Raw genomic sequence first — 144,179 nt, 5'->3', positions numbered from 1 at the left:
TGGGCCGTTCGTGTGGGTACGGGCCACTGACTATGTGTCACTGGGTACGTGGCGCTCTTCAATGAACCTCCATGACGCCAACCTGGGTCACTGTGTATTTGCCAGTGGGTATGCGCCGACTTCATGGCGGTGCCGCCAGATGGCAGCGCGAGAGAGGAACCCAGCTGCTGTACGCTCGTATATTTGGATAGTCTTCGTAGAGGAGGTTATTCTGCCTGAAATTTTTTTAGCATTTTGTCGATCTCTTCAGTGCATGCACTTGTCACAGCCACTCTTCCCTCCACAAGCATGAAGCATCGTCTTCGTCCTCACGATATCTCTGAGCGGACGTCCCACAGTGTGCAGCCGACTGATTTTGTGCACGCACTTCGGCGTAGCATTTGAACGGTGTGATACATAAATATAATAAAAATTGCATGATACTAAAGTTGGGACCTTTGCGGTGCATACGCATTGCATGAAATGACACGTTGCATACGGTGAATACACCAGACTTGAGAAAAAAAATGTAGGGGCCTGGGTCGGGATTCGAACACCGAGGACTTTGAGTGCACGAACCCCATGTCTTCCCCCCCCCCCCCCCCCCCCCCATCTTCTCTAAACACCCAGAATTAAATGAAGCGTACTGCGCATTTCGGAAAAATCCGCGCCAGTTATGAGCTGACTAACTGCGAGCGATGACTTATAAAGAATGCATTTCAACGTCGCAGCTGCAGTATCTGAATGAGACGGACATCCATGCTTATGTATAATTTCATTTGCATGCGAAAGAAAAGAAAAGAAAAAGCCAGAGCAGCAACAGCGTCATAGGTCTCTTGAAATGCCGCGACATTTTGCACCCTGCTCGTGTTTTTCTTTCTCCCTTGTAAAATTCTTTGGGTCTTTTACAGGCTTCTTAGGTGTGGTTTGTAATTTCAGATTTCCACGGCAGTCGTCTACAAAGAGCGAACTGGGAAATGTAACGAGCCAGCCAGGCTGTACGGTGTTGTTTTGCACACCAGACAGATATGGTGTGTCCGTTCGTAACTGAAAGGGCAAAAAAAAAAAATACCAGAAGAGTAGGCCGATATTTGTGAGTTGATTTCGATGTAGGTGTAATAAACACGAAAAGACGTTTGACAAATATGCCAGAAATGGTGCTGCAGAATGACCCCTTTAGAGGCAATGTGAATTGGAAAGAGCTGCGATGCCTCGCGAAACTAATTCAACACAATTCATCTCGTTCCACATCTGTCGCCTCGGCAGCAAGTGACGCTTGCTGTACATATCTACAAAAAATAAACAAAGAAAAGAAGAAGATCGGGGTAGGAAGCAGCTACGACTACAACCGAATTCATAAGGATGCGGGTTCAGCTGCCACAAACAGCAATTTATGTTATTTTATATTATTTTATTTTAGTTCATTTTTACAAACACTGCAGGCATAAATAGGCCCAAGTAGGAGGGGCAACATGATACAAATAAAACAGTGCAGCATTCGTATGTACATAAGAATGAACAAACCATAGAGCAGAAATATGCAAATTACAATCGCATGCTGCAGAATTAAGCGTACTATACACAACTACAAGATAATATTATAGAACTGGTTACCAAAATTATCATATTCAAAAACACTTGCTGGCAGAGAGCTCCAATCATTCAGCGTTCCATGAAAAATACCTGTCTTTAAATCCTATAGTTCTAGCAAAAATGGGGTCCAACAAATATTTGTGGTTATGCCTCGTATTTCTAGTATATATAAAGAGGCTTTACACTGTCTGAAAGATTTGTGGAGACTTTACCAGAACGAATGTTATGTAAATACAATAGGCGACTTCTGTTCCTGTGCTTTTTCTAACGCAGGAATGCCATTTAGTTCCATAAGCTGTGTCGGCGAATCATGTCTTATGCACTTGCCGAAAATTAGCCTAACTGCTTTTTTGTTTTTTTACTCTCCCTATTTGGACAACATCTTTTTTAGTATACGGGTCCCACATAATGGGAAAATATTCAAGCTTAAACCTTATATAGGCATTAAAGGCTAAAGAACTTGTTTCTTTGATAGAAGACTTAAAAAACAAATGTTCCTTAATTAATGCAGACAGGCAAATGTTTGAAATGTGTGTTGGCAAGGAGAGTGTTTTTGTTCATGGAAATATATTCTCATCAACTTGCTTTATGACATATTGTAAAGGAAGTAGGAAAAAATATGATAGGCAATTTCTCGTGTTATTCTCAAGAGAATTGTTATTTCTTTATTAAGTTCTATGCCACATTGCTGACACCATTCATTAATTAGTAAAATGGCTTCTAGAATAAAAAAAATTATTATACACTCAGCACATTTCTTTGAAAACCGCAAATATTCGAATAGATACGTCATTACGTACGACCTTAACTAAATCATTAAAAAATTTTAAACAAAATTTAAGCAAGTGTTGCACGTTTGTAAAACATTTGTAAAACGTGCAACACTTGCCAGCTGTGGAAGAAGACGACGACGATGAACGCGCGAGCTGTGGCACGAGCGCGTCTCTGAGCACGTGACGTGTGCAATCAGGCACGCACTAGGCACACCTTTAGTAAGCCACAACCATGGAACAATTGTGGCTCCACGACAATCAGGCAATGCCAGACGTACATGAGAAAATGAGATGGTCGACTTTACCTGTTAACTATCTCGGAGTACCACTAGGAGAATACCAACAGTCAGAGGACCTTTGGAAAAAGCAAATTGAGCGCGAGAAAACATCCAAATGGCAAGGAAAGAATCTATCAATATTTGCAAGAGCAACCATTTGCAACACATTCCTTGTAGCCAAAGTATGGTATTTACTCCAAGTACTGTGCATGAACAGAGTGAACGTGCGGAAAATGCACGGAGTTCTTGCGATCTTTGTGTGAGGCTCGACCTGGGAGAGAACGAGTCGCACGAACTTGTTTCGACCAGTGAAAGCTGGAGTGCTGGGACTCGCGCACTTGTTCCTAAACCAAATTGTGTCAAGATTTATGTTTGTTCGCGACCAATGTTTATCCCTTTCTGCGCTCTGTGATACAAGTCAGAGTAAGCAATGCGTTACCACAATTTGTTGTATCGTCCTCCGGCATTCAGCTCACAGGCGGCATTCGTGGTTATCTACGGGAAGTCGTGACTGCATTCAACATTTTAAATGTGTGATATTCCTTAGAGTATCTTTCTGGTGTCACCAAGAAGAGACTATACAGAGTGTTTCATTCTAGCTGCACCAAATTTTAAAAAATTGCCTGTGGCAGATAGCACAATTGTAATCCTTGATCTAAACTACTCGATGAGGCGACCACTACTTCCACGAGAAATCAAAACGTCCAATTAAATAAATAACATAATTATGCAATTAACCTTTAAATTGATTAATTTACGGCACATCTTTCAGTCCACGAATTATAGCCGCTGAGTTCGCAAGGCGTATCCACTTGGAACGAATTCTCAGGACTGAACCAGTTTCGAGATATTAATTTTGAAAGTGTCCGGTGCGCCCTAAAGGACCCTAATAAAGTTCTTCATCCATCCATCCATCCATCCGACGAAATGCATGGGTGTTCCAGTTAACTTTTTGAGGAAAATGCTGTTTGATGCATTGAAGCACAATGATGCTTTAATGATGTTTTGAAGATTAAAGCATGGTGTAGTGGTGCGTAATGTATCTGGACGAGTTAATGGAAATATGTCTAGTAGTTCAATCAAAGATCTTAATTTTTATCTAGAAGCTTTTCTTTGGTTGTGTTTTAAATGTTATAAAAAACTAGAAACTTCCGCTCCACTGCTAGCATGCGTTTCTTTTTCTTTTATTTATTTATTTATTTATTTATTTATTTATTTATTTATTTATTTATTTATTTATTTATTTATTTATTTATTTATTTATTTATTTATTTTGTTACTGCGGAAACCTCACAACGCTTCTCTATACCTGATACGAGGCGAACACTGACAACGTTGCAGACGAGACGGGATAAAGAACGCTATCGTCTTCGCGACCCGGCAGCAAACCGTTCACGCGTACGCATTAGTCGGAGAGGCCCCCGCAAGCGAACGACGCCTCCTCTCAGCCCTTCGCGAAGCTACGTGGCCAGCCCGCCACACACTAACGGGAATTCCCGAGTGAGCGCACATTCGGCCCAACACAGAAGAATGCGTTCGGCTCCCAAAGAAAGCTATTCGCTTTAAAGAGTCCTTCTGGTTAACAGGCCTAGTCTTGCACTCTTTCCTCTTATCTTTATAGTGACATCTTCGCGATAACAACTCGGCTCCAAGCGCATATCGTGAGGCCCGGAAGTAAGGGACTCGCACGTCCCTCAATGAATCGCATCCTCATACCCAACCCGCGCGCGAACACCGTTGCTCAGCCGACGCGCATCCTCCCAAGAACACATAACGAGGTGTAATCAGCATGCGCCGCATTGCAGCTGAACGCCTCGTCGTCACCGCCGGTGCGGACACGTTCGTTACGCCTATACGCAGGAGGTCTCATTAACAAAACTAACGGAAGCAATTGATGCCAAGCACCACTTCCGATTTCCGCGCGCTCTTCGAACCGTTCTGCAGAGCAGCGCGCTGAAGGGGGGGGCGTCGGTAGGTTGTGTAGTACTACACAGTCGATTCCGCCACGTGGCTGTCGCCGGACGCCACGTGCCGTGGCCGCGGACGGCCGGCGCTCGCTCGCGCATCTCACGCGTGGCGCCCGGACCGCGACGCACATGGCGTACGACTACTCGAGCCGGTGCCGTACGCGAGGGCGACGTCACACTCGGGTGCACGGCGGCCGCGGTACCGGCCTGTCTTTTCCTTCCTCCAACACTCTGTCCCGCGCAGGCGGCGGGCGGCAGTCCGTCACGGCTTTGGGCGTCCTCCGTCCACCTGGTTCCTGTGTATATTGCGTACTCTTCCTCTGTACCCGCGGCGCTGAGGTTGACCTACACTGAACCCTGATCGACAGTGAAGCACTTTCGCCGTCGATCAGTTGTAGCTGTTAGACAGGAAACTTGAAAAAAGCACTCATGTTGTAAAGTAGCAAGACCCGTGTGGAAGTCCGATTGTTCACCACCCATCTTTGGCCTGAGACCCCTAATTTTTAAGATCTCTACGTGAAACGCCTCTTCGATGCATTTCGAGGTGCGGCGTCGCCTGGCGTCGGCGCGTGCGCCTCGCGACGATTGGGAAGAGAGATTTTATTTACAGCAAAGGCAGAGCTGTCATTTGGGGCTGTATGACAACCATACTTCTGCAGTAGCCAACGTGTGTGCAAAAGGACATTCGTTTTTATCGGTGACTGCACGGAAAATATTTCGGCCGGGAATACAGCGCAGGTGCAGTGCAGCGAAAATGGGCGTGCTAACGTATGGCGCGGCGCGGCGCGTCGAAAATACGCCGAACGCACGCTCCATGTGGGTGCATCTTTTAGAAGCGTACTCAAGCGTATTACTCGAACTTTTACAAGGCTCTACCCTGAATCGCGTCGTCCGACGAATTTTCAACAGTGGATGAAGCCAAGCAGATAGCCGCATCACAATATACGCGACTAGCTCCTGGGTATGTCCAAACAGCTACTTACGCGTTTTTAACTCCGCCCATTCCTTATGGAACCCCATCACATATCCCTTGTTGCCCAGATCGGTACCAGCAAGAGGAGACAAGTATCTAGTTAATAATACTCGCACACATATCTAGTTAATGGATATTTTGACCATGACCAAGGTTTCGCGATGTTAGATTGCAGTTTATGACGTCTTGTGCTGCATGATCCGTATGATCCGTATGGTGCCGCATGATCTGGCTCCTGTAAAGTTAACGCAGTTGATTGTTTCAGTTAGACCTGACAAGGTATGTAGATTCATATCACTAATGTCATTACTATAGCTGAGGAAGCTAAGGAGTGCGTTCTTTTTTTAATTTACCATTCCTCATGACAATTTCGAATGCTTCCAAATGACTTATAATTCTCTCTCGTGTCGTGTTCACGACAGAGCGTCCGTGCGTGCAACAGTTACGAGACAGGCAAGTTCGCCGACACTGACCGCGAAATTCGAGTGTAAACACATATGGCTTCTAGAGCAATGTCATCCCGAAGGCCGCTGGAATTAAAATAGAAAGGGGTCTATGTTATATGGGATACTGTATTATATAGCAAGACACACCAAATCGCAACTCTAGTCGTGTAGTCCGCGCCTATTTTTGTAGTTATTATACCAAGTCCTGGACAATGGCTATTGTTGCCACTATGGAAATGCATCGTTTAAACATGCAAGTACATGTTCGAAGCGCCCGGTGTTGTGTGCTATGCATTCCACAGGTCATGTGTTGCGCTCCTCTAGAAAGCTGCAGTGGAGAAGGCCTGAAAGAATGGCTCCTTCCGCTAGAGACACAGAAGGCGCTTATGACTCCGATTCTTTTATTTCATGTTTTTTTGTTCGTTTCAAGACTTCGAGATACTTCAAACCAAGCGGCATCAGTGGTCTATGTACCGCAGCATTGATGTGCGTGCTGGATCACCCACTCCGTGAACGCAGTCGGCACGACTGCGTTCGGTATTGTTATAGTTTCTGAAATCAACTGGCCTCACTGATGGATTGTAGTAAAGCCCCAGGGCCTTTAGATTGTAGGCATGATGGGTGAGCCCACGTGGTCACACTGCTAATCCCTCTCTCCCTATATAACGCCATAGAGAAATGTTAGTTTAAACTGTAGTGGTAAGTTATACGTCTGTAATACAAAAATATGAAGAAGAAGGAGAGGACGAAGAAGAATAAAAAGGAAAAAGTATCGGCCTTTGCGTGAATGGAAGCTTTGTAATCCAGAAACATAAGACGTCTAGCGACGCCATATTGAAGCTTCCGCACTAGCTGCCCGTGACGTCATTGATTTGACAGATCTGTTTTGAAACGATTACCTTCACAAAAGCGGGCGAAACACGCGAAGAGAGGAAACACACAGAACTGTGCCTTGAAATCCGCGAGGTGACACCGAAGCACCGGAAGTATAAATTGCGCCCGAAATTCAGAAATAGAAGCGTTGGTGTTGAGTTTCTCTGCTTTACTGTCAAATAAATGCAAATACAGCACTCAAAGGGCCTCGCTGGCCCTCTTTAGCGTTTTTTAATGGTTAAACGATACGATCTGATAAAGCAAGCAGTCTGCCAGATGCTCCGTGGGAATATTGTAAACTACACTCCGAAATGCGAAATGAGTTGCACAAATGACGTACATCAGCAAATTATGCTTTACGTGTACAACGAAGCGATCCTGGCATGGAGTGAAAATTATGTTTTGCTGGAGTTCATTGAATTATCACATTTTACCTGGCATACGCTGATGATTCACGCAAGAAAGAAATGAGACCAGGAAATGAATGCGACTCCATGCCTGCTGCAAGCCACAGTACACACAGTGTGCTATAACATATGAATCATGTCACGTGTTCATTTAAGTCAGACGTCAGTGGGCTGCAACATAAAACCGAAGGTTCATAACCGACTCTACAAATCAGATGGGCTATAGGTGCCTGGCAAAGCCATATGGAATCGCTGAAATGATGAAGAAATCATTAGTAGTAAAAATGATCTACAATTGAGAAAAGCTTCAAACGATCAAAAGATTGTACTTGACAAAAATGATTGGTAAGCAAGATAAGTTTCGGCTATTAACGGAAACCTAAGAGTCATGAGTAATTCTTAGGTTTCCGTTAATAGCAGTGTCATTTCGATAAAGGTCAGGGAGAAGAAATAAACTTAAAGAGGAAATTCGTTTTCTGTACATCCTAAACCACATGTAGGGAGTCTTTCTTTACGATTTTAGGATAGCAAGTTCTATAGTTGGCCATACTTCTCACTTTGTTGCAGTTAATAGACAGATCGACAACCACGAGTGGCGGTTTGATCTACCCATTACACGATCTGCCTTGTACTGCGTACTCTTGCTATAATTTAAACTGTAACATATATTAACTCAGATCGCTCTATAACATTGTAAATTCCAATTTTTCTCTAATCCAACTGACTTATAGTATTTGAATCTGATACTAACCAGGAGGCTATCGGTCATTATAGAATTAGAATACGCAACATGAAAGAGAAAGAGAGGGGAAGAGATAGAAAGGCGCAGCCATAACTTTTGATGTTCCCTACAAAGGGGGTCTTGCAGGTAAGTCGCACGTGTCACATGTCTCCTGTAAATAAAGAAAAAAAAACTGAAATAAAAGCAAATAGATCTGGTGAACCTGAGCTCCGGGCATTGCGCTAGGCATGTCGGCGGTGGCACCTGACGTAGTTCCTCTGATATACGCTTTTACTGGCGCACTTCACTTCCTTTCACAACACCTGCATCCGCTGTCCAACTTCACTTTTTCATTCCATGTGCGCACCTCACTGTTTCTGCATTCGAGACTACAGTATGGTGGCTTTCGAGGCCACATTATAGCCACAGGGACGCGTATGTTCACCTACGTTCGCCTTTTAAAAATTTGTCCACTTTGCCGAAGTTTTCGTTATTTCCTCATAGAGATGTACTAACAGACGTGACAGAGGGCCAATAGCACGAAATAACGGTAGCCACCCTAAAAGCTCGAACGACTTGCAAACCAGCAAGTTGTTTTCCTTTCTTTCGCTTTTATAGCGCCCCCCCCCCCCCCCCCCCCCCACCGGCACCCCCTTCCCATTTTTTCAGAAAAACAAAGCAGAAAGCATAAATCAATAGAAAAAGTCGGCTTTATGAGATATAAATAGGGCTCCGTGTTTTCGGTGTTTATTTTTCTTGAAAATCGGCGGGTGTTTATCGGAGTTTATATTTCTGGCGGAAATTCGGCGTTTATCGTAGTTTATTTCCCGTAAATCCTCAATTCTCCGAAATTCGGAGTTTTGCATTATTCTCAAAACCTGAAAATCTTAGATCAATTCATATCTGAATACTAAAATATCAAAACACACGAAGCACATTTTATTTTTCCTAGAACGTTTGAATGGACAAAAACGTATACGCACAAGCGAAATACTTGAAAACAAAACACCTTTACTTTGCGTATAACAACCTTAGCTTAAAGCTTATTGTAAAACACGCAAGCATACTTTGCGAGATTGCTGTCAGTGATCGAAGCACGCTCCTTTCTATTGACGACTCTGAGCTTTGAAAACGCCCTTTCAACGTTAGCGCTAGAAACAGGAAGCGCCAGAAGACGCAGCGCGCAGCGAGAAAGCACTGGCCACTCGACATTGTGAAGTCTCCAAACGACAGGGGTTTTTACGTATTTCATAGCACTGATAGTTCGCAAAATCACTCAGGAGCTGGCTCAAGTCGTCAGTTTCAAGAAGCACTAATTGAAAAATAGGCGCATAGGTTTCGAACGCGCAGAGAAGCTCATGCTTCACATTTGGGTTCACAATTTGAACACAGTACCAAAACCATTCTTTGGTGTACTGGAGTTGATCGCACAGGTTCCTCTCAGATGTCTGTCTCCACTTTTCGGTGACAGCAGCGTAGTATCCGTTAAAGTCTGCGACAGTCGTTAAGCGTTGATTCTCGTCAAGGAGGTCCAACATACTTGTGACATCTGATGCGAAGACCTCGGTTGGATCCCGCCATTGACTGATGAGTGCGTGCAAACGAACCCCCAGTATGGGATAAACTTGGTGTATCAGGGTACTTTCTGCCTCAAGTTCCTTAATGATTGAGATCACGGCACACGCATTGGTCTTCAGAAACCTCATCTTAACGAGCAAGTCGTGCACAGCTTCAGGCGATGAAACAAAACTTCTGAGCTTCTCACACTTCGTCCCCTTGGCTTCGTCGCTTCTCAAGAAAGACAAAATGGCGCACCAGTAGTCCAAAATAGCTTCTAGAACTTCATAAAAAGAGAACCACCTCGACGGACATATGGTTTTCAGCGACTTGATGGTCATACCCATGGCCAAGCAAATCGGAGTTTATCGGATAAATCCGAATTGTCAAAAATTTTACCGGCGAATGTTTGACGGATTTTTTCGGATAAAACCGGAGCCCTAGATATAAAGCACGAACATAATTAGGTTATTCATAATGATTGAGCAAATTGACTGTTGTTTATAATGCAATGGTTTGCGTGTCAATTACGGCACCCTGCGTCACTGAGTGACATAAGTGAGAGTCCCATTTGATTACTCAATTACAGACACCAGTGCACACATACGAAACGTAAAGACGCAGCTTAGAGTTAAAATAACGGTGTCCACATGAAACCTCCCGATTTCAAAAAGAAAAAAAGAAAGAAAAAACAATTGTACATTGATACCTGCAGTTTCTGGCATCATTTTAATCAACTCAAAACGTTGCTGGTTTCCGTGGAAATTCACGTTGAAAGCTTCGTTGGCCAGCAACGGGGGACTTCGTTTTCCGCATACCACGCCAGCCATTCGGCTCTCTCTTGAGGTGTTGCCATTTTTGGTATTTATTCAGTACCTGGAACAAAACAAGAGGAATTGTATAGAAAAAGATATAGATGGTAATAACTTTATTGATAGAAAAAGATAAACCAAAAACATTTTTAATTGCTTTACATGACACATAAAAACCGCAGATTTTTATGTGTCATAGTTCTTTTTACCTTTATTTTGAAATCAGGGAGGCTTCATCGCTCATTATTTATTGGCATCCCCTTTGAAACGGGGCGGTGACAAATAGTCACCTCGCCTGTGTGCTTTATTCAGGTATGCTCTACATGTTTTTTATCTAGCATTTTTGTATACATTTCAGTAATCTTTTTTTCCCTCAATATTTACCTTGTGCCTCTACCCATAACTAAGAGATCAAATCAGGTCGTATCAATCTCTTCCCTGCCTTTTTTTCAACCAATACTCTAAACGCCTCTTGCTTATCTCGACTGCTCACCGGTTGATGCTTCCATCCACTTTAAACACAAGCGCTTCTGGAAGGTGTGCATTACCTACTGTTCTCACTGGGTGAATCCCTTCACATTCCATTAGGATGTGTTTAGTGGTTTCCGTATCTTTGCTGCAGCATAGACGTGCCTCATCTAGTTCTGAATATTTGCTCCGGTATGTCTTGGTCCTTAGGCAACCGGCTCGAGCATCAAACAGCAAGGCCATTTGTGTTCTCGTACGGATTTTCTCTTCGAATTTCTTTCTTCTTATTCTTGTAAATATCTATGGTCCGTTTTTGTTTCCATTCTTTGCATCCAATTCACTGTCTCAATTTCTCTCACTTTTTTTCTGGTTGTCTGTTTACAGTTTGAATTATCCTGTACTTGGCTGCCAACTTTCCTGACCTCTTCCTCCAGTCTGTGTTCAGGCTATTCAGGTACAGATACTTGTGCACTTTAGCAGCACATTTATTTTCATCCATGTTTCTGAGTCTTCCTTCAAAACTAATTTTGCTCTGTGCTTCTCTGACTTAAGAGAGGCCTAACCTTGCACCTTGTACTGCCTCATTTGTGGTTTTACCGTGGGCTCCCAAATCCAACCGGCCTACTGATCTTTGCTTAACTTCCAACCCCGACAAGATATCCGATTTTAAGCATAGAATGGCATTTGCGAAAGTTAGTTCTGGCACTATTACTCCTTTCCAGATTCCACGCACCACCTCATACTCATTGTGGCCCCACAGTGCTCTGTGTTTCATTATTTCTGCATTCCACTTCCCCTTTATTTTCAGATTATCTTGGTGGGTGCTCGAGTAAGTCTTTCCTTCGTTTATGTATACACCGAGATACTCATATTGCTTGACTATGGGTATGACTTGTTGTTGAATTGACACCACGTAATTACTCGTCTCTGCATTAAAGATCATAATTCCTGATTTCTCTGTGATAAACTTAAGGCCTAGATTTGTCGCTGCGTTGCCACATATATTCGCAAGTGTCTGCAAATATTTCGCATTGTCCGCTAGTAGCACTATGTCGTCCGCATACATCAGCCCAAGCACCTTCTGTTGAACCATTTGTCCATTACGCATGTAGGATAAATCAAATCCTAATTCGCTTTTTTCCAGTCGTCTTTCTATGCCCTTAACATAAAGCGTGAACAATGGAGACAGAGGACATCCTTGCTTCAGTCTTTGGTGAATTCCCACCACTTCATTACCTTTTCGACCTTCCCATACAACTTGTACTCGGTTATCTCTATATATCTCCCTCCGCAGCTCCACGAAATCGTCATCTATGCCTTCGTGCTTAAGAATATCCCATAACAGTGCCCTGTCTACGTTGTCATAGGCTCCTTTAATATCTAGAAATGCTATCGATAAAGGTCTACTCTGAGCTACTGAAATCTCTATGCACTGAGTTAGTGCAAATGATATCCTCTAAGCGTCTGCCTGGCCTGAACCCATTCTGCAGTTCCCCAGCACGTCATTTTTTAAGCGAAGCTTTATAGGCTCACAAGTATCGGCGGTGGCGGTGGTGGGGGTGTCACGCTGAAAAGTGGGCCGATCCTGGCGATAGTGCAGAAAGGGTCCAAGCTCAAGGGCACATACCAGGGACAAAAAAGAAAGAGAGAAAGAGCGAGAGAGAGAAAGAAAGAAAGAGAGAGAAATATATATATATATATATATATATATATATATATATATATAGAGAGAGAGAGAGAGAGAGAGAGAGAGAGAGAGAGAAAATCACCACGAAGGTCAGACGCACACGACAAGCTTAGCTTACTCCCATTTTTTCGACAGGGCAAGGGCTGGTGTTTTGTTTTTTTTCCACCCAAATTGACAGTTCTAATTTTATGGCTTGCATTGCCATTCTATATATCCCCGACTTTACTGTAACTGGCGCCTGTACGAGCTCGTCTTCTCCCTATCCCCTTTGCCTTTGTAGATGAGGTTCATCTTGCTTTTGCGCCATCCAACTGGAATTTTTTTCGTTCTGATCACTTGCTCTATGACATTAGTTCATGGCTTTATACTAGCATGCCACACTGCAGGCAAGCACTGACGTCAACGTGGAGTTATTGAGCTGCTTCAGCTAAATATTCCTTACCAAGAACGGCTAAAGAAGCGCGAACTGGACACGAACGAATAAAGGCGCATGCACACATACACACAGGCTCTAAATCCCTTAACAAATGATCGCACATCACGTACAGCGATGAGCTGTGTTATTGTGATTGGTGAACACACCAGCGTGTGGTCGCGTTTCGCATAACGTCAGTGCAGCCAGCGTGGTCGCGCGTCGAAGCAAACCTGCGCAGGTGCAGTAACGCCTGGAGGCGTGGCTTCGTATCGCCTGCTACATTGCTAGCGCGTCAAAGCTGTGTGTTGTGAATCGAACTTTACTCGCAGCAGTGTTGCACGAGCGTAGTCGTCGCTGCGAAGCCAGCCTTGCGGTTCTGCGTCGCACGTAAACGGCCAGCGAAGGCATCACCCTGAATTGAATGAACTCCATCGACTTCAGATAAACTGTTCTCTCTTGAGGGAAAGGGATTTGACTCCCTTCGTCAAAAGCTGGAGGTAACGAGAGAGGTCAAAATGATTTTCCGCAACGGAAAAGCTTACCGACGTCTATGCATTTCATTAAGGCTCAATTCAATAATACCACCGGCCTTTTAAACTTCTTATTCGAGGTGATTTATAAAGAATGCACCATTGTACAGCTTCGCAGTAATTTTGACTACCTTTTGATGTTGTTTTTACATGAAAAAAATCTTAGTGCATTGTGTTTCGCACGTGCACGATGTTTTGCAGTGATTCACCATCAACCATCACTACCATTAATTCCATTGCAAAAAGAACGCCCAGTCCAACAATCTCTAATCACCCCGGTATTGTGCCAGCTGACACCATTTTATGCCTGAAAAATTCTAATGTCTTCACATCGCCTAGTTCTCTGCCATCCGCGACTACGCTTCTACTCTCTTGGCACCCCTTCTGTAACTCGAATAAACCACAGGGCATGTCCTACCCAACTCTAGTTCTTCCAGATTATTATTATTATTATTATTATTATTATTATTATTATTATTATTATTATTATTATTATTATTATTATTATTATTATTATTATTATTACATAATTGCCCTAAAGCATAAAGATCGCGCACACCGAAAATCCAGAATTCCGTTTCCTAATGAGTACAGAGAATAATTCCGCTTTTTTCGGGCTCTCTCTAAACGTCTCTATAAGCGGGATCAAGATTCATATATCGCATTCTTGGAAAATAGCGCCTCCGACCGGCCGGCGGAATTTTGGAAGTATATCCGTAAGCGCTCCAATAAACATGGAGAGGGTTTTCGCTTACTTGACTCTAGAGGGGCAGAAGTCCAAGCAGTCGCGGATTGTTTTGCAGCCCATTTCTCTTCCTTATCTAAAGATGCAGGTTTCAACGCTGGTGTCAGTCAGCAGCACACGACGGTTCCTACATCTAGTGCAGTGTTGTTTGATGAAAAGCTTGTCCACGAATGCCTTAAGCGCTTGAAGCCTTCCCTATCCTGCGGCCCTGATGGCATCCCCTCCGCAATTCTAAAAGCTTACGGCAGTATATTTGCTCCAGTATTGACATTTATATTTAATAACTCTTTGACTACTTCCACTTTCCCTCACATGTGGAAAACTGCTCGTGTTTTTCCTGTATTTAAGTCTGGATGTAAATCATATGTCTCGAATTATCGCCCAATTTCTCTTCTCTGTGCTACGTCCAAGATTTTTGAGCTTGCTCTTCACAACATATTGTCTTTTACTGTGAAGAACTCGCTCATTCCGAATCAGCATGGATTTCTCACCGGCCGCTCCACTATCACAAATCTCGCAAGTTTCATGACACAGATCTCCACGCCGGTACTTCAAAGGGGGCAATTTGACACCATTTACTGTGATCTCAGCAAGGCTTTTGATGTAGTCAGCCATTCGCTGCTTCTGATGAAGCTTACGCACTTTGATGTTGACTCATCAGTTGTGAATCTCTTGCGCAGTTATCTTCTTGATAGATCGTGTTATATTAACGTCAATGGCCAAACATCTTCTTCTTACTTGGCAACTAGCGGCGTCCCTCAAGGGTCAGTATCAGGACCACTCCTTTTTTTAATTTTTATTAATGACGTTCTTTCTGTTATTCAGAACTCTTCTTTCCTTCTATATGCCGATGACATCAAGATTTTAAAGAAAATTCACACTGTTGATGACTGTCGCGCCCTGCAGTCTGACCTGTTTTCCTTTTCTAAATGGTGCAAGGATAATTAATAACCTTACCTTGAATGCTGCTAAGACCAAAGTCATGACTTTCACACGCAAAACAGCAAGTATTTCTTTTTCTTATTCTATAGATTCTGTGCCGTTGTGTAAGGTCTGCGAGATCAATGATCTTGGTGTACTTTTTGATGCAACCTTACACTTTTCGGCTAACACTAAACGTGTTGCAATGCGGGGTATGCGCTCTCTTGGTTCTGTATGCAGACTATCGAGGGAATTCAAGTCTCCTACACCGTTCCGCAAATTATACACAACCATCTGTCTTCCTCAACTCGAATATGCGTCGGTCGTCTGGAATGGCTCTTCTAGATCCAACAGTGACATTATAGATCGTGTCCAGAAAACGTTTCTAAGCATATATAATCACCGCTTTGCAAACCTGGACATTGCACCCTGTACTAGCACTGTTGGATTGTTGTCATTGCCTTCACTTCCCGACCGACGTAATCGCGCTGGCCTTCTGTTTCTCTTTAAACTCCTTCACGGTAACCTCACGTGTCCCGAACTTCTCAGCTGTGTCATGTTCCGCATCCCACGCAAGATCACCAGAGAACATAGACCTTTCCATGTTCTTGCCTGTCATCACGAACACTCAACTGTCCACAGAATACAGAATCTTTATAACGCTTACTTTCGTGAACTTGATATCTTTCATAACTCTTTGTCATCGTTCTTTCCCGAGCTTTGCCTTGTATTATAATTTCATGTATTGTTCAAGTGCCCTTCTCCTCCTTTTTCTTTTGTATTTACTTTGCGCTTTGTTCTCCGTACTCTCTTCCTTTCACAATTTTTATTTTTATTCATTTATTTTTTAGTGACTTTCCCCTGAGTGTCTTGTTTTTGGTTTGTAATGTATGCGTGCGCCAGCACTAAGACCTTAGGGTTGTTCCTGGGCACGTTAAATAAACATGATTGATTATTATTATTATTATTATTATTATTATTATTATTATATTATTATTATTATTATTATTATTATTATTATTATTATTATTATTATTATTATTCATTGGCATCCCCTTCGAAGCGGAGCGGTGACAAATAATCACCTAGCCTGCTTGAGCTTATCAGGTAATCGATGCATATTTATCAGTCTAGTATTTTGTCTACATCCCCTTAATATTTTCTTTCTTCCTCAAAACCTATATATCATCCTTGTACGGTTATCCATGCCTGTAACGGACCAGTCTATAACATATCAATCTCTTCCCTGCTTTTTTTCCCCACCAATACTATAAACGTCTCTTGCTTATCTCTACTGCTAACCAATGAATTCTTCTACCTCCTTCGAAGTTGGACTGCCAATCACGAAGTTTCGTTCTTTCCAGAGTAGTGAGCCTTACCTTAGTCTTCTGTATATTAATTTTCAGACCTACTCTGGCATTTTGTCGACCAAGGTCTTCAATCATCTTTTACAAGCTACGACCATAACTGCTAAACAAGACAATGTCATCTGAAAACGGAGGTTGCAGGGATTATATCAAAACAACCACGCTAATCCTGCTCGTGGCGAAAGTCATAGTGGTCAAGGCGCTTGGCAGTCTTTGGCGACAGGCCTCTGAGGATGCCAGACCAAGCTGCATCTTTCCTTGTCAAGGTACACACGAGCTGATAAGGAGACAAGACGATGCGGCGATTTGAGGGCTCAATGCAGATACTGAGGCTATTGTTTTGGTTTTTATGGCGTATATATTAGAGTTAAAAAATTGTCAGCGGAAGTTGCTGCAGATTTTATTGTCGGCCTCACGAAATATAGCGTTCTTTTCACGAAGTTAAAAGAAGTAACGATGCAACACAGTGACGATACAGAAAAATAAAATAGTGAAAATAAATATGTACACGAAGCGTCAAAGAAACGCACAGTTAAGCAGCGTCGCGCGTGTCGTTCCGCCCGGGGTGCCAGCGCACGAAGTTCTACGCAGCGATCGTTTTCACGGTTCACCGAGTCCCGGGTAGATCCATAGCCGTGGTTTCACTGCTGTTGCTGTTGTTGCTGTCGGTGTTATTCTACACTTATGTCACTGCCCCTCTCCCATCTGCGCCCAATGCCGCCTGCCCAGATGCCGGAATATATATATATATATATATATATATATATATATATATATATATATATATATATATATATATATATATTGCAGCCTCCACCGACCACGACCCCCGCTTGTCACGCTGTTCTCGTGGGACGAATGATCAACGGGTGGCATTATACGAAGTACGTATTTTTGGCAGTCTAGTTGAGGTTATACCACATTTTCCCGCCCATATTGTCTGTACCGGCCAAATGATGAGTCAAGGTATAAAGCCTTACTCGAAGCCGTTTTGTGTGTGTGTGTGTGTGTGTGTGTGTGTGTGTGTGTGTGTGTGTGTGTGTGCGTGTGTGCGTGTGTGTGCGTGCGTGCGTGCGTGCGTGCGCGTGTGTGCTGCCATCCTTACGTATCCGAGTCCCTTTTTGGCAATCGCATACGCAGCAACAAAGCTAAATACATGACGTTCAAAACAGGGCGTCTATGACGTGTTTCCGGCTCTCGAATGACTTCCGGCGTATGAAGCCAGCGAAAGCACAGCCTTCGAGACTTAGACATCACATATTGTTGCTAAGCAACCGAATGGTCAACCGAATGAAGCATGAAGCGTGGCCTTTCACGATGGAGTTTTTTTTTTTTTTTGTGCGATGTTTTTGACTGTGTCTCTCTCTTTCTCTTTGACCTTTGCATTATGTTCGATTACATTCGGTAATGGTGTCGCGGACGTCTCCCTCATGAGAAGTCGTTGTTGTTGTTGACCTCCTGAGTGGCGGTGGCGCATACCCACACTGGGGGACTGGCCATGCATCGGGTGGTTAAATTAAGCGGATAAAAAAAAAAAAAGGGAATCAACCATTTGAATGCTGGAACTTAGAAAGTAAAACTTTTGTGAGAGGGCAAAAAGCAACCAGAAGACAACCGTGAAGTAATATACAAAAGAAAAGCTAATGATAAGCAAAAAAAATTGAATAAATCCAAGAAACGCTATATGGTAGGCAACATCTCCGCACCTGTATTTCTCTTCTCTCCTGTTTTGCATCGAAGTAAAATCTATCTTTCTCAGTCATTTATTCTGGTAAAACAAGGAAATGGCAGTTACCTGCGCGTGAACGCGGTAGTTCTCTGAACCAGCGCCTCCTAGAGGCGCTGTCTGAACCTGCGATGCCGTCCAGTTACGGGGTTCGGTCGCGCACCTGGGAGCGCCGCGCCGTTTTCTAGCGCGCCGACAGGGCACGCCGCGCTGCTTCCGCCGCCCTGCTGCCGCTATAGATAATTTTTTATGTTTATCTCGCCCCCTTTTTTTTTCCGATCGCTCCTTTCACTGTGAGCGAGATCGCACGTGAGAGCGAAATTTACACGCCCGGCCGAGCGTACCACGTTGGTGCGTCCTGTTAGCGCCAGGTGAAACGCAGACGAGTGGGGACGCTGGGCGCTCCGAGTTCTCTAATGAGGCACAACAAACTAGCATATGCAGATGTGTACTAGTCAGGGTATGGCGCTACAGACATTGATAATCGATACTTACGCGTGCGGCACTTAGAGCAACTGGTTCATTAAAAACACCGAGGGCGGAATGCCTTACACAGAATGCGTTGTAACTGCATCCAGCGCAGTCGTAATAAACTTAGTGGGACTGCGCTTATTTTATATGCAAATAGCAATAAAATTAGGCAGACTTTAGTTACCGCTGAGTGTCAAAGTATGCGATAGCGTGCCTATATGTTTGAGAGCTGTATATATTTATGTAGGTATACAATGACGTCAGGTCCGATGCACATGCTGGAATCTAAGAGAAGCGGAGCTTTGGTGACGTGCTCATCTAAAATTCTATAAAACTGTTAATCTTGTGCGCCACATTCTGCAATTTAGCAATTAAGGGGCCCAGCGTATAGCAAGAAAGAGGCCCAGTTTCACCTCTCTTCCGACGAGCTGTAGGCGTCTTGCTGGCACCTTGCACACTCTCATTTATCGAAGTGACGTCTCTTACAAACTTGCGATTTCGTGCACACTGTGACGCGCTCGCGTATGCTCAACATACCTCCAGTTTTCTGCTAGATATATCCAAAGTGGGTGACGTCCGCCTAAGGGTGGTTGCAAAGTCAATATCTATAAGTAACAATGAATAGTTCAGAAAGTAAACAACTGAGCAAAACTGTATTGCCATTGAAAACATTATTAGGGTGTAACATTTGGTTATTACGTTACATTTTCGACGTATGAAACCGCATTTCCCTCACACTGCCTGAATCTTTTAGGAACAGACTCCACGACTCTTCGTAGCATTTAAACTGGACATTTGCAAAAACCGCGCGGATATTGTGTTCAAGACTGTTAAGATCGTTTGGTTTTAACCTAGCTATATTGCCGCCACGATCTCTACACTTGCACCACTGACCTCCAAACTTCATACCTGGCGGCAATCTTAGCTCTGTCCTCTACGCTGAGTACAACGGCCATTTTGTGGTCTTTACTCGGTCAACCTCTGAAATCCTAAGTGGTAAACATCATATTAGTCAAAAGTATTACAAAACAACCTCTGAAATCATAAATGGTAAACATCATATTAGTCAACAGTATTACCGCCGACGCCAGTTAGAGCTGATGCTACTATCTAGGGGAATCAAAATTAAAAAAAAAAATAGCTATTGACTTTACAACCACCCTGTACATTGCCGTAAATCAATGTGGGACCGATGGTGGGATCAAACCTACGTCTTCCAGTACAGCAGCCCAATGCTGTAACCAATACGCCACGATCGAACGCATACTTCCTGAGTAAGAAAGTCGGTCTTTGAAACGTATGACGCCTGCGTCACGTACCAGTTTCTCAGATTCTTCCCTCATGACAGCTAGCACTTTGAGAAGCTAGACTGCACAGCCTTCGGGATCGGCCGTATTTTATTGCGATAGCAATTATATGGACACTCCAAAGCAGATTTCTGCCGTCGGCGTCGCCGTCGCCGTCGCCGTCGCCGTGAGGTTCCGTATGACGTCAATGGAGATGAAGTCATCGCCACGCGCCACCGAACGCTGTATGTGCGAGTGAAAGGGCGCGAGGGACGCGCGCTTTCACGGGGAATGAACGCACGGCGGAGAACAAACGCGCGTTCTGTGCCGTGCTTCCTTAAGGGCTGCAGAAGTAGGCGTCTCTTTCCTCCTTTACAATCACCATATATGTAGAGCAAACGCGCCTTCTTCTGACGCACGAAAGGCCGTAGGGGGGGGGGGGGGGGGGAGGGGACGTTTAGCTGCGGCACCAAGTGCCTATTTATATCAGAGGCTCCGGCAACAGTCATCAACGCCGCACGCATTTTGTGCGAACGCGGGCAAAACGCCGATGGCGTCGACAACAGTTCTGCGTGTTGCCGGTGCTGCTGCATGTCCAAGTTTATACAGCTGATAAAGCTACTATCATTACTCCGTATATCTCTCTACAAATTTGCTATCGCAATTGATGCTTCGCCTTTCAGGTGAAACTGCGACAACTTTTTTCGTCACGTATTTTTCGTCACCTACAAAGTGGGTGAAGGGTTCCTATAACGCAATCGCATTACTATTTAAACAGAGACTAGGTGTGTGAAATAGGGTGGAATACGAGCCCGCCTCACGTGTCCTACTGGCGCATTTTGCTTCGCTAAAGTGTGTGTGTGTGTGTGTGTGTGTGTGTGTTTGGGTGTGTGTGTGTGTGTTGTGTGTGTGTGTGGGTGTGGTGTGTGTGTGTGTGTGCGTGCGTGCGTGAGTGTTTGTGTGTGTGTGTGTGTGTGTGTGCGTGCGTGTTGTTTGTGTGTGTGTGTGTGTGTGTGCGGCGTGCGTGCGTTGTGTGTGTGTGTGTGTGTGTGTGTGTGCGTGCGTGGTGCGTGCGTGCGTGTGTTGTGTGTGTGTGTGTGTGTGTGTGCGTGCGTGCGTGCGTGAGGGCGGGGTGTGTGTGTGTGTGTGGGGTGTGTGCGTGCGTGCGTGCGTTGTTGTGTGTGTGTGTGTGTGTGTGTGTGTGTGGGTGTGGTGTGCGTGCGTGCGTGCGGTTTGTGTGTGTGTGTGTGTGTGCGTGCGTGCGTGCGGGTGTGTGTGTGTGTGTGTGTGTGCGCGCGCGTGCGTCGCGTGCGTGCGTGCGTGTTTGTGGTGTTGTGTGTGGTGTGGTGTGTGTGTGTGGCGGTGCGGTGGTGCGTGCGTGCGTGTTGTGTGTGTTGTGTGGTGTGTGCGTGGTGGTGCGTGTGGTGAGGTGTGCGTGCGTGCGTGCGTGCGTGTTTGTGTGTGTTTGTGTGTGTGTGTGTGTGTGTTGCGTGTGTGCGTGCGTGCGTGCGTGTGTGTGTGTGTGTGGTGTGTGTGTGTGTGTGTGTGTGTGTGTGAAAACTATTTATTTACAGAAGTCCTTTGGCTCGACTCTCTCAAGCCGAGGCGGGCCGCACCCACGATGGCACCGTTAGGCCCAGCCCTTCAGCGACATCGTGGGCCCTCTGGACAGCCCGTATAGCTGATCTTGAAACGATGAACTCTGTAGCATCTTCTTCCAATGGAGCCATTCTTCTTCAGGGTTGGTGAGAGTCGCAGGGCATCCCGCGAGCATGTGTCCGATCCCAATGATGCCATTGCAGGCATGACAATCTTTCTTGATTTTTCTTTCCGGATAAATTTTGTGTACCTGGTATTTTTATTGCGGTAGGAATATTACAGGCGCTGGCGGGCTCCTTATCCATCCACCCCTCTGCCGCATCGGCATGTGGCTGACACAAGTCATCTCCTTGCATGCCGGCACAGGAGAAGTGTCGTGGTCCGAACTTTTTTTAACAACAAAGCTGTTTAAGCCGGTGGTTGCGCCGTTAGGTGTACGCCGAAAGCCCTCCGCCTGGCGATGACGTAACATGCGTCGCCTAGCAACGCCTCGCCCATCTACGCCGAGCCTCGCAACAGCTGCGGGAGCCGAGCCATGACGTCACCACGCCGTGCGGATTGGTCGCCGCAGCTGTGCAGAGGCGGAGCTAAGCCATGACGTCAGGGTCCCGCGGAGTATCCCCGCCGCGTCGACATCGCTGCGGAGGGGGATGGTGTGACCGAAGAAGATCGTCACTCCCGAGGAAGAGGAAGCGCGGCGCGAAGGACAGCGTGTCGCTACTCTAGAGTGGATGAGACGACTTTGGGCCTATCCAGAGTATCGCGCCGGCGAAGCGGCGACTGAACGACAGCGAATGACACACGATCCAGAATTTCGAGCCCGCGATAGGAAGCAAACCCGTTTTAGCAACCAGGAGCGTCGCCAAAACGATCCGGGCCTGCGAATCCTGGACAATTTCCGGCGGCAAGTGCTGAGAGCCACGGGAGGTGCCGACGGATGGTTTGTCCGCGAGTTTCTGAACAGGGAGTTTGGACACAGTTGCCGAGTGTGCGATAGACTGAGGAGCTTCGGTATTATACGCTAAACCTTGTTATTGCTTTCAATGCTTCCCCCTTCGGGCGAAGCTGGCAATATTTATTATTTAATTTCGCATGGAGCATGTAGCGTAAATAGACCCGCACATGCTGGTGAATTGCCTGAACAGCTGTACTTCTCTCGCTCAAAAAGTCCAGGTAACTAATTAAAGAGCTTGATTTCATAGCTTTTTAAATTATTCAGTTTAAGATATATGCTGAAACCGAGCAATCGAAATCGATCACTAGTGAAATAATGTCTGCTCAGCAGAAATTCATTCTAATTAAGACAGGCACCACTCTCGGGTTATCCGTAGCCACTATGTCGCACATGTAGCATATATGTGTAGCGCATTTTCGTGCTACAACATACGTTTGCGTTACAAGTTTCCCAAAAGACCACTCTCTGACACTATGGGAGGATGTAAACTGCAACGCCAATGCATTTTTCCTGCTTTAAGACTCCGCTTTTCCTCCTTTATCACTCCGCTGTGTGAGTGATAGGCCTATAAGCAATCAATGTCAGGGATATATGTATTATATATGATATATTTGACCCCTCGCACCAATATATGTATTGGTCAATGTCTTATAATTGTAATTATGGTGACAAAGGTAGGTGGCACTGCCTGATTGTTGTAGTAGAAGAGAAAGCACACTTATCGAAGAGCACGAGGACAACTCAGCATAGGACACAGATGTAGAGGGACACAGGACGAGCGCTCGTCCTATGTCCCTCTACCTCTGTATCCTCACTTGTTCTCGCGCTGACCAATAGGTATCCATCCTTTCTAACTCGCCCATCTCTCTACCTTACTGCAAGAAGAGAAAGTTGCGTCGTTGTCGCGAAAATGAAAAAAAAAATTATGCAGTACAGATTTCTCAGCCCCGGCTAACACCCTAAATGCCTCATAGCACTGTGCTAGAAGGCTCACAAGAAAATATTTCTCTACTCGGACCCAGTTGTCTAGGCTTAATACTTTGGTGGCAGCGGCAGTGATGCAAGGAAGTCCCCCTTAAGGCGCGGATATAGTTCGATGTAACGCGTGTACGGTCACGCTTGGTGCAGTTATACGCCAGTTGTTCTACGCCCGCAAAAAGTAGACGCTGTACAGTATATACAGTGTCACGGCGCAGCCAGCGTGATTGGCTGCGTTTGGCCCGCTTTGAAGCGGCCGGGGCGGGATCAGAACATCTCCCATTTCACGCCACTAACCGACCTTCAACAAGACCTGGCGGAAACTGTCCACTCGATATTCGAAGATCCACTCATCAGAGCCAGACTGCACATCTGGCACAAAGCCTTGCGCACAACTACAGGGGCGTAGCCAGAAATTTTTTTTCGGGGGGGGGGGGGGGGGGGGGGCAAGCGTCTGCTTTTCTCTACGTGACGTGATCGATAATAAATATCGGTAGTTTAAGCAGACTCTATACATGTATATCAAAGACATGGGACTCCCCCCCCTCTCGCGTGTGCTTGTGAAGAAATTAAGTTCTAAGTAAAGCAAGCTCAGTAAAATACAGTAAGCACGACAGGTACAGTGGGCGTTTGGAGCAACCGTCTCTTATCGCGCCACTGAATGGACCAGTCTTCTAAAACGCATCATTGAGACGACCCGCCTGATCGGAGAAGCCATCATTAATTGTTAATCTTCGTTAAGCGTAGACGGCGTCGTCCTCGTCGGGGCGAAGTGCGTTTCACGAGTCAAGGCCGGCTATACACGTGAAAATGCATGCGTGACCAGGCTATACCTACTCCCATAGCAATAGCTTGTTCGCTGCGTCTGTGCGCTAGAAAACTTAATTATGCGCAAAAACGGGGATGCCTTCTTTTTTTTTTTTTTTTGAAGCTTTCGTCACCCTGCTCCCTCATACGAGAGGGTTGCATTTCCTGCGGCAAGTGCATGGGCCGCTGTGTCTTCCGCTGTGTGCGAGTGTGTAGCCGTCATTTGCCTTTACGTCAACAGATTCAGAATTGTACAAAATATTTCACCGCACAGCATAGATATGGCATGTGTACGCATGTTAAGTAGTGCGTGCAACTCATTTCTGCTTCACTTACGCCGGTGCAAACAGGAAGCGGCCTTGTACCTCACAGAATCTCGACTGATTGGTGTACTAGTGAACTAGTAGTGATGCAGGAATGAACTCCGGTCTTGTTCAGTGCATAGTGCACATAATCAATTTCTCAGGACGCGTGAACTCCGAGAAGAACTGTCAGCGCCTGCAATAAGAGTTTACTTACGCTGTACTGCGCACAGCAGTAATCCATGCTTGTCGGCTGTCTGTTTCGTTCATTCTGTTGCGATTCGGTGGAATTTCACTGCTGGCATCAACCCCTTCGTGTGTACATTGCTGGTTTGTGATTCCACAACACAACAGCAACTACCAGCCTTGCGCAATTGCTGGTTTGGGATTCAACAACACAACAGTAACAACCAGCCTTCCGTAGGGGCGCAATCGCATACAAGAGACGTTTCGCGCGCAGAAGATCCTGCGCGAGCGCGGCCTAACCGGCACCTGAAGGGAAGCAGCGGAAATGTATACGGAAATTTCGACCAGCTGGGGTCTTTAACGTGCACCTAAATTTAAGTAAACGGGCCTCGAGCATTCTCGCCTTCATCTAAAATGCGGCTGCCGCATTTGTTGCTTCAGAATGCGGCCGCCACATTCTCGCCCAAAACCTCAGAGAGCATCAAAGCCTTGACAAACACCGCGACAGTTTTTTTTTTCCATATGCAGAAATGATTCGCTGTAAATTACCAACCCAAACGGAAGCGCCCAGGAATGAAATTGTGGTATAGTAGCACCGGTTCTTTGAATAATGTCAGCGCGAAGCGACGTGAACAAAGGGTGAGTAAGTGGGGCGGGGGGGGGGGGGGGGGAGCCCCCTGGCTACGCCCCTGCACAACTACCATCCGCTGTCCGGCAATGGTATCTTCATCTTGCAGAACAGGACACTTTTTTGTTGACCTATGTGGTCATTTCTCAACGGCTATAGGCCACTCCTTTCAGAAGTTCTGCAAGGCAGTAAATCGTGACAGTTATATACATAGACAAGGTTGTGAACATTCATAAACAAGCGAAGTACATTATATACGCGGATGACAGCAATCGTTTTCGTAATACGAACAAATGGGACACTAAAATCGATCAGAGATTGAGCCTCGAAAAATAACACAAGGCTCAATGTTTCAAAGACTAAAGCGGTCATATCTCACCAAGGTAATAGGGCCACTGAATTCCCTCACATCAAGGTCCAAATAATTCCACATTAAAACGCTGGGTGTTTATTTTCGTGGAAATATGACACGGGATAAACATGTTACGGAGATGATGCAGAAGTTATTTCATACCACTCGTCTATTGTGCCGATCGATTCTGCTATGCCCTTTCTTGTCAGGTAAACACGTTTTTACGTAATTAACTGTTTTCTTCTGTATTAAACTATGCTGCGCTCGTCGGGGCAACAACAACATAAAAAAAATATAAGGAATTTACCGCTGTAGCAAAAGCCAGCTGTACATATCGTAACTGCCGTACCTGTTTCACGGAAGAGCTATTAATTCAGGCAACAGAACACTGTTCGCGCCGACTCTTTAAATAAGTATGCGCCTTGTCAGCCCTATAGAACAAATGTATTGAAGTGAACAAATACAAAAAGTAATTTAACTTGCCTGTAAAAGATTTTCACATCTATTCGAGATGTAAGTCAGAAATGCGGGAAATCGGCAATTGTCGCACTAGTTATGATGAAGAAATTTTAACGTACGGACTAGTGAAAAAATTATGACATATACAAGTAATTAACTATAATGACTTTCGACTGTTTTTGTGTACAGCGTAATATATATATATATATATATATATATATATATATATATATATTAATTTGCTATTACGACATGCTTGTTCTTTCTTCCATATCCCCACAAGCATGCACTTAACAATTTAATTGCACGTTATTTATTATTTTCTTTATAACGTGTTGTTTCGTTTTTCGTTTACGTGAGTTAACTGCGTTTTAGCTATATGGCTAGTTATTTGTAGTGGATCGTGCAGTGGGTTTTACAGTATATATTGCGTTGTGAACCATCTTCTTATTGCGGTCTGTCTCCAATGGTCTCACCGTAGAAAGCCAGGGCCCGTCAAACTGCTCAGCATTTCCGTGATTTCATTGTATAATGTATATTTACGCGTTATGCAGAAATATTGTATCGTATCGTATAACTTCAACAGCGATTAATACACATTATCGTAGGATAAATTGTTGGCGGCGTTTCTTTAAGGAATTCGCTTTTATCGCTGACGCACATTTAGTTGCATCACATGCGCTTCCTTTCTCCTTTTTATTGTCTCTGTTTCTCTTTCTCCTTAGTTAAAGTTATGTTCTATGAAATTCCGCGTGGGCATCATAGCCAAGATACAGAAAGCAACCCCAGAGTCAGGAAATATCTTGTAGATGGTGGGAGGCAGCGCACATGACATGACATGACATGACATGACAAGAACTTTATTTGAGTCCTGAAGAACTGAGGTCTAGGGGAGCCGAAGGCTCCCCCAGATTAAGTCGGTGGCTCCGCCCACGATGGGACCGGGAGGCCAAGTCCCGTCGCGATGTTGTGGGCCCTCTTGACAGCCTGGAGTTGAATTTGAAGATTGCTGCTCTTGAGGGATTCCTCCCATTGCTCTTTCGTGATGGATGGACAGGCGTTAGCTCACAGCTAAAAAGAATTCACGCAGGAACTCCTCTGCGAGTTGTCTAAGCATGCGTAAGCACTGTGCCAGAGCTTATCTCCACGCAGCCCTGTGTCATTATCAATCTTATGAAACTTGATCCGACCAGTATAAACCCTTATCAACTCTTATCAGCCGTTATCAACGCTATCGAACTAGATCCGACCCTTAACAACCCTTATCGGTTGTTGTCAAACCTTATCGGACTCGATCTGAGCCTTATCAATCCGGCAAATGAGACGCGGCAAAAGCCGCGTGCGTATTTGATCTACAAATCTTCATATGCAATCACATTTTTCCACCAACAGGACTGGTCCAGCTAACGTAGGGGCTGTCCAGGAGCATTTCTTTCTAGATAACACTGCAACTTGTAATGAGACTAAATAGTCAGTCGTACACTAAAACACACCTAGTAAAATGTTTTCTTTTTTTTATTTCGGAGTTCCCCACCACGGCGTGCCTCATAATCAGATCGTGGTATTGGCACGTAAAGCCTCATAATTTAATTAAGTAAAATGTTTTGAGTCGTTGGTAAAATGATCCCATAGAGTTAGTATACTAACTCTAGAGGAAAAGTTAGGCGGAAAAAGCGGGAACCGCAAAGGCGTCGCCATGATGCCTCATTTTTGTAGCACTAAAGATATTCAAATATTATGCAAAAGCAAGCACTTACATGTAGCACGTATGCACGGACAACGTTTTAAGTTCATTCGGTTATTTTTCAGAAAGATAGGATGGCTATTTGGAAAATTTTTATGTAAAATTTACGGTGCCTAAAAGGCTGCGTTTGCAGGCGCCTTAACTAGATGGCGATACCATACTGACGGAGGCTCGGGATCGCGTTTACAGTGTACGTGAATAGGTAATCGCGTTCACTGCTGCGCCTCGTCTGAATGCATCTCGTCGTCTGCGCCTGCGCACCTGCACATAGGGTAGCAACATGGCTAGCGCCCTTGTGGTTCCCGATTTCAATAGATGGGCGCCATGAGGAGCTTTTCCTGCACAGTTGGTTATATTGACTCTATGAATGAGCCAAATGGGATTCCCGAGTTGTACAGTAGACAAGTGCTGCTACCTCGTGGTCTTCAGTCAAACCATGAACTTGGCCGTATGGCTTCCGTGACTGTAGGTGCAGCGCACAGCATGGTGGCTCAGAGTGCGCGTCGCAGTACGAGTCCTTTCAGCGACAGTGCGCGTCACATAGCCCTTTATTTAGCCGAAAGTGATGCCTAGAGGGTACTAGAATAAGGTTATTCTTTACTTTGATTTCAATACATCTTCAATTGCAATCACATTTTTTTTCCCGCCAACATGAATGCTCCAACTAACGTAGGGCTGTCCAGGAGTATTTCTTTTTATGTAACACTGCAACTTGTAATGACCCTAAATAGTTAGTCGTACACTAAAACACACCTAGTAAAATGTTTCGAGTCGCTGGTAAAATGAGCCAAATGTGATTCCCGAGTTGTACAGTGGACGAGTGCCGCTACCTCGTGGTCTTCAGGCACACCACGAACTTGGCCGTATGGCTTCCGTGACTCTAGATGCAGTGCAGAGTACGGTGGCGCAGGGTGCGCGTAGCAATGCGAGTCTTTTCGGAGATAGTGCGCGTCACATTATCCAAGATTGCGCGTCACGTTAACCAAGATTCATGCTTAGAGTGTACTAGAATAAGTTTATTCTAGTACACTCTAGCCATGCCACTAGCTGCGAACAGTTGCGCATTCGGTAAATGATTACGCGTACTGATTACTTTCACTTCGCCCGGTCTACTCAGCAGCGAAGAGAAATTCCACTTGCAAAACTGGAGGATTTGCAGGGAATCTAAATTTGTGCTCTTCAGTGCTATGCACCATAGCTGGCTGCCAGTAAAGAAGGCTAGTAAGAAGGCAGTGAAGAAAGGGAAGTGCTCAGGGCGTCACGCTGGTCATGTTTCCCACATAGATTAGAATATATTCCTTCGTTTTTTTATTACGATAGCAATTATATGAACACAGAAGCGGATTCTGCCGTCGGCGTCGCCGTCGCCGTGAGGTACCGTATGACGTCCAACGGTGATGAAATCGTCGCCGCGCGCCTTATGCTGTATGTGCGAGTGAGAGCGCGCGAGGGACGCACGCTTTCACGGGGAGCGAACGCACGGCGGAGAGCAAACGCGCTTTCTCCCTGAAGGGCTGCAGAATTAAGCATCTCTTTCCTCCTTTACAATCACCGCATATATAGAGCCAACGCCTCCTATGTCAAAGTTTATACAGCTGATAAAACTACTTACTGCGCGTTGCCGGTGCTGCTGCATGTCAAAGTTTATACAGCTGATAAAAATACTATCCTTACTCCGTATAGCTATCTACTAATTTGCTATCGCAATTGATGCTTCGCCTTTCGGGTGAAACTGCGACACTTTTTAGTGTTATCTCACTACCTCCCGCCTTGAACGACCCCTATTGTCGAATAAAGTTGTACCTACCTACCTAGTGCTTTCTCAGTCGTTCATATAGGCTGTGTGGAAAGAAAATAAAGACTCGATGACCCACGATGGGGCCGCGTTTTATATTATGGAAAAAAATTCCTGGGCCAGAAGTAAAAACAAAGATTGAGGCAGGTGTCGTGAGACACAACATTGCGATGTCACCTCGTACAATGACGTGACAGCACCACAATACATATTGTTATCATGTGCTTGGATGGATGTGATTCGGTTTTCCACCGCATTTACGCTTAACACGGGTTATATCCAATCATTGCTGTGTAACTACCTAATGGCTTCGTAGGGCCACTGCCAGTCAAGCTTCCCGTCGGTCAATTGAAAAATATATGAAGAAATATCAAGCGCAATAAAAACGATATCACGATTCTTCAAAACTCACGTAAACTAAGATTGTATTTATCTGCTTTGGACGATTTAACACATGTACTTTGAAAAAAATATATATACAGAATATTTATGCGAAGGTTATATGTGCGCCGAATGCAAGTATCAGCAAACGGGCTTGTGTAACTTCTGTATGTTGACCGATAAAGTAGTGCCAGTAAGCGCATTCTTGTTCTTCGTAAAAAGTCCATACCGGTCCTCACTCGGGACACTGTTTCATCAATAAAGCTTTCTTTCTCTCTTGTCCATGAAACTTGAACATATAATGACGACTTATCGCTATATCTTAAGCACAGCGACCTAATTGAATAGAACAATGCATTAAATGGTTCTTTTATTGACGTGATGGTTTTTCATTAAGCCATTCGCGAATGTGTGTGCCACTGAGTTTGTGTCCATTCTCGGACAATCCACCAGAATGGGCCACTGTCATACAAGAGGTACAGAATCCTTGAATGTAGCTAAATATGTCATCACCTGCCATCACCATTCCTCCCTCGCCTTCGTCGTCGTGACATTGCTGCGCAGTCGTTTCACACTCTGCATCCGCATTTGATGTTTGCATTTAGGCGTAGCTTTTGAGTGGTGTAGCGCATAAACATAAATGTTGCATGTGATTAAGGTTGCGACATTTGTGGTGGATAATCATAAACACTACATTAGGTTGCAGGCCTGCATATAGGAAAGTAAACACCATTTCTCGCGTTTTCGTCAGCGGTATAGTATGTAATACAGACCGCTTGACTAAAGCTTCGCTTCACATAGCTTTCAACATGTGCGTTGGATATGCGCATTTTTTTTCAATTTACGGACCTTCAGCAATTTTTGTAAAAAAAAAATGAAGACCAAATTAAAATTTCTTGTCTAAACATGCTCCTAGGGGTGGGCAGCGCAACCAGGACGACGAAAGTAGACGATATGTGCTCGTATCATTCACTTCCTTTTGGTTTTCGTCTGGTTGCGCTGCCCACCCCTAGGAACATGTTCAGTTACCAGGTCGCCCAGCTTGCCGTGTTAATTATTTTCATGAATTACACAAAGTTTGTTCAGATCAATTCAGCGGTATGTTTAATGCAAGCATTTTCGTGTTTCCCGTGTACTTGAATAACAAAGTTTTAACTGGCCCCGTGATAAAGCTAGCTCTTAAACTGGGACGGGCACTTCGTTTAGTCGTCCATTTGACACGCGGCACCGCTGCCACTATTCACCCTGCGCATTCGCTTAGCCGCAAGGTACTAGAACACTGTAATGAAGCGACCACAAAGGCGTCGGCTAAGAAACGTTGTTGTCGGTGCCGCTGCTGCCACTCTACGGGCAGATGCATAAGCCTCGGCCCCTTCAATTTGGCTACTTTCTTGCCTTATTTCTTGGAAGTCAGAAGCTTCAACGGTATGCGTTTCTTTCTACGTATATAAGTGAAGAGTTTTAGCATTTACTCACCTGTCTTTCAACAGATGGCGTTAATGTGAACGGGCGCCTGAAGTTGCTGTATATTGCCCCCGCCCATTTCAAAAGACTATATGCCACATCCCCTCCCACCCTCCCTTCCCACCATCATCACCTCCCTGTCATCGTCAATGTTAGAGGATGCTTCAATAATATTCTGACTGATGAAAGAGGAGAAACTAGATCAGTTACGGTAGAAAATAATCGCGTTTCCGAGAGAGCGCTTTACCATGTAACGTGGCAGCTTAGATGGCGAGTATTTACGACGCATTTTCGGCGTGCGCACGTGCGCATTCACGTACTGCAATGCTTCTTATGCATCCCCGACTGAAACGCATGACCATCGGCCGCCGATCTTGGATACAGCGGCAGAGAACGCGTCTCAGCTTTGATAACACCACGAAGATTGCGCGGCTGCTTTTGCGCTTCAATGCATTAAACGACGTTTTGTTAAAAAGTAACTCGAATGTCAATGCATTTCCCCCAAAAGTTCTGGAATGAAAATCTCGAAACTGGTGTCATCCTGAGAATTCGTTCTAAGTAGATCGGCCTTCCGAACTGCACGGCTAGAATTTCTAAATTGCAATATGGGCCTTAAGGTAATTAGTGAGAAACTTAATTAGTGAATGTTTTTAATTGAGTCGATTATGCATTAATTTTTTATGCAAGTAATCTCCGCCTCTTCGAGTAGACCAGCTCATGAACTAGAATTGTGCAACCTGCCACAGGCAACCTTAAAAAAAAAATTGAAAGTGTTCGCTGAAACACCCGGTATATCATAAATACGTTCGGTGTGGTTGCCGCTTATGACTTCAGCTCATCGGCGCCGGCACGTGCCTGGAGAATCAACCGGCGATTGCAATGCACGCGGTTGTGCGTACGTACAAAATGAAATATGCTAATGCTAAAGAATTTTAATCAGCAGGATGGCTGATTAGACTCAGCAGGTCATAACAGCGAGGTTGTTCGATGCGACATTGAGCCGCAGAAGATGGTGCTTAGTCAACCATTGGTCGTGCGACAGCGCATTGGTGTCATGTTTCCCCTCGCGTTTGAAAGTTGTGACATAATTAAATTGCTGCTTAATTCAGTAGTAGTGAGAAATATGGTGTCAGTGATGATGATGAAAAAGGTACGGAAACGGATACCCACTCGGTTCTGCACGAAGTGGAGATGGCAATTCCGCGCAGAAGTTCATAATGCAATTACGAAGCATTTCCGGATTTCATGCTTACCTGTGTCTTCATGGCGCAGGAATAGGACAATCCTTGATTAAGTGGACATAATATAGGGTCCTCTCGCAATCTAATTTTAATTTTGAAGCATTTATGAGCCCTTCTCACAATTAAAAACACGAAATGGCAACTGTAAATGAACGTTCTTTTTATTTATTGTCACTTCATGCCGTGACATCGAAAAATTGCACTTGGCTTTATTAACAGCGCGTTTTTCAAGGCCATAAATACAAACAGTTCCAATATGAAACATGCTCCTGCAGGCGACACGGTGAAACAAAAGTAGCAAAGTTTTGCGGAGCTTCTCAAGGATGACAAAAATGTTAAAGTGTGGCAAATTGCCCGCACTCTGGTGACGTGGCTGTGCCGAGATGGTTTTGTGAACGCAAGCTCGTTTATTCTTTAAAAAAAAGGTGTCACAATTAATATTTGCGAAGGCGCACCTCTTTTAATATGTTGCTAACCGCTCGTGTGACTGCCGTGCTTTATTTGAAGCAATCACTTCAAGAAAGCAGCGTCATCCAGCGTCAGCCTGAGAACCAATCTTCGCAGCAAACGTTAACGCCCTAGCAGAGGAAGAAAACGGAAACTTCACGTAGTTTGGTCAGAAACCTAAAGCTCAAACAGTCCAGTTGGTATACGTTCACGGCTGCAAGAGCGCGACTAAAGACTAGTACTAAGAAAAGGAGGGCACACCAAATACGCCGCTGACAATATGAACTGACATTTTTTCTTTTTACTTTTTTGACTTGAAGGTTGTTTTCTGGTAGTGAATTTCTGCGGAAGTGAGGGGTTTCAGACCACATGACACAGTCTTTGTATATTGTTCGTTTTCCTTCAGTAAATTTCAGGTGATAGCGCTGTGTGGCGTTTCCTTCTCTACTGCGTCCTTGACTTTAGTCGCGCTGTTACAGCCATGAGCTAAAAGAGTTTGATGGATGTCCGGCTTAAAGTTTGTGCAAACATTTTTCGCTTGCCACTGTCGACTCCACTGAGCCTCATCTACTGCGAGTTATTTTCCCGGCACAGAACAGACATAAGCAGCAGGAACATCTGCCTGCGATGCTGAATTCGCGTATAAGCTTTTTTATACTATAACAAGCTGCAGTTAGGTTTAACTCCGAAGAACGTTTTCGGGTGAAGGAGCCAGACAGCGCGTATATGCTGAGGCTTGATGGTACTGGTGAATCCCTATTGTTTTTCTTTGTGTGAACATCACAGTCGAACAGCTTAGACTGTAAACGAATCTCGTTACTACCACGTATTCCAAGGTCACCGGAACTTTCTTTGAATTCGAAAAAAAAAGAAAGCTCGACATAATAACAAAACAAGCCTTGGATAACCATTCGGCACGCACACGTACGACTCGGTTAACAAACGACTAACTCGCACTTTCAATAAGTTACAAACTGTGCAAGTCGGAACAGAACTACTGGTAGTGATTGTAGACACACGTTTGGGAGACAATGATGCGCTATGTACAGATGAATTGACGCGATGCCTGAGCAAAGGAGGAACGTGGCAGTGCAGTTCCTCAGATGTCCTCCTCTATCCAAGCAACGATCTTGCCGTCCCAGCCAGGTACACGATCATCATCGTGAAGGACCTGCGGAGATGAAGAAGATAAGGTCAAAGACAAGAAAAATGGGAAGTAGCAGGACGTTGTGTGACCTGAACCATCCACTGCAAGAAATCCAGAGTGGAAGCGTATTGGTCGACCACTATACTTGATCAGCACAGAGCAGCTGCAGTTGGCGCCAAAATTCTACAGACCACCGAATTTGAGAAAACGTTGAGGTTCTGGGCAGGTTGTGGCCATAGCAAGTAATACCGCACAACCCTCTGTTGCTGGCGTGTACTAGTTAATGCTGGAACGTGCCCAGGCTGCGGAACTGTTCAGCACATTCTAAGATCCTGTGGTAAGTAAACTTGTGATGCCGTCTGGACATGCATGCTTAGCTGCGGCTGTTCGCAGAGCTGCACGAAAAGTGCCTACGACCTACTATCCATTGATGCATAAAATTTGTTTTAATCACTTACTTCCTCTTTGACCATTCCAAACTCGGGATCGAGGGTCTTGAAATGATATCTGTACTGGCCGGGACGATCAAACACTACTTTGAAGTCTCGAAGTCGAATGTCGCTGAGCCTGTTGAGAGCGAAGAAAAAAACAAAACGGTTCGTATATAAAACGTTTCTTTTATATTTTTTTTTGCTTTCTAAAAATATTTACTAAAAAGAGCAAGCCCTTGGAAGATTTTGAAAGAATCCCTGTTTGTCGTCAAAGGAATTGCAATTACATTGTTATGAGTTTTACAGTCCGAGGTTAGACCATCTTTGGTCTAACCTTTGTGGCAGACATACTCGTATTTTCCCACAGCCAACGCACACGGCAAGGCTGTGCGTTTACTGTAGTATTTCAGCGCTTTAATTTGACGGCAACGTCCTGTTGAAACGTCTTGTGTTTGTTTTCTGGACGCCTGCTACCCTTCCGGTTGTTGACCATAACGTCCTTCAGATGTCTTTATTGTATTTTCGTCTCTGATGCTTCCTTTATTCTTGTGATTACTACTTCAAGAAAACTTTTTCTTTCGTCATTCCTCCTTGTTATGCCCAGGCTGCCTAACTAGTTGCTGTTCAATAACAACAGAAATAACCTTGTCATCCCTGCTCCTTAGTGTACATTTTTTTTTTTGCATGGCCATGCCACTATTGCAATGATATGCACATTTCTAAAGTCACGTTTTAAAGGTACACCATGGTAGGAGGTTGGTTGACTAATTTGTGAACCTGACCTACGTTTGTGAGCGCAAAGATTAAAACCAACAGACTGATGATGTGAGAACGGTCCTCGTTTTATCTGTAGCTGTAATCCGCTTATGCTAACCGAAGCACTCCTACTGCTTCATGCAGCCCCACTTTCTCTCACTGAGGCTCGAAGTAGAGTCACAGTCGACGTCACTTCCCGCGATGTTGACTTTAAAAATAGTTTCCACACTGTATGACTACAGTTGCATGCATTGATCTCCCTGTGAACACACACAGTGTGTTTGGTTCCTTCTACAAGCACCAACGTGTCACTGTTTGTCTACACAACAGGAGCTTTGTCAAGCGTCTGTGCGGCGATTCTTTTTTCGATCGCCCATTTCAAATCAAACCAAATGACTCAATAGTTATTCAACATCGAATTTGCGGTGAGCACAGACAAAAAAAAAGGCTTAATTAGGATGGTTTGACGGGGCCTGGTCCTCCGATGACAGACAGCACAACGCCTGGACGCGGATGTGCCAAAGAAATATACATTGCATATAATCAAGACCATCTACGTAAAAAAAATAACTAAGAAAGAAAAAAGATAAGAGAAGGATTTGCACACTACTGCAATTTATACGCACCTAACAATAGCAGTAGATTACTTTGGATACAGTAAATTTACAACGAACAAATGTATATAGGTGCACAAACGCCGTGCTATTCCTTAATTCAATAGCGCTAAACTGCGCAGGAAACTATAGAAACTTTACAAATACGAAGACATGGCGGAAAAGAACACGATAAAAATAGAACGCCACGTACCCAGGCCTGTAGAAGCGGTATTAATTATTAATTAGCTGATTAACTAATTCATTTATTCGAGGACTTGCCTTTTGGGTATGGCCGACAGGAACGGAGTGACCGACCTCTCTGTGTAGTAGATCACCTTGGTGCTCGCTGGTTGAGAGCAATGGCCGAGGGATGCTGGAGGGTCGGTGCGGTAGCCGGGAAAGTCTGTGGACACGCGCGAAGAGTGGAGCACGGTCAAAATTCATGAAAGCATACACTGCACGCGCAAGAAGACAGAAGGAGAGTGGATAGGAAGAGTGCCACGTTCTCCCGTCTTACATCAATGATTAGTATACTTGATTTCATCTCATTTCACGTCGTTTCATTAGCAGCAGAGGTGGCAGCAGCTATCAAGGCTAAGAAAATGATACCGCACTTGCAGGAATATAACGCGAACTATATATTAACCTACAAAGCACCTCACGCCCTGTCCGAAATTATGCCCCCATATTTTTTCTATCTTTCTTCTCTCATTTTTCTTCTTTTTGACGCTTTAGAAGTAGACGAGCTCACCCACTAAGCAGCAAGGCTGCGCGAGAAAGACATACTTTAGATGTCAGAAAACACATAGACTGCTTCAAAATAAGACAAGTTCAGCCACTAAGCAGAAAAGCCGCGCGAAAAAGACATTTTCTGCATGGCAGGAGGCGTGGTGCTGATAATAACGAGAACGCAACTAAGTGTCCCAGTGTTCGACTGCGCAAAAGATTTCTACTGCAATAATAACGCTTACCCAGGCACTAAGTCTAACGGACCGAACTACTTCAGTGATTCGCTCCACGTGGCCTCACTACCCATACGTACAGTCAACCACAATAGTTTACGGGCCACGGTAACTCAGAAAACTGTTCAATTCCCGAGCAGCCTGTAGCAGAAGCCAGTAAAACTGTATAAGACAATGTTGGTAGCATATCCCAGTCGAGGCCCGAAATGCAAATACCAGGCTGTGTTGTGAGGACTGCGGAGATATTCAGCTTTTTCTCAGATATTATGATCCGTAATACTTTGTGATTGACTGTAGCTGCCCTGTCGGGTCCTCATCTGGCCAACCGGCGCGGCACTTTCGTTCTGTGACAAATTTAGCGGCGATCCGCTAAAAGGCGACCCGCTACCGCGGCGCGTAACCGCGCGGAACACAGCACATCCCGCTGATAATGCTGCATGGCACATTGTTAGTTCGCGCAATAATCGTAATGTTATCAATTTTGTTATTATTTTCCCAGTCACCAAACTTACTTCCTCACCCTCGTTTTCATTTTTACTTATATTCCCTATCGCCTTATATTCGCGCAAGTACAATAGCACGGCAAGCAAGCGCTGGCTACCTCGCACGGCCAGCAGACATTGAAAAGCCAGCTGACAACACCCGTTAAATCGCCTTCCGTTAAATCTGTCCCCATCAGCGCAGTGTAGAAGAGACGGGTGCACAGAGCTCATGCATTTGTGTATTTTTTGTTAATTCATTTGCGCATTTGTTGCATATTTCACGTCTTTGTTTGAAAGAGCGTCGCTTCTAATCTATCCAACTCGTTCCCAGTTGATCCTATTTATCTATGAGAGGCTCCTTAGGGCGTGCCTAGAGTAAACAACCGCCTTTTATTTTTTTTGCATCAAATGTGCCTTATGCTACGCATGCAATTGATTAGGCAAAAGTGTGTTTGATGTGGTTTCTGAAACTTCAGCTCGCTGACAAAACCACAACTTCAACCATTTTGTAGCTATCTCCATCTTCTCCAACATATCTGCAATGACTAAACTTCATTCTACCTGCAAACCAAAATAGACATGTACCTTGTTTATTGGATTATGAGTTCGTTAAGGGAGTAATTATATCATCGTGAATTTCGTAGTCGTCAGAGCACCACGGTGCATTTTTTTTTCGTACAAGTGGGCGCTTTACTGGGATGACAATTGCATGGCACGATAATTCACGATGCACATATGGTACGTGCATGCAGTCATTCTGTTAGTAACATGCCCGCAAGTCACTCGCATGCCGACACAAAACGGCAGCTTAGTGCGCCCAGAGGTGGCGGCGTATAACAGGAAAGACATGCATAGACTTATAAGAACCTTCTAACGTTGTGATTGGTAGCCGCCGTGGGTCACCCGTCGAGTCGAAGTTCAGTCGACGCGCAGATGCAGCGCTTAGGGAACCCTGAAATCAAAAGGAAAGACCGTTAACTGAAGATCAAACAAGCAAACTAACTGACAGACAAAAACTAACTAATTAACTAAATAACTAATTAACAGCTAACTGACAAGTATTTGTGCATATACTATACTATAGCGTTAGCGCTTTGCATTTATTTGTTGTTTTATAATAACCAATTATTATTACCCGACAGTTGACTTACTGATAATGTCTTTCAGTTTTGCGAAATGAAAGGGCAAAATTATCATTTGCCCGAATGTATCACGAAGCTAGAAAGAAACACGACGAATTCAGATAAATAAATAAATAATAAATAAATAAATAAATAAATAAATAAATAAATAAATAAATAAATAAATAAATAAATAAATAAATAAATAAATAAATAAATAAATAAAAGAAGTTTGACGCTTGCCCAATTTTCGATCCTTAATGAAACGACGCTGTTTTTAGCAGATACCGTAGACCTACGGAGTGATCCGTAACTCCCTAGCTGAGAAAAACCGCTATACTGCAAGGAAAACACTGCTCCCATCCGCTGTCGCTTTTATCACACTGGCATTGCTCACCGTGGACGGGCAAGCGGTGACTGCTGCGGCCATTTTCTCCATGCAGGTGACTCGTTCGAGTAGTGTGCAGAGCGACTGCTCGATGGTGTCCAGCGTGTGTTGGTAGGGGTCGTCCAGCCTGAAGCACTGCCGCAGGCTGCTCAGGGCCTCTTGCGTCACGCGAAGCTCCTCACGCTGCTGCGCGTGCAAAAGAAAAGCGAATGCGTGACCGTGCAAGGACACATCGCTCAGTCGAAGCAAGTGCCAGATCGTCTCCTTGTCCTACAGGCATCTTTGCCTTGCTAAGAAACAGGAAAGCTACCAGGAGCAGAATGTACTCGCAACAATAGCCACGAGATCGAAAGACACAGTCGTTAGAACAAATTATCGAGATCTTGAATGACCTTGAAAGTGTTCTGAACACATGACTGTACGCTACTGCAAGATATACTACTGTAATTTTTGCCGCATCCGAAATCGCGGAAGAAAATATCCGTTTAAAGTGAATTGGTTCGATGACTATTATCAGAAAGCTCACCTCAGGTGCTCAACAAATCACGTCGCGCGAAATGAACTCCAAAAGTCTCTCTTACACATTTATTAACTGGTGTCACCAAACTTCGTGCGAAGCTGACCTAGGAAAATGAGCCTTCAAACTGAGTGAGAAAGGCCCAGTTACGGTATTGATATATCCATGTCTTATTCGTTATTTTCCCTATACATACAGTGTTGTTGGAAACAAAGGGATTGTTATTAGGAGTGCTTACTTTCATTTAATTTATTAATTTAATTATTTATTTCATTTATTTAATTAACAATAGTGTCAGCTCCTTTTTGGCAGCCAAAGCAAGGGCGGTGCGTAATATAAATAGGACACTTTCATATACAGCAAAATGATGTCGAAATACAATTCAAGCAAAACATACACAAACAAGCAAAGGTACTTGTACGGAACAGCGAAGAACAATAGCGCCGTTTACTATAAGTGTGCGAGTTCAACGAAACAAACAAAAAAAAAGGGCCATGTAAGATATAGTTGGATCACTGGTACATACTTACTGGACTTACTTCACTTACAATCGGTACACACACAAGAACATATAACGAAAGAAAGCACGCGCTTCTCTCATAAATGTGAAACCAGCGGATAGGAAAGAGTCGACCTAGTGGCCATTCTTGACTTCTTTCGGAAGCATTTTCCAGTCTGTTATGGTTGTATAGTTAACTCTAGGTTCTATTTGTTTCTAAGTTCTAGGTGGTGCTGGGTGACGTAAGCACACCGACGCCTCGAAGGGCACGGCTTTGCGCTCACTGCAGCCTCCCAATTTCGGTTTCGCGCGCTCTGATAGCTGAAATTCGTCGTGCGACGAGTACTATTTCTGTCCTTCCGCACGTCTCTCTCCCTCTCGTGTTATTCACTCTATCATTCGTAACACGCACTTCCTTGCGCGCAAGCGTGGTTCTTGGGCGGTCGACGACTTCTGTGAATCTCGGGAAAAGACGGCAAGTCACGCAAGCGGCGCATCGTCGAGTCGTTAGTCACCCAGCGGGAACAATATACGAGTTCATTCCGTAGCCAACATAAAAACCTCGTGCGCCGAAATAATCGTACCTCGCGGCAAGATATATACACCGCCCGCGGCCGGGAAGCCACCACATACAAACAAGCCAGGGAAAAGGAAAGAACCTGTCTTGATCAAATGCATTAATATCACTGTGGAAATACGGACAACGCGTAGAACATATTGCCGCGTGTGGACACTCTGTCTATAGGTACGATTCAACATTACTTCATGCAGTGATTTATGGACGCCGCAGAGAGATATTTCTGAGTTTGACAACAACCGAGACTTAAAAGAAAGATATCGTATTGCGAGTGATGTAAGAACCTGTAAGACAGAACACGCTGTAAGCACGTTTGTAAGATAGAGCTGCTAACTTTGGTAACGCAAGATTCGAGTTCCATCGCCTGGCTCAATGACGCGAAGCAGTCCAACTCAAGAACTCCGGTCAGCGTTGTCTGACACGTTATTTCGACCATCTATACGTTTTACCATTGCGGCAAAGCGCTTGAATTCGGCAACTAGAACATTCCAAAGACTGAGATTCGGGCTAGGCGAAACTTGGTGCGTAATAGTTAAATGAGTGAGGAAGCAAGGACACGTTTCTTGTCGTTTGGGATGTCGTTTTACTTACTTAGCAACCTTATAGCAGTTTATATGCTAGCGACACCACGGCGTGATAAATGAGAGAGAGAGAGAGATGGAGAGGAAGGCAGGGAGGTTAACTAGATGTTAGGATCCGGTTTGCTACCCTGCACTGTGGTAGGGAAATAGGGGTTAGAAAAAAGACAGAGATAGAGTGAGAAAGCAAAGAAAGCACACACATAAAAAAACGCACACGCCGGAAGAGCGTTCTAATCACAGTCGTTCAGATAGGCCGGTGGCTCGCAAGAAGCGCAGAAGCGCCTGCACGGCCTTCTTCTGTGACGTTATAAAGTCCAGTCTGTGGTGGAGAATTCTTTCTTCCGACAGAGGGCGGTCGTCCAATTGGTTGAACGCGTTGTTGAGATATTGTCTCTGCACACTGTCGCAGATCTGCGCACTGTCGCAGATTGATCTGCGGGCAGTCGCACAAAATATGTTGAATCGATTCTATGAAAGATACGCAGTGTCACCTGGGCTGATACGAGATTACTGTAAGTAACAAGATACACCGCAATTTTATTGCGGCTGCCGCGGTTGTCCACAAAGTTCTTTCCCAACTGCACACTCCGCCAAAAGGAAAATCTATCGTATACGGGGCATGCATTTACACGCACCTGCGGGCGGTGGTTAAGCGACAGGGGCGTTGTCGTCCGGTCCAGTGCCTCAAGCGCGGTCGCGTCGTCACGATGGTCCAGTTCCTCCTGCGTGGCGATTAATAACAGCACATCACACAAAACGCGCGCGCACGCCCCGTAATTCGAGCCACGCTATGTAACGTGCATGCACTCTGCGTAGGCACGCGACTTTTTTTCGCAGCGACACCTCGAGTCATTGCGCAGTTATTCACCCACGTGTCAGCGATCACCGACAACGTGAAAATCGTTTTGTAGCTTCCGGCGCCGGTATATGTTGGCTCAATGAGGAAGTGTAAGATTACAGAGAAGCAAACGGCGCCTCTCGGAGCGGCTGCGACATGGTGGAACTATACCATAGGGGTGTGTCCGTCCGCCGTTTACGAAGTGACCCCCTATAAGGTGTCCGATTGTACAGTGCTTTCCGAGCAGCGACTACTTCCCCTATGGCGTCACGTGCATCGCGATCGCAACGACGTACGTTGAAAGAAATGAGAACGATAAAAAAATAAACAGCTTTCCGCAAAAAAGAGAAAGAGGAAAACGAGCTCCAGCACAAATCGGAAGTGGATTAAGGCAAATCAGCGTAACTAATTCGTGTCGCCGTCCACCTGTCAAATAAAGTGCCCGTATCACAGGATCTGTCGCGTCTAGAGGGAACAGCTGGTTACTATTCTAGTACTCATTACAACTCAGATTAGATATGACAGCCTATAATATTTGACCACTTAATAGATGCGCTATATCGGCCACTTTTATTCGAGATGCGTACCGGCTGGTATGCGGAAGTTAATTTCGCTCGGATACTAATTAGGCGCTAAGTATGACACACACATGCCGAGTACCTTCCTAACGTTCTTCTTTTTCTGCGTCCACGTGCGGCAACTTAAACACAAGTTCGACGGCGTCTTTCTGTTCAATTAAAGTTCGCAACGGGAGTTCTGCCAGCCTTGGTTTGACACACGCGAGCCCTGCGAGGTTTAGCTGCCCGGACATTTAGCAGGACAACGTCCTTGTTTGCAGATCTCGCCCTTTTGTATTTCTCGAGCGAACGGCAAGATATAACCAGGACTACTTACCTCAAGCTTAGAGAGCAAGTCGCATTTCTCCTTGAGTTCCTGTTGCAGCAGCAACTGAAATAACGCGTGCAGAACATATAATAAGCGCAAGTGTACACAAGTAATGTGTGCGTTAACGTGAGATTAAGACAGCAGAAGTATTATTGGTCTAGTTCACCGTACTCCCACTTTCTAAAAAAAAAAAAAAATGTGGATATACCCCCCCCCCCCCCCCCTCCTTTGCGCAGACACATTATTCTCACCCACCATTCTACAGTTAACCTAATCTAGAGCATATTGAAGTGTTTAACCTTTTTTCGGTCATTACACTGACTGTTTAAGCTGGTGCAGTAACGCGTTCACAAATAATTTATCTTCCATACTTATATGTACCCTAATCCCGATGACACGTGTCAGTGTGTATGTTTTGCAATTGCTCTGACTTATTTGACATTGCTTGCTTTTTTCACGGCCGGGTGGCGTGAGTGGGAGGTTGATATGGTAGATAAAAACATGCATAGCATAGGTCAACATGTCAAGCAGACTAGGTGACTATTAGTCACCGCCCCGTTTCAAAGGGGAGACCATTAAATCATCATCATCATCAACATGTTGTTTTTAGTAATAAACTTTAGTTCAGAGTCATATCATTCTCTCGGCCTTCGTCTTTCTTTCTGTTTGTTCATGCATGCAGGTAAAAAAAAAGGAATAAAAGCTATAGTTCGGTGCACGCCCGGCTTACTGACCAAGGGAGCCAGTGGAAGTGCATAGTTGAAGTTCGGGCGCCACTGAGCTACAAGACAGTGAGCTTAACAAACGCGCTTTATGGTCGAATTGAAAAAAAAAATTGGCCGCATATCTGCTTACTTCGCTGCAAATTACGTCGAAAGACGATAGTCTTCTGCCGCCCTTGATACGTAACGCCATCTCTTCTCCACCTCCCACCCCTCACGCTCTTCCCCTCCCCTCTCACTCCTCCCATGATGAATGTAATGGAGGTTTTGCTGAATTCAATTCAAATTTACCTCTTTCGCCCTGCTCTCGCGCCATCTGTTGGGACCTTTTATTACTTACTGTTCGCTTAAAGCCGGCTACAGAGCCGCGGCTTCCGTTGGCTTGTCTGTAACGCGTAGCGTCTCTTCGACACCATTTCTAATGCGTTAATTTTTAATTTACGAACGCAAAAACCATTCCAATCTGTATTCTTAATTAAATTAACGCTGCGGATCACGGTTATGTGCATATAGTCTGCCTCAAATAGGTCTGAGGTTTCCTTTGCGCTGTAAAATGTTGACGTGATGACCTCCGTGCCACCAGTGCTAGTAACTTGGTTGGTTTGGGCTGGGCGGTTAAATCGAGTGACAGACAGACAGACAAATTTTTTCGTGTTTAGGTAGCCCAAGAAAGACTATCGTCTTTAATAAACACCAACACCGAGTCTGGACTCCTTCCTTTGCTTTCACGAACGCAGTCCTAACGCAGTCGCGATGACTATTAATGCGCGGTTCGGCCAATCTTCACGCTGTAAGGAACGCTTTGTGGTGAAGGCTGGAACTTATGTGCAGTGGGTGAATTTGCGCAGCTTATAGGTAATAACGGTACGCCTTGTGGACGCAACTGCCTAGCTTTGATACGTATTGAAAGATTATTTATTCGCATCTTAGAGAGGTGTGAGAGGCGGCTTACGTTTTCTTCGTGAACCCGTCTCGTGGCATCGCTTTCGGCGCCTGGAACTTTTGAGAGCAGTTCATCTTGAACGTGAAGGAAGGGACTCTGGAAAATAAGCCAGATGCACTCAAATCAGCAATCTGGCAGTCTGAAATCTGATGAAGCCAGCATTTTGCGCATTGATATCTTAGTGCGCTCATATTAAATTTAGAGGTTAAATAGTCAAGCAACTGCAGTGAGTTGAACAACCATTTCATTCTTCAGCCGGATGATGTAGGCAGATAACTAGCGCAGTGATAGCTGTTGCGTAGGTATTTATAATAAAACGGAATACTCAAATGATTACTTGAATACTCAGTCAATCAATCAATGGCATTGTTTCACTGTGAAAGGTTTCTGCCACGTGCATGGGACGCTCCAATGGTCTTGAGCCCATCATGCTGCGGCCCCTTGATGTGAAGCGGTAGAATGCTGTCTACTATATGTATATCGACTCATGCAACGCCCGCAACCTGGCACTTACAGATTCTGGGTTTGAGGAAGCGTCGCATTGAACTTCTGTTGACTCCGTGGCAACCTTCGCTGTTCCCTGCAATTGTCCCGAAAAGAAAGAAAGCAACAAAAATAATTTTTGAAAAATGCAGTCATAGGATTAGCGCGATGCTTACATCTGAGTAAAACGTTGCCTTAGGCTAGTTTTAATCCATGACGCATAGATTTTTAGCTCAGAACTGCGACATCATGTCACCTACCATTTTCTCGTTTTTTTTTTCATCTCAATTTTTTATTGAGTAATTTTTATCACTCATAGCGCCTTAGTCCATATATAAGTGAAATGTAGTAGCAGAAGGCCCTCTGCTTCCAACTTCTGCTTTGTAAGGTGAATAGCCGTGAGAAAATAATCGCCTCTTATCCGGAGAGAGTCCGTGAACACTAGTCCAGACCATATTCAGCACAAAAGGCGCTGAACACATTGTTCAGCTCCTAAGGATATGGGGACTGAGTGACAGACTTTGATAGTTCTCGTCTGCTACATCGCGCTTACGTGCGTTTTCTCTTATAGTTTTTGTGTTATTTTAACTCGCTTATCCATCTTACACCTTTAATTTGATTAAAGAAGACCCCGGCACAGGGTAGCCAGCCGGTCTGAACGCTGGCAGACCTCTCTTCATTTCGCTCTCTGCTTCCTCTCTTGAAGAAGTTATTCAATGAGTGAGTGAGTGAGTGAGTGAGTGAGTGAGTGAGTGAGTGAGTGAGTGAGTGAGTGAGTGAGTGAGTGAGTGAGTGAGTGAGTGAGTGAGTGAGTGAGTGAGTGAGTGAGTGAGTGAGTGAGTGAGTGAGTGAGTGAGTGAGTGAGTGAGTGAGTGAGTGAGTGAGTGAGTGAGTGAGTGAGTGAGTGAGTGAGTGCAAAAAAAAACGAAAAACAAAGGGCCGTTCGTTCGCTCGTAAAAGTATGACATGTCTCTCATACTAAGCCTAGTATACGTACATTCGTGCGATGGCTGCCGCCGCCTTTGTCACGGTCGCTCTTTGACTTGTCCGGAGGCCTGGAACTATGCCTTCCGTGGCCCCTGAGTAGCTGCAAGGAGAAAAAGAAAGCAACAGGAAAATGATTTAATGTTTGCTGCTTCTGTAACCTACGACGTCATGTGAAAGCATGGTACTCAATTTGCATACGATCATTATTTGGTGCACCTTATCGCTGAGATTATATTCATAAATTTATCGTAATATATGGCAAAAGTTAATGTACTCACTTCGTGCTCGAATAGTTTTGTTATTTTCATCGTAAATAAAAAAGCATGGTCTTTTTTTTTTTAACCAAACCTGAAAAAATTTATTACCAACATGCGCGCAGGGACGACACAAGGACGCACGCAAAGAAAAGGAGCGCGAGCACCCAACACATGCACACCTTGTTAGTGACACTTACAGGTAAATAAATTGCATGTTCATGCCCTCATGTTATTATATCGCTGGTGGCAATTGCGGCACACGGGCATTAACCTTCGTCACATTAGGCAAAATTAAAAGGCGGCCGCGTTTCCGCCGAGGGACAAAGAACTATAGAACTCCAGCCCCCCCCCCCCCCCTCCCCTCCCCCCCTCCTTTGCTATGAAAAAAGAAAAGCGGATAAGCCAAAAGAGTTTTGCAGGGAAAATGAAATCACATTATTCCGCGTCTGTGTGCCTTTACGTGCACCGCCGTGTAAATGAACCCTTCTCCCCTTTCGTGAAGCCCAGGAGAAGACAAAAGCAGCGCCGCGCCTCTTGCGCGACTGCGGCAAAACCTACAAAGACAGAAGCAGAGCGAACGGAGCGGATGTTGCTCGGGGCTCATTTAAAGAGCTGCTCTCTCTTTAATGACTCCTCGCCGTCGTCTCAAGCACAGCTCTACGCCGGACGGTCAGATAGTGGACTCGTATACACCTGCCCGAGACTTCCTTTTTCTTTTTTTTTTCCTATAGTGCGTGCACCGCGTAAAGAGAAGAAACCACTTTCTTCGCGTTCCTGTTTTGCTACCTGTCTCCGAGAGAGAGTGAGAGTCCCCTACGTTTAAAAGGACAGCATTTCACGCGCGTATCGCAGCTTGTTAAGCGCAACTTCCTCCTCGTCCTTCTTCTCCAGTCTCGTTCGCGAACGGCGCCCGAATCTTCCTCTGTTCGGCCAGCGAGAGAGGAGCTTGTCCTCTCCGCGTTGTGACGGGCCGCAATTTGGGCACTGGAGCGCGACGAACGGGGCGTATCTCGCGTTGCGTCACAGCATCTGTCGCGACAACCGACCACAGAACTTCCGTGCAGCGTAGAAGAAGGTGAACGATCGCAGGTATAACAAAAGCGAACGCGTTTATTAAGTGAACCCTGCAAACGCCTGCAATGTGGAAGCGTATTAATGAAAAGAAGGAAAAAATAAGAAAAGCAACCCTCCTTAATGCAGCAATACGCTGAAGAAAGAAAGAAATTCTCCCCACAAAGCTCTGCAAGTGAATAAAGACCAGGGGTGGCTCGCACAAACATTTAACAAAGAAAATAATAACGAATTTAGGAAAGCGCTCTAGTGCGCACTAGGAGTTGTCTAGAGAACGTTTAGGAACGCGTTCTTTAATTCGCTATTATTTTCGCTATTAAATGTTCGTGCAAGCCGCCCCAGTACAGGTCCGGAAACTGAACCCGAGGCTACCGCCTGATCGAGAGTGCAGCTCTACCGGCCCAGCTAATGGAGGCTTGTGACTATAGCAGAGTGAATGTGGTGCAATGTTATGTCCTCAGAGAAAGACGAATTACGTTTCAGTAGTGAAGCTTCGTCTTCGAGCGACACGTAATGGTTCTTCTTGGAAGCTTTGTGAAACACTCAGTTTGATGAGAAGTTATTGCTTTCAGTTGGTGGGATCTGTTTCGTCGCCCATGCGGTGAGACCTCTGACAACTGCTGGGTGGCTGCGGTATAGTATATTTGGAGTCTCGTGAACAGTATATGACATTTCTGTGACGCCGGTGTGGAGGCCTACGGAGAAATTAACTAAGGCAAGCCGGCTCCGGTATTTTTTGCAGCCCGCAGCGGTCGGATGCATAACCTACCCGTGTTATGAGCATTGTCATAGTCCCTCGACGTATTTAGAGCGTACCAAGAAAGTAAACCTCGCTCCCTATATGTGCCAGTAGCGACGTAATTTTTGAGATTTCCACAGAAAGCAGGTGGTGGGATACCCATCAGTAAAACGTTCTGGCAATTAAAAAAAATAAAAAATAAGAAAAATTACATGTACACTGAAAGACAGTGTTCGTGAACAATAATTGTTTTATCACGGCTACTGCGGGACGAGGTCGCACGTTCGAATCTCTCCATGACAACGACGCTTGATCAATATTGGTCATAAAATTCAGGAATGTCTGTGAAAAAAAGTCTTAATATAGTATGCATAAAAACCTTAATACAGTATGCATAGCTAACCTATATTGAAAGCTATTACTCGACGCAATGCTTCATTACAAAACGCTGCGCAGATTTATTGGGAATTAAGTACAAAGTTGACGAAGTTTTGCAAATGATCTGGCTGGTCTAGCGGAACGGGTTGTCAAAAGGATGGCCAAGCATGGCGACTTCACGATGGAGGTTTACGCTGCACAGAATTCCCAGCACGAGACACGTTATGGGGAGAGAGTGTTCCTTGAAGGCCGCTGCCACCGTGGGAAGTTACGTGCCGCGCTCGCAAACCGCTGCTAAGACCTGCACATAGCCGACGGAGCAAGCAAGCGCACTCGTCGCATCGTATGCGTGTGGCAACAGGTGCGCACTCGCACGTTGAGTGCTTAGAAAGACCTTCGTGTTGATGTACTATTCGATTGGTCATTTCAGTGCACTGAGAGAGAGCTCTAATGTTCGTGTAAAACTACAGTCAAGCTGTGTTACACAAAGAACTTTATTCGCGTTATTGCGGCTTTGTTAATATTATATGAGAGAGAGACAGGAGTGATAAGAAAAATTTGAGGTTAACAAGGCCGAGCCCGGTTGACTACCCTGTAAGATATAGAGGAGTGCGCTTATTGTCGTAATAAAACTTAGTTTGTTACTCTGTTAAACGGCCTTTGACGTTTTGCAGAGTAACAAAAGTGCTCGGAAGCCACCAATCGCATGTATTCATTACACTTTTATCACACAAACGGGAGTATATTGAGATTTTTGTGAACTTGGAAATAAGAAGTTGTTCGCGAAGCACACAGGTGGTTATGTAGGTTCTGGACATTCGAGCAAGCAATGTTATAAGCATGACTTGTTATTCAAATTAATGATACTAAAGTTGAATTTGATTCAACTGAACCTTTGGACTCGACAAAGGAATTTCAGGTGATAATACCACTGCCCCTAAACATTTATGTAGAAGGTACAGTGCACACGTTTTGATGCTAGCTTTCTCCCACTGCTTCTTTCTCACATTCTTGTGAACACTGTCCCAACCGATCATCGGCCAAGAGGGCAGTGAAGGCAATTTAGTGCTTTTTGAAAACTACCGACTTGTGCGAGCCTCTGACTGCGTGGTGCTGTCCACGCACGTGTACACACTCACTGCCTTCCTCTTTCTCATCTTGCTATTATCCTGTTCCCCTTTCACAGCGTAGGGTAACAAACCAGACGTCTCTTTAGGTAAAATCCCTGTCTTCTCTCTCTTTTTTCTTCCTTATTTGTTGTACAGTGCACGGCAAATCGTCCGGCGCACGGCAATACTCAAAGCAGTGTAGTAGCATGTCAGCCATGCCACGCTGGCAGACTCGCGGGATCCCGAACCGAGAAAACAAACGACTCCGGTGGTTTGGCCTAGCGCACGCACTTCTGAAATTCCGGATTCGTTTCGGTGGCGTGAGAAAGCTGTGCAGCCTGGCTTCTTACGCCGAAGGGCATTCAGCCTGTGTGTGTGTGTGTGTGTGGATGGAACAAAATATAAAAAGTAAAAGCGTTGCGCTGTGCAAACGAAACCGCTAACTCCCGAGTCACGAAGAGGAAGACCCAGGCATGCGTCCGCATCAACCACGCCTGGAGACTCCACGGTGGCTCTAGTGTACACACGCTGCTGCAATGCGGGCTTCGCGAACGTGTGCGCGTTCTTCTTCAGCCTAATGTAGGTTACGCGTATTAATGTATATACGTATATGAGCTCGAGCCGATGCGCCTCGACGTCAGAGGCGAGGCGGGAGGTAAATGTCTCTTTGAGTGCAGGATGTAGGTATAGTTACATGTGTGATACAACGTTTCCCGCGGTAAAGCGAAACTAAGAAAGAACAGGACCGATGCAAGAGAAGAAAAGAAAAGTGCAATGCGAACATGTGCGCGCATAGACGCAGGTTTTACCTTTGTCGGGCGATTGCCATGCCAGAACGAAAAAGAAATAGTAATAAAGCTATTAAGCGTAAGTGTAGGCAGACACGACGTAGGTAAAATAACGACTAAATGGCTGTCGCTTTCCGGGACATTTCGTGCGAGACTCTCGCTGCGTAGTGTCTCGCTGGCGTCGGACGAAGTAAACATTTTTTGTTCTTTTGTTTATTCTACTGGGCGAGGCGGAATGTGCCGTCAGACGAGCGCGTCATAGCTATACACCGGCTGCTATTTGAAGGTCGACGCTCTGCTGGTTTGTTTGTCTTTTCTTCGCTTTGAGCGAAGCGAATGTAACCGATAGGGAAGTCAAGGTCTCAATTCTCGCCGTGTCTTTCCAGATCGGATGATGGGTGAGACAGTCTATTTGAACTTACTGAACTCGTCGGCAACTTGCTTTACTGGTCTGTCTCTTTTCCATTTTTTTTTTCGACGGAAATGAATATAGGAGCTTTTGCTGCCAGGTGGTGGCGACAGCTCCTCATTTTCACTTAATAATTATTACAAAAATACGGTCTGAACTGAGGGCATCGATAGGGCAAGCTACATTTATTGCACAGTGAAATGTTTTCTCTCCATCTTTTTCTCCCACTATTTTTTAGGACCAGTCAAGGTGCAGTCCGAATATCAGAGCTCCGGAAGTAATTGCAACGTATTCTAGAAAGATTAAACTGAACTGAAGCATAACGCGGATACCCGTAATGCCAACGAGCTGTATGATACATATATCCGGAAGAAATTATAAACCGGAACATAAGAACAAGGAAGGCGGGAGTGACGGGACTGCGCACTCAGCATCACCCGTCCCATCTACGTGGCACTCCTATGTACGCCGCGCGGCAAATCGCTCTGGAGAGACCGCTAAGTTGGTCACGTCCATTTCGCAATAGCAAACGCCAGCAACCCACATATCTGTAACCTCCGAGTCCACGACGTACGTGTACGTTCTACATCACAAATGTCTAACTTCTATAGATCTTGCGCGTGGTTCAAGCAAGCGGGAAACAATTCCCCGCCGCAACAAACGAGCGAGCGGTGCAACACGGGTACATTATTTCCCGGTTCCCTTTTGTCACCAGCGCTCGTGAGACATGGAGGCTGCAGGCTGGCTGCTAGGCGAACCCGCGCAAAAAGGGAACGTTCAACAAAAAAACGAGTTGAAGTCGTGTCCACTTTCAAATACTTGTTTTTTTTTTCCTTGCCTCGTCGCGTCGGTGAAAACGAGTTTGATACTATCGCGCGCGCTGATCACGAGCATGTAATTTACGAAACGTTGTAAGACCGATAGCAACACTTTCTCCAAAGGACATATTTTTCTCGCTCTTCATTATTTAGTTTTCAAGCGCGCACAACCGCGCGGAACAGGCCTCGTTACGGTTTCGGCCATAAATCGCCGAGACGTTATCGCGTCCCATCGGCTCATTTCCCGTCGCTCGGAAGACGCATGCGTTCGATCTCAAATGCATCTAGGCTGCTGGCATCGATTTTCGTGCATTACAGGATAAGCGGCGACCGCTCAGCACTGTGCCGCGTTCCTGTTTACCGCTGCTAAGTGCGCGCTTTTCTTTTTTTGTCTCTTTTGCGCGAGCACAGACAGCACACACGAACAGTTGTAACGATCCGGTATAGGCCGCTCCGAAGGGTGCACTTATGCACACTGGGTCCTTGTCTTTGTAAGCGGCCTATAATAAGCTTTTTCTCCTTGGCAGCAGTGACTGGGGTTTTCCCCGGGCTCCTTATCTGGGCGACAGTTGGTTAAGTTCTGCAGGTCTAAGTGAGGTCTTACGGCAACGATCTAAGATGCAAGTTGCTAATCAAGTTATGATCTAGATGTGTGTGTGTGTGTGTGTGTGTGTGTGTGTGTGTGTGTGTGTGTGTGTGTGTGTGTGTGTGTGTGTGTGTGTGCGTGCGTGTGTGTGTGTGTGTGTGTGTGTGTGTGTGTGTGTGTGTGTGTGTGTGTGTGTGTGTGTGTGTGCGTGCGTGCGTGCGTGCGTGCGTGCGTGTGTGTGTGTGTGTGTGTGTGTGAGAGAGAGAGAGAGGGAGAGAGAGAGGGTCGAAAGCATGTTCATCCTGTCTTCATCAGAGAAAGAGAAAGAAAATTACACAAGTGATCAAGCACTTCCTGTGAAGAGAAAAACAAAACCAGACGCAAAGAAGACACGTTCTATAGATTATTACAGCTTGAGACCCTGCGGAACATGAATCCACTGACCGCGCTTGTGGACACCGTATCATTGCTTCGTTTGAACAGTCCGCGCGGTGTACCTATTGCTTACAAAGACATCTCTTCGTGCTTTGAAATTCATCCCTGTACCGTGTTACGGCGCCATTTTTAATTGTTATTGCTTACGGTGTAATAGCTTGTTTATTATATATTAAGAACAAACAATAGCAGCTGCTTTGCTTAGCGGCAAGCTAACAGAGCACGAAGGAGGCAGCTACTTCGGTCCATACTGTCGGGGAGAGACAACACCTGAACGGTAAATTCTAAAGAAGAATCGCAAAACTACAACAATGTACCTGAGGTAAGGGAGGTATTAGTGCGATTAGTCAGAACTTTGACATGCATACATCGCTACTTGTAGAGCAAAATTGAATTACTCCATTGTATATAAGGTCAACGAAATAATTAACGTAGTATAGATTTCTGTTTGAACCATCCTCTTCTCGCTACAATTATTCGCGATAATATACGGTACAACAGTCCAACAACTCACTTCAACGTGGAACTGCGAACACTAGCGTTCGACATTCGCCTGTGTCATGCCTTGCGTCCTCTTCTGGCAGGTATTTAGTGCTGTGACTAGTGATTCTATAGGACTCTATAGGGACTCTAGGAAGCAGAATTTCGGATGTAAGGCTTGAATTTGTTTAAAATAAGAATACTTCAATGGCTGCTTTTGCTTCGCAACGCCAGTGCTTCAGTGGATGGCGCGCGCTCGTGCCTATACAAGTCACCCCTACCCGAAGCTCAAGTTTAACCAGCACTTTTCTGTCGCGTTAACTAGCGTAGATTTTTAATTGCCTCCACACCGAGCGTGGACGCGTCGGCACGTTTTGTACCCCGCTGCGTGGTGGCGGAGGCGTTCGCTCACCAGGACAAAGCTCTGTCGCGGCAGCTTTGGAAACGACGCGGGGGCGCTGCACTTTGCGTCGTCTCGAACACAGAGGCGGTGGCATTGTGCCGAACCCAGTGCGACGCAGCGGCCCTTCTTTTTCTTTTTTTCCTTTGTGCTTACGCGTGGGAACCGCGGGGGCCGCCTTCGACGGTGTGGCCGGGGCCGACGCCATCAAAGAGCCCGCTCGCCCGCTTCTTCTTTTGTCTCTCTCGCACACACGCACAAGGACTCTGCCGTGTTCGCTGAGCCACGAGTCGCGTCTTCTTCTGCACGCGTCCTCTGTCTGTCTCTTTTTAACTAGGCGCCCGCTCCTATTCCTTTGTTTCTGTTTGTCGCTAAGTGCGGATGCATGTTCGCCTGCTCGTGCAACGGTGACAGGCATTTGGAACAAGGGTAGGTCCTGGATTCGTTTCTATCAGCTGTGGCAAGGCTTGGTATATAGCATCAGTATGTGCGGTAACTTATCCTATTATCCCAGTGCAGAGTAGCTGACTAGAGGAATGTACCTCAGACCGACCTTCTCTACGCTCTTTATATATTATTATACTTCTCTCTCGCTGATAGGTGACATCACATCCCTTACCAAAGTCTCTCTACAACGACACCTCGAGTCGCATAAAGGCCTTCGGCTATAGACTTTGTCCAGGTAACTTTCTCTCACTTTCTCTTCATATGACGCTACACTGGGTACGGTAACGTTCACGGCGTTTGTTATATGTGCATCGGGTAAGTTGCACGAGAGACTGGGAAAGTAAGAAAAATAGAACAAGAGAAAAAAAAAGACAACACATAGGGCTTGAAACATGCTTCGAGATGGATTGCTGAACGCTGGAGACACCAACAGCAGCAAGTGACGACATAACATATCACCATTTAGGGGCGAAGGTTCAATTCATTTTACTGAACGAGCGTGCTTGCTCGGCCTAATTTCATGCCTTTGATTCTGTTCTTTCCGCTTTTCGCTTTCTAGAAAACGGTAGCGAAAGGATTGTGAATCAAATTCGCGCGGTGCTCTCAAGTAAACGCAGTAAAAGGAGTGAAAGAATTACGCTGTAGATTAGTGGCAGCGGAAAATTAATAAGCGGCCTTTTCATGCATGTAGTTTCCTACTCCATAGTGATTAAGAGCTCGGTGCTTTTCTATTTAGGACGGAGCTGACGAAACAACGATATTCAAGGGAGCGTCATGGACCAAGAAATACGCCCCTTGCACACAATTACCGCAACAATCTGAGAAAGCGAAATATGGTTACTACGTCGTACACACGAGGAACATCAAATTCTACGCGAGGACGCGTTCTTTCGTTCCCGACGCCATAGGCATGCATACCTGCCCCATCCAGTTTGCCCCGTTTCGATCGCTACCACGGTTGCCCCAACATCCTCCGGGGGACCCCCGGACTCTGCTCTCGAACTTGCCCAACCCCGAATACATTACGGAACGTACAAATTAAAAGGCATCAGAACGCTGCATTACCTCCTTTTCCGAGATCGGAGAGAAAAAAGAAAGTATGAAAAAAAAAAAAGAACACTCACTCGCGTTACAGCGAAACTTGCCTCTTCCAACGTAGTACACACGCGGAAAGCGGGCACGAAAGAAGCACCGCAGCGCGCCGCGCTGCGGCAAGTTGCGGCAGTTGTGGCTCGCGTACTTTTGGATACATTGGAAAACGATTAAATACACAGGCAACACCAGCGGGTGTAGTGTGACGGGCAGCGAGGAAGCGCTCAACTTGGGTGGTCCGGCAGCTTCGCGCAGAACGCTTTTCGGAAGAGCAGGGGGGGCGGGGGAGGGGGCGGAAGGAGGGTCCTTGGAGGGATGCGCAATGTACGTGGAAAGAACATCGCGAACAGCGGGAGCAGCCTTGAGACAGCCGGCAGAGCTTTAGTTAACGTTTTCATCTCGTCTGGAGGCTAAGCCTGCGCAGGGAGCGGCAATAGAGCAGTGAATCGTACGTATAGAGACGAAAGAGAGTGCACGCCGCAGGCTGCATGAACGGTTGCCTTCACGCTGCGGTTCGCTCGGATTCTGGCACGCCGCGAGTTGCGTTGCTGACGAGGCGGGGGCCGCGCCTAAATGATCGTGATTACACGGCGAGCGCCCGCCGCGTAGGTCAGTCAGTGGGCCATAGGCGGGTGGGAGGCCGGAGAAATGACCATGCTGCACGATTGTTGTTGTTGTCGTGCGACTCTTACGTCTGTATTAGCAGCGCGCCGAAGACGCACGGCCGCCAAACTTCCGGCTGTCACCGGCGGGAGGCCGCCACTGCAGGGGAGAAAGCGATAAGGGAAAACGCGCTGGTGCAAGGAAAGGCCCGCGCGTTAAACCGGATGTAGTGCTTTGCCTCGGCCCGAACGTCCTTCTTGGCGTCATTGTCGGCCCCCATACTGCGTATTGTGACTGGAGAACACTGCTGCTCCATAGTGTACTGTAATCGACTGGCGATGCGGAGATCCCTGATTCCGTACGACATGGTACGACTATAGAGTAAGGCCTCTTCTAACATTGAGCATTGTATTGCGTGATTGCTGTGTGTGTGTGTCTGTAGGGGGGGGGGGGGGGGGGGTACGTGCGCGCCTGCATGGATGCAAGAACTGTTTGGCTTAATACAGAAACCTGAACAGCATATGTCACATCAAAGAGGGACGTTTCTTCCTACGTTTGTGGTACCTTTGTTCCAACAGAACGATGATGACGATAAAGTTTATTTAGCCTGATGTTTCACATCGTGCGGAATCTACCCAATGCTTAGCGTACCGTGTTCTCGCAATAAGTGCGCAAGTGCACTGTGCAGTTTTCTCTGAACAGAACGACCACCTGCGCCACTTCGCGCTGACGCGCACTGACAGAGAGTGCGTCCATGGCACACTCGAAATGGCGCGCCGCCGGAACCAATTAGCGAAGACTGGTTTCCGAACGGCGCGGAACGAACGACCGGCGCACTTGTTTCTGCCATGTATTAACTCTATGTTTCTGCCTGAGTGATCGAAAATAAGGGTCACTCGGCTCGCTAACCGACATTCCCATGGTTAGAGCTAATCGAGGTGCTCACGCAGCGCTGACTAACGGGCAGGGCCCTGCACGAAAATGCATCGCGCGTGGTCTTGCCGCACCGAAATTTAAGTACCTCGAAGAGGCTGACAGAATCGTGAGTGTTGAATATGAAGGCTTCATGTTCGAGGTATAGAATGAAGGCAGCAGTTGCAGATTAGGACAGTTTTAGACAACAAACAGGCAAAAGCTAGACGTCAAGTTGTGGCGCAATTTCACCGCAACTGCTTTCGTTTTTTGTGTGTTTCTTGCATAGAAGTCACTGGCTAACGTTCATGCAGGCAGAAATGAGTCGTCGCTAAAACGGCGTAGCGGAGGAACGGGCAATTTCAAATCTAGATAAATGTTTCGCTCGAGTCACAACGCTTCACAGAAAGAAGCCTGCCCTTCTGCTGTTGTACATTTCGAAGGAAGAGAGTCCTGAGGCCGGCTTTGAAGGTTCCGGTAATTTATGTGGCGCGCTAACGGCATGTTGTGGCGCTTAGCGGAGGGAGACTCGCTTCGTCAGGAAAGGAACCGGCCATAAAACACGTAAAGGAAATGGTGGCAGCTAGTAGGGGCGGGGCGGCGCGGATAGGCGGGAGACGGCGCCACTAGCCTTGCGCAACGCTGGCCAAGCGGGCTGACCGCGCCGAAGTTCGCCGCGATAATCACCTTTATATGCGCCGCAATGGCGTCTTCTCGCGGAACTTCATGAAACGCTCGGGCACCGCCTGCTTGAACGTCGTGATCAAGCCACCGACGGCGAGATTTCCTTCGATGCACGAGTACTCGTTTCTAGCACCATTCAGAGAGAGGGAGAGAGAGAGAGGAGTGATTCGGGAAAGGAAGGGAAGTTAACCAGGCTGAGCCTGGTTGGCCTGCACTGAAGAAGTGGGAAAAGGGACTGAAAGAATAGAAGAGGCAGTTAAGTTTAGAACTGAGGTTGAACAGCGCGAATAAAACAAGGACATGAAGAAACAAATAGCACAGACAACAGGCGCTGGTATTTGTTTCTTCGTGTCCTTGTGTTATTCGCGCTGTTCGACCTCAGTTCTAAATATGAACCAACTAGTCCTCATCAAGATGTTGCTAAGGCAGTTATACTCACAGTAGGTGTTGTAACCCCCCGCGTCCAGCCCCACCAGTCCAACGTGTACCTTCAGCGCTCTGTTCAACCCGCCGTGGTTGCTCAGTGGCTATGGTGTTGGGCTGCTGAGCACGAGGTCGCGGGATCGAATCCTGGCCACGGCGGCCGCATTTCGATGGGGGCGAAATGCGAACACACCCGTGTACTTAGATTTAGGTGCACGTTAAAGAACCCCAGGTGGTCCAAATTTCCGGAGTGCCTCATAATCAGATCCTGGTTTTGGCACGTAAAACCCCATAATTTTTTTTAGCGCTCTGTTCACATTGTCATTACAATTCAAGAGGTGGCTTTAGGTCGAATTTTCCTGATTAACAAAAACACTCTATCACTGTCTTGTGTTTACTCATTCACTCTTAAATTACTTTGAGTAAAACGCTGAAGAAATAAACATCGTCATCATCCTTGGTGTCATTATTATAATTATTAGGCATTTCATTTGCTCTTGGATTACTCTGGCTAAAGCAAGGAAATTGCCGATTATGTAAAGTGCTTGCTTCCCCCCCCCCCCCCCCCCCCCCGTAAGAATTAAACCCCCCCCCCCCCCCCCCGTCACAGAGATCCTGGGTGCACTACTGGTCACAGCCGACATTGCAGCAAGTGCACGAAATCTTGATATTCTGGGCGAAAAGCAGATAAAGTCCCAAAAAAATGTAATAATACTGACTAGGGGGTAGGCTGCATAAAGAATCAGTGCCATTTTTGACAACTTTAAACGTCACCCGACATATCGTTAGCAGGGCACATACAAAGGACAATTAGAAATATCATACACAAGGCAGGTAGGTAGGTAGTAAACTTTATTTAGGTCCTGAAGTAGTCACCCCCCGTTTTCATGGAGGGAGGACCGCGGGCCGCTCCCCCGTCGGCAAAAAAAAAAAAGGGGGGGGGGGGGCATTCGTGTTTGCTTAAGGGTTGCGAGAGTTGGTTTCAATTGAACTATTTCATCTATTCAATTAACAACGCAACCGTACTCTTCAGGTTTAGAACCGGTGCAGTCGTAGTTATTATAAAGCCATATTAACACGAACAACAGCGTTTAGCGTGCCTGTTGAGCGGGTTACAGTACGGAGTGGTACCACAATAGTTCTAAAGGCAACATTGCTTGCGTTTCTATGAGATGAATCTCTCCGTTACCTTGCAACAGGCTCTCTACTTCAACTGAAAAAAAAAAGAAGCATTAAATAAAGGACGCCGCATCACGACGTCCCATCCTCTACACCCCAACGAAGCCCGTTATAGTTACTTCCCGTTCGCACCAGTCGTAAAACTGGCGCCTCGCTTTGACCGTTCCATTGTGACCACCTTCTATTGGCTATCGGCAGTGTTTTCCCCATAGACCCACTTACACTTCGCAGAACTATAATAAAGGGGCTCCACTCGACCGTCCCCTATACATGCACCAATCGTCTATTAGCACGCAACAGCCATCTATCGAGATAGCGCGGCGACTGAGCAGAGACACAGGCGACGGGGACTCGTTTGCATTCCGCCCATTTTTCTCGCACACAGTGCGGTATTGACGAGGCTGGCGGCATACCTGCCGTTGGCGGTGTATGTGGTGGTTCGCTTGTACACAGCGCGATGTGGACGAGTCGTCCACACGTCTGTCGTTGCCTCGTCGCTCGACTTCTAAAGCAGCGCGATACGTGCCCGCAGGCTGCGTGTACTTAAAGTATAGGCGTTCGTCCGTACATTTACTACACACGATGGGACCCACGCTCTCCACCCATTGTCTCGGCGGCATGCCGAACAAGACCGGGCGGCCGGCAGGGGGCGCCGTGCGGGCATCGCACGCCCGCGCGTCGCCTCTTGCCCGGGTCACACGCGAGGTGCCACGGACGATCGAGCGCTGTTGCGATGATGCCGACGCCGACGCCGATAGCGTCGGGCTATAAATACGGTGGGTGGCAAGAACAAGAGGGAAGAAAGAGAATCCGCGGGGGCGGAGGAGCTGAAGAGTGAGAGGACAACCGTTTTGCGGTTCGGCTAAAACGGGGCAGCGTGCGTTTCATGATAGAACTGGCTGGCATCAAAAACAACTATCGGAGAGCCAAGTCTAGAAGACGTGTTACCGTGTTCTATATGAGCCCACATTTTCACCTGTCTTGTCAGTTATATGCCTGGTCGCCGGTAGACTTAGCAAGAACACGCACCCGGATGAATGATGAAAATTTTGAGTACAATGCCCCTAAAGCCAGTTGCCATAGCACCTATTCTTTCCGTAACCGCGGATGTTTGCTTTACACAACATGTACCTACTCAGTGATTGAGGCTGCAGTGGATTAAGTTGCATTTTTTTTTTACCTCTGCGCTACTTGAGATGTGGTTGACGGCATACAAATACGCGCCAACGCCCTGCATTGTTTCTTTTATGATCACTTGACGTAGCTGCTTTATTGCTCACACTGCTGTTGCCTGCTGGTCAGTGATGTTTTATTCATTCCGAAGGCCCTTTGTTATCAGGTGAGGGGTACTGCCTCGTTTTAGTAATAACAATAGTTATATGCTAGTAAGTAGTGATGCCCTGTTTTCAATTGTGTTGGTTAATCAACGAATGAGGAATGAAAGTATAGTAGAAATAAAATTAAGAACAAATAAAATATTTTGGTAGCGGTAGTAATTGATTGTTAATAAAACAAATAAAGCAAATAAATGAGGACGGGAGGGAAATTACTGCTGACCACCCTGCAACTGTCTAGCGCATGCGCTGCTGTCATCTGAACCGCGGTCAGTAGTGGCGGGATATGGGTAGGTGAGTAAGAGGACATGGGGAGATGATAACAGAGAGGATAGAAGAAAACAAGGCCCTTGTTTATTTATGTACAACCGATCGACTCGGTAATAAAGTAAAGTTGTTGATTCGGCGCTTTGGTTGTCGTACCGTCGTCTATGGTACCGACCAGCATGTCCCTTAAGCGTGAGAATTGCCGTTAGAATTCGGCCCCACAATGTGCCTGAGGCCAGCTCTATAGTTTGTACTACGCTGCACTCTTTTGTAGAGTCCGAACTGCTCAGAAAAGCGTGTACGCGCGGGACTATGGAGCACGATGCCAGTGGAGGAACGCTAGTATCGCAAGAGCAAAGTCATCATTGCTGAGCCTCGATCCAAGACCATCCGCGTGCGAACACTTCTGGAGTCAGTGGTTGATGCGGTGTTTTCGATATGCGCTTCTACTGCTGCTGCCGCTCCAAACAGCTAGGTCAAGTGGCGGTACTCTGCGGTCTAGCCCCGCCACGCCCACCTTCTTTTTTATTCTCCTACCTCTCGCCTGATTCTGATGTGCGAAGGACGTGCGCCGAAAAGTTCAAGAAGGAAATAAAAAGTTCAAAGAAGCGATGATTGAAAGAGTGCGCTCTTCGCTAGGCTGCTTGAATTTTTATTTCTTTCCTTCTCGCTTGCGCTCCTTCCAAAGTGCTCCCCCGCATCACCCTCATTTTCTTGTAACAGTCCTATTTCTCACCGTAGCCACAAATCTTTCGTCTTTTGTTTCTTTAAAAAGGGTCTGCAAAGCGTGAACTCTGCATCGTTGTCTTGACGCCCTCTTTCTTGGCAGCCGAAATTATGATGTATGAGTTGCGAACGGGGTCAAAAGAGGGCACTTGATCGCAACTGTGGCATGCAAATGATTTGAAAAAAAAAAGTGGGACGGTCGATGCTTGTATAAAGTCTTCATTCTTCCTCCTTCTTTTAACACCAACCATGCGGCCTTCAAGGCTTGAACGAATGGAGGCACAGTGTGAAGACAAAACCACGCGGCAAGTGAAATTGAAGGGATGCGCTTAAATCGGGTCAGGAATACTTGAGTACTTTTGTTTTTGCATTTACCCGGATAGCAAGTCCTTTCTGAAGCTGTATCTATGCAAGTACCAAACGTTGAGCTAGGCCTTCATCGGAAGAACAAAAATAACACGGTTGTGTTTGTGTATGCCGCTGCGGCTGTGAGGTTGGAGGCCCTTTTGCGGCCTAACCGAACACTTCTGTACGAATCAGCATGTTTTGGTCAAGGCATTTCAGAAAGCGCCAATATTAATGTTTGTCTATTTCAAGTTCATCATGATAGAAACAATACAGCTTATAAAAACTGCAAAGTCAAACAAAGCTTAAGCTTCACCTATTCAAAACGCACCCGGTCGCTACAGGAACCTGAACCGTTAACTTACACCGCTCCGCAGTAGTCCCGGCACGTGAACGGCGTGCATAAGTTTTTAGGGATTCGATAGAGTTCTGCACTCTCTGCGTATTCATCACGAAAAAGAAACAGCGCAAACACTCTACATAACAGACACGCAAGATGCTCTCGACTAGAAGTGAAACACACAAGCACGACGGAGAGAGACCAAGATAAACACAAAGGACTGTAGAAACAGTTCTGTCATGTGTACGTACATACAAAACAGGACCCGTATTCACAAAAAGTTCTTACGCTAGTAAAGTTTGTAAGAACAAGAACAGTCCAATAGGGGCAGCGAACATACCATTAGCGAAGCCGCCGACCAATCAGAAAGAAATCTTACGAACAAAAACCTTTGTGAATTCGGCTCCAGATGCTCTGCATACGGGTCTTCACATGCGATATGTCAGCAGGACATGACGAGACAAGCAAGAGTTAAAGGAAGAGATGCATAGCAGCACGTAGACAGCAGGGCGAGGCATGACAGAGCCCTCGCCCAGTGCATTTACTGCGTGGATGTGTTCCTGTTGATCGCTTCTTGTAATGTACTGTCTTGTGCCATATATACTATGACAAAGAACACTCGCTTAGCTAGCACTCAATATATGCAATGTCGTCCTTGCTTGAGCTTCGAAGTTTACCAAGCTCTTATACTTCATTCTTCAACAGTGTCTCTCCCATACCTTACGTTGTAAACGTTGGTAAATCATTGCATGCAGGCGAAGTGCTAATAGAGCGTTCCCCGTTAATGTGAACTGCAATTTATAGAAGGATTCCAGAAGTATTCACAGCAAGGAGGCCACAGTAACAAGGAACTAGATTTTATCCTCGTCCTCTGGCGCATTTTCTGAATTTGTGAGTCACGCGACATAGGTCTGAACACCCAACTGACCCCCACATCCCTTCATTCCTGGCCTGAGTGTTGTAAATAAACTCCACACTGAAAAGTTCTTACATCTTTCGTGGTGCACTTTTGTCACAAAGCAATAACTGTCATCTTCACCGAAATCATTTTCCCACAGCCAGCTATACTATATACCCGGTTCTTTCCCGTCATCTTTGTATTTGTATTTGTATCCATCATGTTCTTTGTCAGTGCCCCCAATACAGTGTGCAGAGACAATCGACTTCCGTCGTGCTCAACCAGTCGGACGACCAGCCTCTGTCGGAAGAACGAATTCTGCAACATGTACGCGACTTGACATCGCATCTGAAGGCCGTGCAAGCGCTACTGCGCTTCTTGAAATCGACCGGCCTGTGTGAACGTCCGTGATCGGAACGCCTTTTCTGTTACCTATTCCTGTGTTGTTGTTTTTTTTTTCTGCTCTCTGTCTCTCTCTCTTTGCCCCCTTTACAACCGCTATATCCCCCACCCCAGTGCAGGGTAGCAAACCGGAAACTCTCTTTGGTTAACCTCCCTGCCTTTCCTCTCTCTCTCTCTCTCTCTCTCTGTCTAAGCTTTCCGTATAGGCAGCCAACTGGCACGCGTTGAAGAAAGAAAACGCACACATGAATTACAAGCAAGGGCAATTATCCTCGTGTGACAAAGGTACACCGCAAAAACGCTCAAACCTTTCGAGGATGTTTTTCGCAGCGTCGGCGCTCGGCCAACTGAGATGTGCGCGCTGCGTGCATCCGCAGAAAAAGACGCAACATCGCATCCATAGCTTGTCGCATCGTGGCTGCTCGGCTATACATCCTCCGCACATCTCACCTTTACGCCGATATGCACGTGCGCCAAACAACCGCGGCGGATAGCTCATTAACGACACGCGTGGGAAACTGGCAGTCACGACTGACCTTGCTCCTCGGTCACTTGACCGGGCCGTGACGGTCGCTTTCCTTGGAGATTGGATACAACAGGCATACGCGCAAAGCTTTCTCCGTTGCTGTGTGTGTGCGTGTACACTCACGTTCTTCGCTATCAAATGGAGAGAACAATGCCTTACTCTGCCGACGGCCGCTGGCCACGCGCCGTTGAAGAGCTCTTCGACTCGGGAGCAACAGAAGCGCCCCCTAAACATGTGCACGACAACAAAACCAACGGCAGGGCAACAGTTCAGCTGCTCCGTAAGCGGCCGGTGCAACTACAAATTACAAGTCGGCGAGCGTTGTCTCGCTAACTATGGAACGAAAACGGGCCCAGTCAAGTCGTTGGCCTTTGGCCTGCAGAAATATCCATCCCTGGGAGAAATGAATGGCTCAGAAGAAAGAGGCAGCTTTTTTTTTCCCCTTCTATTCTTTCGAGCAGAATTATTACTGTAAATCCGTTCATCAGATAACAACAAAGATGCAGGTCACTGTAATTTTTCTTACACATTTAAACGAGCTCGTGATATATGACGCTATCGGTGCTCGCATGAACTTCCCTTCTCTTTTGTCTATAAAGTATAGATATTGAACGTAATCCCTTGTGGCCTAGACAGACTGGACTTGGATTCTCCAACTTGAGTTATCTTTGCTGCTTGAAGGCAAAGCTTTTCAAGAGCGGATGATTACCCTGGCTGGGTGAACGCTCTGCTTATTATCCTTACATCACATCGCAAGCACAACGAGTGGCAGCTTTATGTGATTATTTACCATAGTTTTTATCAGAATTAATTCATCAGAACCCTTACGTGATTATTTCTCAGGTCACAGATTAAAACTTTCATCAGATATGAGGACATGGAAGGTGGTCTTTTTTTGTCTTTTTTTGACCGGCGGCTATCTGACGCATAATATACTCGTACTTGTCGCTTTACAAGCGTCGAAACAGATGAGGTCGACCTCGCTTGCATGCTGATCAACTATCCTTGCAAAATGATATACAGCATATCGAATGCGGTGTCCCGCAGTAGCAATATATATTTTCTCTGCTTAGACTATATACTTTTCAGGACCGGCTTGATAAATTCTTTGTAAACAGTAGTCTATATGACTTCAAATTTTCTCAACGTTCACCCGACCTTAGCAAGTAACTTAACGCAAAAAAAAAAATCACTGACACAAGAAAGGGAGCCAAAGACCAAATGGAAAACCTACTAGCCCAACAATTAATTCTTCACACGACCTGCTCATGCTATTGAAGTTCTTGTAGTCATGAACCTTCTTTTACTCTCTCTCCATTTCCACCGTAATCCACGGACTTGCTCTGTCAGCGTTCGGTTATTTCGTTATATACTTTTCACAATACATTCGAACCAGGATATATCGAACCGACATATAACGGACAGCAGTAAAATGCCCTTGAAATTTTTTGTATAATTTTTTAGAAATTTTATATATCGAAATACCTATATATCGAACTTTTCTTTTTTTCATCGCCTTCAGATTCGATATATCAGGGTTCTACTGTATTTTGCACGTTCATTACCTCATTTTCTTTCCTAGTTAACATAGCCCGGCCCAACTTCCCATGTTTCACACTTAATAAAGAAGAAACAGAAAATGAAACCCGCACGCAGCGCCGATCAGACTGAACAAACATGTCACAAGGGACCAAAAAAAAAAAAAAAAAGGGAAGGGAAGCGTATACCCCTCTTCACTTTCTGAAGGAGCGGTTGCTTTGATGTCAAACACGCATTCAGCGCCACTTGACATCTCTTCTTAGCGGCGCAGCGGCACACATCGAGCATGCGGCGATGCCGTGGGGCGAGGCGCGAGCGAATGAGTCGCTTGTTAGGGTCGGCTGGAATTTAGGTTGCACGCGAATCGGACCCGCTGTGACGCTCCGCTCGCCGCCTCGGAATGTGCGCCCGCCTGCCTGAGATGCGGCCTGCAGAGTCCTTGCCGTTGACGCCTGGCTCCGCTCGGGACGTCGCCGAACGTCGTTGATATGTATAGCTCGCCCGGAATAGAAAGGAGGCGCGAATTTGAATCGCAGTTTAAAAGCAACCGAACGGAGGCCACGCACTGCGAAGCAGCACTGCTTAAAGAGACACTGTAAAGAGAAACACTGAATCAGTTAAGATTGATAAAGTATTATTTCAAAGCTCTTCATTTCGCGCTAAGAGCTTGATCACTAAGAGAAAAAAGAAATGAAGGACGAATTTGCATTTCTTGAATTGAGCGCAGAAACGACAGCGCCGGTATACGGCAGTGTGACGTCATGAATTTCAAATTATTTTCTCTTAATTTCGGCTTTGCCGGCGCACTAAACGTTCTCGGAACTTGCCAAGGTCAGTCTTTGGCTCTTTGGGAATCCAACGTCACCCATTTTTACCGATAAACCATTAATCAGGCCCGAATGCATGGAGTCAGAATCACTGACGTCAGAGCGAGTTGGTGCTTCGCCAACTCGCTGTCTTTAAGGTATCTTCACCATTCGTCCTTCGTTTCTGAGTCTTTTCTGGCTTACCAAGCCTCCTCTAAATTCAATTCTATGTTATTGATAAGTAAATTAGTACAAAAACAGTACTATACAGGAAGCTTGTCTTTTTGATTCTTCTGTAGTGGCATAATTCAGAAATACAGCTTAACTCATGCCGAATTCGCCAGTAGTGTTCATCTTTAGTGCCCACATAAAGGAGTATACTGACGCATATTTTTGAAGTTGCAGGAACTCTGCTACAGGCTTCTCGCGTGTGAAAGGATGGCACTAAGGAAGTATGAAGGTCTAGAAACATTAATAACATATCTTAATTTGGTACTAAAGTTGTTCTCGAAATGCCGTACCTGGCGTCATCGACAATATTGTGCCGCCATGAAAAAGATCCACATTTGCGGACCTTGTAGAAATAATAAGAATAATAAGAATAGGCTATATAAGAATATTAATTGCACTAAAATTATAAGTCGACAATCTATGCTCACTTCAATGACCACACTCTGGTCGCTGCGCAGTCGGTGCTAGTGTATGAACGTCGTGGACGGCACTAGATGAAATTTTTTAACAGGTTATCAATGTTCTGATACTGCCAAAAAACTTACATATACGAGAAGTGACGTCGATTACCGCATGGCACAGGAAGATGGAGACTTCAAGTGAACAGTGATCGAAGAAGAGATGTCTCCGGAGCCAGCATTCGGAGACTTATTGTCTTAGGGTGAATCGACCCCAACAGGTAATGCAATGATGGATGTAATAGTGGAACTTTTGTGGTGGATATGTGAAACTTTTGTGGTGACGTATGCATTAGTCACACTTCTGGTAAAGAAGAAAGTGAAATTAATAATCTCGTCGTGTGTCATCCGTCCCATATGGTGGTCCCTCATTCTGGGCATGTTTTGAGTGCCCAGGTTGTCTGTGCAGACGAGGCGTTTGCTGACAAAGATCGGTTGTAAGTCGAACACGGTTCTGTGTCCTCCCTCGTCCATGTGCTATTTTATGCTCGTTTTTCTTGCTTGTTCTTGTTTTTTGACCTCACGCGTATGCATAATGTGTTGCTCGTCCCCTTGAGAGGAACCAACCTCGGAGTGCTCTGCGAAGCGGATGAGAAGTGGTTCGCAAGACTCACAAGAGAGCGCGATAGCACGTATATTATAGCGTCGCGTAATCAATTCGATAACCCTCGCTGTACGCTCCTCAGCTCCGCTCACATCCTCCTCCTCCTCCCCGGGTCGCGCGGCCAACCGTTTCGAACACGTAGAACGTGAACGCCCCGGTTTCCTGCTGAGCTTGGTCGTTATATCGCACGCTCCGTTGGTGTCCCCGAAATTTATCGCTTCAGAAAAGGGTGTACGAATTCGTCCCTGCCTCTCGTTATTCTTCGCAGGCTCGCTTTCCTGTTGTCTTATCTGTATTTCCTCTCTCTCTCTTTTTTTTCCCCTTGATTTTGTTCCCCCACTGCACAAAGACAAATATAGCAGCGCCGGAGACTCGGTCACACAAAGTCTGGTCACGTGAAACCAGATTTTATCTTCTTTTGTCTTGTAACGAACAGCGAAAGCACCATTCGTACACATAACATTTGCCTTAGGTGGTCGTCTATATTGATTGCGTGCCCGGGGGTTGTGTACACTCGGTTCCGTAAACAACCCGTGACAGATAATGGGACAGATACGGAGACGTGGTCTCATATTAGGCGACGGTAGCGACATTCAGCCCAAGAGAGCATTTCCGTCTCGCCAGCTTCTTAGGCCGCGATCTATTACAAGCATCCATTGAGGTTGAAGAAATCACATCCGCTTGTGGCGGGTGAGAGGTGTGGAGTGGGTGAAGTGAAGGTGAGGGGATGTGGTCGACATTGTACAAACAACACAGCTTTCACCTTACCATACACCTTGCTCCATGATAGTGTTCCAAACAACAAGCAAACAAAAGAAATATTCTTGCTGCGCAACACCCCCCTCATCAGGTACGTTAAAACTGACGCGAACGCTGTAATGTACGCAGAGGAGTTAGCTGATAGAAGATTGCGTGCCGCGTACTTAGGTTTGGGACACGTTAAAGAAACACAGGTGTTCACAATTATTCCTGAGTTCATCGTTATACAGCGTGTCTCATAGTCATATCGTGGTTCTCGCAAGCAAAATTCCAGAATTTATATATATATATATAAACTGGCCAGTCAACCACACCTCAGTGTGGTTGACTGGCTGGACCGTGGCACACATTGCATGTGGTTGGAGGATACACAACCGCAACAGGGCTCTCGCTCGGTGTTCGTTGTCGCGATTACGCTCGCGCGCATATCTCGGGACCCAATCTTATACATGGTTGGGCCGGCTCGAGCCCATATATAACGGGCCACCAAAGGAAACCGGCCTGGCCCTCGAAACAAATACGAGTACGTGACCCGTTGTCGTTGTCGTCGTACACAGGCGGGGCGAGAGGGTCGACGTCGTAAATCACGGCTGGGGCGCCGTTAGTGAACCCGACCGCCGCCCGTACGCTTTGTGCGGTCTCGCGGGCCAGCTAGCTGCCACCGCTACAAGCCGTGTACACTGCTCTATATGGAGTCGTCGCTTGGAATCAGACCACGAGTATAAAGATAACGACAATTAATGAAGTGGGCGTGGGAACGCGAGAGGAGGAGTTTCTCGGCCACAACAACTATACGCCGTACACAACGACGACAGCTGGAGTGGAAAAGTTCCTCTTTGCATTCCATACGTGGATATTAATGTGAAAACGTTCGCAACGCCCCCTTCGGGACGCGGCAACGTTTAGTGCTACGGATTACGAAACAGGCAGCACTAAAGGGGCTGCATCAAACATTTAGCGCCACAACTTATATGCACATGGTCACGGCCTCACAACCATACAACTTCATTGAACCTGACCGCAGTCTTCGTGCATTTCGCGCACACAAATGGTACATGCATAGCTGGACATGGACATGCATAGCTGAACATGTGCATAGAGCACATGTTGATGTCTTGTGCCAGCTTTAGCTGAGCGTCCCGCTACGTTGACATGTTATGTCAAATTATTATATAAATATCCTTTTTTTTTTGTGGCTTAAACTCATGTACGGCGTTGAGAATAACCAATATCAGTAGCAGATTGAAAAGCATATAATGCACCTTCCCATTTCACAGGAAAGACGTCTCGTATTGCACTCTTTCTTAAGGTACGAAATGAAATAGATGAATGAGGAATACTCATAAGCGGCGCTTCTGAAGAGCCGTATGACATCGGTGTCACCGCTCCGCAGTTTGAGCAGCAGGGCTCCGGTCTTTGAACTTTCCCTCATCGCAATGTCAATGAACCTTAAGAAAATTCAGTGACGGAAGGTGCTCGGTTACCTTTTGAACCTTTGTATTCCCTGGTAGCCACAACACAAGTACCTATAATCTGTGCTAGCCCTTGCAATAATGCCAATACTGACATTATCATACAATTGCAAGTACCTATGTCCTATGTCCAAATGTGCACTGAGGTACAGAGTTCTGGGCGCTCTTTTTTCTTCCTTTTTGCAAGTATAAAAATCTGCACTTCTCAAGAATTCTCTAGCTATAGAAATAGCTATAGCGATGCCAAGGGCTTGAACGTACTAGTGTATAAAGCATGTTATCGTGTGTTCCTATATCATTTACACCACCGGGCGACCCTCGCACCCCCCTCCCCCTCTCAACCATTTTCTTACTCCGTTGCTAATTGAAGACAGAGTGAGTATTTTCTCCACAATAATTGCAGGCAACTAATTAAGTGTAATCGCAGCGTCCATATATGTTTCTTTTGTTTCTTCTTTTCTTTATTGTCGGTAGCCTCCTTTCCTGTGACATTGACCCTTTTGGATGCCGCGATAATGAAGCATTGTACGCTATACAAGCCACGGATTAAAGTACGCTATAAGCTTTGTTAAGCCTAATGTCCACGCAGTTTGTTCTTTGTGGGTCATGGGAACCGACGCGTCTTGAGTTCGCTCGTTAATTAGGAGCTCACGCACACATCGCATCGACGCCACAAGACTCGTTAAGCGGATGACTTGAATTAAAGCGGACAATCGCTGGAAGTTGACAGTGCGGCTGATCGTGTTGCGCGGTCACGGCAGGTGATTGATCGCGAAGGAGTCATGCACCCCACCAACCATAATCACTGGCGCGACCGTATATATGGTTAGCAGCGGGCCTGCGGACCTTACCACTTATCTCATCGTAAATGGAGAAGCGTGAGACTGCAGTTCACAAAATAAACACAAGAGGAGCGATAAAGTTTCTAATGAGCGTACGGAGTCCTTCGGGGCCAAGATAGTTAACGTTTTCTGAAGTACTCGGCTCTTTCTGTCTCTCTCTCTCTCATCTCTCTCTCACGCACACACGCAAACAAAAGAACAAGACAGCACGTGATGCCAGTACAGACACCCTTCCGTCTTGGTGACTCAACTTCCAGACATCGGAGGAATGCGTAACCTAAACGTTCATTTGGTGGGGACTAGTTCCGAGGAGCCACTTAACCCGTAAGTCTACACCGAGATTTCCACCGAGATTGCATTGCCAGCACCACTAATGCGCACACTAGTGAGACAACGAAGCCAGCAAATCACAAAACGCGTATACTGTTTCCCAGGCGCTCGTGCAGCGATACACGGTGGCCTGGCAGCTCACAGAGGCCACGCGGCTAATGGATCTCGCGTTCCGTCGCTTTTAATGTTTCCCCCCACATTAATGCGTAAATCGGCAGCCGGCCATTGAGCCCGTAATCTGACGAAGCCAGCCAAGCAGCCAGGCTCGCATACAGGCGGCATCGGCAGCAGCAGTATATAATACAAGACCTGCGAGCACACACACGCATATACTATGAGTGCTTGCTTGCTTGCTAGCGCGCGCGCGAGCGCGCACGCGTTGGAACACATTGCACTCGGCATTCAAAGACAGAAAAAAAAAAAAAAAGGCTAAGGCGAGGCCGGTCGGCCTCGTGCTATCAGAGCGTGCCGTCAGCTGGAGTGTTGCTCCTATTCATTCTCGCGGCCGGCCTACCTGCCTACCAGGGGAAAGCGCAACTCGCACGCACGCTCTCTCCAGCAGGAACTGGAATTCAACGCGCTCACCGCCGTCGCCGCCGCTGCTCGGTTTGCGCAAAGGCGATTCACGCTGGGGAATGCCGTCCCCGGCAAGGACACCGCGCCGTTCCACGGGAAGCTACGAGTGACGCCCACGACGTCCAGGCCGCGGCGCCTATACCGAGAGACTCGTTCTCGCGGTCTTCGCGCTGCGCGCGCAGCGTTGTCTGTTTGTCATAGGCGATTTTAATTACAGCCGCCGGGCGCCCTGTAATGGCGACCCGATCATGCCGGAGATTTTTTTCTCCGGCCGCTTAGCGCGCGTATGCTGCAGGTGGATATTTACGAGTGATTAAAGAGATGCACACAGGCGCCGACGCACTTAACATGGCCAACAGCTCCGAGGTGGCTTCCAGCCCTGTTCTTCGCGTTACGCGACGTCATATATAGGGAGGTCGTAAGACGGTACATTCAAAAGCAGGACGCAAACAATCTTCGGGGTGAAGCATTCTTTTCGCGAAGCACGGTATGGAATTGTAGCGTCTGTATGGTTAGATGACGTCATGTTCCGTACGTGGTTAGCAGACCTGGAAGTTGCTTACAGGACGTGCAGTAGCAAGCGTCTGGTAGCTTATGAAAACAAAAGAGAATGTCCCAGAATTTCCGCGTAAAATTACACACGCACCACACACACACACACACACACACACACACACACACACACACACACACACACACACACACACACACACACACACACACACACACACACACACACACACACACACACACACACACACACACACACACAGCGCTGTCAATCATCCGGGAAATTGATCGTCTAGACGGGACCAGAGAAAATATTCCAGTTGGCGTTTAACTTATTGGACAATGCCGACTCTCCTCTGGATCGGAAAAGCACTCATCGCATATTAACTAAAATAAGGAAAAAGCGATTGACTGTGCTCGTCGCAAATTATATGTTCAGAAGGGGTGGCGTTAAAGCCGAGGCCATGCAAGCGAATACCTTACCATTTCAGCATGCATTGCACGCACTCAAAACACTTGAGTGCAAGTTTTAAGCGTATGTTTATTCATACAGCTGACTGCGGGTAAAATCGACTAAAGCGACCGCACAAAGCCATCTTCCGCCGAAGGCCCTTACAATCTTAAAGCAACGCAACACCGAACAAAAACAGCAGCGACAACAACGAAAAAGAAAAAAAAAACGTGAAAATAATAAAAACGCCAGGAGACGTTCGAGAGGAATGCCAAATGGCGTTGCGGCATTGCGCTAACGGCGACCAAACTGCATGTCATCCTCCCGAGGCGCAATACAAAAGAGCTTGACCGCGAACGAAGCGAGCAGCATCGACAAAGGCGAAGCAACGGAACGAAACAACGCGAGGACGCACGACAAACATGCGGCTGTGAGGGCATCTCCCAATCACTGTCATTACGCTCCCGCGCCGTCAACAAGACCTCACCAGTGCCCTTTGTCTACGGTGTCCTTGCTAATTTATCCTTAATGCTCGCCTCTCTTCTCCGCTGTGCATGCAACTCCCAGTTCTCTCGTCCAGACAACCACGTTCTCTTCGAGGCGCGCTTACGCGGTGCATTTATCGTGTCGTCCTTGTTTTGTGCAGTAAAGCCGGCGTGCATTATCTTTTTTTTTTTTTTTTTTTGCTGACTCATCATACCTGAACGCGTCAGCGGCTCCGGTTTGCTGAAATGCGTTTGGCGGTGAGGACGACAAATGGCTCGCTTGCGCAGACGATTACTGGAATCTCGATAACGATTCGGTGCATCAGTTGTACGTACGCGGACGGCCTATGTGGGTCGTCACGCCGTTTTGAACTGCCTCCATGACGCGGTAAACATTTCCATTTCGTTACGCACACACTGCGGTTGCGACGTTCATGAGGTAAGACTGTCTTTTTCTCTGGTCGGTATGCACGTAATCACTTAACGAGTTTGAGGAAGACGGGCAATCGTTGCGCATATGGCGCAAGTTGTTTCTAATATTCAACGTATACCCTCAATTGTTCGAAGGTACGTACCACCGCGTCCTGTATCGAATTCCATATCGCCGTTGTTTTTACTTCAGAATGTTATTTATGCACAGATAAAGACCAACGAGCGGGAGCGGCACTGTCGCGTAATGTGCAATAGTAATTCAACCAATAATGGGAGTCGCTCTCGCACGCGAGTCAAAAAAGTAATCCGTACTTTTTCTCCTCTACTTCGGGCCACTTCCACTGCGGAAATCTTGTCCTTGTGGCGATGCGGTTAGAATGTAGTGAACTAGGAGGGCCCAGCGATAGAATATCCGCGCAGGCTTGCTACTTTGCGGTTATAGCACGCGCACAAGTGAAAAGCAAAAATAAAGGAGTCAGAGACATGTATACTTCTTCCGGTAATGTGTCCTAAACCGACACGGGGGCTACGAGAGTCGAAGGGCTCTGGTTAAATTTTGTCCACCATCGGATTCTTCACCATGCTCCTATCTAAATGCACCACCAATCTCGCATTTCTCACCCATCAGAATGCACCCGTCGTGAGACGAACCCGCGACCTTCTGCTCAACAACAGAACCCCATAGACATCAAACCACGACGACATGTAAAAAAAAAAAAAAGGCGACCCGAAAACGCAGAAAATGCCAATTTAGTGGTCAGTATCCAATTTAGTGGTTGCAATTAACCCTGCAACGTTTTCATGGGACGGCAAAATCGGAGTTGGTTAGCCGCAGGTGCATGCAGCTTCGCGAGAACCTGCCGGCAAAAAGCACTGCTGCTGCTGCGCCACGTGTTGGATGTATCACGCGCTAAAACGCATTTAGTACAGCGACTGCTTTCGCGTCGGTACTTTGACCTCAGGGGCCACGGGCCGTTGGACGCTCTTTCGGCTCGCTTTAATTCGCGGCCAAGCAAGAAGCAATGAACATTATAGGTTCCACAGCATCCATCTAAATATAACGCTGGCGCAGAGGTGTTATCCCACACACTCGCCGCGCGCAACGCTGCAGGCGGGAGGAACCCGGCCAATCCAGCTTCTTCAGCAGCACACACGCACCCTGCCTGCCGACATGGCTTGTATGGCGCGCGGAACGCAAATTACGCGCAGCCGACGCCTGTTTGCTTTAACGCTCACCGTTATGCACGACTCGCCAGAGGCTACACGGGAGTTTCATGTCCCCTCAGCTCCTCTCTCATATCGCATCTCTCGGTGGCGCGATGCTACCGCTGTGCGCACATCAGCGTTCTGCAAGAACGATGAGGTCAGTTCGCTGTACTTCCACAGCCCTTTTTATTCTTCTTCTTTTTTTTTTCACTTTATAACCAAGTTACCTTTCTAGACACCAAAAAACGCGTACGGCTCGGCGCACTTTCCCGTTTGACCTGACCCGCGGCAGGGTTGTTGCGGGGACGCGCTAAAGAGATCGGCCGCAGTGCGAAGTGGACGACTCGTGAGGAGCAACGGTAATTGGTTGCAATCACTTCGTGGACAGCAGATTATATCTCGGTCAGCTGCGGGGCTTGCTGTAGCGCACGCGAGAATAGGTGCGTGAAATGTTTGCTCTGCGCGCGAGAATGGAGCACATATGCGCTAAACGGAACGAAAGGAAAGAGCATGACGCGAGAGTGAAAAAAAAAGAAAAAAATTCGGCCCATATTGAAACACGCACGCACGCACGCACGCACGCACGCACACAAACGCGCGCGCAAATGTTCTTACGCTAAAATCGTTCTTAATTAGGTGCAGGTGACAGCCAATGGTGGTGTTGAACGTGTTACTAACGAACGCGACCGGCCAGGCAGACTCGGAAATGCACGATCACTCCATGACATATGCTAGCCGGCATGGGGCCTTCGACCACACCGTGAGTATAAATGCTTATACTTGTTATAAGTCACCTTGCATAAAGCCTTCTTCAAAAGTGCATACAGGGAGAATAACGTACTACCTGCGCTGTGTTCGTGCAGCGTGGCGAAGCTCCCGTGTACATCGTCTACCTATATATATTGTAAAAACCAGAAGTCACATTAACGGTATATGCGTTTATCATTTTCGACAAGCCATCGGCGTCACTGCGACAAGACCTTTCTTTCGTCGTGAAGAAGGAGAGAAGGAAAGAGACACGAGCACCACACGAAAAAAAAAAATGCTCGTGGCAATAACGCGATTCGACTGGCTGCCGTGTGGAGTATACGTCGTGGTGTACGCCTCGCAAAATGATGCCCTGCTGTCATTTTGATGTTCACATGCTTGTAAATAGAGCTGCCAAGATATTTCCCGTCATTTACTGCAGCATCTTTCACAGTTACGGTAACTTATAGAGCTCAATTTTACAGCGTATCTGAGTTTATGAGAGAGAGAGAGAGAGAGAAATGAAGTAGTAGAAGCAGGGAGGTTAGCGACGGTTGGCTGCATTACACTTCGGGAGCAACGAGGACATGCAGAGTAGTTTCGGAATCTTTTCGTAATTATGTTCGGCTTACCTGAGGCTCTACTAGCTGGTGCTTACTACACACAATCATAAATTAAGCTGGACACCCGTCGCCAGCAGACGGATTTAATTTCTACCATGGCTTTCTCCATATATCAGCTATAACATCACTTCAGTACTCGCGCGTTCATCAAATAAGCAAGACAATGGTGGTGCGTGTCCTAGGTCCTTTCGTTTTCTTTTAGCTTACAAGCTACACTCGATCGTCTCGTGCTTAGTCTCGACACGGCCTCCAGCCCGCCCAACAACAGTTCGCGACTTGTTCGATCTCGCGTACAATTTTAGAACCATCAAGAGGACATCTCGCAGCGCAGGCACTGCCCTCCTCCGCACTTGCCTCGTTCAGAAATCACGTCTTCTCGGCGAAGGCATGGCACTGCGCGACGTGCGCCGGCACTCAATAGTCGCGAACGCACACAGACGCGATACTCGATTAGACGTGCCTCGGGTCATGCGTCGGCAACGGCCGCTATTAGCAGCAATTTATTCGCGTCGACCCTTCGTTTTGCGGGCAGGCACGTTTCTCCTCTCCAACGCTGCCGCCCCGTTACGTTTCGCCGTCGGGCTGCTGCCTCCCTGCGTGGTTCGAGGATCCTTCGGTTAGGGGCGTGCTGTGAAGAGTTGACGAAAAGGTCCTCTCGTCCCCTTATAGGTCAGTGGCCCATGCCTAGTGACGACACCAAGCCCCGGGAAGGGCCTGCCAGGTCGTTTGACTTGGGACTCGAAGTCAAGTTATAGGCGGCTGAAATGTTTGATTCCAGAAGGAGGTCGAGACACGACACACGAGAGTTGGAATGCAAACAGAAACGCAGAAAAAGGACGAGTGGTGGTGCGACAACGCGTGCGTCGAAGAATCGTATAAGCGCAAAGTTGCTGAACTAGGCTGTGAAGATCTCAACGCGTCCAGGAGGGGCAGTGGATAGCAATCTAAGGTTTACCTTCGTCGTCCCTCTCCGCCAGCAGTCTACTCGTAGAAAGTCGAACGCAGGCACTATAAGGATGTCTATTCCTAGTTATATATATTTTTTTCTTGCAGTAATAGTCGGAGAGGAAGTGGGAAAATGTAAGCTCATATCAGCCAAGGAAATCAAAGCGCCCACTCAGCTTCTGATTTAGCATACACTGTGACGGCTTTTCGAAAGATATGTTCCCAAATCAAGCTCAAGTCGTTGGATTCATGCGCGTGCAAACGAGAAGTCTGGCACGCAGAAGCTCTGCTTAGTCTTGGAGCGTTCGTTAAAGGATGCTAGAATGCTGAGTGCCTCCAGCCTGTACTCGTACACTAATTCGTGCCGTCAAAAACTACCAGGTAACGACACCTGCTCGGTCACCACGCCGCCCGCAAGGAGAGCCGCTCAGATCGAAGCGGCACTCCAAGTCCGCCCAGTTATCCTCAAGTCCAATCTGCGTCCATCATTCATTGCTCATTATGCGCCTCACTAAACCCCGATGCATATCCCCTTACCTTCCTCGGAACCCAATTTCAGGGTCAATTAGCGTCGCACCCCCCCTCGACAGTTGCGGAGAGCTTCTATATATCAGCTGCACCACTTAGCGGACAAGCTGATGAGATTTCTTTCCCGGATCGTTCGACCTACATTGCGGACACTTTCTCTCCGGTATCTCTCAACGGGCCGAAGGAGAGCAAGTGCGCATATTGGAATGTAGGCTGACGTTACCGCAACTGTAGGGCACCAGGAGAGGTACGTGCCGAGAAAGACAATGCTCCCATCGTCGCGATGCTAACGGCCCCGCGAAAGCCGGCTATAGCTAATGAAATTCGCCCGCCCCGGACGAACACTCGGTGATCGGGACACGCTCTGGCTTCTAGAGGCAATGATGAACATGCGAGGAAGGTGTTCGCTGCCGCCGAAGGCAACGCTTAGCTGCTCCGCAAGGACGAAGCCAAACGTTTATCGAGGAGGTCTGATTAGAGCGCTGCACGCGATTGTACACACCGATGGCGCGAGCGGCGCGGGGTTCGCTCTACGCAGAGCGTGAATCACGTTCCCACACACGTTGCGGCATCGCGGTCGCAATCCCACGGGCGGACGTGTTGCGACTTCCTTACGACCCGTGCAGCGTCACCGGTTTAGATTTTTTCGGCGGCGCGAGCAGGACGCCATAGTGTCCGGTTGTACCTGCTGCAGCTGTGACTTTGTAAATCAGCGGTGTCGATAAACAAAACTCCCGCGCCGTCTTAATCACGGACGGAAGATGCCAATCCATAAAGATTTTCCATAGATATTTTATCAAATCTTACGGAACTTGGGACAACACAGCCCGCAGAAGAAAGAAAAACGGTCAAAATATGCAAGTAAACAGACATCTTTTTTTACTGCCGTCCACCGTAAGCTCAGCTCACTCACTCACTCACTCACTCACTCACTCACTCACTCACTCACTCACTCACTCACTCACTCACTCACTCACTCACTCACTCACTCACTCACTCACTCACTCACTCACTCACTCACTCACTCACCTCACTCACTCACTCACTCACTCACTCACTCACTCACTCACTCACTCACTCACTCACTCACTCACTCACTCACTCACTCACTCACTCACTCCTGCATTGTTTGCCGTAAACTCGCTCTTCTAAAAGGTAAGCGAATCGCATGAGCGTAGGAACTAGCTCTCACGGTGCTACCTGTTTGAATCTCCCAAAACTCCACCATCATACACTGAACAGAGCCTTCAAATACACGATGTAACCTTCGTATTCTGACGCATACGGAGGCGCTTCGCCAGCACATTCGCCAGAGGAACCAATAGCTACTAGGCAGAAGGCGTAGTCCAGTTTTCTTGTCACGCTGCCCAACGACACAGTCACACGCCGCGACCGAACGGAAACAAAGGAGATTAGAGGATAAGTAGAATAAGCGGTCGCGCAAGAAAGAGAACGGAGCAACACGCCGCGTGCGACGACACGTCCCTGAGCACCGCGCAGCGCTGCGACGGAGTTCCGGCCTGGAAACACGCCTTGCAAAGGAGAGACCAGTTTTCTACAGATTGCATGTCGCTGTCGCTTAGAGTTACGTTTCCCCACAGTACACGGTGCACGTTACCCCGCCATTTCGCAGCCCGCGCTTCGCCGCATGGCTCGCAGTTTTCTCCCACAAATGGAGTGAGCTAAGATATAGCCTCTGTACACGTGCTCGTACGAACGTGTGGCCAATGCTTACATGGTAGTTGCCTTTATTTTGTGCGTGAAGCGACGAAGATAAGCACACTGCAATGATACTGCTTTGTCGCTTAAAATTAAACTTAATCCCCCACGCAGTTCAAATACAAGCATCTGCTTTCCCGCAATTCCCATGCAGCACATCACGGTGGAACAGGTTTACGGCCTACAAATGCGTTACTCTTCCTGCGTGTCTTGTATTTATTAGGCTACGCATGAAAGCTTTCACACACAGCGCTACATATTACTATTTCTTGTCCGCAAAATTAGCTTGCTAGGTTTGTTAAGCCGTCTTTTGATGCGCTACGTTACACTGTGTCCTGTACCGAAGCACATTTCGTGCCGATGCTGCGGATTGGTAGCTACGATGTAACCTGTATATATATATAATATAGATTAAAACAATGCACGGATATGTTGTGGGAGTCTGCTGGATTTTCATCGCCGAGTATCTCAACTTGGTGCAGATATGACCAGACGCCGTCTGAGAATACGCTGGTACATCACATCGCAGCAGATGCTGGTAGGAGTGCAGTAGCACACAAAGCGTGCTCACTACCATTAACGAAAGTACATGCACGCGTATTCGATAAACATTGCAGCGTACACACATACATTAACGTATTACCTATTCACTTTTTTTAATAAACTTCCCGCGTTCGTTCTTTTTACCGTCACATTGTCCCTATTCTGATCGTCTGACTTGCTCAAGTTAATAAGCAAACATTAGCTACTCTACGACGATCGATGTTCCGTGGAAGCATGTTGCTGATCTTTGAGCCCAGTGACAATGAAAAAGACGCTCAGGCGGACCAGTTTGCCGACTTCGATCGCAAGGCTAAACCCGCCTGTAGCTACAACACACCACCACCACCACGCCTCAGTACTCAGGAACACATTCTGACAGTACTCCAAAATACAGAGAACACAAATGACAGGAGCATAAATATGGCGCACGCATACGAATGTGCGGATGCCGTATGTGTCCTTAAACAGCAGGCTGTCTTAAAGTGAAGAAAATGATCGGAGGGAGTCATGAAGTATGAATAGGTACCCCACCTCATAACACAACGAGACATTCGTTTGAAAGAGACGTCTGCAGGAGGTGTCGCGTGGAGGTTTTTAACTTGTCTTCCAGCCCATGTAAAAAAAGACGGATACCGCACGCGTACATTTCTGAGCGTTGCCGCCGCTCCGCAACGACTTGGTTTCCGAGCTGTTTGCCGGCGTGACTACAGCAACGAACCTGCTGTGAGCGGCGGCATGCCAATGTGCCAGGAATGCGCTACGTGTACATATGCGTTCTCCGCCGGTTTAGTGCCTTTCGAGCGAACGAGCAGGCTATTTAACTGCGCGACATGGCGCACCGACGAATCATACTTCCCAGCGATCGCCCCCCGCCACCCTCCCCAGTTCCCTCCGCCTTTCAGCCGGATGCTTTACGACCAAAGACAGGTTCTTCGTTTTTCCCGACGTCGTACCCTCGACGTGCGCGGTTTGTCTCGCGAGAGATCGAGACGTAAGTCGTTGTTGCCCGCAGGGGACGCTTGCGGAAAGCAGTATATCGTGCTTTCCGCTACGTAACGAAAATTGTATCTCCACTGAGTCCTCGGTCTGCCTTCACTAAAGCTAGTGGCATCGGCAAGTGCGTTACATGCTCCAAAACACACAAAGGAAGACGCAAAAAAAAAACGTTAAAAAATAAATAACGAGTAAGATTGCTTCATTTCAGAAGCAAAGTAGGCGAAGTGTGACGCTATGGAATTTACATTCATTTCCAGGGCACATGCTGGTTATTCGAGGACGGAAAATTATCGCGATATTTCGGGTATTGCGGCAGTTATTAGACTCGTTGCCCTTCAATGTCTTTCCATTTCGCATCACTGAGGTACTTCACGTTCAGACACCGGGACAAAAAAGAAAGTGAACGGGACGCTCTATAGTACCCGAGAATCGACGGTGGTAAATAATTTTTTCTAGGCTTTAATCCAATTATGCAGGTTTATTACGTGTACTTTGCGGAGATCCATTGAGTAGAGCAAAAGCGAAGGACCTGTGTGGAGGCGTATAGATGCGGCTTGGTAGACTCGGCTATACCTCCGCGATGTGGCCTGAGTCTATGACACCGGGATGACTAGAGGTAAGGAATTTGTGATACCGCGTGATCACTTGCTCGGATACCTGGCTCATCGTCGAAGACCCACGACCAATTTGCGCGTCGATCGGACTGAGCTGTTCGCATTCAATTATGAATTAATTATTCGCCGCGCGTTAGTAGAATTCACGCTTCGTACAGTGAAATATATTGTGTGACAAAACACATATCCCGAATAATATTCCCTACTTTTTTGTGTGTGCCCTTCGCCGTGATCTCAATCGAACAAAGACCTTTTCTCTTCGAATAATCGATGCTGGAGCGGCCCGTGCACCTCCCATCACTTGGGTGTGGGTTTCAACACCTGCATGTGAACACTACCTACTTGTGCCACAGACGATACACACCACTGTGTACAGCCGTGCCTACAGTGGATGCTCACGATTCACTCTTGCTGCGTCCAAAGACAAGAACTATACCCCAAAAACTGCTCATATAGGAGAGGTGTCAGTATACAGACAAACCGATTTGTTTCACTGTTCATTCAGTGACCCCACATTTTCTACAAGTGGACCACACACACACACACAAACACACACACACAAACACACACACACACACACACACACACACACACACACACGCACGCACACGCACACACACACACACACACACACACACACACACACACACACACACACACACACACACACACACACACACACACACGCATGCCCGCACGCACGCACTAAAATAAACAAACGAACAAAACTGTTTATACTTCTGATCTTTGTGTTCCTTCGCCACGTGTAGCCAAATGGTCTTGAACTTTGTTAACATCTGAGGCTCTCCCTTTGTCTTACCCTCTCGCCCTCCTTCTCACACTATGAATTAAGATCTGCATTAACCGGTCATGCTATAGGCGGGAAAACTCGGCACAGGCTCTCCTCTGTGCGGTGCTAGAGCCCGTCCCATTGCTAATGAAAGGCGCCTTGATTAACAGCTAAGGGCGCCGCCGCCAGTGGCGCACAAAACGCACAGCGCGGGCGCTCTTATAGCGGACGCCCAACTGCGCTTTATTCCGCGTACGCCGCCATCATGACGCACAGCCTCCGCAAAAAAGGGGCGGACGTACTGAGGCGCCGAGAAAAGAGGCGCGGGCCTCTCGGCATCTGGCCCGCGCAGCTCAAGTCTCACCCTTCGCCCATTGCCCACACACCTGCGTCGTATAGTCGTAGCTCGCGTAGCTCATGCTGCCTCTACCAATGCGTCTCTTTGTCTTTTCCTTGGTCTTTTTTTTTTTTGCTTTTGTTTTTCCTTTCGATGCGGTGCCTAAATCAAGATACGCCCCTGCGAAACAATTAATGCCTGCCGCTAAAGAAATGTACGATTGCAATTCGCAACCAGGGATGTGCGAAGAGGCTCATGAAAGACCACTTCCTCCGCCGCTTTGTCACAGCGAATGGCCCGGCATTTACAGCTTCCGCAAATCGCACTCTCAGTTCAACGTGTTTTGATCGAAGCGTTGCGTACGAGCAACGAATATAAACACAGCGTGGCGACCACGTGGAAGGTATTTCGAGCGTGTTATTGCCATTGGTCGTCGTCTGACATCGGCGCGTCTATTTCACACGGCATGCGGAAAACGCTTAGGCCTCAAGGGCAGCGCTGTCCTTGCGCCGAGTAAAATGGGCTCGCTGACATCGGGCGACGCTCACGCCGGAAATGCGTTTGGAATACGTTCAGCGTAGTTGCCAATTTTACATGGAGGTTTTGCCATGGATCGTGTCCTTAACAGAAGGCAAAAGCACGCTGCGCGAGTGAAATGTCAAGCTAAGTATAAAGCGTTACATTTTATTAAACGTGTATACACATGGTAGTAGCTGCAGCTCCCAAGTGGGTTTTCTTCCCGACTGTGTGCGCGAGCGCTTCCTTCGCCCACGCGTCATGCACAAACGCGCGTGCTGTGTAAATGCAAGAATGTCTGATTCACCAGACGCCTTGACGTGACCATATATACGCTCAGCTTTATGAGGCCGGAAAACGGAAAGCGTGAAACAACATCGGCCGGCAAAGGAAGTAGACAGGACGTGGCGCTAAACTGCAAACTACCGTTTCTATCGCAAATAACTAACTGTTCACGCACTACGTTCAGAACTATAAGAAAGGATAAGGAGATTATGAGTGAGCAGCAAGAATAAAACGAAATACAATATTTATGGAGTGGTGGCGACAAATGTAATCGTGTTTTATGGCGTTCACCCTGGTTCATACAAAGCCTTAACCGGTCTTAACATGCTTGATAGTTTTGTATTACAGTTCTTTACTTGATAGTTTTGTATTACAGTTCTTTACTCGATAGTTTTCACACGTCCTTTGTATGCTTCTTGTGCCCACCCGTATTCCTAGATCCCGATTTCCCGGCATGAATATGCACCACCTACTGCTATGATTTATGAGAGGTGAAGCGGGGCGAATGTTTTCGATTAAGTCAAACCAGAGAGAAATCACTGGCGAAAAAATAAAGTAAATTCCTATAGGCAGCCTTTAATCTTTCGCTTTCTAGCACTCTGGTCTTAACGAGTGACCGAAAAAACAACGTCCTACGTCCCTGTACTTTTCCTTCTGAAGGGCAGAGACTCGAAGCGAAAGTTGAACGCGTAATCGCGACCAGCCCGTAGGTGCGCTCGCATCGCTTATAGTGCGGAGTAAACAAAGAAAGAAAGAAAGAAAGAAAGAAAGAAAGAAAGAAAGAAACAAACAAACAAACAAACAAACAAACAAACAAACAAACAAACAAACAAACAAACAAACAAACAAACAAACAAACAAACAAACAAACAAACGAACGAACGAACGAACGAACGAACGAACGAACGAACGAACGAACGAACGAACGAACGAACGAACGAACGAACGAACGAACGAACGAACGAACGGACTCTACTGACACTTTTTAAACCCCTTAAATCACTTACTGCGAGCCGAGGCCGAGCCCTTTCCTTGGATTTCCATACTCTGATCCAATGGCAAGCGCTTTTTCAGTGGCGGCATACTGCACTTATAGCGAGGGCCGGGGCGAAAATTTCTCTATGATACATATCTCTGGTATCACACCTACCGTGCCAATGCCCTTTTCTTCCTACTGCGCATTCTTATGCGTAGCCTCGGGAATCCGCTCTGCCGGGGATGGACATGTTCAGCCCATTCCCTAGCTTATCGCACAAGCACGAGCGCTCGTGCTTGTGGTCGGTTCTGCCTGTGCTTCGCTCTCCTGTAACTCTGAAAATCGAGGTAATTTTAATTCTGCTTTCCAAATTTTAGTTGGGGGTTGCTTTTAAACGTGTGGGGACCTGGTTCGACGCGCGGGATAGATGTGCGCTCAGCTCAAAGCTATATAAACGCTGTTTGAGTTCCCCATACTACCGCGCAACTGCTTTTATGTTGTATGAAATTGTTCGAAATTTTTGCGAACGGACGGACACGTTAAGCCCATTTTTTAGCTCATAACTGCGGTTTGCAGTAAAAGCAAAGCGCGTTCCTTTGTTGGGATAAAATTGATGAAACCGCAACCAAGATTTATCGAAAACCCGAAGTTTCGGGGCCGGTCCAACGCCTTGCTCAGGGATGAGATGAGGAGAGGTGCAGCGGTGCTTGCAGTATATATACGGAAATGCGCTACGCAGGGCCACGAGGCCTACCCCGCAGTTTTATCTTCGAGTGCCACAGCATGCATAACGCACTCCACACTCGCAGGCGCAAACGCTTCGGCCGAAGTGCATGCCGCACCTTCATATCGTGAGCTTCTGTGGACTATCCTTGAGTGATCAGAACCGTGCGTGAGTAGTATGCAAGCGCTCGCATAAAAAAAAGTTTTAAAAAAGCAAGACACCGAGGGTGACGAGATTGGGGGCACGTGATCTATTCCTCTGCGGCCGAACGGTGTCAAGAGCAAACTTAGCTCGTGCATACACGGCTTGTATTTACTCCGTGTTTCCTGCTCGCGGGCACGCTGCACCAGTTAGCAACAGAACGTCTGTCGACAGGCCAATATCTAGCAGCGTGATTTATGACCGCTTTCCTTGAACGACGCATCTTTTTTCTTGTATAGCGGCCCTTCAACGAGCCATGGGCTTCTGTATAGTGCGGAAGCCACATCGAGGCGTGCTGAATTCCTCTAGTTAGATGTCGGCTAGATAAAGCCAAGGAATTAGAATAATGGCACGCGACATTGTTTCTGTTTCCTCTTTCACGTAATAATTTTTTTCCTGCGTATAGGATGGAGGTCACGTATAGAGAACAGGGGGTATATATACATGCAGTGGTGCCTCGAAGGCGTTCTGCTGATGAGCACGAGGTTGCGGGTTCGAGTGCCACCCATGGCGTCCGTATTCAAATAGACGCATGGTGCGAAGAGTGCCCTTGTACTCCGATGTGAACAAGATAAAAAAACTCCAGGTGGTCAAGAGAGATAGAGAGATACAGAAGAAAAGGGAAAAATCAGCTTGCTACTCTACAGTGGAGAACGGATGAAGGGTAGATAGGAAGATAAGAAAGTTGAGGTATAGAGAGAATGATAGAGGTGACACAGACACACGATCGCTGCCGGTCACTATCACCGCAAGATATCACAACACAGTACAACTTGCAGCACAACAAGCACCAATTCAGGCTACAGCCGCTTGTGCAGGTCTCTTGTCTTTAAACACTGTAACAGTGCCTTCGCGCCCTCAGCTGCAATGAATTGTGAGGTCGGCATTCCAAAATGGTTTGCTCTGATCAAACCTTTGACCAAAGCGAGCTGGCGAAATCGCGAGCGATCGTCTCTGTACACCGGTAGCGAGGACAGTGACACTGCGCCTTCGCATCCCAACTTGACTCTGCCGACGTGAGGCCACCGTGCTTTGTCGGCTATGGTTAGGAGGGGCTCTTACGAATTCTTTCGCTTTTCGTATCGGAATGGTGGGAGAACGCCTTGTGTGATGACTATAGTCGCATGGAGACCTTTCTTCAACACGTCCAGGGGGTCAAAGTTAGCATTGCTATTAACGACAACCACACAAAGGCTAGAACAATCAAATGTTCAAAGCGAGGCAAACCTCACTCAATACTCATAAAGACATCAACTTAAGTGATTCAGCCTGTGATACAAGGCCCGTGAAAGGGTAAAGCACGAAAACAAACTGACGGGGAGGCAGCGTGACAGCTATAAATTTATTTGAAACGCTATATTTAATCGTAACTGCAGGGGTGAGTCCAGATACAGGTTTGGCAGGCCATTAACTCTCTGCGCTTAAAGCCGCTGCAGGTTAGCGATAACGTCAGCAGTATTTACGACGGAGTATGCACTGAAGTGATGTTGTGTACAGTACACTGCGTTTTCAGAGGTGCGCGCAAAGCGGTTTGCCACACGCCTTGAAAATCTTTATCGAAACCAGTCGTCCGTCGCAGTAAACACCCGAGCGTTGAGCGACGTGCGCTAAGCGAATACCTCCCACTTCCTTCAACGCGAACGTCGCTTATCAGCATGCACCGCACACGGTCTTCGAGCAGGGCCGGTACGCGACGAAGACATTTACCACACTGCGCGTCACGGTGCGAGTCCTTAGATTTCGCGTCCGCGAATCGTGGCACGGCGTGGCTCTTTAATACCCTGCGGCTATACAAATGGTTTTGGCAACCGGGGCAATCGCGTTTAACCTTGGCTCCACGACGTGTAAGATAGCGTCGTGTAAAAGTGTGCGCGAAATCTTGTCTTCGCGCAGGACCAGGCGCGTTCCTCCTCATTTCTGAAAATTGTATGCGGTCGCTCCTTTTTGTGTTGATTCTCATATCGATGTGCCGCTTGGCCCCGCTGCGTGTGGTCTGCGGAGGTTAGTATACCAGGACCGTCCGTGGCTTGTGTCTCATTTAGCGGACGGCGAAGAAGATTAGCTGTTATGCCTCCTCACATGCGCCGTATACGTTATCGAGTTCGCCGCGCAGCAGCCATTTGCTATCTCGCGTCCGTATGCAGCGCACGTCAGCGCGCAGAAAGAACTGGTTTCGCGAATGGCGAGTTGTATGTTCGGGAGGGCAGAGACGTGTGTGCACGGTGCCATGGGAATCATTGCAGGAAGAGTTGACGACCCGTCTTCGCTCAGGGCCGCATATGATCTCCGCCGATAATTAGCCATTCACCATGTACACGCGAACGAGTGGTGGTCTAGTTCGGTTAAGGAGAGAAGTGCTGCGTATATAGCTTCCTGGGACAAAGGTTGCGGCCACGACTCGCGTTCGCACGGCCCGTGCGCCTTGTCGGTGGCGTTCAAATATAGCGCATTGACAGATAAAGTCGGGGACCCTATTTGAAGATGTCATCACCATTTTAATGACGTCGTAGTTGCTAAATGGTTTTGCAAGCCAAGGTGTGTGCCTGAGCTCGTTGGGTAGCGGATCTGTTGGCTTTCGAATGACTACTTGACGAACGTATATATATATATATATATATATATATATATATATATATATATATATATATATATATATATATATATATATATATATATATGTGTGTGTGTGTGTGTGTGTGTGTGTGTGTGTGTCCACTGCAGGACGAAGGCCTCTCCCTGGGATCTCCAATTACCCCTGTCTTGCGCTAGCTATCACACGGTTGTTTTTGTATTTCGTGGGCTTTCTTTAAAGGCAATTACACGACGCTCCATCAATGGTATTTAATTGCAAACACTTCAGTCAGCCATTTTTAAATGTTATCTACAACTTTCGTATTGGCACTTTCTTGGTGAAGCGAATCTTTAAAAAGTTAAGCAATTAGTTTCTGCTAATTAATTGACCTTGCAACACGAAAAAAAAAATACCACAGAATAGGACACGCGATCCTGAATCCCACTGAGTTGGTTTGAGCCTCCTAGCACACTCCGTCGTTTTTAAAACATTGACTACTTTTAGCTGGGACACCCTGTATATAGGTGCGGATCAGAGAGTAAACGGGGATAGCCGATATTCTAATTGACATTACGAAGGAAAAATGGAGCTGGGCAGGCCACGTAATGCGTAGGATGGATAACCGGTGCACCATTAGAGTTACGGAATGGATACCAAGAGCAGGGAAGCGCAGTCAAGTACGGCCGAAAACTAGGTGAGGTGATGAAGTTAGGAAATTTGCAGGCGCAAGTTGGAGTCAGCTATAGCGCAAAGACAGGGGCAATTCGAAATCGCAGGGAGCGGCCTTCGTCTGCAGTGGAATATATATATATATATATATATATATATATATATATATTTGTGTGTGTGTGTGTGTGTGTGTGTGTGTGGTGTGTGTGTGTGTGTGTGTGTGTGTGTGTGTGTGTTGTGTGTACAGCATAGGTGCGGCTCAGCATGTAAATGCTTTCAACGCCTAACCATAAAACTCACCAGTGCTTGCGCATAGTTTAGATAGTTCTGCTCTCAACTGACTGCCTTCTGCTAGGGTATTTATTCTCATTCGTACCGCTCCCTGCAGAGTAGCATGTAGGCGAAAATACACTGGCTATAATGGCTCTGCCTTGTCAATAGAACTTTATCTCTCTCTCTCTCTCTCTCTCTCTCTCTCTATATATATATATATATATATATATATATATATATATATATATATATATCAATTGACTACTTTCTGCATGCCGGAACTTCATAGTACACGTGCAGATTTTATCACGAGGAGTCATTGTTGCCTATGCCATTAACAACTTATCTAACTGCTCGCGCTGCGTATGAGCCCACAGATTCACATCATTTCTGCTAGTTGAAACACAGTTTCAGTTTAAGATTTCGGTCAGTTTGCCTGTGCTCTCCTGCAGTGCACACGTTATTAGAGTAAAAAATAAGGAACGACGTTTATCCATGAATACAAAGTTGTGCCCTCCCAGCGTCCCAATGATCCGACATCACTACACGGCGACGTTTAAACAATAAGAAAGAACGAAGCGAAAGCGCACACTTTTCAAATTTCGTTGTTAGGTGTCTCAGCATAGTCGAAAGCGTAAGGGAGAAACGAGCGCGACCACTATATAGAAAGGGATTTCCGGGCGGTGCAAATGCACGGCGAATACGTATACTAAAGGGACAGGTGACATCCCCGTATATCGGTTTCCTGTTTCCAGGAGGAGACTCCCAGAGACAAGCAAGCAGCCGTTGGAAACCGCTGCCTCAGCCGAACGCGTTTCAGGAAGCGCCAGATACAGCGGAGGCGCGCTAAACTGCCAATAACGACCTTACACCGGAAAACGCCAAAAGTCAAAGGGGTGCTGCCCGCCCATATACTCCTTTCCATGTGGTCGGAGGTGTGCGTGCGTGCGCGTGTGTGTGTTTACGTACGTACACACCTCGCGCGTGTGCAACCTGTGCATCAAGCCGTGGGGGCGGCCTTATTCCGGCCGACGGGAAAGGCTGCGGGCGCAGGCGGCGGCACTCTCACGCGCGCTCGGTCCAAAGCCTCGCGCATCGAGCGAGAGAGAGAACGGCGCAAAAGAAGACTTCAGTCTCGTGACGCAACGTTTCCGCTTGGTTCCACCTGGCTTCACATTGCGTTTTAGTCCTCGCCTCGTTTCACCCCCTCCGAGAGGCAGCGCCTCATTTTATTTGTTTCGCTTCTTTTATCACCGTTCTCTCTGTTTGCATCACTGAGGCCGGCGTTACCGACACGCTCCCGTAGCCATCAGGCCGCCGCCGACAGCTGGTCGACGCGAAGAGGTTTTCTCCGCCGAGCGTATATACTATATACGACGGTCGCGCATCGTCTGACGCGCTTCTCAAGACGAACGAAGGACCGTAATTGCTCGCAACGTAGGAGCTAGCTGATCCCCCCCCTAGAACCACGCTCTGTAGCGGCTCCTACAAGATTTCGCAAAAGCCTAATCGACGCGCGGCGAACTCGCGTCATACCCAATAACGGCGATGGAGAAGCTTTGAATTCCCGTCGTTATTTTTAATGCTATTGCATTTGCCGTACCCGTTGTCTCGGCCTTTAGGGACGTAACTTCGAGGACATCTTGAAGGCGCGCCTATGAGAGCGAGGGGTTTTACTTGTGCTTTCGCAGACATTCACCGCTGCATCTAGAAGCGCAGAGCACAAGGAGACACTTCTAAAAACTCGGAAGCACTGAAATGTACTGTCACCGTCAGTCCTTTATGCTCTGTGTGCTTGGTAAATTTAAGCTTCTACCTTTGTTGTAGGTAACAGTTCGTAAAGCTCAATGTCCTCTGCACTCCTGTCCGTGTCTCAGTATTGCTGTTATTTTTCTTTCTCCGGAAATTGCATTGCTGGTAAGTGTCATCTCGTGACGTGGTGGAACGGTTCGGTTCACGAAAATTTTCGTGCGAAAAAAAAAAGTAAGCCTGCAATAATTACGTCGTTGTTCGGCACATTTATGCCGTAGCTGTTCATTACAATATGTTCTGCGCGATTGACACAGCGGCCCGAGACGTCATCAACGCGGCTGCACGCTTTTATCAACGTACCGCGTCTGTATCACGGAAATGCGGTAATGATAATGCGCGTACTTGAAATTCAAATCGTCTAATAATGTAAGAAATAATGTATGCGTGTCCGTAGAAGATGCACAGGACGAGAACGACATCGTTCGCACCAAAACTTATGAAACGCGCGACAACTACGTAACTGAATTAAACTTAACGCCAACGTCACTCCAACGCCACTCCTACGTCACTCCAACGCCTGTCTGAATGCCCAAACCTCGCTTTGCGTCTAGGCTCCTGGAGCGTCGTCGAAAATGTTTATATGTGTACGTGTAGAACAAATCAATAAATATCAAAGTGCGGTTTCTCCCTTCAGAAGGTCTTCCACTCTGTAGCTCCTACCGCATTCTCAAATGTTGTTGTTCTCGGTTATTCGCAATGAAACAACCTTGCGCTGTCTGTCGTATCTGGATCTCAGTCTTCAGAAGTGCGGTGCACAGGTACGCGCGTATGCTGATGTCAAATAATCGAAGTTAAATAACAACTAAGTTTAGTAGATAAATCTCCGACTCGCGCAAGTACAAAAGATCGAGCGCGCTCATGTTTTCAAGTTCACCTATTTTATGCTCAAAGTCCTGTTTCATTCCTTGCGATCCTGGAAATACCAATCGCGTGTATCCCTTAAAATAATTACTCCGCCCTGATGTAAAAGACGGTCCCGATAGCAAGCGCTCTCGCAAAAGGACAAATGCGCGCCATTCGCAGTTGTCGTCATCGCCGAAACCGCGCTCTTAACGTTGTGCGCCTGAGGCAACTCGATGTAAACTTGTTCCCTTTGGTAGCACGCTCAGGATTCCTGCTCGATTATTAGTGAAACATGTTTTCTAAAACAACTCGATTGACCAGCTACCACTGTGAAATCGTTAACACCACCGAGACAAACGCAAATGTCTCATTTACTCTTGCTGGCCTGCTTTACTAGGCGACATTTCTGAATGAGCTGTCTGTCCGTGACTGAAATGCGTTCACACGTTGCCGTATAGATGAGCCACAGGGTACCTTAACGTGACACTGAGATCTGCTCGCTCGGATTAAAGAAACTGGTAATAAACTGGTAGAAAACGTGGATTTCGCGTCCAAACCACTGGTAACGTTGGAGTATTACAACCCCTTAAATAAACTGGTGAAAGAAAGGTGTATTTCAGGACCGAACCGCTGGTAACGTTGTATTATTACGACCCTTCAACGGCAACTCACGGGGACTGAAACAAAAGCATCAGCGCACACTCATCTCACAGCCCGCTTTCACGGCCGCGACGCAGCGAGCAAGAAAGCGACATCGTTCGTACAGCCGCACCTACCTTAAAGAACATGCTGTCCCCGCCGGTATTCCACTCGCGCCGCGCTCGCGCGGCGGCGGCAGTCGTCGACGACGAACGACGGAGGGACCGGAGCACGCACGTACTACAACACGAAACCGAGCGCGCCGACGGCGTCGGCTTCGTTAGCGCCCCCACTGGTGAACGGGGCTTCCTTAGCGGCCCGCTCGCGACGTCGGACTCGCTGCCGCGGCAGCGCGCTCTTTCGCGTCGACGGAGAGACCGAGGGGGAAGAAACAGTGGCGAGGGGGAAAAGTACACCGCCGCGAGATGCCCCCCACCCTCCGCGTGCTCGCGCTACCCTTTCTTCTGCACTCGCGAAAGAAGAAGAGGAAGAGGTCGTGGCATCGGGCGGAACGGGCAAGACGGAGAGCAGCCTGCTGCGGCCAGCAGAACGGCGGCGTCGCGCACCGCGAGCAGCTGCTCCTCTACGCCGTCGTCCAAAAGGCGAGCACGCCACAAACAGCACGCCTGGCACCTCCCCTCACTCCTGGACGCATTCTAGTTTGTTTTCTTTTCTCGAAGAGTGCCGTTTTGTGTGTGCAGATTACGCGAACGCTGCTGTAGAACGCACAGCCGTGTCGGCCCCCGGACCTGCCTATACTCGCTGCACCACCGCCGCCGCCGCTTTGTCACTTTAAGCGATAGCCTATAACCACACACGCGCGGGTACCGCCACTAGAAAAACGCTTTGAATGCGCACGTGCTGGGGGACATCGGGTCACGTTTCGGGGCGTTCGGGGTTTCCAGGAACGAGCAAGCAAAGCCGGTCTGCCCTTCGTAACCCCCACGGCTGGTTTCCCTTGGTGTCTCATTTTTCTTTCTTTCTTTTTTTTTTTTTTCGGGACACCGGCAGCATGCGTAACCAGTGCCCGCGTTACGCAATATTTGGGTTAGCGTTTCGACAGTGTCAGATTAGTGATACGAAGGTCACTGCAATTCGGAGGCAACACCAACATCTTCTGAAAGCCAGTTTCTACACCGGCCCTCTTTTGAAATACTTGTATCGATTTCTGAGACATAAAGGCGTGAAGCATAGACAGAGCCAACTTCAGCTCGTGCTAGAGTCGTGGGCGTGGTGTCACGTAGTTATGTTGAAATCTGCGAAATCATCTCGTGATCGATGGGATGCAGCTAGGAGCAATGCGATTAATAGGAGTTCCTACCGCTTTAGCGCGCGCCATCTCTAGCTCCCCTCTGCGTCTATTGTGAAGCTGTTTCCCGCGTCCCAAAGAACGTAGGTAAGCAAGGAATAGGCGCTTGTTATTGTTTCAAACGTTTCTTAAACGTCATTATCGTCCTTCTCATTGTTGTCGTTGCTGTTCAAAGCCCACCAGCTCCTCCTAACGACTCTCCAATCTGTCTTCTCGGGCGAGGGCGATCCTGGCAGCTGCGTGGTTGGTTGGAGCAGGTGGTGGCTGCGTACCCAGTGCGTGACGGCAAAGATGCATGAGGCCACATATGCGTTGAAGAAGACACTGTGGTCTACGTGGCTTGCCGGTAGACTAAGTCAAAAAATAACACAATAACTCCTCCGACTGGAAACGTTTCACCTTCTCGTACTTCTCTCCTAAAAAAAGGTTAATCACCTCGGGAGGCACAACCACTCATACAATTCTTCTTTCTCAGTGCGTGTGAACAAACTCTGTCCAACCCTTGAACAACGAGCAAAGGAAGACAGAGAGCTGGCAATAGAGTACGTAGTCTACAGAACAATTCAATTAAGGACTGTCGACGAAAGATGTGCTGGAGAACTTTCCTAAACTCAGCAAAGGCATAAGCACCCGTAGGCTGTTTGCTTGGTACGTAAATATAATTATTTATTAGTCTTCAATATCAACTAAGGAATAAGAAACATTCAAAGGTTACTAGGGATTAGGTGTGATTTGTGTGGGGAACAAGGCAGGCATCAATTTCCCCATCTGAACGTGTAGGGTAACCAACGGGCATGTCCTTGGTTAACCTCCCTACCGTTCTCTCTTCGTTTCTCTCTCTGTGTATCGTTGCAATGAAAGAACACAAGCGCTTTCATCACTGTTCATATACTCATACGTTCTTTACCGATCGGGCTACAAATAACGTGCAGATTTACCCACATACATCTATCCTATGGTTCAAATAAATGGACCGGCACAACGTTTCAGACATCCGTAACTTCCCAAGACTAAACTTTCATGGCCGTCCAATAACGTACCTTTGTCCTAGCATGAAATAAATGGACTGGCTTAACGCGCTTCAGAGATCCACAGAGAAACATTTTCATTATCATTCTCTTATTTAGTTTACTAGCATAATGTAACGCGTACAATGCAACAAAAGGACTCGTCGAGCAGCCAGACAGTCGGTATCTGCATCCGAGAAGCAATACACCGGAGTGGAGTCCCTGTTTTATCGCCGATCAGCGCTCCACTTTAGTGGGCACCCGTGTCGATACCCGTTACTTCAACATCCAGTGCAAGCTCCGAGAAGCGCATTAAACATTTCCGTCAAACTGTTCGGGCCGTCACGTAAGTTGGTCATGCAGGCGGCGATGCTATCGCCCCGTGGAGCATGGCAACACGCGACCTGCGGCGGCGGCTACGACCGACCGGCGAGCTCTGGTTCCCTGCACGCGCGCGCTTGATGAGCACAGGTTGCACGGCGGATGAGACAGAGTCATAAAACTCGGGCGCCTCCGCGCACTCGTATAAGCGGCGATGCCGCGAAGGGCCGGCATTAAGCCAGGCGCCTATTGAACTGCCTACGCGGAAGCGTATACGGCTTGCCCCTGCGGACCCCAATTCCACACCCACCCGTTAATGAACGTGGTCGTGTGGCCGGGTTATGCTTGCACGAGGACGAGCGGGAGGAACGTAGGGGTTGTGCGGCACCGAAGGGCCAGGCGGCCACGTTCATCTTTTTATTCTTTCCTAGCTGCAGTTTCATGTGTATCTTTCGTGTTCTCAGAGCAACTAAGAAGCTACGAGCGAGAAAAAAGCAACAACAAAGAACAAAGTCGCCAGCGAACTATTCTGGCAACAAATCATCAGGGATAGGGTGTCACTGCGCTACACTGCGCCTTCCTAGTTGCGTTCAGCACTGTGGAAGCTCGGCGTGTGGTTATAATTCCGCGCTTCCCGCGCGATGTGAAGTTATTACGGGAGCTCGGAGGAGCCTTGCAGGTCAAGGCAGTTGCCACTCCCGTATGAGCGCTAACTCACATAACGTTGGAGGAGTGCGTTGCGGCATGATTCAGTTCTCTTTCTAAATAACGCGCCTGGCGTTAGGCTCTGCCGCACTGCACATAATACTTGAGGCAGAGTGCGCTGCCATGCAGAATGCATTTTTTTTTTCTAATCTTCTTAGGTATTTTTTACCCCTTTGATTACTGGCTCCATTCCTGAGCACCTCAACGCGTTAATTTCTGCAAACGGTCACAGTAAAGAACAAACGCAGAAAAGCAGGAATGACCGTCGTCGGACTAGTGCCGCGAGAAATGGCGCATTACAATCACAAAAAATGAAAAGGAAAACGCATTCCGGTGACGTCTACTTACTTCGAAAGATCATTGTGAGCGCTATAATTTGTCTACGATATATCGCATGTTCATTATTTATGTTTTATAATACAAATATGGTAAATAATATGAAAGTTAACTCGAAATTTGGTCAATCTTATTTGAAAATAAATGTATGGGAGGCTTTCTTTCGTTCTTTCTTTCTTTCTCTCTTACTTTTTTGATTAAGTCTGCATACGTACTGCAATAAAGGTGACATTTTTTCTTTCGTAATGTTTCGCTAGCTTTGCGTCTACCACGTCGAGAAAATCAGGCCATTTACATTGTGATAATATGCAAGTTTCCAAAACTTGCATTGTGATACTTGTATTCTGTTAATTTCGCCCGAAAGGGGAAGCGTTGAGAGTGAGAGCAAAGTATACTATTGCACGCATAAACCAAGGCCCTCATTTATGGGCAGTGTCAATTGCAGTAAACATTCGCTTACTATACCTAAACAAGCATGGCATTACACCTCCAAAGAGGCGCATAAGTAGAAATCACACGATGACCGCGAGCTCTCGCGATCACAGCGCTGTCTCGATGAGGATCGCCGGCAGCGGATAGAGTGCGTGCTTGTCAACGAACGTTCCCGTGCTGCCACTCCCTTCACTATTTCAACTATACCGACCCAACAAATCGAATCAGCTCACGTGATCTCCAACACAGGAAGCGCGGGTCGCGCATGCGCCGTCGCGCGAGAGAACACACGGCGACGACGACGGCGCGAACGCTCCTCTAGTGTCCATTTATTTGCTCTCGCAATAACTTGTGTGTGAGACGTTAAAGAATCACGGTACAACGATTGGAAAGAAGTCGGGCTGATCAACATGTATCTCCTGAAGGACAGCACAGGAAGGAACTGGAGCGTCGAACAGCTCGCAAAATTTTGCGCATGCTACTCCGCTCCGACGGTGTAGCGATAATGGTATGTACAGTCATCCACATAAGTTTACGGACCACTGGATCTCAGAAAACGTTCAATTTCCGAGCAGCCTGTAACAGTGGTCAGTAAAACCGAACATCACAATGTTGTTCACATATACTGGTAGAGGCTGTAAATGCGAATAATAGACTGCGTTATGAGTCTGCGCAGATATTCAGCTTTTTCTCAGATCTCGTGTTCCGTAAAATTTTGTGGTTGACTGTGCACAACTGGAATGCCTTACAGCCGCCATTGGGGGGATCGAAAAATAAAAAAAAATAACACAACAGAAAAAGAAAGCGAGAGAAGGCAACAAATCACATACAGACAAAAAAAAAAATAACGTCAGAAGCTGAGAAACTGCCTTTCTCACTGATTCAAATATACATCAGCGATTACTCAACTTCTGTTATAACTTTAACAGGAAGATACTAAAAGAAATGTGGAAACAAAACAAAAAATATTATCTCGAGCTGAAACTGCGACAAAGTTAACCCGTTTCCGGTCTGACATTCCTGGGTCTCCACGCTGTTTTCACGTATATATATACACTCCCTTCCACTTGTTCCAGAAACTTATCACCCGAGACAGTTACAACTGCACACTAGATCACTCGCCACAGAGGATCTGTTGACAGGTGTCTCGGTTAACTTGTTCTTTTGTTTTCTAAAATCTCTTGCTGCAAGAAACTTTTGAGCGCACGTGTCGGTGGCGTGTGACAAAGACGGAGAGCCTCAGACAGTGCGGCTGGGGCACGACAGTCGAGGGCTTTTCCTTTCGACTTTTCCCCATAGGTACAATTTCAAGCACAAACAGAAGCACAAACACCCATCTCCAATGTTTTCTTTTCCTCGCAAATATCCATAAACCATCAAGCGCGCACAGTGGCAGACTTGAGAGTCTATAGTCTCCTAACCGCGGACGTCGTATTCTGGTCTCGAGCGCTTCCAAAACAGCCGAGAAAAGGACAGAGAAACGGCGCCGGCTTGCATGCTCAAAAGCACTGAGTTTAGGACGTTGCCCTCTTGCGGAGGCAGGATCACGTGCTGCGGTGGCCGCTTCTCGATTGAGCCGAGCGCGAGCGACTTATTTTGGGGGGGAAGCCCGAGGTAATGTCCCGTGTCCGCCCGACGACATCGCGAGCGGCGGTGACGGCTGTTCTGTTTCACTCACTCCCTCACTCGCTTAGTCACCGCCGTCGCCGACGTCCTGACGCTGATGAGACGCGTTACACTTGCTGTTCCGACACCGCCGAAAAGGTCCCGCTCCGTGGACGGAGTCCTCTTTGTAACACCGCCACATGGGGCACATCTCTCGTGCCCTCGTCAGAAAGGAGCTTGGTCTTGAAAGCATTTGAGCTCGCGTTCCGCCTTTTTCTGTGTGCAGAGCTCGGAGCTGCCAACAAAAAATGCGGAAGTCTGCATTCATTGTGGGCACGACAAACGTGCAAACAATCTACGTTTTACGGTCTACGCTATAGCGGAATTCGTACTATGAAGAAAGACCGGGACATCAACCTCCAAGCGCGCTGCTCACGAAGACATCGGCAACAAAGGCATACGGGAGGAAATTGTCGCACAGTGCTTGTGACACTGCGCTGTTGAATATTAATAATTTGCATATCATTCTTCAAAATTTAGTGTTAGACTTTGCTGGTTAACGTCTTCAATCACATCCCCCTTAATTCACGGTCGGTGATTTGTGTACACAACTTGTTTTTGTTGTTTCTGTTCAGCGGTAAGGAAAACAAAACAAAACACGGACATTAAGCTACGGTGAAGTGAACCGCCTGCATCCTCAATGTCGTTTCCTTTCGATTGTGTGGACAGAGTAACGCTGCGCACGACTATTTTCCTAAAAGCATTACCGTGGTTGACGGTATGTTCCACGTGCCGAGTTCCGTCAGAAATGGTGAATGGATAGTTTTTCCTTTCCATAGCTACTCGCAGTCAAAAATGAACTTGTCCATGTGCCCTGATCAGGTGATTGAAGTATTTTTGCGAGCAAACACAGCTTAACGGATTCTACATGAAATCGAGATTTAATTACTTAGTAATTACAATGACTCACTAAAGATGTCCGAAAGATCATCCTAACCCTGAGGAGGAGGAGAAAAAAGAGATGAAAAGACAAGGAGTTGAGCCAGTGTAAGTACCTACTAGCTACACTGTGCTGGGTTAAAGAGTCTGAAAATTACATCACGTTAAGTGCGTGCATTTTTTTCTTTCTATTTTTTATTCCTTGTCTCCTTCTATAACCTTTTATTCCATTTATTCTGACCCTAACTATCTTTTAATGTAGTGTGGAACGCGTTGGAATAAGATTTTGTTATTTTCGCACATTTATCGACATTCCATAATTTGCGACGCTAGGGGTTATTAAAGCGAAGCTTTATATGGCTAAGCGAAACGAATAAGCACCGCCCAAGCACTCCGTACAGATGGTTAACCAGCGATGCTGAACCGTGCCGCCCCAGTGTTGATGACTGGGTTAAACCCGACGGTTCATTAAAGTATTTCTAAATTATTGGTTACATCTTTGTGTTTCTTAATGAGGTTACACGTTCGGCTGTGACAGAGAGAACGACTTCACTGACGGCATGCCGGCATTCCGCCGTTGTCGCTTGCGTTCGATGTCTCGAGTTTGCTCGGCGCCGTGGTTAGCAGTATTCGCCCGCCATTGCTGCTTGCGATTGTTCGAAATTAAACTGCTTCAAAATTAAATCTCTTCGTTACGTAAGACAATGAATGGCTCATACCCCCGTAAGCAATGGCTCATAGCCCCGTAAACGCGGCCTCTTCATTACGACGACAGAAGAGAAGTGAAATCTTACGCTGGAATGATCAGCGGAAACGGAGCCAGCTGTGGAAGACGACGACAATGACGAACGCGGGAGCAGCGGCACGAACGCGTGCCGAGCGCGAGCACGAGCGCAACCCGAGAGGCGCCAACGAGCCAGCTGCGGAAGAAGACGACGCTCGAGCCAATGCTGATGATGATAGTTTTCTGTGGACAGGCGACTATATGGCTAGGCGAAAGTGAGTGAGTACGAACTTAATTTAGGTCCTAAGGAGAAAGAATTAAAGCGGGGCCGGACGAAAAAGCGTCTGTCCGTCGCCTGTGTACAGAAAACTATAATCATCAGCATTGGCTCGAGCATCGTCGTCTTCTTCCGCAGCTGGCTCGTTGGCGCCTCTCGGGTTGCGCTCGTGCTCGTGCTCGGCACGCGCTCGTGCCACTGCTCCCGCGTTCGTCGTCGTCATCTTCTTCCACAGCTGGCTCCGTTGCCACTCATCATTCCGGTGTAGAATTTCACTTCTCTTCTGTCGTCGTAATGGGGAGGTCGCGTTTACGGGGGTATGAGCCATTGCTTGAGGGGGTATGAGCCATTCATTGTCTTACGTGATGGAAAGATTTAATTTTGAAGCAATTTAATTTCCGAGAATCGCAAGCGGCCATAGCGGGCGAATGCTACTAATTACGCCGCCGAGCAAACTGGAGATATCGAACGCAAACGACAACGGCGGACTGTGGGCATATACCGTCAGTGACGTCGTTCTCTCCGTCGCAGCCGAACGTGTGTGTAACCTAATTAAGAAACACAAAGACGTAACCAAAAATTGAGAAATATTTCAATGAACCATCGGGATTAACCCAGTCATAAACACTGGGGCCGCACGTTTCAGCTTCGCTGGTTAAGCATCTGTACAAAGTTCTTTGGTGGTGATTTTTTTTTGAAAGCAATTTGGATTGTTGCTGATCAGGACAATGTTATCTGTAAACGGCAGGTGACTAATATATTCTCCGTTTAACCTCACACCTAATTTTTCTCAAACAGCTTGCATATTTCTTTCGAGCATAGAGTGAACATCACAGGAGAGGTTGCGTCTCCATGCATGACACCTCTTATAATTGATAATTTCCCGCTTTTCTTGTGAAAAAGTACGGTAAATGTCGAATCTCTGTAGATATTGTCTTAGATATCAATGTATGCTCCCTCTACTCTATGACCATACTTAATGCCTCCTTGAATGCTGATATCTCTATTGAATTGAACGCCTTTTTGTAGTCTATGAAAACCATATTATGTAGAGCTTTACTATATTTCCCAGACTTCTCAATTACCTGATTGATTGCGTGGATGTTAGATATTGTTGAATATTCCTTTCTAGAGCTACCCTATTCTCTAGATTGGTTTAAGTCAGATGTTGTTCAGATTCTATTTGAAATTACCCTAGTCAATGTTCTGCACAATACCGATCGAAAAGCAAGCTGATGGGCCTACATTTTTGAATTCCTAACCGTCTCGCTTTTTATGAATCAATAAGTTCGTATTCTTCCCATTCTCGGGAACACTTGAAGTCATGAGGCATTGTGCGTAACGGAAGTAATATTTTCTTGTGCAAAAAGCGGACATCTAGATTGAAGTAAATTCACAGTTTACGCGTGTGTCATGCCGTGCCTTTCTTTTTTTTTTTCTGTCTCTTATCTCTAGATCCTCAAGATCGGCTATTGTCGCATTGTACCTTTTGTTTGCAAACACCGTATTTTTCCGGCAAGGATGTACGCAGTGGGTTGAGAAGGAAGCTGTTTTTTTCGCTGGTTTAGTCCTCGAGCCAGGCGGAAAAGTCAGGCAAGAGTTGCGCCGTGGCTGTCGCAGAGGACCGAAAACAGCGGTGACTCAGAGGTCGCGCTCCACCCTCAACGCTCGGTCACGTGGAAGGCGCTGGCAGGAAAGGAGGCACGAAAAACTTAAAACCTCGGCCGGCTCGGCTCTCGAGTGGAGGCCGCGAGAACCGTGTGATTACACGAGCTAGCCGGGAAGGGCAGTGCGTTAACTACGGCGTGAACGGAAACGGCGTTCACGCAAGGGAGGCGTTACGTTGCCACTGGCGTCGGTGCAAGAGGAAAAGTACCAGACGTTAGAAAACATTACGAAGGCTGCTTGTATCTCAAGACCCAAAAGGCGCACAGAGCAGAGGAAAGCAGATTAGAAAGATAGAGAGAGAGAGAACGCTGCACGGTCAACGTAGTCACGGTCAACGAAGTCCCACTGGCGTCATTACAACAAACAGTAGTACACCTGTAGGAAACCAAAATAACTGCTAATATTAATCGCCCTCCAGAAGCGAAGGCTTACGCAAACAATACCGAGCGCCAGCTGCGCTTACGCGAAAAAAAATAAAAAAAGGCCTACGGGCCTCAGTGGTAACTGAAGGGTAAGGAGGGTTGCAAAGAGGCACTCGGTACTAATAGCAGAGGGTAACTCGACGACAAAACTACGGAAAACGCTGAGCGAGGGCGCAGGAAAAATTATGCCCCCCACCCCTTCCCATTTTCTTGAACCCGCATTCACATCACTCACAACGAAACAATATCATTTGCATGACGAGCGCCTCTTGAATGACTAGATACTTAAAGGTTTGGATCGCGTCTTCGTCCTGAACTGTCGCCGCTGCGCTGCTCCGATTCTAATAAACCCCTGGCAATATATATATATATATATATATATATATATATATATATATATATATATATATATATATATATATACAGGGTGTTTCATCGAACACTTTCAGAAATTCTTAAAAGTTTCCTGTGGCAGATAGCACAATTCTAGTTCATGAGCTGGTGTACTCGAAGAGGCAGACATAATTTGCACAAGAAATTGAAATGCAAAAACGAATAATTAATGAAAATTTACTAATTAAGTTCTTAACTAATTAGCTGATTGCCCATGTTGCAATTTACAAATTGAAGCCGTAGAGTTCGCAGGCCAGATCCACTTGGAACGAATTCTCCGGATGACACCAGTTTCGATATATTAGCGGAGAAATGCATTGGCGTTCCAGTTAGTTTCTTAGCAAAACGTCGCTTTATGCATTGAAGCACAAAATTAACTGGAACGCCAATGCATTTCTCCGCAAAGTGAAGAGATTAATATCTTGAAACTGGTGTCATCCTCAGAATTAATTCCAAGTGGATCCGCCTCGCGAACTCCACGGCTACAATTTGTAAATTGCAATATGGGCCATCAGGTTATTAGTTAAAAACTTAATTAGTGATTTTTTGTTAATTAGTCGATTATGCATTTCAATTTTTTGTGCAAATAATGTCCGCCTCTTCGAGTGGGCCAGCTCATTAACTAGAATTGGGCCATCTGCCACAGGCAACCTTAAATAAATTTTGAAAGTGTTCGCTGAAACACCCTGTATATATTGGAATTTAAAAACATAATCCGTGGCAGATAGCCGAATTATTATCCTTGAGCTGGACCCACACAGGCGGACTTTATTTGGACGAGAAATCGAAATGCATAATCGACAAATCCGCAAAAACTCCCTGCTCAAGTTTTTAACTAATCCCCTTACAGCACATATTGCAAATTACAAATTGTAGCCTGGGAGTTCGCAAGGCAGATCCACTTGGAACGAATTCTCCGGATGACACCAGTTTCGCGATATATTATTTTTCGAATTTTGCGAAGAAATACATTGGTAGTCTAGTTACTTTTATACTACAATGCTTAAAACGGCGTTTTGATAAAGTAATTGGAACTACAGTGTATCTTTACAGCAAGTTTGATGGTGGATTTCTCGAAATTGATGTCATCCACACAATCATTTTCAAGTGGATACACCTTGCAGTCTCACGAGCTACAATTTGTAAATTACAGTTTGACGTAAGGTTATTAGTTAAAATGTAATTAGTGATTTTTTGTTATTATTTTAAGATTATGCGTATCAATTTCTCGTGCAAGTACTGTACGCCTCTTCGAGTTGACCAGCTGAAGGACAAGAATTGTGTTAGCTGCCACAGGCGATTTCTAAAAATTACTGACAGCCTTCATAGAAACACCAGGTATACTCGTATACTATATACTATATACTACATACTATATACTATTAGCAAAGCGAGAACAAGGTGAGAGCAGGAGCCAACCGTTTCGACAAGTGGACTTGTCTTCTTCAATGTGACATATACTATATAGTATATACGATATACATATATTGTGAGTGCCATATGCGACTGTTACTTTCATCTTCCTCATCTGTAACACGCGTCTTGTCTTCTTCGTCGCTATATCTCGAGCTCAGCCAGAATAAAGTGGCTCCTCATAATATATAACAGGAAATGAAAAACGGTCCGGCAATAAAGCACATTTCCCAAAGGCGGTTCAACTTTGAGTGTAGAAAAAGTATTTTAAAGAATCAGCGCCAAACCGGCACTTTCTACTGTTTCTGCAATTAAACACAAGTCAATTAATCAAGTCCCCCAAATAATACAACATCAATTTTTAAAAATTCACACAAGGACATGCTAATTGTTATAACATAAATCCAACATCAATTTCATTAAACAAAGCGATTAAGGCGTTTAGAGTAAATTGGTGTAATGGCGAATGAGCTAATATCTTGCTTCGCACTTCGTACTAAGTGGAGTTCGAATAATCCGGTATAAAATGAACTCAATGCCTCCATCGGGACTACATAAAAAAAATAAAGTGATGAGTTCTATTGAGTGTTTACTGTACTTACAAATGCTGCGGCAAGTTCCATGCTTGCGCCGCATATTATAACATATGTTCCGGACGCAACAGCGAAGTAGTCTCAAGCGGATCGGCCGCTTGCGCCTACCTGGTGCGCAGCGTTTAGCGACGTTTGGGCACTGACGCCATCTGTCGGAATGCGAAGTAAACAGACGGCTCTCCGCGGGGCGTGCGGGCACTCCCCGCAGGGCGGACGTCCTTTCGGTGGAGGAATCCTCCCAAGGCTTCTCATTTTGTACTACTACTACTACTACTACTACTACTACTACTACTACTACTACTACTACTACTACTACTACTAATACTACTACTACTACTAATAATAATAATAATAATAATAATAATAATAATAATAATAATAATAATCGATCATTTATTTACCGTGCCCAGGAACAACCCCGAGGTCTGAGTGCTGGCGCACGCATACATTAAAACAAAAGACAGCATGGGAATATAAGTAAAAAAGAAAAAAAAAACAATGCACAAAAGTAACAATGTTGAAAAGAAGAGTGTACATACAGCAAGGAAGCAAGGTGGATACAAAAGAAAAAGAAGAAGGGCAGTTGAACAATGTTGTGAAACTATGACACAACAAAGCAAAGCTCGGGAAAGAACAATGACAGAAAGTTATGAAAATATCAAGATCATGAAAATAAGCGGCATAAAGACTCTGTATTCTCAAGACGGTTGAGTGTTGGTGGTGACAGGCGGGAACATGGAAAGGTCTGTGTTCTCTGGTGATCTTGCGTGGAATACGAAACATGATAAAACTGAGGAGTTCGGTGCAGGTGAGGTTACCGTGAAGGAGTTTGAAAAGAAGCAGAAGCTCAGTGGGACTACGTCGGCCGCGAAGGGCACTGACAATAATCCAAGATATATATATACATGAGAAAGAGGGGAAACTGAGGGATCCGATGTTTTGTTAATCATGACCATACGAAGCCAACAGAAAACGAAGCCAAGGAAAGCACCGAGGAAGTTAGCTGTGGTCGAAATTAAAATGTCGAAAATGACGAAGACAAGGGAAATGAATGTGGACGAAAAGATAACTTGCCGCCGGTGGGAGCCGAACCCGCAACCTCCGCGTTACTAGTGTGTTGTACTACCAGCTGTGATACGGTGACAGCTATCAATCCGTCCAGTAAAGTGGGTATTTATGTTTATTAGATCAAACCCTGGGAGTGTTAGCCAGCGCCACTCAGAGCCATGGTGGATGGATGCGAAACATCCTTTTTTTTTTTTTTTTTGCCCGATGGCTTCACATAATGCGTGAACACGATTAATATATTTACAAAGTTTTGTTAAGGCGTGTGCCCGCAAGAACATAACAACAACAGCAACGCTTTCGTGGCGTGAAACACGCAGGTGGTGCTTTGCCACGGGCCGAAAATGTGCCGCAGTTTCAAGATTAGGTCCCGTCGCAAGTATACTGCAGCCTTTAAAGACCATCTCTCCGACAAATAGCGGCAGAAGTCGCTACTTGTCACGATCCAGGGTCGCTACACACAGAACACATTGGCGAGTCCGTAAGTTGAATTTTGCACTTGAAGTAGTCCGTGCAGGCCACGTTGTGCCTGATGCGCTGAAGGCATGTTTGGTGTTGCCTATTGAGGCCTCGCGGCATATAAAAGTCACAAGATTGATCGATTTTATATAGGGGTCCGTGATAGCTTGTATCTCTCCGATCGCTGCAGACGCCAAGCTTGTGCGTGTACCAGTGTGACCGCGTCTTTTCTCGAGACAGGTATCTGCACCATTTCTCACTAAGTGTCATGTGAAGCTTTGGCAGCACATGCAGCCAGGACGTTGCCTTGTATACCGCAGTGGCCTGGTAACCACTGCAGCACAACCCTGTGATGCAGTTCGCAGGCTTTTTGATGCATAGGCATCCGACGTGAGTGACGAGTTTATCCAGCATACGTGTTGACTTCAGGGACTGCATGATCGCTCTAGAATCGGAGAAGATGACCCAAGACTAAGCTCTTCGTTCTACCATGAGAACAAAAGCTGCCCGCAGTACAGCTGTTCAGTGGCTTTATCTGAAGTGCGGTGACTGAGAGTGGCAGGGATGGTAACACTTGCAGACGGAATCCACACACCAGTAGCAGGTGATATATATAGTGTAACGGAGCCGTCAGTGTAAATATGACGGGGAGACCTTTAGCTGGCGTTAATATGCTCTAGGAAGAAATACTCGTATGTCAGCGCTGCCCAGAGAGCATTTCTCTTGTTGCTCAGGAGCCCAGGCACTGACGTGACAATTGACCACGAAGGAAATTTTCACGGAGGCTCATTCGGCACAGAATGGCATTGATAATTCGCCAGGAGCAATCTTCGCACCTCTCAACAGCTGGCTGAAGCGAACGAATCACCCAGAACTCTGGCCGCAAAGTGCCTATGGACTCTAAGAAACTCCTGCAGCAGAAGCACTGGAACTGATTGGCGCCTGCTTTCTGCAAGTTCCTACACTTGTGTTTTTCGGTAGGCCTAGGCGCACCCTAAAGGCGATTACTAGTGAACGCTTTTATGTTGGTTCGGTAAGTGCTCTGTAGCATAGGAAGGCTGCATCGCAAGAGAGCCGTATACATGCGTAGTAGAACATTCATGGAGCATCCACCAGCACAAGTTAAGTGGGACATCCTATATATACATGTATATGTATACCATGTCGACCTCTGCCCGCGACACAGTGTGTGCCTTCGTTTCCCAAACTCGATCACGGCGCATATCTGTTGTAATATCTGTTGAATACCTCTATCTGGACACAAATGTGTGACGATGTAGCTAGTGCATCTTCAGAAAAGCACACAAACGCACCGTTAAGATAGCCGACGTCACGGAGCATGCAGCCCGGAGGGGATTTAATTTTCGTGGGACACCCTTCCTATCTGGAGCGCCTCCGCCTATAGCCGGCCGCCCTAAGTTTCCTCGTAGGCACTTTAATGGGCGACACGACATTCCTTGCTAGAAATCACGACTCGGTCTTCTTTATTGCCTCTTCGGAGCGCCTGTTCCCGCTTCCGGTATATCCGCACGCGCACTTTAACCCTTCCAGCGCTGCTTGGAAGACCGCATCGGTTTTCGCGCTCTCCTATGCCTACACCATTCTCGTTCGAAAGGCGTATATTAAGGCCGCGCGAAATCAGCTGCCTTGGCATAGCGATGGCAGGGGGGGAGGGCTTACTCTGCATACGGTCGTGGCGTGTGGTATTTTATCGCACGGGGAAATCACGCGCGACAAATGTGTTGCATACAACGTTGCAGTTTTAGCAAGTCCCGTTCGTGCGATAAGGATTAAAAGTGCGGAGCAGTGCAAAAAATAATGAAGAAATAAAACGAGCGGGCCCTCGTAAGCTTCGCGGGGTAAGAGCTTGCGCCCGGAGATGTGGAAAGTGCTAACGGTAGCTCTTTCCTCTTCGCTATCTTTGCGCGGGATTGGTGCGTGGAGGTGGAATCGTTTTTTTTTTTTTTTCCTGGCTGTATCCGCATTACACGAACTCTAGTATAGCAGCATAGCGTGGGGAAGAAAAAAGAGAGCGCTCTTCAGAAGGATCCTGATCGCGGAAAAATGTTCTTCGTCACCTACTTGATTGTAAGCAAAATTTATAGCCTTCCTGTTCAGCGGGGTTATCGCATTCGTTTCTTCTTTCTCTTTTTTTTTCGCTATATGTTTTTTTTTTTAATACGAAGGACCCTTCGACCTCACTCTCCATTATTTATACCTATCTGCAGGCACAGAACTCAAGACCTCTCATCGGACGAGTATATAGGGGCATCAACAATCAGCGCCCCAAGTGACCGCGAGCTGCAACCAGGTGCTGTTTCCTAGGGAAAGCGCCGTTTCTGACGAATAACTAATCACAGGGACCATAATTCATAAATGTTAGGAGCAAGTAGATTTGCACACATAGCCCTACAACCTAAGCATGCGCTCTTTGTGTGTGTGTGTGTGTGTGTGTGTGTGTGTGTGTGTGTGTGTGTGTGTGTGTGTGTGTGTGTGTGTGTGTGTGTGTGTGTGTGTGTGTGTGTGTGTGTGTGTGTGTGTGTGTGTGTGTGTGTGTGTGTGTGTGTGTGTGTGTGTGTCCAAAACCCGTTCTAACTTCCAAATCACGTACGAAATGCGAAATGTGGGAATCTATGGTATAACGGACCGAATTTGAAGGCTTCCCTTCGCAGGACGAAGCTGTTTCTCGTTTGCACTTCTGCACCAGTTAATTATAACACGTAAGTACCTTAGCTCAACGTTTTAAAGCCTGAGCTTCTATACTATAGCAATGCCCTAACCTTAAAGGGACACTAAAGAAAAACACTAAATCAGTTTAGAATGATGAAGCAATCTTTAAAAACTCTATTTTCGATAATTTCGGCTAAATAGGTTCATTACTAGAAGAAAAAAGAAATGAAGGACAACCTTCCATGTTTGGAATTTCGTGCCGAAACCCGAGCACCTGTACATCAGCCTAACCACGTCATGGATTTCTAAGTACTTTTTTTCTATGGCACACTTGTGGAACAGTAAAGTTCTCGAAACCTGCTAAGTCCTGTGTTTGGCTTTTCTAAATGACAATGCGAAGTATATCTTTGCCCACATGAAATTAGGCGCCAAGTAGACGCTGCCAAAATCCATGACGTAACGGCAAGCTGGTGGGGGAAGTTCAAGACGGTGTCGACGCCTGTGTTCCGCTATTGCGTCTTTTCTGGCTTACGAAACCACCTCTTAAGGTAATAGTGGCTGTTTCTGTTTCGTTTTTTTTTATATTGTAGGAGTGTAATTTACTAATAAACCTCAAATATTTTTTTCTAATTGAACGTTCAATCCCTGTAAGATGTTTCCGAAGAAAAAAAGGTCACCGCATATCCCCAAAGTGAATGATGATGAGTGGGCGAAGCACCGGGGGATCATTCGGGTAACCGTGAATCCCTTTACATGTGTACAGTATATACGGCGCTTATATATCCCTTGTGCACGGCAGCGCCCCTAGCGGTCTCCATGCAAACTAGATCTACGGACGGACAACGGACGACGAGGGACAAGGCTCGGCCCTAAGGCGCTTCGCCCCTAAAAAATATGATATGTGAATATAAAGAAGAAATATATATCCTCAGAGCATTGCAACTACACCGATTGCTGCGCATATATTTTGTGAAATGTTGTGAAGCAATTATTGTGTTCTCGGTGCAGTCGATGTGAAGCGCAGTCCTACTGGTGGTGCCATCTGTGAAGGCATGAAGCATAAACCACCAACTGGTTGCCATTAGGATTCAGAGTACTTCATGCTCGTTTTTTTTTTCGGTTTTTCTTTCTTCCTTCTTGTTTATTACACACCGTGGTGCCGTGGAATGTTCATCAAACACTCAGCGCTTCATTTCGATTTCTTACATTGTGTGACGAGCAGGATAAGCTTCACATTCCATGTTGTTCCCTTTGTTATGTCATCGTGAAAAATCTGGATGTTTATTAGTTCGCCTTGGTGAGCAACATTTGAATTTCCCGCCATCTGTGTAACGTGCCACCTCCATACTACGCGGTCATCATTAAAGCTTTAGAAAGTTCTCTAAAGTGTCCATGAGGTATATTTTACGGGAAGTACCTTTGATGCTACTTACTATTGGTGCACTCCAAGCGTATATCCCGAGGATCAGACGAAGAGCACGTGTCTTGTACGTCAGATGATAGCGATTCACGACATACATTGTGATTTTTCATTGAAGACACGGTGGAGAGGACACTAACTATGTACAGATGCAACAAAATGTCGGAGAAAAAACCCTTAACAACTTTAACTGTGGAAGATGGCTATGAGGGATTAGTTGCAACATAGGAAAGCGGAGATCTACGTGTGGATGGGCCTATATCAATTGACGTTATAAGCAGCCATTAAAAAACATGGCGGCAGAGATCGGTACTTTACAATGCCAACCGTAATTTTATTAGGTTTACTTAATTTGCGACGTCTTTTTCTTTTGACAATGTCATTTCGTCCTCGCAAGGAACACCACTGTACAATATTTCTTCATTTCTTTCGAATTTAAGCCGCCGACACAATATTAACATTACAAACAATTAAACAGGTGGGTCCTTGAATTCGTAGAAAATACTTTACACTTCTATGCTATCACTCCCATGATGTCAGAGGAAAGGACGTTAGCACATTTTATAGGCGTGGTACCTATATACGATGTCAACGTATGACAGTCTGATGGCAGTGCCCTTCCCACAGCAAGGAAGAGACACCAATCGAAATGACAGGTAGTGACCTTTATAAACAGCCACGGCGGTAAATAATCACACGTTCGTTAACACATCAGCGACCACTTCGAGGGCGGCGGTGTGTGTGTGAACGCCCCGTGCATTAGCGAATATCACGCACCTTTTCCTTGATGAGCAGTAGTTCCCGCTCGGCCTGCCACACGTCGTTCTCCAGCTGTCGGACGCGGTCGCCGCACGAGTGCCTCTTGCTGCTGTTGGCGGCGGCCCGGGACGACCGGGAGTTGCTGCAGGCCGATGCACCCGAGCAGCAGCAGCCGATGCCCGAGCTCGCCGCTACTCCTCCGCTGCACTTATTGCGAGCCACAGCAGCACCTGCACGGTGTACACCACACGCAGCGTTCACGGTCCGGCGACGCAGTAATGGCCACCGGTAGAGAGTGACCGTGGTACCGACCACGGCTGTTGACGCGCCCGCGAGCGCGAAAGGTGTTCCTGCCACTCATTTGTGGTGCGCTGGGCGGAACTCGTTCGTCTCTCCGCGAACGCGATCTATATAAATACTGCTTGTAAGGATCGGATCCGATGGAAAAGAAGTAGCGTTGCTTCCTAACATATCGCCCACGTCCACATGTTGTTTGGTTGAAGTTGAAGTTGAAGTTTATTTCAGGCAACCAACAATACATATATGTATATGTACACACATATGCAGTTGCCTAGGGGACCGGCGAAAAGGCTAAAAGCCTGACAGGGCGCCTGCCCCCCGAGAACCCAAATTCACCCCCAAAAAGACACAATGCACAGAGTTACAGTTTGGCAATAGCTATTACAGTTCAGAGAAAAAAAATGGTCATAGGACAGAAGAAGAAGCAGTTCAGTACAGTAACGCTTTTGTACGTAAACAATAATTTTCATATTTAAGGCACCAGAAGGGATACAAGTGAAACCAAAAATAGGACATCGAATGAATTGGTTTTAACGACTTCCAGATGACACAATGTGAGAGAAAAAACAACAGCAAATACTTTTGACAACATAAAACGTGAACGAGGTTTATGTTTGTATTGATAATAAATATGAATGTACCTTGCTTTTAAAAGCACGGTATGAACCGATCTCCTCAATCAGCGTAGCTAGAGAAGGATGTTGGTTTAAAAAATGCGGAATGTGATAGCTCAGTTTCTCGGTTCCGTAATTTGTGCGTGTTTTTTTCTTTCCTATAAATTTTATGACGTAGGTTGTGGCAGTGGTTTTTCGCAAGACACCTCTGAAAAAAAACCTGTAGGATTAGATTTTACTTGATTGTAAATGACCATCGCCAACTTTTTTTTCATGACGTTTGTAATGGTTAGTATTTCATGTTTTTTGAAAAGAGGCGCCGTATGAAATCTGTGTGGTACTCCTTCGATTAGTCGTATAGCTTTCTTTTGCAAGACATGAATTTTATCCGTGTTTGATTTAGTCGTACTCCCCCACACAAGAAGGCAGTAGTGGATGTGCGAGTGAACTATTGTGTAATATAGTTGTTTTTTTAACCATTGTGGAAGCAGCTGTCGTAATTTACAAATAATACCCGTAGATCTTGATATGGTGGAGCGGACGTAATTGGTGTGCAAGAGCCAGTCTAAGTGGTCTTGAAAAAGTACCCCGAGAAATTTATGTGCTGTGACGCGTTCAATTTCTTGCCCCTCAAAAGTTATGTTAGCTTCTCTCGTGATAGCCTTATTACGTGGGCGGAATAAAACATATTTCGTTTTTTTTTTAGTGTTTAGTTCTAGTCTATTATTTTTTAACCAGTCAGATAGATGTCTCAACCAAAGATTTGCTTGTTGTTCAAGAATATTGAGCCCGTTACCAGAGAAGAATACATTGGTGTCATCGGCGTATAGAACTATGTAGGGTATAAGTGGTATGTTAGGAATGTCGTTAACATAAATCAAAAAAAGCAAAGGGCCTAGGATTGACCCTTGTGGAACACCACATGTGATTTTACCCATGTTGGATTTAGCGTCACTAATCCTAGTATATTGCTGACGATTAGTTAAATAACTTTTTATTAGTTCTAAAGCCATTCCCCTAATTCCGTATTTAGGCAGTTTCAGTAATAAGATATGGTGCTTAACTGAATCAAAAGCCTTCTTGAAGTCGAGAAAGACCCCTAGAGTGAGTAGTTTATGTTCAAAATTGTCAAGTATTTTTTCTTTAATGTCTAGTAAGGCCGTTTCAGTAGATTTGTTCTTTTGGAAACCATATTGTTGCTTTGTGATCACCTTTTCCTGCAGTAAATAGTTAGAAAGTCGTAATTTTATCACCTGCTCAAAAACTTTAGAGAATATAGGCAATAATGAGATTGGCCTATAATTATTAAAATCATTTTTATTACCACCCTTAAAAATAACCGATACCCTGGCGACTTTTAAATCATCAGGGAAAATACCAGAACTGAGAATTATGTTACATATATGCGATAGTGGCTGACTTATAAAGTGGGCAACTGCTTTAATAGGCTGGGGCTTTAATTCATCTACGCCGCATGCGCAGTTATTTTTTAATTTTTGCAATAGTGTGTATATTTCGGATTCAGTTGTGGGGAACAAAAAAAACTGAGGACACAACATTGTCAGTGATGTACGAAGTATAGCTGCTATTTTCGTCAACACAGGTCGTCGAAACGCCAGCTTTCAGGAAATGCTCATTGAACTTATTGGCAAGCAGTGCACCCGAGCATGGTTCATCTTCTATCATAAGCTCCGATATAACCGATTTGTCATCTTTAAGCATGAGATCACCTACCCTTTTCCATACTTTTTTCGAGTCATTGGCTACGTTAGCAAACATATTTTCATAATATGCGGCACGTGCATGCTTAATATCTGAGCCTAATTTATTCCTTATTTTTTATATTTAGCTAAGGTGTCTAAGTTTTTTGTTTTGATAAATAAACTGAATAGCTTGTCACGCTCTTTTATTCTCCTCAAAAGGCCTGAATTTATCCACGGCTTCCTGGATTTCTGGTGTTTTCTAACTGTTACCATAGGAAATGCAATGTCATAAAGGTCTTTGATAATACGTAAAAAGAGGCCATATGAAGCCACGGGGTCTTTTATTTCCATTACAGGGTTCCAGTTAGTACCTGCTTCTAAGCGTTTAAAAATTTCAATTTTGTCCGTAGATATTATTCTGCACGTGACGGATGTATTTTGTGTACTTTGGCTATGTCTGGTCAAGTAGGGCGTGAAAAAAAGAAAAAAGGGCAAGTGATCACTTAAATCAGCTATCAGTACCCCTGCATCGCACTCACGTGGATGATAGTTGGTAAAACACAGATCTAGTAAGGTTTCAGAGGCATCCGTAATTCTTGTCGGTATGTTAATTACATTTTGATATCCAAAAGAACAGAAAATATCACTGAGATTTTGCTTATTTCCCGTTGGTGATAATAAGTCGATGTTGAAGTCACCACAAAAGATCGCAGGTAGTCCAGACTGACAACAGTACTCTAGAACACTTTCAAGATAAATTAAACACGCTGTAACAGAACCAGAAGGGGGTCTGTACACAAGGACAACAATTGTGCCCATGCATTTAATCATTAGACATTCATAGTGAGGATCAATTTTTGAGTATTCTGAGTTTGTTTCACAATAGAGTTGATTTTTGACATAAATAGCCAGACCACCTCCCCTTCTGTTTCTTCGCGATATCGTATTACAATTGTATCCAGAGAAATGTACATCAGGGCAATCATCAGAAAACCAGGTTTCTGTGAATGTTAAAATGTCGAAATTGTGATCGAGTGTATCCAAAAACAGGCCTACGGACTCTTGTTTGTGTCTTAAACTTCGCGCGTTTAAATTTAGCAAGGATAGCTGCTTTACGTCCCTCGTAGCTTTCAGTTGCTGAAAAGAAGTAGCATCATAGTAGCCATGCAACCGCGAGAACGAAGCCATGAGCTAGGTTTGACAAAAAAAAACAAAAAAAAAACAATTGGATGACATTATGAGCTATCGCACCCCTTCCAGATCCTCGGCTGTTCTTATTCTAACAATGCGATGATGTGAGCTTCGTTGCACAAACATCTTACCATCTTTAATCCAAGAAAACTGATAATTCATTTCGCGGGCTTTACACCTTATCTGCCAAAATAGCTTTTTGTTTTGCGCAGTCAGATTTTCATTGAAGAAGATCTTGGATTTTGCTTTTCTTAGATCCGTTCGCTTTTTGAGCCAGTTATCTCGTGTCAGGCGAGATGAGAAGCGTACCGACGAGGTGTTGACTATTGCGAAGCGGTGCAGTGGTCATGTCTGACGAGACGATTGCATCTAGGTTTCAGGTCGGTGAAGTGTGTGATAGCCGTGAGCGATTCAGTTTGTGTGTCCATCCCTATTGAAAATCCCAGCATTGCCCATCATTAGTTTTATGTTGGGCATGCCGGGAGACGTGCTGGGCATGCTGGATAAACTGCTGGGCGTGATGGAATTCATCGTGGGTATGCTGGGTGGATGGTGGGCGATATAGATGGTGCTGGGTAAATGCTGGGTAGACGGTGGAATACCTACTGGGTGACTCGTCACAATGGTGGGTGTACTGGGTGGACGGTGGAATACATACTGGGCGACCTGTGCAAATGATGGGTGAATAATGGGTGTACTGGTTGGATGGTGGGTGAATGGTGTGCGTGCTGGGTGAATGGTGGGTGTACTGGGTGTATGGTGGGAGGACAATGGGTGACTATACAAGGTGTTTCAGCAAACACTTTAAAAAATGTTTAAAGGTTGCCTGTGGTAGATAGCACAATTCTAGTTAATGAACTGGTCCACTCGAAGAGGCGGACATTACTTGCAAAAAAATAAATGCATAATCAACAATACAATTAGGAAAAAATCACTAATTAAGTTTCTAACTAATTACCTATTGTCCCATTTCCAATTTACAAATTCTAGCCGTTGAGTTCGCAAGGCGGATCCACAAATTATCAGGATGACACCAGTTTGGAGATAATAATGATTAAGATATTGATACATGCATATTGCGTGTTTCTTATGGACGATGCGCGCGGGCGCCCAGACGAAGAAGACGAATTGCGCTTTGCTCTCGAGCTGTCGGCTGAACTGGCCAGCGCTGCAGCTATCCTGTGTAAATATATTTTGTAAATAGTCTCCAGTACTCAATCCTTCGTTCGCGTAACATTTTTGGTGGAGCGTGCCGTTCCCCGTCCTCGCCACGGAGCTCCGCAGCGGCCGCACCGTCCAGCTTTCCACCATGGCTCCCGCTAACGAGACCTCGTCTGCTCCTACTACTCCGACTCCAACCACAACGTACGTCACGGTTGCCACTCCCCGCGATCCTGGCATATTCTCCGGCCAAGATAATGTCGACGTTGATGACTGGCTCGGCATGTATGAGCTTGTTAGCCGCAACAACCACTGGGACCCTACCATTATGCTCGCGAACGTCCTCTTCTACTTGGACGGAACACCTCGTGTCTGGTTCCGGACACACGAGGAGGAGATCTCTAGCTGGGATGCTTTCAAGGAGAAGCTCCGCGACCTTTTTGGAAATCCGACCGGTCGGCAGCTGGCTGCAAAGAAAGAGCTTGCTACTCGAGTGCAGTCTTCTACTGAATCGTATGTCTCGTACATACAGGACGTGCTCGCTCTTTGCCGAAAAGTCGACGCGAACATGGTCGAAGTTGACAAGGTAGGCCACGTTCTCAAAGGGATCGCGGACGATGCGTTCAACTTGTTGATATTCAACAATGTGTCCACCATCGACGTCATTATCAAGGAATGCCGCCGCTTTGAGCTCGCCAAAAGCCGCCGCGTCATTCCGCAGTTCTCCCGGCTCCCTAACACGGCTGCGACGTCCTCCTGCGTCGCCATTACCGCTTCACCCCCGTCCAATGAGACCGTCACACGTATTGTTCGCCGCGAGCTCGAGGCTGTAAGTCCTGCCCCGTTCCATCCACGCCCAGTTGACCCCACCATTGACCAACCAGCCCCGGCGATCTCCCTTTTTGGTTTGTTTTGGTTGCCTGTGGCAAATAGCACAATTCCAGTTCATGATCTAGTCTACTCGAAGAGGCGGACATATACTTGCACAAAAAATTCAAATCTTCTGTTCAAGTATCAGTGTTACACTTTAAGCAGTTAAATCAACATTGGAAGTGGTTTATTTTCTACCATCAGTTAGATTGAACTTGTTCATTCACACATTCTTTGCAACTTCATCATGTTAAGCTCAATGTTCTTACCAGCATCCAAATTTTGAGAGTGATGCCTGGTTTTTACTCGAAGGGTGGTTGCATCCTCTTTACTACATAAACATTAGCTTGTTTCTCAAGGGAAAACGCCAGTGGAATGGTCTTGAAACTGAATCTGATTAGCGTATGATTGAGAAGAGTGTGTATCAGGAAAGTCAAGCTTCTTTCATGACTGCCTTCTCTGCAAACAGCTGGGAACGTGCTTGCATTTTTGCAAGATTAAGTATATTTACATATTCCCAAATGCTACACAGCGTGTTCATTTTTATGTTTTATGGAATTGTTAGAAGTTATGCTGTGGCAGTAGCGCACCCAGGATCTCTGCCAGGGGGGGGTTGACAGTTTGCCAATACCATCTAAACAGCGCTAATTTCACTTTCTTCGGGGGAAATTGTCAAAAAATGCGCTTTTTGCGAGTGTGCAGACGATTGCGCGTCTTACATCTTAGTTGCAGTACTCAAATGCGTAAGCAAAGAAAAGGGGTTAAACAAAAGAGGGGGGTTAAGTCGGCCTCAGGGGGGGGGGGGGGGGGGTTACAACCCCCGAATCACCCCCCGTCGGTGCGCCACTGTGCTGTGGCAGGTAGCATAATTCTTATCATTGAGCTGGCCGGGTTATTCGATGAGACAGACATTAGTAGCACGAGAAATGGAAACACATATTTAAATAAAATTAACAAAATTTCACTAATGAACTTCTTAGTGAATTACTTTACGACATATATTGCCATTTACAAGTTGTAGCCGGTGAGCTTGTCAGGCGTATCCACTTGGAATTAATTTCCAGAATGACACCAGTTTGGAGATGCGCCACCGAACTCACTGTAAAAATGCACTGTTCTACTTACTTTTTTACCAAAATGCTGTTTTATACATGGAAGCACAAAAGTAACTGGAACGCCCATGTATTTTGTCCCACAGTTTGGGAAATAATATCTTGAAACTGGTGTCATCCTGGAAATTCATTTCAAGTGGACGTGTCTTGCAAACTCACTGGTTACAATTCGTAAATTGCAATATGTGCCGTAAAGTAATTAACTAAGAAGTTCATTAGTCAATTTTTATTAATTAGTTGACTATGTGTTTCGATTTCTCGTTCTGCTAATGTTCGCCTCTTCGAACAACCCAGCTCAGCGATAAGAATTATGCTACCTGCCACAGGCCATTTAAAAAAATTCATTAAAGTTTAATTTTGAACACCCGGTATATATATAGGTATGCGCTTGGTAGCTTTTGCTCTAGTGATCACGGTGAATGTAATAACAAGATATGTTTCCGTATTTCAATTAAGCCATTGATTGCTGGAACGTACGCACGGGATTTTCTCGAATACAGTGATACTGTATTCGAGAAAATCACCTAATTGTTGCGACTCCATGACTCTGGGATATTCTCATTAAATTAATTACTAATGCATCTGGGTACTTTCTCTCAAAAAACACAACAGACAGTGATAAACTTAATGACTTCTGAACTGGTGGAAGATATGTAAATGCCCTGTTCCCGTTAACGAAAATGTCAACTAATTGACTATGCCGAAGCACCGAAGCTAAAAGCTTCAATAATGAACTCGTGACGCCGCTAACTGCTGTTTGCGTCCCCTGCATTCTTGGCATGGAAATGGGCGCGATTCACCCTTGTCGCACGATATGCCCGCGACGTCGACAAGCAACGCCAAAGAGATCGCTAACGCTCAAGCCGGTTGCTTTGCTGGTGACACCACAGGTGAAACGACATATACGTGCGAGCGACGGCTGCAAGCGACGCGACGTGGAAGGAGTGCGATACGGAGCTTGGTTGATAATTTGCATGCGTCGGTTAATACCGTCACTGTTACGGCGGACTCGTACTTTGCACTGTAATTTGCCCGTAAGTGCAATCACTACTGCTGACAGCCTTGCCACGAACTTATATGTAAGTAGGTATTGATTGAAAGTTTAACAAGCATGCACTACAGACGGAACAAAAGAAGGCAGACAAGCGCTCTCCACCTTCTTTTGTCCTGTCTAGGGTTTGCGCTTGTTAAACCTGAAAGTATGAACCAACTAGCCTAGCTACTCGCTCTGTTAATGTATTGATGGACAGGGGGCACGTTTTCTTGCCACTTTTGTTCATGTATGTTGCTGTGAAATGAAGCAGCCCGTACTCAGGGACGATCTTGTCTGTCAACAATAACGTGTTTACCCCTATTTTTGTAAGCCATGATGCACAAAGGGAAATGCGAGTGATGGACCCAAGACTGCGCTTGTCCTCAAGTTACTTCACTCGGATCCCGAAAATGGCGACTGTTGTACTTTCTGAGGCTGCATGCATGTCCTTATGCACATACAAGATATACAGTGCATCACTGCATCAAGCAGTCTCTGCGGTGTGCTTGTTTCCTTGTTTTTGTTTAAGGCTGACGTTAGGGCCATTTTCATTTTGGCGACCAGTTCCTTCTTTCTGGCAACCAGAAACATTTCTCTGTGTGCATCTCGCTAGGATGAGAGGTGGTGATAAAAGGACACACCAACCATCTAGGAGGAAACATACCAACAAACAAACATTGAAGCAAGCAAGCAAGTGAGCAAATAAACAAACAAAACAAAACAAACAAGCAGCAACAAACTGACTATCTTGACAACAGTTTTACAAGCAAAACCGACGTTCATAAGAAGATAGAGATCTTATGTTATCAACAGTTTTTTGAAAAAGATATGTTTCACGTTGGAGCCGACATTTCGACATCCGTTGTTCTGCCAACGTTGATTAAAATGTTTGGAACTTCCTGCAAGACCCCCAAACAAAACGTGTGTCCAGACTTGAACGACGTAGTGTAAGACTTTCTCACGCGCAAATCGCAACAGGACAACACCGCAGAAGAAAGAAAGGCAACACGTACAAGGCACCGTTATGCATGTTATCCTTCTCCTGTGTAGCCGTCTCGTTACTATTTATGACTGAGCTAGTTAAACCAACTTCCCCACGTTTCCACTTTAGCGGTAAAAAACACAACGCATTAATTAGAGAAGAATGCGGGAAAAAAATAGAGGCTCTAAATGTGAAGGGAGTATGATAATGACCTCCCACGACCATCAGCCGCGGGCTGCCCAGAAAACATGTAGAGAAGAAAGGGTGCTGGGAGACGAAGGAAAGTGAACGCGCTCACCTGCGCCGCACGTGGGCCTGTCCAGCACCCTGAGCTTCCTAGTGTGGCCTCCATGTGCCTTCCTCTCCTGCCTGTCGGGCAGCGCCACCTCCGACTCGAACGAGGAGAGGCTCTCGCTGCAGCTGGCTCCATCCACCTGCCTCTCCAGTTCCTCGGGAACGACCGGGGCGCCGTTTGCAAGCGGCGTGCTGTCCGTAGTCGAAGCGCAGCCGTCTTCACCGTTACCCGTAGTTGCAAGGTGAGCGAGCGAACCTTGCGTGCTGCTGTCACTCACGTCGAGAGATTGCGCGCACGCAGTTCCCGCGGAAGTTGCGAGAACTCTCACGAGAGGTTCGCAACCTGCACCGCCAGTTTCCGTGTCCGCAACCCGAGGAGTAGGCGTGGCGCCTTGGCCGGGAGAATCCAATACGGATAATGCTGCGTTGGCAGCAGTGATTAGCCTTACCGTTGCAGGTATAGCCCTGTGAATGTCCGCGTGTTCAGAGAAGACTTCTGCATCCACGTCGAAACAGGTCATTGGCGGTGAGAGCCTATGAGCACTGAGCGATGGCGGATGTGTCTTCGACGAGCAATCTTCGCTGGTTTCTTTGGTGTAACTAGCTGTATGAGAGTGATCGGTGACGATCTGTTCTGTAACTATGGGTAGAGTATCGATAGAAACTTCCGGTTCTTTGGAATCACGCTCTTGCTCTAGAATATCGTTTGGCACAGTTCTTGCACTGTCAGAACAGGAGGACAGCGATGACCTGCTTGGGAGAGATTCGACGTCTTTCTCGGACGTCGCAGACAATGACTGCTGCGGAACTGGATCTTCTTTGACGATAATCTTCAAGGTCGCGTCGCCGTCCTTTTTTACAGTGTCGGCGTCATCCACATCTTGCATGTTCAGCCTGCGGAAATTGGTTTTGATGTACTTCCTGAGAGCTCTCGGAGGCATTACGTAAGGCCTCTCGGGACCACTGTTATCTGTTCCGTTGTCGGAACTGGAGTGACTTTCAGCTAGGGAGCACGACTTCTTGGCTTCTTGAGAAACCCCATTGCCCGACCGAATGTCTTCGTCTTGCTGCCGAATCACGATACGTTGTCCTTCCGTCGTCTTCGTCGAGGTCGTCGTCTGGTTGAGGTCGCCCTGACTGAAGCATGTCTTGGGAGGCGTATGACCCGGCAAGTCGTGCAGCGACGTGAGGGACGTGATCTTGAACAGATGTGCGCCGCCGCCCTTTGCTGCTGCCGAGAGGTCGGCGTCGTCAGTCGATTTGAGTCGCGGCAGAGTGGAGCTTCGCGATTCCTCGCCGGGAATGGAGTCCGTATTCAGCTTCGGCGAAGAATGAGAGCGCATAAATCGCGGGAGACTGAAGCTCCAGATGCGTCGCTGGCAGCGGCTCTTTGACTTTCCTTTGCCTCCGGGAATCTTCGTCGTGGCAGGGGACGCTTCTTCCGATTCCGCTGCACTCGCTCTCTCGGCTTGCGAGCTGCTTGACTCACTGCCTCCGTCTTCGAGGCAGGGTGGCGCATGCTGCGCCTCAGTTGCCGCACCATCGTTTGTCTTCGGAGCGTTGAAACTGGCCGCTGGCTTCAGTGAAACCTTAGCCACCCCTGCGCCGCCGGCCGCTGGGCGTCCACTGTGTCGCTCACTGATGTGAGCCCCACCGTTTGAAACCCCGCCATTCTGCGAAATGTCGCTCGTACTACGTCGAATGGTAGCTGGCTTTTGGGCCACTGGCTTTTGCACGCGAGGCGGTACCGCTGGTGGGGGAGCCGCGGTAAACCTCGGTATCCTCGTCAGGGCAAGGCCGTCCTGTTGGGGCAGACCACTTACGTTGTGGTCCCCCCGAGTCGCGCATTCGTTGAGCAGCGTTCGTTCGGTGACGGCCCTCTTCAACGTCCGAACACCGGAGTAGGTACATTGGCCCTTCGTGCCGCCGTCCTGAAATATGTTCTTCTCCGGTTCCACTTTGGATTCGTCAACGCGCCTCTTTGTAAGCGCCGCAGTTACCATAGGCGGTGGAACCAAGGAACGACCTGAACACAGGTCATCCTGTCTCGAAGGAACAGAAGACACGCGCAGGGTGACCGGCTGGCGTTTTATGGCGTGACCGGGCGTTCTTTCCTGACTTTCACTTTCCACGACACCGGTACTGATACCTGAAGTGCATTTCCTGAAAGTTCGAACACCGTTGGAACGAGGAGGAGACGCTTCGTTCCTTGTTGCTAACTTGGAAGCCTTGAGGTCCTTTGATCGTACGTTGCAGATCACAGGAAACGGCTTGCCGCTGGCATTCGTGGCCATCTTGATACCGGGAGCCTCCGGCAGGGAGCTATTCCTGCCGAAAGGAAACATTGAAATATAATTTTTTGAGATGTAGAAAAGGAATGTCACGAATGTATTGCATAATAACGACATCTAGTGTAAATTACAAAGGACTTTCATCTACAAAAGCATCTTCGTATAGATAGAGCATGCCAATCTCCCAGAAGTATAGCGTAACAGAAGCTTTGTGTTCCCTAGTAGCTATTAAGTCACTATATGCGAGCTATTTCACAGGTTCATTGTATTCTTATATTTGGCCTGTTTAAGTCATTGAGAAAATTAAGGTAATGAAAGACTACATACCATCAAAATTTAATTCTATCTTTACGCTAGTACAATCGCTGCGAAAACAATTCGCAAAGCAGTACTCGCGCGTCAAGTTTCGAAAAGTTGAGGCACCGGTTAGTCATGATGCTCAACACGTTATTATTATTTGTCTTGAAAACATATATACACATAACAGGAAAGGGAAACCGAGGAGCAGGCTGGCAACTGCCACCGGCAGAGGCAGAACGCTTGCCTACTCTTCAGAAAGTAGGAAACAGAAACATCGAAATGGAAGGTAGGACGAAGGGGAGGAAGGAGGAAAGAAAGAGAAAGATGACAAATCTAAAAAATAAAGCAGAACATAGACTAAGGCGGCCGCCATTACACGGTTCCTACAGGCGAAAGCCTTTGTGGATTTGCCAATATGTTCGTGCAGTATGCCCAAGCAGGGTTGAAATGCACGGTACCACGCTGCTCACTTGATTGGAAAATCTTTCTTAGTTGAGACCAAAATGTCTGGACGCACGTCGAGGGTTGTAACCGGGCCATCTTCAGAAGGGAACTTGAGCCTATCCGGGCTCTTGCCATTCGCTCCGAACGAATGCAAGAACTGCTTGACAGACTTCATTCTACCAGACCTGCAAAGATACAATCAATCAACGTAAACCTCGAGCGAAAGAAAAACAGAAGTTAAACTGAATCGCGTACAACATGCTACATAAGTGCATGAGAATTTCGTGAATATGAAGACAGAAGGACGCTGGGTGTTATTAACTTCGTACTAATACTGGCTATAAGCCTGGCATGCTTCTCCAGATAAGGAGTGAAGGAAGGTGGCCCAGGAACACACTCTCGACACACAATGCCACAAACAGGTCACACACACGAAATCATAATTCTGCATCTCGTCTATGTGACTTCTTTAATCACTCCGTTCAGAGGGCCGAACGCTTGCCCTTCTTGGAAATGTCAAAGCTATCTCGAACTCGCGCATCTCTACCTGCATCAGCAAGGTTTAGAACTAAATTTAGAAAAACTTTATTAGTTACATTTACCCAAAGCAGTGACGTCATGTGTTATACACATCAATACGCAAGCCATTACATTCAGAAAGGCTACACCGTTTTCATGGAGATACCATTGAACATAATTTATCTGAGATCCCGAACGTGTTATAACTTATGCATGAAAAAGAGTCTGACGCCAAATCGCGTGGTGCATTTGTGCAAGTGATTTTTAAGGTACAGCTAGCTTAACCGCCGTGATTGCTTAGTGACTATGGTGTTGGGCTACTAAGCACAAGGTCGCGGGATCAAATCCCGGCCACGGCTGCCGCATGTCGATGTGGGGCGAAATGCGACAACACCCGTGTACTTAGATTTAAGGGCATGTTAAAGAACCCCAGGTGGTCAAAATTATTCCAGAGTCCCCCACTACGGCGTGCCTCATAATCAGATGGTGGTTTTGGCACGTAAAACCCCATAATTCAAATTTGTAAGGTACAGCTTGCACCTGCTGTGAGCAGCAGCAGTAGAATGAACCTCTGTGTGCTCCACAATGTGTGAGCACAAACTACACGAACGTGCCAGGCCTTCTTAAATATGTGTCCGCAGCAGCTTCTATCATCATACGCGTGACCGCCGAATCCCAACGTACGTTGAGGTCGATGCTCTGAGGGCGACATTCGGGTGACATTTGAATTTTCACCTGAATACTTCTTCACAATATTGCCTACTTACTAGCAGTGACGCCACGTACGAGTTTCAGCTGTACCCTTGATTCTCACGACGCCTCATCGCCATCGATTGACATGCTTGCAGTACGAAAATCATCGCCATTGCTGTATATATATATATATATATATATATATATATATATATATATATATATATATATATATGTATTTCCCACAAGCATGCCTTACCATACCAGGCATCAAGAAGTCACCTATGTCGGCATCTCTAAAACTGGCAGCATTATTGTTTTTACAAGAGACCCACCGTAGCGTAAGCCTCACACCTATCAAGCGACCACTCATTATAGTTAGCAGCTGCAATGGTTGTTTCAACTGAATCTATTCATTTAATTCAAAGCATTGCATTTGGCATCAATGACGGCCACCGAGCTAGCATCCTTGCATGCGCCAGTTCAATTGATTATCCGGGAAGCATCCACCCGGAAGCAAGCTACCTTGAAGTTTTCTGCGACTCCAAGGCAGCCGTTCGGGACTTCTCTAAACTACGCCGAATGAACAATTTGTCATCCTCCTTGAACAAATTGTTGCGGACGCAAGAAAAATTCACTGTCGGGCAGTCGAGAAACGACACGGCATCATCTCCCAATGGTTTCTATGTCACAGTGGTGTCATGGGAAATCACCGAGTAGATACAGCCGCCCTGTCTGCCCATAGGAGAATTAACCTGGGTTGCTCTACCTTGATTTCTAGTTCCTTCTTTCATTTTCATTACCCTCACCTTTTCTACCTCTCCCCTTTCCGCAGTACAAGACAGCCAGCAGGACCTTCTTTTTTTCTGGCAGATGACCCTGTCCTTCCTCTTCTATTTCTCCCTCCTAATAATCATATAAGTACCACTCGAGGCGCGTCATTTTGTTCATACTCTCTCTGGAAACGGCACTGATGCTACTTCGCTTAGAAGCGGTTGAAGGTTTCACAATAGTATAAAGTAAACAGCTTCAGAGTAATAGCCATGCGATGAAACTTATATTTCCTTCAGCGGGACCATAGGAGTCAGTACGCTTCGAAGGCATAGATAATTCAGGTACCTCCGCCTCCATTCACCATGTACGTCCATAATTAAAGAGCTATGTACTGTGAAAGTAGCCCGCTAGCAACTCGTACGGGGACGTCACACAGAATTTACGTGTATCCCATCCGCAGACGATTCGAACATGCAGTTCCAGCAGTGCACCACGGTGGCTACAATGATACTCTGCAACAGCGCGAACAGTATTGGCATAAAACTATACAAATGTGATGAGGTACAACGTTCGCGCAGTATCATTCCTAATCTGCCAACTTCTTGCCCCGGATCTCCTTCAGACAAATAAAATAGGTAATACTTCCTCCTCAGTGCGGCTCTACATCAGCCAAAGGATACGTCAGCAATGACGGTGAATAAAAAAACCACTTGTAACAGAGAACAAAACAAAGATGCCACGAGCCACACGTGGTCCGGAAATCCCGGGGACCCATCAATACGACCTAGATTCCCAATGCCCGGAAAACTCCATCACCCGATTCCGTAACACCTAATCGCACAACGGGCCATACTTCACCAAACCTCATCCTCCTAGCTGTGAGCGAGCCCTACAGACAACGACGCATAGTTCACCAGAAATGTATGCGGAGAACAACGGCTCCGCAAGGACTCACCATTGCGAGAGCGGATCCCTGTGTTCGAGGAGCGCCGCTCGCCACCGCCGAAGTCAGTTCGCGATCGACGCAGATGCGCCCCCACTGCCAGCGCACAACACTCCCAGACTCTTCTCTCGGCAGCATCGACGCACTTTACGTGCTCCAGTTTGAACGGCAGGGGCCTGTTCACATTCTTTTTTCACTCCCGCCGCTACCTCGGCTTTAGCCGAGCGAACCGCAGGCCCACAAATACAGCAGGTGCGAGCCAGCCACGCCGCGTCTGACATGTGGGTTAACGTCCACGCCGAGTGAGGCGCCAGGCTGACTGACTGCTCGAGAGCCTTTAGGAAGCTCGCAGAAACCAGACAAATAAAGCGTAGGAGGAGGAGCCCCTTGGACATCGTGAATGGTCAGCGCTTTCGAGAAAGGTGAAACAAAGGAAGCGCCCACAGCAGCAGCAGGACGACGCCTGTCTTTTTCGTCCAGCGGCGAGCAACGCGTTCTCTTTCTCCTTTCTGTTCCCACGTTGTTCGCGCCGGTGGATTTTGCGCCCCATAAAAGAAAACGGGCTGCGAAGCGCGCTCGCCGGCGCGAGCGCCGCTTGCACGCTATACACAAGGCGCGCGCCGAGAGCGAAAATGACGGCCGAGGTTCATCAGGGAGGAGGCTTTCCCACGAGGGGTTCTTCGCGTCGTCGCTGCCTCGGCGCGACCAGCACGGACACCGACTTCCCCTTCTCGTCCTCCGAAGGCTCAGCCCAGAAAGACATCTCGAGCGCCTGCTCCGCTTCGACGCCATTCTCGCTCCTTTTTTCACGAGGCTTTATTGTGTGTGGGAACGTTTGCCGTTGCTTACCCCCCCCCCCCCCCCCCCTCTGCTTTCTACATTTTTTGTTGCTATTTATTCCTCCCGGTATCGCGTTAGGTATTGGCACGTTTTATAAGACCTCCTTGGAGTTCGGATCTATGTCCAATATATTCAATCCGCTTGATTCTTCGCGCCCCCCTTTCTGTAGTCAGCTTTGTTGTGTTTGAGAAGTCAAATTCTCGCAAAAATTAAGTGGGGCATAGACAAAGAATACTTAACATTTTTAAGCCGAACGCATCCTGCACCCTCGACTAAAGCGGCCACCTGATTCAACGTACCCCCAGCGTATATTCGGGACGCTGTTGACGCGTTTATTTTGCGCCGCCCAGTGCACACACACTGTAACCACGACTGATAAGTTCTCGACGTGATTAATCGCGTGGCATGAGATAGATGCACCGACGCGACTTCGAATTTGTGTCGACTCGTAACCTTAGAGTAGCCTTCGTGTGGCATTTTTCATATACCTATCCTTAGTTAAAGATAACAGAATTTGCAGCTCTTGTAGGCCAGGAACTGTGGGAATTGGTGGAAAGAAGGGCCGAGATAGCAGTCAGCCTTTTCCTCTAGCTTGCTTGCTGCCAGTGTACGCTCGTCAAGGATTTGTCGTCGCCTGCCCCGTCATCAAATCTGCAGTTACTGTGCAGGCCTCAGTGACACATCATGACTGGAGTCGAGATAAAGTACGCTTGCTCTAATTAAGGATGCGAGCGTGAAAAAAAAAAGGAATTCTGGTCTATAAACTTATTCGTATTTTGAGTATTCTCGTTGGCCTTATTGCCTCATGGACATGTTTCGCATGGTAGGAAGTCCCTTGAACGTTAACATTGGGTATATCATTCTCCATGTGCGACAGAGCCACCGGTGCTGTTAATGTGATGTAGACTTCTGACTGCTGTATACAGAGAAAGGGATAGAGAGAGAGACACGCATATATCCCCCTATATCTTAGACTACACAAACACATCCTAAATATCTTAGATGTAGGGTGCTTACATTTGCGAAATAGAGGTGCCTACCGGTCTGCGAAGGATGTTGGTGCAAGAGTAGATTTTATAGGGAAACTGTCAAGAAACATGCCACAAATGCGGTTTGCGCTTCTTACTCGCGGCAACCTTGAGCTGCAGCCTAGTAGATATTTTAGAGAAGATATGAGAAAATAAAGCACCTCACACGGCATCGAGCCTGGTTCTTTCGCTTCCTAAAACTGACGCTCGAACTAACCGCACCACGACACCATTCTCTCTTTTCCTTCATTACACAGGTAACCAAAGTGCAATACACAGCGAAAAGTCAAAGTAAGACGAAGGTGAGCAGTACGTACTTAAAATAAATAGAAAGCAAAACAAACGGCAATCTAGTGCACTACTTTAAACCACTCAAATATCCCGTTAACTTCAACGATTTCATTCTGTAACATACTTTTATTGTTCACGGTGTCTCAACATTACTGCCTATAGTCATTGCTCTTCAAAGATTTTATAGTCTGAGTAGATAAATAATTTGTATTGAAGAGTTTTATGTGTACTTGCCCATATGTATTCTAATGTAAATTGAGAAAAATAATTTGTATTGAAGAGTTTTATGTGTACTTGCCTATATGTATTCTAAATGTAAATATGTAAATAAGGGATACGTATTGATTGGGATAATGCCGAAGTTCCGTTCAGGTGCTTCCGGTAGAACGTCACAAAGGGACGCTGCTTTCAAACTATCGATGTTTTTTAGCGAATCTAGTTTGTTTCGGGAGACCAACGAGCCCTTTAGATTTCTGCCATGTCTTCACTGAAAGCGTTGATATGTAACGTTTGAAAATGAAGGTAGTTTTGCCTGGATGCGCACACATTTTCTAGAACATTATCTTGACCTGAGACACGAGACGATTGTCGGATATAACAGAGCACACTGTCATTAAAAATATCGGTAACATCAGTGACTAAAGCATCAATGACTAAAAATTTGACCCCATATTCACGAACACTTTCTTACGCATTGCCGTTAGGCGACTGACCATCCTTACGGCAATCGTGTTGCTATTACGCCGAATGCCGTGATGAACGCCGGCCAATGAGGCCCAATCTCTTACTAATTTTCTTACGTAAGAGAATTATTGTGAATACACGCCATGGCTTTGAAAAAGAGACGGAGCCAACAACCTTTTTTTTAACCCCGTACAAAGGACGTTCTTCTTCAACAGACGAAGCAACAAGGCGTCACTAAAACATCAACTAAGCACCTTAACGCGTTATATTCACCGACCACCATGATCGTAATATCCGTCGAAGATTCCTTAAGTGACCTCAATGAAATGAAGCGAAAAAAAGGCGGTGGTCCCCGGCCAACCCCATTCTCCGCCTATCACTTCTTTCATTGTCCTGGATAGCGCAGCAAGAGGACGGAGGATGACGATGCGTATACATATCTCACCGTGCATCCAGAAAATCCCCGCCCACACATATATATATATATATATATATATATATATATATATATAAGCGGTGACGCAGCCGCGTGCGTGGACCATCAACGCCCGCCGGCGTCCAGATAAGGCTGCGATGAAAGAAACAAAGCCAGATGGGAAATAAAGGAACGACGACGAATAAGAGAAGCGCGAAGGAAAGCCGAGCGAGCGAGAAGCAGTGCGTGCTGCTGCCGCCACCGCGTCGTATAAAAAGGGTTCCTCGCATGGACGACCGGACCTATCTGCAAAGGCGTGGCGCGGCGGCACGACGCCCGTACGAGATATGCCATTGTTGTGCGCGCACGCACGTACGCATACATATACGCGCTGAGGCTCGCGTGCTGGCTCGGTTTCTATACTACATAGCGACAGGCGGCGTCTGGCTGACTGCGATCTTGGAATCTGGCGCGCCGCACGCGGACTGACCGCGCACCTTATGGCTCCGAGCCGTCAAATGCTGCCGTAACAAACGGCCAGCTGAAGAAAGTATTTGGCATAGAGAGAGTAAGGAGGAAACGAATGTTATTCACCATACATCGAATATCGCGAAGGCAAAAGTCGACGATAGCACGTGTTATACCAAGATTCACACAAACCAATATCTTGGCTTATGATATGATGAGTACTCGCACAAGAGGGGGAATTTACATTTAGTTTTATTACTTTACATATTCCAACTTTTCTGGCCCTTCGTCATTGGCTAACCCGACGCCAAGCCTTCGTGATCGCCAGTATCAGCCACTTGCTTTTACGGGTGGATAAAAAATGACTAGAATAGAAGAAAAGGTAATCCCCACATAATACGGCCCCTGGTATGACGCTTGGTTTTTTGCTTTGACGCTATAGGTACGAACGTGAAGAGATGGGTTGAGGGTGTAATTGATAAGCTACTTTGTGCCGGGGCACAAGACAGTGGATCTTCTTATTAACCTTAATCTCTCTCTTACAAGGCTCACTGACGATGGTTATGAAGGTAGCAGCTTTCCACGGCACTCTCGATTTCATTTATCGTGAACCTATAAGGACTTAGCAAAGCTTCGTATTGTCTTTCCACATACTTTCTGCTAAACTCGACCTGTTAGATAACAGAGCGCTCTCGAAAAGAAAAAAAAAGATCCTTGGGTCACGGCCTATGTATTCTTGCAAGCAAAAGGCCACAAACACCCTTCTGCACTTCGTGAAGGATACTGGATTGTACGAACGCTATATGACAGCGGAGATTCGTCTGCGACTGACTCTGCGAATGGCTGACTCTATTGTTTCCTCTCCTTATCTATTCTTCCCCTTTTCCCCTCCCCAAGTGTAGGGTAGCCAATCGGGCACGTCCTTGGTTACACCTCTCCCCCCCCCACCTTTCCCTCTTCGTTTCTTTTTCTCTCTCTCTCTCCTTTGCAAGCGTATTATGTCTACAAATCACCTGCGACGACTGCAAAACGAGACATTGTCTTCCCGACGTAAGTCAAGTTCACAATTGCACAGAAGTCGAAGGCCCATTCACATCGTCTTTCAGAGTTTGAGATGATGTTATGTCACCGTTGGTAAAAAATGATCGTTGCTGCGGGTTCGTGCTTCCGGTGCGGAGCTGTCACGGTCCAAAAGCGCTTTTCGGTGTTCTTGCTTTGAGTAAGATCACATGGAACGGAGTGCAGCCATAATCACTGCGGTGGGAATTGAACGACGTGCCAAAGCTGCGACAAGGATATATTTTAGGGGGAATCACTTTTATATGTATGTAAAAAATCCTTGTGGCAGATAGCATAATTCTTCTCCTGGAGCTGGATTATTCGTAGAGGCGCACATTACACATATTCAACTCATTACCGAAAATTCACTAATTAACTTCTTAATAAATCACTTTACGGCACATATTGTAATTTCACGAACTGTAGTCGGTTATAGACTGATTTACATTAAGGTGATTTACACAGATTTTTAAATATTATGGTAAAATAAGAGCCCTCTGCGCTCTGCTGGTAAATGCACTGTTTATTCCTCACTTGCACGGTCACCAGACGAATGTGAAACGTTTTAGTTGGTGCTTTACGTCATGTTAGCCTATAATATATTGATCTAAACCCCTTACATTATTTAAAGTTCACTCGACAGTTCTAGCGACATTGCAGCAAAACTTGACAAAACTTTAGTGACTTTGTGTCAGTTTGGTGACAAAGTTGACAACACTGTTTTTGCCCTTTCTAGGCTTTACGTCATTCGCTTACTTCACTGTGCCAACCGACCGGAGCCAGTTTCGTTTAATAACACATAAATGTAACTTCATGAGCATCTAATATTATCGAGCGCACTAACTGAATTTCGATCGCACGCGCGAGCCAAGTATAACAGTAGTTATTGCTTGCTTGTTTGCCATCACACAACCCGGTCGTGAGACCTAAATGACCACTGCGGTAATTTCTCCCGAGAGCGGGCAAAACAAGGATTACTGTAGCGCAAGAGGAGGACGTTTAGGCACGTGGCAAAAATCTCAGGCGCACTACAGAAGTGCGCCCATTAGGCCGCTTATGAGACCCGGCTGTTCCCACTCTGAAGGTAAAGGTGTTAGGAGCTGCGAGGAGGAGGGGTCGCCTAAGGAAGTAATCGCAGCTGATCCCCGGGGGTCGTGAGAACCTTTTCTCACTGGGGCGACGTCGTTCGCATGTACGCCCGCCGTTTGCATCTATATCGGTAATGTACGCTATAAGTGTGGGCTAAAGCACTCACGGTCATTACGTACTCGGTGCCAGTCGTCCGCGGTACACGGTATACATGTAGGACACACAGTGAGAAATAGCCTGCATGCAGCAAGTGCGCGGCAAAAGTATACGTATACGACACGCGCGAACGACCACCTCCTAGTGCCCCGATTATCGATTTCAAGCCTAATCGTGCGGAGCGGAGCCGCGCAAAGGAGAACGGTCAACCCCCGCTAACACTGGATGGACCGTCGTGAACTGGCCGCTGCCGCCTGTGTTGATGTCCAACTCACGCAGGACTTGCGCTATGTGCTTCGATTTTCCTTCTCCACTCATTTCGATTCGATTTAGCGACACGGTAACGAGGGTACGTGGTAAAATTCACACGCCTCTTTCGAGGTTGTACGAAGCTGTTACGTTCCTCACATTGCTTCACGGGGTCGTGTTCACCTCTGTATCGGTTACTTCACGCGAGAAGTATACCCTCACATGATGTGGTCAGTGTGATCACAGTGTGAAGGACGTGGCAGCTCAATGTGACCAGACGAATCCGGTATAACCAGCTGATGGCCCTCTCAGAACAATCCAAAATACGTGGCAGCTCTATTTGCATCGAAATATTCTTTGCTAGCTGCAGGCACTTTGAGTGCATCTATCTCGCCTCCTACGCCGCGGAGCTGGCGGTTCCTACCAACTTGAGCCGCTGGGTATATGACCATGTTCGCGTTGTCGGCGTGGTCACGGAATCGTCGTAATTCTAGCTCCGTTATCCGACTCTCGCCTCTCATTCTCGCGTACTACCTGTGCCGAGCCAGGTGGCGCGCGTAAGATCAAGGCGTGTCGGCTGCGGAACACTCGGTGGTGGTTGCCTCCGTACGAACAGCGAGCGATTCAACAGCAAGTTTGCCACCAAGTTCACGCTAACCGGCTCCTGACGCTTACAAAGAAACTCTTGGAACACAGTAGCTTCGTCGAGAAGTACACCAACTCGGATATTGTGTTTCTCAGAGGTTTGCTTGATCAACTCGAGTATGGCATACTTCTGGTGTACTACTGGGCGCAGAGGACGGGGAACGTGTTCGCAATGATCGGGCAGCTAGGCAAGCCCACGTTCTTTCTAACTCTCAGCATGTCCAAGCTCCACAATCAGCGCCTGCTCGAAGTCATCAAGAGAGTCAAAGATCCGTGGTCGAGGTGCGCCGAAGCAGGGTCGGTGCCATAGCCAACTTCCTGGCTTCGCATAACTTTGATTCCCACAGTACGTGGGTCCTGTGTAATTTTTTATGTGAATGTGGGCCCAGTACCACGGCGGGGCGTTACTTAGCGCCTTCTTAGGCGCGACCGACGCTTGGACACCGAATGCCGCGACGTATTTCGATGTGGAACGGCGCAGCGTCCCGTACTCAAGCGATGAATACGAGGTCGCGCACATGCGACTACCATTAGCTACTCGCGTAACATCGGGGCGCGCTCCAAACGTGCACGGTGGACACGCATACGCTATCCACGCACGACTCGCGCGGCTTATAAAAAGAAAGTGCGCGAGACGTTTTTTCGCTCTCGTCGGGGAAGTGATTTCCATAATGTGCGCGGTTGTGGCACGTCGTGACCGAACGGCTCGCGGAAGGAAGCCGCCGCCGCCGCCTCCAGGTTGCCGTTACTCTGTATACGCGAGGTGTAATAACGGCGGAAACGTCCCAGTCGTGCGGCAGCTGTTGTAGCGATCTCCGTGTCACGGGCTCCCTGTGGTGTCATGCCGACGTGGGCCCTCGAAACCAGAGCTAACGGTTTCCGCAAGCGAATCGCGAAACATAAATCACCTTGACAAGAAGCTGATGACTGTTCATAAGATGTCACGACGCGATTTGGAGGAGGAAAAGTGGATCATCGTAAAGTTTCTAAAACGGGTATACATTGCAACAATTCCTTTCGTTTGATTCTATTCCATTCTTATCATCCACCGCTCGAAACTGATCGACACTGGTGATAACGCAGGCGCGGCGCCATTTGCATCGCTCACGAAGCGCGAGAAGGGAAAGAACTGTAATAGTATTACTAAATTACTTATTCTTAAGTTTCCTTATATTTAAAGAAGCGGGTTATGGAAATCGGCGATGGATACAAAAGAGAAAAAAAAAAGAAAAATAAAGCACGTAAGAATCCGGCTTTTGTTATTAGAGAGCATTTTTTGTATAACTGTTGTGTGCGATTGGCCGGTCACTTCTCTGTTCTATTATCTCGTTCCGTATCGCACTACTGGCCTCCAAGAGTTGTTCGAGTGCCCTCACGTACGAAAGAATTTGTTGATTATGTCCTTGTCTCAATGAATGGGAGGAAAAATAGCGACACTTTTTCACTCCGCATATTTTTTATCTTACCGTGAAATCTGTCTAGCACCAAATTTTTTATCGAGGCGCACAGAGGCAAAAGCTGACGAATTATGCTAACCACTGCGTCATAATTTGACAATAAATATTGTTATTAGCGCTCGAAACTACACCCACCTGTCCTAATCTACAGAAGGACGTGTGAAAATCCGCACGGGAAGCTGAGGCCAAATTACTGATAGATCAATTTCGCGGGCATCGCTGGGTGCTCATCGATTGGCTGGGAACAGTGAAAGTGAATGCGCCGACAGGAAAAGCCCACTTCGCGCCAGCGTAGTGTTTTATGTCGGCTATAGCTCTAGTGTGCATTGACAGGATGCATATGCAGCTACGTGCAAGGAGGCGTCGCATTGTACTATACCTTACGTCACACCAAGTGAAAGCCTTCGAGAAAGTGATCGATCGTGTCTGCGGCGCCCCCTGTGTCCTTAGTTGCGCGCCGTGCGTCGCGCATATTGCACGCGCGTAATGTCTTACATATTATAGCAGGACGACTCCTTGAGTCATTTCCTCGCGACTCGCCCCCGTAGGGAGGCCACCGCTTTCTCGATTGGCGACCAGAGCACGTCTTCCTTCCGCTCCCATGCAGCGCTCGCGTATCATCATGTCTCTGCAGGGGGCCCGGCGTATCGTGTACTTTCTAAACAGCCCTGTGTAATTGAAGCCTCTGGCCGGCGCTGTAGCTTCGAGAGGAGCAGGTGTGTTGCGTGGGAACTTTTTTTTTTCCTGTATTCAGAAGGCGCCTGCTGTTTCCCAAGAGACGGCCATGGGGCGGCGATGGAGCCGAACCAATTTGAGCTATAGTTTCATGGCGTCACTGAGTATTGTACGCGAAACTCTCAGAGCCTCAGGGGCGTAGCTCATGGTTAATACACTTTACGATGCATAGTGAGGGTCCTGAATGAAGAAACTTCGTTCAGATCTCATTCATGCATTCTTGGCTGTAGCCTCACCGTGGCGTTCACTGTCTTTGTTTCGAGTCAGAGCTTCGTCGTCTGCCGACACGAAAACCTTGAGAACCAACGACTTTTTTACCGATCATTTGAAGGAGTTAACACGGGGCTACCAGATCACACAAATAATTGAGACTAATATTTTTGTAATAGAAATACCATCACGGGGGCACGCAGTTCTAGGGAGACGATTCGGACACCAATGTTTCAGCAGTGTCAGGTTTCTCTTGCTACGATATAAGCGGGTTGGATGGAAGTTTGTCCCGTGTCAACGCACCGCTGTATGTAAACGAAAACAATGTTTTGATGTTTGACCTCCATCCAAAAAATATTGCTACGATTGCACTAACTTCGAAAGTACCAAACAATATCTGTCTAAGGCACGCAAATGGGCAAACCCAATTATGTTATTCATACGTGTAGACGTTTTGCTTTTTACACAAACTGTAAGCGTTTAGCTTGAGTGACTCGAGTCAATTTCCTAAGAATTTGCGAACTGGCTAAAGTCTTATTAGATGACTGTCCTCCATATTGATCAGGGAAGTTTAGAACCATTTTTCATTTGTTTCGTCATGAGTTCACTTGACTGCTTCAAACGCTAACTTCCCTTTTTTATTGTTTCATGGTCTGTTATTTGAGCGGGAAGCTCCAAATCACCCTCATTCATCCATCATATATATGTATGTATATATTGTACCGGATCACATCGACATCAGCTCTGTGCCAGTGTGGAAGAAGACGTTGACGATCGTGTGGTTCGCGCTATGTCGCTCTTCAACTGAGTCAGCTTGTTTAACCGCTTCCTCAAGTACTCTATCAAGTCTGCCTGAAGAATACGCTTGTTGCATTTGACTTGGTGGAGGTGCTTTATATATATATATATATATATATATATATATATATATATATATATATATATATATATGCACAGCCCCCCTTTGTCCCAAGTACATTTCGTCATTGTTTTACTCTCCTAATTCAATTTTCGCGCATTATAGCCATGATTGGTAGGAGCACCTCGTCATTGATTGCCTTATCTATACAAAGGCGCTTCATCTAGAAATGCTCTTTTGATCCACTACATTCTTTTCTGCGCATTATGCCCATCGAAGCTTAAAAATGTTGACCGACACTTTAAATCAGAAGACGGCTGTTTTCAAGCCGACATTTAGCCGAAAGATAGATATGCGGTTCACGGGATGGAGCAAGACTTTGCCGCCAGAAAGAACTGCTTCGAAAGTAAACAAGTAAACGTCGGGTTTGATGCAATCACTTCTGCGGAGTGTCACTTCTTTCCTCCGGCTCGTATACCGGAGATGTATGTTACCTTTACGCGGCAGATGTTTCTCACAACGCCAGATGGAATAGCGCGCACGCGCGCCGTTTGGAATCCGTCGTGAAAAAAAAAAAAAGCCATAAAAGAAAATAAGAGAGTGTGGCAGGTGAGAATGCGTACGTACGCTCTCGCACAAACTTAGACTATAGCTTACCGCAAAGACATAGTAGGTACTTACCTCCTGTGGCCAAGCGTTTGTGGAAGTCCATGATCTCACATGCTCACTGCAGTTACGGTGTAACCTGTCAAGGTTTGCATCTATGCAGGCGCTCTCTGTCGTGGGTGTCTGCGTGCAAATTGTGCTGTGGTCTTGGGGGCAGTCACAGTCTGGCGCTAAGGAAGGTAGTGGTTTAGACGCTAAACAGGCTCATTTAGCTTTGACGTCACACAACTCCTTTCTTGGATTTCTTCAGGGGACAGAATTGTATTCGCCAACTTCGCAGAAATTAATTTTAGTTTTCCGGCACTTAGTCCCGACGAAGTTGAGATTGAGGAAACAGCTTCAACGACAATGGGATTCTTTCTTCTAGGCTCTTCGAGGATGTTTGGATCAGACTGCAAATTGCTGCACTGAGTGGAAGAAAAGACGATGCACGAACACCAGTTTTGTTCTTTCCCTGGTTCTGAACGTCAGAGGTGCGGTTGCGTCACTGTCGTCGGGCACGAAAAGAACAAGTGAAAGTTCCGTCGCACTAGACTATGATTCAGCGCACACGTCGTATAGAACCAGATGGAGAGTGAAAGAACGAAAAAGTGCTCCAATTTCGATCCGTACACCATGAGAGAGTCCCAACACAGTCGCTGCGCTGTCACGTGCTGCTTTCACGGAACAGGAGCGGACTGTGTACAAATCCTCACTGTTCATCTAGACGCTGAAGGTCTTCGTGAAGATTCCTTTCTGGCCGGAGGAGACGATCGCAACTTTTCTTCTCCTGTTAGCACCCAAGAAACGCGACAAAACTATCGCACGTCCGACACCATCCGCAGCCGCATCCAATGTAATCGCCACTCGACCGAGGACGCCGCGCCAGAACGATTTTCGCCGTTCACGCTGCGACACGCTCACACTTCTTTCCAGCGCAATCACTCGCTTGCCGCGCCTCGTGGTCTGTCCCTCGTTGGTCGGTCGGTCGCTCTGTCCGGCACCCGCTATATCGGTCACTGTCGTTCACCGCGTTGCTCGGGCGACAAGGTCCGAGTGTTGCGGCGGCGCCGCCGCCACCTTCAGCAGCAGCAAGCCGTCTTCGTCCGAGGTTCTCACGATTCGCACGCGATTCTCCCGCCGCTGGCGCTTCCTTTGAGAAGGGCAGGCAGCCAACGAGCCGTCCACCGTCCAGGAGGAGAGACACACACACACCTCCTCCGGTGGAGGATGACGAGGAGGAGGAAGAACGTTTGTGCGGGAGAGGGTGAGAGCCACGAGCTCTCGCCACCGGCCACTCGCTTTAGGAAAACGTCTCCGCGTGGCCGATGTGACGCGGCTACCATGCCGTGCGCGCGGCGTGTCCACTCTGCCAGGCGCTACGCCACCCGCGAGCACCGCGTCGGCCGCCACTCTTTTGTTGCTCCTCCTCCTCGCTCTCTTGTTCTTTCTACGCCTCTCTCTCGAATGGCTGCGTCGTCCACCTGCTCCTCCCCATGCCTTGTGGCCGAGCAGACTGTTTCTCTTTCTTTGTGTTGTCGTTGGTGTGAGGGAACTTTTGCAAGACGTTCATTAGCACCCGAACTCCCCTCTCGCCCACCGCCACACACACACACACGCGCACACACACACACACACACACACACACACACACACACACACACACACACACACACGCACGCACGCACGCACGCACGCACGCACACACACACACACGCACGCGCACACACACACACACACACACACACACACACACACACACACACACACACACACACACACACACACACACACACACACACACACACACACACACACACACCACATACGCTCGCGCCATACAACACTGACCCCTTGACGTCCGTATGCACTTTTTTTTTGTAGCTTTAGGCAACTGCGACTTCTTTCTGTGTTCCGCTTTATTCATAGTTCATTTGTGGTGCTCGCCAGCAGAGCGAACGAAAGTGCTATAGGGGAAGTGGTGAGAGAACTGGCTAGCCGCAGACGCGAGGCATCGGAATTAAGAATGCAAGAGACGTTACGACTTCATTTCCATTGTGGAAGAACCGGAAAAAGAGGGACGGAGTATGTGACTAATGAGTGGCGTAGTTCGGCCGGCCTCTTGAACACACATGCGGTGGCCAGTGGAACCTGTACATTGTTTGAGAAGAAAAGAAAATGAGTGACGTGCCCCTGAATTTTTATATTACCTTGTCCTTATCCCGTATTAGTTAGACATCGAAGCGATGAAATGCAAAGCACGTTTTCTAACTCGGTTTATGAAAGCATGATTTTTCGAAATGAAGTACATTGCGAGTTCCTGAATATTGAACAGTAAACAGTGTGTCTATAATCCTTACCTTTGCAGTTCGTGCAGATACACGAGTCTTGCTGAACCTAACGCCACGTGAGTGTTCGACTGCAGTAGCACCTTTCCGCACTAATAAACAGTTGTGCTGTGGCTCTGCTGTATTCGAGGGGCTCCTTCAGGTCACAAAAGGAAGTTGTTTTTTTTTTTTTCTCCTTCACACCAACACGCTTTCCCTCGGCTAACAGATCCTAACTAAGAGATCGTATAACAGAACACGTGATGCTGTAAGGGCAGTAAACCTGATGAAGCGGCAAGGTTGAAAAAAGAGAGGAGACATCGGGAGACAACGCGGGAAGAAGAGACAGCGGCGAAATTAAGAGCCGTGCGTCCATCACAACGATGCTCCAGGGGGAAGTTGAGCACGTAGAAAGTTTTGTTAAAGCGCAGCGGTGTTATAATAAAAGAAAAAAAAATCAGAAGGGAGAAAATAAAGAAGCTGTGCGCATCAGAATAGGCGGGGTCAGCGTAGGGTGGGCAGGCCAAGGCCATAATTAGGGCACCTGTCGCGGATCCCCCCAGCGAGTGTCCCCCCCCCCCCCCCTCCACTCCTTCCCCAACCGAGAAACAGCGATTACGGCTGGGCCCGAGCACGCTACAGGTGCGGCCCCAGCGGCAGGCACAGGGGCGATGCTATGACGGCGGGGGCATCTCTTCCGATGCCCTCCGATGTAGCGCGTTCGTGCGGAGATGGGGGTCCGAGGACGAGGAGGTCCGGCCACCTCCTTCCGAGTGGGGAACAGGAGGGGGGGTCTCTTGAAGAGCGAAACGCGCGCCCTAATTGCCGGGAAGCACGAAGCACGCACGCAGCGATAAAGCGCTCGCCGAGCGGTGCCTTCGAGGCGAGCACGTGTGTGTGTGCATACATGCACGAAAACGGCGCCGCGCTCAGCATTCGCGTATGCACGCGGCAGCGTGGCTCGCGAGAGTCTCTTTTCAGCTATCCCCTGTGGAAAGGACCGCCACACTTTTCCGTGCAATGGCCCGCCCTGTATGCTTGCACTATACTGCTCCCTTGTCCGTGTCCGGGCTCCCTGTTTATACGCATACGTTTACAAGTGTTCCAGAGAGCTGCAGTAACGTGTTTGCAGCGTGTGTGTCCAATGGTACGGAACTCGATTTTTCACGCCGCCGACGTGCCGGTATAGGGTTGATGCTGCTGGTCTCGGCTGCGGTGTTTGCTTGCGCGTGTTCAGGAAGCCGTGCTACCTGCCGCGTATCCCAGCCTGCAGTGTTGCAGGAGCGCTCAGTGCGGTCCGCCAGGCCGTGGAAGCGCCCGCCGACGGGCCCGCCAAGTGCGGCGGTGAATCCTTCTTTTTTTTACGATATATGTTGTGTCTACCGAAACAGGAGCCAGAGCCAACTGCGTAGCAACCTGGCTGGCATAAGCTCGTCGGACATTGTTTCGTGATAATACCGCTTTCTGACATGACATTTGTAAGCGGAGTGGCACATTTTCGATGTCAGAAATAGAAACAAAATCTAACTAACGGGAAATCTATATCAATTCGTGATGGCTGATACTTAGCTGTCTTTACCGCATTCAAATTGGGCCCCTCGGTTCCTTTCTTATCTTTTATTACATAGAGTGGATCTCGAATCCGGCAGTTTTGATGCCTTCAGGTAGCATATGTGGGTTTGCTGACCAGTTGCCTTCATCCAAAAAGTTTACGTTCTATGTGACGCCTGCGGTAGACAGGATGTTCTACATCCACTGCCATGGCCATGAGTGGTGGCGCTGGCTAACACTGCCAGTGTTAGTTCTAGTATACAGATATACGTACCCCGGAAAGTGGATGGTAAAACGGCACCGCGATAGCTCATTTGTTAAGAGCATCGCACGCGTAAAGTGATGACGTGGGTTCATATACCACCTGCACCCAGTTGTCCTTTCATCTATTTTTATTTCTATTTCTTTATCGTTTTTCTTTATTTCGTTTGAGAACTACAAAGCTTCCTGCTTGGGCAAGCATTGCCTGCAGTATTCTGTAAATAAATAAATAAATAAATAAATAAATAAATAAATAAATAAATAAATAAATAAATAAATAAATAAATAAATAAATAAATAAATAAATAAATTGCCCTGTGCTGTCCTTTGTGTCATTGTTGGCTTATTTACGATTTGACTAATAAACGTCGAACCCCTCGGTTGCCTTTCTTCTCGTGACGGTGACAAGAACTTTATTTGGTCCTGAGAAACTCAAAAGGTCAAGTCGGTGGCTCCGCCCACGATGGCACCGGGAGGCAAAGTCCCGTTGCGATGTCGTGTGCCCTCTAGGACTGCCTGGAGCTGAATGTGGTGCTTATCACTTCTGATGAATTCCTCCCACCGTTCCTTGGTGGAAAGTGTAGAGTTTTCTAAGGGTGGGCACAGCCAGAGCATGTGGTCGAAAGAGCAGGAATCGGCTCCTCGTTCAATATATTTTTTCGGTTAAAGGTGTTTCCGACTTTTCAGTTTCTACATTGAGTGAAGGTCCTAGACCTCGCAACCCTAGAAAAAATGCTGGCAAGCCAGAAAGCATCCTAAATAATTTACTGCAATAGCTTTCTATAAAACAGGACTAGCATTAAGAAGAAAAAAAACTCTTACGCTACACATGTTCGTGAAAGAAAATTTCAACCAGTTCTGTCGCTGTACATATTATTATTCAAGGTAGCCGGCCAATGATAAAGAGCACTTACGGATGAGGGGCCGAATTCACAAAGCTTTTCTTCCGTAAGTGCTGCTTGCCATTGGCCACTCGCCTTCGCTAATGACATGTGCAACCCCACGATTGGCTGACACCTGCTTCTACGAACACGTTTTTGTAAATTTGGCCCCAGAAGATTTGCGAATTCGTTCAAAGTTTCGGTTTCGTTTCCCAAGAGAGAGAGAGAGAGAGTGTGTGTGTGTGTGTGTGTGTGTGTGTGTGTGTGCGTGCGTGCGTGCGTGCGTGCGTGCGTGCGTGCGTGTGTGTGTGTGTGTGTGTGGTGTGTGTGTGGTGTGTGTGTGTGTGTGTGTGTGTGTGTGTGTGTGTGTGTGTGTGTGTGTGTGTGTGTGTGTGTGTGTGTGTGTGTGTGTGTGTGTGTGTGTGTGTGTGTGTGTGTAGTTACGCCATCAAACAGGAGGTGGACACTGGGGAGCGGAACATCGCGACGGTTTGGTATTCCCTCTGGCCAACGCCTCCTAGATTACAGGCCTGTGCACTCTGCTTTACGACGTCCTGCCACTTGGACCGCAATTTTCATTGCCAAGCCCGGCGCGACGAAAGCGGTGACGTCAATATCACCGTGGCTTACTCTGGAGCATCCCCATTGATTCTATGGCGGTCGGGCAAAAGTAGCATGACGTCATGGATCGAAGTGCACCGGCCTTGTGCGATCTACTCTGGTTCGCTGGGTCGTCTGGCTCGCTGCACCTTCCAGAACAGTTATCGGAGTTATCGCATTTTCAAGAGTATAAGGTTACCACTGCACTAACAATGAAGCACTGCGACTCTACTAAGGATCACATTAGGATCGAGCTGCGCTGCTTAGGTGAATTGTTCCTTATTGGTCACGCAGTAACACTACCGGTTCTCATCTGATTTCTTTGCCAATAAATTCGTGTCTACCACGGTTTAGAAAGTCGACGGTCAATGTTACTCTGAATAAATTGCAGCTTTTCACTGTGTGATCACGCGTAGAATGACAACGTGTGACCATTAGAGATGTGTGCGGTAAAATTGGTTTCCAAATGTATGGCCTCATATGGTTATTTTCTTTTTTCATTTATGTTTTGTTTGGAATTTTATTGATCGTAAATAAAAGGTCTTACAGCCATTTTTTTTCTCTACTATACCGCTCATTTCGCAATGTCCTCAGGTGCGTGTCCGAGGCGAATGCCCTCAGCGTGTAAACAAGTGTCGCAGTCGCAGCGGATGACCATTGAGTTCGCCGCGTTGCGCGAACATAAAGAGATGGCGTCTTATCGGTGACGCCGCACGCGACAGCGATGGGCGAAGAGCGTTTTCGCAACCGCGACCCACACGACCGCTGAGGAGACGGCGGATGTGGTCGGGCCCGCTTCGCTGGCCGCCCACAATGACTTTTTACGGGCTTGGGCAGCGCGAAGAACACAGTCTCTCACTCTCTCTATCACCATTCTTCTTCTTCCTCCTCTTCAACATTCGTTACTTTTCTTTCAAAAGTGCACGGGCTTCAAGGGGGCATGAATAAAAGCGATATTGGGCGGCCGCTGCCTTCGGGGCATAGCCTTCATCGCGAAGAGGAACTTCGCCACACGCACACCACTGCGTGTGCTCGCCTGCCTCTCTGAGCGGGGTGCCGCGTGATTCCGAGACTCCTTGGCTGACGTGTTCTCATCGTACAGTCTGCGAGAGACTTCGCGATTAACGCAACACTCCAGATCGACTTTAAACCTGCAGTGCTGCACTTTAGGCGTGCATTTCCCGCTTTAATTACGGTAATCACTTGAAGAAAATTTCAGCCGTGATTGGAAAAACGCTATCGCGAGAGCTGAAATGGATGCCGCCACAGCACGCTGCAGATGAGTTGAAAGTGCTTTCTATGTTGTTACCCTTTATTTTTGATAATGTTGTGGGCTATATGTACTAGACCAAGTAGGTATGGATGCCAACCAACACACGAGAAAAAGGAGTACACTAGTACAAACGATCGAAGAGCGAGGGCACAAGTATGAAAGGCACGTAGCCAACAAATTAACAGCGACGACGAAAAAATGCAAGCAACGTGTGATAATTGGGACACGCGACAGGCAAAGTTACAATACTAACACCTAGTTGACTTAGAAAAAGGGCTTCAAATGTAAGCTAATATTTATGGACTTCAAGAACTGACAGTGGTAGCGCATTTCATTCTAAAACGGTCTTTAGAAAAAAAAAGCGTGTGTATTTTTAGCACGCGAGCATGCAACGCTGAATGAAAGTCAACGATAACCCCTCGTTGGTTCCATCCCTGCTTGTGACTTTGTGCTTAAAGGTGCCACCTGAGTGACGTTAACGTTATGATTTAGCCAGTCTCCAGCTATCCGGCAAAGCCGCGTTGTAGACTCTTATATTTCGCCATGCGATGTATATAGGCTGCTTCCTATACTCTTGTTCGCGTACTAATGTGGCAGTGTAGAGAGTGGTATACAGGTGGGGCCAGGCAGTCACGAGCTCGATCACGTGAACACATGCGTCACTGCGCCCAATGTCGCTCCGCCCCAGTGTGTCTCCTGGTCAGCCTCGAGCGCAAATCTCGAGCGCTGTGTCCAGACCAGAGCTTGCCTCGACGCTTTCGTTGTA

At 46.7% G+C, this 144,179-nt stretch overlaps 1 protein-coding gene across 3 annotated transcripts; it reads right to left on the bottom strand.

Annotated features, from left to right (window-relative positions):
• Positions 1-33,026: 33,026 nt before the first annotated feature.
• LOC119456248 (uncharacterized) lies at positions 33,027-137,187 on the bottom strand. 3 transcript variants are annotated; one of them, XR_005193087.2, is made up of 14 exons: positions 136,557-137,187; positions 122,788-122,946; positions 119,731-122,054; positions 110,485-110,696; positions 46,259-46,348; positions 45,293-45,358; positions 44,788-44,874; positions 43,123-43,176; positions 42,026-42,112; positions 39,226-39,402; positions 38,583-38,659; positions 36,543-36,666; positions 34,939-35,047; positions 33,027-34,504 (listed from the first exon to the last, which is right to left on the bottom strand). XR_005193087.2 is itself a non-coding variant. In XM_037717898.2 (14 exons), the coding sequence occupies exons 2-14, from the start codon at positions 122,934-122,936 to the stop codon at positions 34,433-34,435; spliced, it is 3,633 nt and encodes a 1,210-aa protein (XP_037573826.1). In that variant the 5' UTR covers positions 122,937-122,946; positions 136,557-137,186; the 3' UTR covers positions 33,027-34,432. The 3 variants fall into 3 exon arrangements, 2 of the variants coding, with proteins under 2 accessions (XP_037573826.1, XP_037573824.1); XM_037717898.2 differs by having other exon boundaries at positions 38,575-38,659; positions 39,226-39,399; positions 136,557-137,186; XM_037717896.2 differs by having other exon boundaries at positions 38,575-38,659; positions 136,557-137,182.
• Positions 137,188-144,179: the final 6,992 nt, after the last annotated feature.

Source organism: Dermacentor silvarum, chromosome 6 (genome assembly GCF_013339745.2).
Source record: "Dermacentor silvarum isolate Dsil-2018 chromosome 6, BIME_Dsil_1.4, whole genome shotgun sequence".
Classification (NCBI taxonomy): Eukaryota; Metazoa; Arthropoda; class Arachnida; order Ixodida; family Ixodidae; genus Dermacentor; species Dermacentor silvarum.
Note: the sequence above shows the minus strand (reverse complement) of the source record. Positions and strands in the feature narration are given on the sequence as shown.

Excerpts from the sequence above, each read along its gene's own strand:
- LOC119456248 (XM_037717896.2), bottom strand. The coding sequence starts at position 122,936 with ATGAAGTCTGTCAAGCAGTTCTTGCATTCGTTCGGAGCGAATGGCAAG. Across the intron at positions 45,359-46,258 it reads GCGGCAGCCATCGCACGAAT|GGAACAGCGAAGGTTGCCAC; the intron begins GTACGTATACTA and ends GGACAATTGCAG. Across the intron at positions 43,177-44,787 it reads GACGGGTTCACGAAGAAAAC|TTGCTGCTGCAACAGGAACT; the intron begins GTAAGCCGCCTC and ends GCGTTATTTCAG.